Source organism: Dendropsophus ebraccatus, chromosome 1, assembly GCF_027789765.1.
Source record: "Dendropsophus ebraccatus isolate aDenEbr1 chromosome 1, aDenEbr1.pat, whole genome shotgun sequence".
Taxonomy (NCBI): Eukaryota; Metazoa; Chordata; class Amphibia; order Anura; family Hylidae; genus Dendropsophus; species Dendropsophus ebraccatus.
Genome location: NC_091454.1, coordinates 24,214,186 through 24,333,578, shown reverse-complemented (window position 1 = coordinate 24,333,578; position 119,393 = coordinate 24,214,186). Strand labels below are relative to the sequence as shown.

Genomic DNA, 119,393 nt, shown 5'->3' with positions numbered 1-119,393 from the left:
AAATGTGTGTTCACACTGGGACTGGTCAAAAAAAAAAGGGGCCTCTAATACAGTGGATATTCAGTATATGAGGTTTCCATAATACTAGGAGGATGCATCCACTGTCTTCGGTATAGCGTGCAGCTATTCTCCGATTCTAAGATCACACTGACTGTTTGGTCTACGTCGGATCTTATCGTCCATGGATCCATGGAGTGTGTCTGGTCTGTCTGCAGTTATAATTCTGCTGTGAATACAGAGGAGCTTGTGTGACGTGGCCGAAGCTTTGGGCTCACGAACAGTCAAAGAGTTTCCGATTGTGTTGTGAGTCACTTTGAAGGAATGCGCCGCACGATTACATTCTGTTCTGTCCATATTAAATACAATTTAATAAAATAATTAGAACTGGTTTTAGAAAGTTATATAGATTTGTAATTTACTTCTATTTAAAAATCTAAAGTGTTCCAGTACTTATCAGCTGCTGTATGTCCTGCATGAAGTGGTGTATTCTTTCCAATCTGTCACAGTGCTCTCTGCTGCCACCTCTGTCCATGACAGGAACTGTCCAGAGCAGAAGTTTTCTGTGGGGATTTGCTACTTCTCTGGGCAAATCCTGACATAGACAGAGGTGGCAGCAGAGAGCACTGTGTCAGACTTCCTGCATGGCATAAAGCAGCTGATAAGTACTGGAAGACTGGAGATTTTTAAGTATAATTAAATCACAAATCTATATAACTTTCTGACACCAGTTTATTTAAAAGAAAAATATTTATGCCGGAGTACCCCTTTAAGAAAGAATTTTTCCCTTAGTATGGGGCAATGGGCATCTGCCCCATATAAGCTTTGCCTTTCTCTGGATCAACTCTAAGTGCAATTATAGGATGACTTCATAGGACTTGATAGACTCTTGTATTTTTTCAGCCTTATCAAATTTGTATTTATGTAACCACATACTAACATATAAAGTACAAAAAATCCTCAGCCTCATGTTGGATGGTACCCAAATAAGAGGGTGGTATACCGGTAGATACCAGTATCTGGTGCTCAAGTAATAGTTCCTTGTATAAAGTAATTTACCAACAGTAGTGTACAAAGTCTTAAAGGGGCTCTCCAATGTTATGAATCCTATACTTTATGATCGCAGGGGGTCCTACCTGTGATCCCTATAATGAGGGTGCTGCAGCTGTGATTTGGCACTGGGACCCCTTTAGAATAGCCCTTTTCTGTGGCATACGCCAGGTGTATCCCCCACTCACCTCTTAGTAAATCCGGCCAGAGAAAAAGGGACATGGCTTTATTTAAGACTGGCGTACTCGTCCCCCAAAGTGTATAAAATATATACAATAAGATGAGTTTAAAGGGGTTATCCAGCGAAAATCTTTTTTCAACTGGTTTCAGAAAGTTATATAGATTTGTAATTCACTTCTATTTAAAATGTACTTATCAGCTGCTGTATGTCCTGCAGGAAATGTTGTTTTCTTTTCAGTCTAAAAAGGTGCTCTCGGCTGCCACCTCTGTCCATGTCAGGAACTGTCCAGAGCAGGAGAGGTTTTCTATGGGGATTTGCTGCTGCTCTGGACAGTTCCTTTCTCAGTCAGCAGAGAGCGGTGTGTCAGACTGGAAAAATAAAAAATTCCTGCAGGACATACAGCAATGATAAGTACTAGAATACTTGAGATCTTTAAATAGAAGTAAGTTACAAATCTATAAAACTTTCTGACTCCAGTTGATTTGAAACAAGAAGTTTTTCGCCGGATAAGCCCTTTAATGGTTGTCAGAGATGATCAAAAAGGGTCTTTTTTGTCCGAAACAGCGCCATTCTTGTCCATAGGATGTGTCTGGTATTGCAGTTCAGTCTTATTCAGGTAAAAGAGGATGAGATGCACTACCCCTTTAAAAAAAATATCTTATTAAGTCAACCAAGGCCTATAGACATGTGCTTAGGACCCCCTCTATTAGCTATAAGCTTCCTGGGGGTCCCTTATTCGCTTGTTTCATTGTGTGGCCAGATGAGGCTCCTCTTGGCGATCATTGGGGGTTAGAGAAACAAGACCTGAATAATCTCTTTAAGCAGTTTAGATGTAGAGCGACAATTCCGGCATGTTTTATAGGAATATTAGCTCATAGCATTCTGCCAGTCCCACCCAGTGCTGAATAAAGTCTATTTGTGCTTGTAGTCACTGCAGGCTATGAGATGTCTGCCAGCTGTACGATATCATCATTTACAGCATGGCTTCTAGGCGTGCCGCGCCGGTGATGTGACACGTTGCTGAGCAGACACTGTTATCCCAGCCACAAGCTGAAAACATATCCCCTGCAGCAACACAGCAACCAGAGTGATCCGAGCAGCATGGAAGACATTCTCATGTGGCCACTCGACAAGTTTCTACAGTGCTGAAATCTGCCATAGGATTGTAATGGAAAATCTAGAGAGGTTGGAGCGTAGTACAGACAGTGACAACATGGATGGAGCGCATCGATCATATAAAACGAGGGCCAGCACTGATCTTTTTCAGAAAGAAAATCTTTTTCTTTCAAATCAACTGATATAAGAAAGTTATATAGATTTGTAAGTTACTTCTATTAAAAAATCTCAAGTCTTGCCATACTTATCAGCTGCTGTATGTCATGCAGGAAATGTTGTTTTACTTTCAGTCTGAGACAGTGCTCTCTGCTGCCATCTCTGGCCGAGACAGGAACTCTGCTTTGGTTTTCTATGAATCCCCATAGAAAACCTCTCCTGCTCTGGACAGTTCCAGTCTCGGCCAGAGATGTCAGCAGTGAGCACAGTCTCAGACTGAAAATAAAATAACATTTCCTGCAGGACATACAGCAGCTGATAAGTATGGGAAGACTTGAGATTTTTTTTTAATTTGAAAGAAAAAGATTTTCACTGGACAACCCCTTCAAGCCCCATTGATAGGTGACCATATATGTACAAGAACACATCAGCTCTCATCTGTTTCCTATTCAAGATGGTCGTATGAGACTCGAAAAAAAAAGGTCTGACCTTTTCTTTTTAGGAAATTTTTTTTTTTGTATGGCATCTATCTGCTAGTGCAGCTCAGCCAAATTCAATTGAATGTTGCAACACCAGAAAAAGCCCATAGACAGGACAAGTTCCACTATATGGGATGCAGAGGCGGCATTTGGCCTGGACTCTTCCACATAGGGATATCAATATTGGGCTGGTGCGATACTGTATAAAAGCTTTTTAAAAAAATAACATGTTTTTATAGTGTTCTACTAGTTTTTAACTTTTTTTTATTTTGCTTAAAGGGCTTTCCCGGGGAAAATCTTTTTCTTTCAAATCAAATGGTTTCAGAAAGTTATATAGATTTGTAATTTAATTCTATTTATAAATTTCCAGTTTTTCAGTACCTATTAGCTGCTCTATGTCCTGACTGACACAGTGCTCTCTACACTGGTAGCTACCAGGGAGGCAGACCATGCAGCTGCTATGGGGCCCATGCGACAGGCGGGCCCCGGGCCCACCTTCCTGGCAGAGCCTCCATGGTATGATGCCTCGCAGCAGTGCATCAACTCCCCCCTCCGGACAGTCCATGAACTGCCTCCGCACTGCCAGAGGTTGTCCGGGTGTGTCATACAGGATTCATGGGGCCCCTTGCAGTTTTTTTTCTATGGGGGCCCATAAATCCTAGCTACACCCCCTGGTTCTCTGCTGACACCTCTGTCCAAGACAGGAAATGTCCAGAGCAGGAAAGGTTTTCTATGGGGATTTTTCAATGGCTCTGGGCAGTTCCTATTATAAACAGAGGTGGCAGCAAAGAGCATTCTATCAAACTGAAAAGAAAACACCTGCAGGACATACAGCAGGTGATAAATATTGGGAGACTTTAGGGTCCATTTACACAGTAAGAATTTCTGACAAATAATCTGCCAAAGCCAGGAATGAATTTGAAAAGTGGAGAAATCTTAGACTTTTAAATAGAAGTAATTTACAAATCTATATAACTTTCTAAAACCAGTTAATTTGAAAGAAAAAGATTTTCACCAGAGTACCCCTTTAAGGTCCCCATACACCTTCAATAACTAATGGCTGAATGATCGTTCGTCTGTCAGTTATCTCTCCCGTCTGGCCCCCATCCAAACACAGGAACATATAGCACAGCCGAGGCTTCCTGTGTTCTCTACAAGGAGAGGAGAGCTCTGTCTGCGGCTTATCTCTCCCAGAACAAAGGGGTCGAGCTGTAATTTTCCATCACCTTTTACCCCTATCTACACTATGTGTTGGTGGTCGGTCAGGAGAGCCCCACACCTTATACTGATGAATTATGCACATGGTCATAGTCCGTTTATAGCTTTTGCAAATAACGTCTATGAAGCCCTAAGGGTCATTTTAAAGGGGCCAGTCGTTTTCTGATGAATGTGAAATCTTTAATTTGTTGGTTGATCACATTTTTTGGTGTGGGCATTTACCTTTGCTCTCAGTTTGGGCTCAGTTCAATTGAAGCGAATAGAACTGACTTGTAATACCTCACACAACCTGGGGACAGGGGTGGCACTGTTTTTGCAATATTTTCCCCCTCTTTTTGACAAAGTTTTTTCAGATGTGGTAGTACACGTATGGACGAGGCCTACATCATACTCTAGACCCAAGTATCACACCTTGTGCTAAGGAACATTGGTTGCTATGGGTTGCTATGGGCAAATGCTCCATTGTTCCTCTGCACAAGGTGTTATACACCTCCCCCAGTATCTATACTAGCCCATCCTGATGTCTACATGCTTCACGGCACATCCTCCACACATGCAGCTGTCTAAATAACACATTCCTAATTCCATTGAACAGAAAGGAAATACAGTCAGATAGCAGGCAACATGGGGGGAGTGAGCAAACAGAGTGGGATATAAACAAGCAGGGGGAGGACAGGTCTCCTTTAAGGAGAAGACGCACAACAATACTCCTGATCGTACATAAAATTTGACAAAAACTATGGATATTTTTGAAATTTTAAAAGAAAAACTGTCCTTGTTGCCGATAGCAACCAATCAGAGCTCAGTTTTTATATCATAACAAGCTGTTGTAAAATGAAAGTTGTGCTCTGATTGGTTGCTATGGGAAAATTAGCCAGTCTAATTTCCTTTATGGCAACCAATCACAGCTTAGCTTTTATGTTACCAGAGCAATTTGAGAAAGCAAAGTTGAGCTCTGATTGGTTGCTATGGTCAGCGCTCAATTACTGATATAACGTTGGTATTGGCACTTTTCACCAAAGGCCTGTGGTGTGAACTGGTTACAGGGCCAATCTTGGGCATATCTCCGACGGGCACATCTCCGTTACAGGCATTCCACTTCCTTGGGCTGCGCGGAACACGAAACGTGTGAATGCGGCCCAATCACTTAATATTTTGGTCACAAGTGTAATTTATGACCTCTGCAGTAAAGTGCCTGGTCAGTCATTAAAGGGTTCAGATCACTGAGAGCACCTGTAGTCACCATGGCAACCACACACTGTGACAATCATGACAATCGCTTATGTCATAAAGAAGGTTCCATAAAAGAAAGGCCCGCTGTCTGGATCAGCACCATCTTGCAGGACCTTGAGGACCTTGAGCTTGACCACATTACTCTTCCTGACCCTTGATGTAATTTGGAGGGTCTAGCAAGGGAAAGGAGGGTGTCTGCTATAGACTACCCCCTCAATCGAGTCTCCATCTTCTTGAGAGATGGACCTGGATCTGTAACGGAGAAGAGATACTACCGCCTAACCAGTAATAAGGTGACGCACATGGCAGCCAGATCTCTTTCACATCCGGTGTAATATAATTATATTGTATTGGTGTTCTGTTATTGTCTGTAAATCAGATACAATGTACAAATTCTAAATCTATTATATATTGGTATTACCCTTAAAGCTAAGGGGAGGGGCAACTCTGCAGCCATGGCTCCCATAAGGTTTCCTCCACAGGAGGTTTTTCATTGCCTGAGTGCTGGAGGGTGATTCTTTGTGAGTTGGGGGTCTGACAATTTTTATCAGTGTTATGTGATTTTAAATAAAATTGTGAGCATTTGACACCTGATTGCAATGTGTTGTGTCTTTTTTATTTTAGTTTGGTTTAATTAATTTTACTTGGGAGTTGAGGGCCCATCGCATATTACAAAGTAAGAAAGCCGGACATCTGCCTGCATAAGCGCCATTATGCCCCCCTCTCTGGCAAGAAGGATGGAGCAGTGGACAGTACAACTCCTGTATTAAAGGGACACTAAAATCTTGATAAAAAACATAAAGAAGAACAAAATTTGCATCACAAAGTTTATACATAATTCTGAAAGGTTTGTCAAAAGTTTACTTCTAGTAAAAAAAAAATCTTGGCTTCCAGTACTTATCAGCTGCTGTATGTCCTACAGGATGTGGTGTATTCTCTTCAGTCTGACACAGTGCTCTCTGCTGCCACCACTGTGCATGTCAGAAACTTTCAAGAGCAACAGCAAATCCCCGTAGAAAACCTCTCCTGTTCTCCAGACTGAAAAGAATACCACTTACAGCAGGGCATACAGCAGCTGATAAGTACTGGAAGGCTTGAGATTTTTTAATTGAAGTAAATTGCAGATCTTTGGCACTTTCTGGCACAAGCTGATTTGAAAGAAAAACATTTTTGGTAAACAACCCCCTTTAAGTTGGAAATACCTGCTGACTAGTCCACTTTAACTATTATATTACTCTCTCTAAAAACTCATTCGAAGTGCATAAGTGTTTCTCTTTTCAAAAAGTTGGGAGGTAGGTATCTAGTAAACTGCTTAGTCAATACTTAACTCCTTAAGGGTGCGTTCACACCTACAGGATCTGCAGCAGATCTGCAGCAGATCCGCAGCAGATTTGATGGTGCAGATTTGATGCTGTGTTCAGTTATTTAAATGAAATCTGCTGTGGATCTGCTGCGGATCCGCAGCAGAAAATCAGCTGCGGATCCGGTAAGTGTGAACGTACCCTAAGGGGGTTTTCTGGGCAAAACGTATTGATGAGCTATCCACAGGATGGTTCATCAGTTACTTCCATTCCCTGGGAAGTGGCAGGATCTGGTTACTGCAGCTCAGCTGTCGTTCACTAGAAAGAGGTGCTTATTGTGCGTTTACACAGACAGATTTATTTGACAGATTTCTGAAGCCAAAACCAGGAACAGACTATAAAAAGAGAACAGGTCAGGAAGGAAAGACTGATTTCTCCTCTTTTCAGATCCATTCCTGGCTTTGGCTTCAAGAATCTGTCAGATAAATCTGTCTGTGTAAACGCAATATTAGCTGCAGTTACATGTCACTCTGCCGCCACCAGTGTTTGTGTATGGAACTGCAGGGCGGTCTAAGCACAGTTATATACAGAGCAGGGTACAACCTGTGTACTGTATATTCTTATTGGGGGATGGGACCTTTCTTTGTATAGCGCTGTCCTCAGGATGTGTGAAGTATTACAAATCAGCTTCATTCACTTCAATCAAACTAAGCTGCAATACCACAGCTGGCAGAGCTGCATTCACAAAACTGCAAGCTTCAGAGCAGAACTCTCCCAGCATTTCTTGCTGATGATTTGAATAGAGCTTACAATTGACATAGACGTCAGTAATCTGATGTAGGATAATACACGTGACAACAAGCTGACAGAACTGTGAATGCAGCTCTGAATGATATAATACAAGTTGTAACTCAGGATCAATGCAAGATCAGTAATATAATGTATGTACAAAGTTTACATAAGGGTGCGTTCACACCTACAGGATCCGCAGCAGATCTGCAGCAGATTTGATGCTGTGTTCAGTTATTTAAATGAAATCTGCTGCGGATCTGCTGCGGATCTGCTGCGGATCTGCAGCAGAAAATACGCTGCGGATCCGGTAAGTGTGAACGTACCCTGAAGCAGCATTTAAGTGGCCTCGTCTTGTGGACACGTAGGTTCAAGCTTCCCTGCCTGGCACGCTATTGGCCCATATGCCCAGCATGGCTTATTGTTGGCACAGATCAAAGCAGCTGCTGAATTACTGGGTGTATTCATTGTACCCGTATATAAATAGACTTTAGTGGTCGCAGCCAGTAACCCTTTCATGTCTGATGTGTGCCTGTGTAGTCTATCATTGTCCTCAAAAGTAGAGGTTATTCCCTCCTCATGGTGAACCTATGACTATGAAACTTCCCTAGTGTATGTCTATCATAGAGTTCGCATTTCTTTCTCCATATACTGTATAAAGGCATCTAGGGATATTACTATATATTACCGCATAAATAGGCTACTTTAGCATGAACACAATAGGGCCATGTGTGCAGAACCTGTATAGAGGTGTCTGTATGTAAGCTGGTTCCTCTTTAATACTGCATGCATGTAGAATAATATTTTCCAAGCACCAGTATTACACACACATGTCTAGACTATTAGAGTTTGTCGTTGATTGACGTGTTGGCAAACCCAGGCTGCAATGTTTGCTTTGGAGTGAGTGATTTTACAGCTTTACATGGCATATATCTTATATGTGAGCGCCATCTGGTGGTCATTTTTGAAAATGCAGTTAGAGTGGATGTGCACTTTTTAGCATGCCGATGTAGCTAAAGTTCATTAAAAATATCTCACTGTTCGGTATCTAGAGCTTTTTACAAATTTCCAGAATGAAAAAGGCTCTAAACCACCAGGTTTTTATACTTGTCATGTAAAACATAGTATAGCAAGGTCTGACACAAGGGTGGATATACCATATGCACAGCTTGTGCAACCTCACAAAGGCCCAGTAGGTGGGGGCTACTGATACCTACTATTGTCTGTTAGGGCGGGTTCAGACTGAGGAATTCTCGCGGAAAATGTCCGCGGAATTCCGTCAGCTGTCCGCCCGCACGGGCACGCGCTTTTCCGCCGGCTCCATAGACACCATTCTATGGGCCGACGTATTCCGCGATCCGCTAAAAGAAGTTACATGACACTTCTTTTCAGCGTGTAGCAGAATACGCCGGCCCATAGAATGGTGTCTATGGGGTCGGCGGAAAGGCGCCCAGATGGACAGCTGACGGAATTCCGCGGACATTGTCCGCGAGAATTCCGTAGTGTGAACCCGCCCTTATGGTGCGTTTACACAGAGAGATTTATCTGACAGATTTTTTAAGCCAAAGCCAGTAATGGATTTGAAAAGAGGAGAAATCTCAGTCTTTCCTTTATGACCTGTTCCTGGTTTATAGTCTGTTCCTGGCTGTGGATTCAAAGATCTGTCAGATAAATCTCTCTGTTTAAACGCACCAATAGATTGAATGCACAGGGCGGACAATTACTGAGGGATTGTAAGGGTCCATTTACACAGAAAGATTATCTGACAGATTATCTGCCAAAGATTTGAAGCCAAAGCCAGTAATGGATTTGAAAAGAGGAGAAATCTCAGTCTTTCCTTTATGACCTGTTCTCTGTTTATAGCCTGTTTCTGGCTTTGGCTTCAAATCTTTGGCAGATAATCTGTCAGGTAATCTTTCTGTGTAAATGGACCCTTATGCTACATTTACACGGAGCAATAATTCGCCCGATCGTACAATTAACAATTTCAAAGTAACTATTTGTTTTATAACGATCAGCGTTTAGATGGAACGATATATCGTACAGAAAATTTGTTTTGCGATCACTTAAGCCTATCTCACACATAGGTAAAATCAGTGAACGACTGTTTACACGAATGATTGGCGAATTTTTTGCGAACGATGAAAGACGATTTAAGAGCACGTTCAAAGATCAAAATGAACGATTTCTCGCTCGTCGTTCGATCATTCGCTGCGTTTACATGTACGATTATCGCTCGAATTCGATCGTTATAGTGCACATTCGCACGATAATCGCTCCGTGTAAAGGTAGCATTAGGCGGTTGGCTGTGATGAGCAAGAGGCACATTTACTGGTATTGCATTAGGGCTATGCCATACATGCATTGACCCTGACTACATGTATATTAGCAAGATCCAGCTGAATGATAGCAAAAAAAGGTACGAGATCAAAATTAGTGTGACTGTAGGATCCGACTACACAGGGTTTGTTTGTAGTCTGTTACTATGGAGACACATTGATCTACATAAGATTTGTACACTGTAGAAGATTTTGCATCATGACTATTTACAAAGTTGCTAACAGTAATTTTTTTGTTGGCTTAGGAGCAGTAGGACTATAATAAATTCAAATTCTCCTATATACTGTATATATCTAAAACAAGCCGGGAGTATCATGGAGTGTCAGACTCTTATGTAATAGACTGAACTTCTTGGGGGAGATTTATCAAACATGGTGTAAAGTGAAACTGGCTCAGTTGCCCCTAGCAACCAATCAGATTCCACCTTTCATTTTCCAAAGAGTCTGTGAGGAATGAAAAGTGGAATCTGACTGGTTGCATGTTTAATAAATCTCCCCCCTTGTGTCCAGGAAGGTGATCAGGACAGCAGAGACAGCAATGGTTGCCAATGACTTCTTGAGAATCAATCACCACACACGGCCTAAGGGTGCCTTCACACCTACTGGATCCGCAGCGGATCTCACTTCTGCGGATTTGAAGCAAGAACCGCTGCGGATCCGGTACCATTCACTCCTATGATAGCACATACTCACAGCGGGATTGACATCCCGCTGTGAATATGTGCTTTAACCCCCCGCTGCCCGCAGCTGCATCCCCCATCCCTGGCCGCATCCTGCAGCCCGCCGCCGTGAGCATACAGTACCTGCTCAGCGGCGCGGCTGCAGTGAGCCGGGAGCCTCACTGGAGCGGCGCCGCCGAGCAGGTAATGTATGCTCTTGGTGGCGGGCTGCAGGATGCGGCCGGAGATAGGGGGAAGCGGCCGGGGATGGGATATGCGGGCTGCAGGATGCGGCCGGGGATGGGGGATGCGATGGCGGGGCTGCAGACAGTGGGGGGTTAAAACACAAATTCACAGCGGGATGTAAATCCCGCTGTGAGTATGTGCTATCATAGGGGTGAATGGTACCGGATCCGCAGCGGTTCTCGCTTCGAATCCGCAGAAGTGAGATCCGCTGCGGATCCGTTAGGTGTGAAGGCACCCTTAAAGTGGCATTACCATCTGAGATTGATATGGATATGCTATAGATTGTTGAGGGTCCGACTGCCAGGACCCTCACGAATCTTGAAAACAGGGATGCGGTCAATGAATGGAGCGGTCAGTGTGCCTGTGTGGCCACCGAACCATCAGTTTTCTATGGGCTTCCAAATGCTTCCGAGCACTGAACTTGGAAGCATTTGGCTTCCCCATAGAGAAGGAATGGAGCCCCACAGTGGCTGCGCAGGTGTGCTCCATTCATTGCAAGGCAAGCGTCTCCCTGTTCTCGGCTCAGATGGGAATACCCTTTAAAGGTAGCTCCACACATACAGCAGATTTGATGATGCGGATCCGCAGCAGATTTGATCTAAATAACTTAACACAGCATCAAATCTGCTGCGGATCCTGTACGTGTGAACGCACCCTCAGGCTGGGTTCACACTACGTATATTTCAGTCAGTATTGTGGTCCTCATATTGCAACCAAAACCAGGAGTGGATTAAAAACACAGAAAGGATCTGTTCACACAATGATGAAATTGAGTGGATGGCCGTCATTTAATGGCAAATATTTGCTGTTATTTTAAAACAACGGCTGTTGTATTGAAATAATGGCCGTTATTTACTGTTATATGGCGGCCATCCACTCAATTTCAACATTGTGTGAACAGATCCTTTCTGTGTTTTTAATCCACTCCTGGTTTTGGTTGCAATATGAAGACCACAATACTGACTGAAATATACGTAATGTGAACCCAGCCTTAAAGTGTTTTCAAAAAAAGTTGTCAAAACTTTTGTAACGTCACACAGGCAAGTTTTTACCAAGCAGGGTCAGTGCGTAGAACTCCACAATCTCAAGTTATAACTGGAAGAAGTGCACGGCTGTATTCTTCACCTCCTGCTACTCATGTTGTCTCACTGCAGACGACAAGCTCCATTATTATAAGAGCCCATCTGCAATGATCAGATCCACTGTTGAGCCAGGGAGTGAAGCACACAGCAGCACACTTCTCCCGGGTATATCTAAGGATTGGCAAAGAGGTGAGGGGGGGGGGGGGGGTTGTCTCAGCACGGACGCTAACTGGTAAAACATGTCTGTGTTATGTGTCAAAGGTTTATTTTAAATATCACTAATGCTTTAGCTCTTACAAACTGTGCATCTACATGAATGCATAAAGGTAAAGCTGGCCATACACATCAGACAGTTGATGGCCAATTTCGATGGGGCTTGCTGACCATCTAATGTGTTCCAGGGACTTCCCCTAACAGATGATGTTGTGGGGACTCGAAATTTCAACTTCCCTATCCTTTTGTTCTTGGTAAGATAAGCCACTGACAGGAATGTGGCAGTCCTCTCTTTAGTCAGAATTGACTGACCATGTAATATGTATGGGTCCGCCTGACTCTCCTGTGACAGCAAATATGGAGGGGAATGATGGATCTGTCATTTTGGATTTCAAAATTATTTTAATAAATTTAATTCTCAGAGGGGCGAGATGTGTCTGACAGCGGTTATTTCTCTCTCCCCATTGAGAAAGTTTACTGAACGAGTATGAGGGGGTCATTAGGAATAGCTGATGGCCACACAACCCAGGTAGAGACTAAATTGCTCTAAGCCAGGGATGGGGAACCTTCGGCCCTCTAGCTGTTGGAAAACTACAATTCCCATCATGCCTGGACAGCCAAAGCTGCTTTAGCTTTGGCTGTCCAGGCATGATGGGAATTGTAGTTTTGCAACAGCTAGAGGGCCGAAGGTTCCCCATCCCTGCTCTAAGCAATAACAGGGATACCCCCACCTTGTACATGAAACAGGCTGTTATAGCCTTTTACACTAGCATTTCATTGACCATAAAGATGGACACTCCAGTGTTATCTATGGCTCACTGTAATACTACACGCTATATCTTACAGCTCACTAGAGGTCATCCAGTCATTGTATTTTCCTTGTACGTCTATTTACCTTCTATGTAAAACGTGAACTTTCTCTGCAGTTAGATAACACAAGGTGATTTATGATATTCCATATGTTGTTCTATTATATAGTATAATAAAGCTATACAGTAAAATATATGTTTATTTTACCCTGGTCCTTGATGTGATTCTATTTGCTGGGCAAATGTCTCCCAGCTGATCCATTGCTCTGGATCAGCCATCCTGACTGCCTTTATTCTAAATTCTCATTGGTTATTCTTTATTCCCTGGCTTGTGCAGTTCTGTTCCGATTATAGCATCACCTCTGTGCATCTCATCTCATGTTCCCTTGCACTTCTAGTAACATGTTCTAGTCTTCTTAGGGTTCTCACTTTTCCCGTTTGTATGTTATAGTTGCTGTGTGTAATTTTTCCCTTGCCTGCTAGCGCTTATGATTTCTCACTTTTGTCTCTGGGTCCTAGTGCCTGCTTGTTTCTGCTAGGGAAAGCCAGCCCAGGGTTTCCATAGGGATATTTTCAGGGACATAGAAGCTTAGCAGGGTCTAATATTGTGCTACATTTCAAAATAAGCTATGTTCAGTCCTTTGTATTTGTTATTGTTTATTTTCCGCCAGGAACACGCGCCTGCTTATGATCAGTGGGAAAACTATTAGTATTTTCTACTGTGGCTAATGGACTGGGGTCCTGAATGGGTGACCTGCCCCCAGTGAAATCAATATATCCTAATAGGCCGTATCTAAAGAAGACAACCCATCTAAACAATAATGTGTAAAAGCAAAGGATGTCTTATAATTTATTTTCCATGCATATCCTTACATTGAGGCATAGCTCAAGGTTCATGGGCCCTGGTGCAGATTTGGGAGAACTGCAGAATGACAGCAGGTGGTGCAACTCCTATAGCTACACCACTGACCTTATACATACAATGAGTATGAAGCTCTATTAAATATGTAAGTAGAGTTCTCTATTAGATCTGATATTGCATACTCATCCCCAAAGCTAAAATCCCTGTCATCACCACCAGGTTGTCATCCCAGGAACATATCACTCGCACAGAAGTCATGTTATACCGTATTACTTTATTATCACACACAACAATCATCTTCCTATGCATTTTTTTTTTTTACATTTTACCAGCTGGAAAGCTTACCAAAGACAGAAAACAGAGGCACTTAAAATAGCAAATCCATTTGCACTGTGCATGAGCTCAATATGTAGATTATCTATAATCCTGATTTGGGATACAACTAATGGAGATATAGACAGGTCCCCGGCTCCACCGTCTCTTCATTAGGGGTGGGGTGTTAGTGTCATCTCTCATTCATTCTCATATCTGAAAGATAAATAATTATCTGTTTATTAGATGACGGGAAGATGTGGAGAATAAGTAAACAGCCTAAGCATTTATATGCCGTCCCTATAGATCTTTATGGTCTTAAACCTGTTTTGGTGATTGGTGGTCAGACCCCTAGCAATCACCTTGTTATCCCCTACCCTATGAATAGACTATAACAAGGTGAAATTGGAATACCCCTTTAGTTAAAAAAAAAAAAAAAGTTTTAATACATGCTATTTGAAAATAATTCTCTATCTTACCATTCCTCCTATGCCGCACTAGTTGGATGATAAGTGTTTGGCTTCTTTCCCAGTCTTCTTTAAGGTCTCCAGCAGCTGGTCTACGGAATGACTGTCAGACTGGATCACCACCTTCTTGCTTGACAAATCGATTTCATACTTAATATCTGAGGGAGAAACAACGGACATCAATCAACCATGATAACAATAGTACAATGAAAAGTAATAGGTGCGTGTATAAAATATAACATCAGTAATTATTCATCTAATATATTATTCATCTATGCCTTTCTTTAAACATCCTACGCTTTATACTAAGATATAGGGGGAGATTTATCAAACATGGTGTAAAGTGAAACTGTCTCAGTTGCCCCTAGCAACCAATCAGATTCCACCTTTCATTTTCCAAAGAGTCTGAGGAATGAAAGGTGGAATCTGATTGGTTGCTAGGGGCAACTGAGCCAGTTTCACTTTACACCATGTTTGATAAATCACCTTCATATTCTTTAAAATTCTCTATAGATATATACATTTAAAACATTACCCCTCAGGCTGCCCACAGTTGCCCACTAGCAGAATATACTAGATATACATTAAATTCCATTATAGAAGCAGAATGCAGGAATCTTCCCCCGGAGGCCAAAAATTTCCAGGTTATAGACACAAATCGCTTCATTTATCACAAATTACTCCTGACACCAAACTAGGACTCACTTTCCAGTGACCTGCCGTCCACTGCCGGTTGTCAGGGGAATTCTGTCTAGTAGCAGATAGACCAAGACAGAACACAGGAAGTGGGATTGGGGTTAGCTATTGCTACAGAGGAGAAAGAGTTTGTACTAGAGAACATAGGACCTAAAAACAATGTGATAAAAGGTGGCTGGACATATAAGAGCAGAAAGATTACTGGAATTTAAAGGGTTATTGTTGATGTGTCCATTAACTATGACAAGCTAGCTCAGGGGTAGGGAACCTTGGCTCTCCAGCTGTTGCAAAACTACAACACCCATCATGCCTGGACAGCCAAAGCTTTAGCTTTGGCTGCCCAGGCATGATGGGTGTTGTAGTTTTGCAACAGCTGGAGAGCCAAGGTTCCCTACCCCTGAGCTAGGACAAGGGAAGCCCCCTTGGCTGGTCACACATTGCTAAATGATACAGCTCAGTCACCAGATAAGAATATTTTATGCATGTTTACAAAAAGCTGGTTCAATACAACTAGATACCCCATAGGAAAGTAAAGCCTATGTAATATAGCAGCAGCTGACGGCCATCAACAGAGGTGAACACATCTACTGTAAGATTTGCCGACTCTAATCAATTAGCTTTCGATTTTAGTCTTTCTGCTTTCCGACTGCTCCCATTTCCCTGAGAAGTCTGCAATGAGACAGACCTAGGAGACCTCATAGTCTCACGCCAGACTCCTCCAGGGAATAGTACCACTTGGAAAGCGGAATGATTATTTCAAGAGAAATTAGCAGCTTATTCATTAGATTTGGAATTGGGAATTGAAAGGTCCCCATACACCTTTATTAACTGGTGGACGAATATTCCGTCTACAGATATTTCCTATAGCTCATCTCTCCTACAATAAAGGGGTTCGGTGGTAATTCTTTACTCCTATTACCAAAAACATCATCTGTCAGTGGTCGGTCGGGAGTGCCCCATACACTTTATACAAAAATCCGAACTCGCCACCGATTTACTCATCATTAGTTATCAGCAGTCACCTTCCCAAGCTGCAATGTTTACAGGGATTGTCTGTCTGTGATAAAACAAAATAGTTAATAGTCACAGTGCCGACACCTCCGAAAAGCTGATTATCCAGGCAGCCGGGTATTGGTGGATAAGCTATCAATTGTTTTATCTCGAACAACCTCTTTAATCTTATCGGTCACGTGTATAATATACAGTATGCGTTGTGTGGGCAGGCTTTCATACACATTAGATAATCGTTTAGTGAATAGCGGCCGCAGAAAACTGACATGTCAGTTTCTCGCGGCGCCGCTAGGGATCCCGGCCGGAGTGTATTCTATGTGTATACACTCTGGCCAGGATTCCATAGATGGCAACCTAACGTATATTTTCGTATTAATCACGGCCGCTGTTGCAATCGTCAACAACGGCCGTACTTTTACGAAATTATACGTTGTGTGAATATGGCCTATCAGTGTAGAAAAGATCCGGTCAGCCTGGTATATGTTTATTCTTTACTTTAAAGGGGTATTCCAGCCATTAAAAACTGCACTCCTGTTCTCACAATCATGGGGGGTCCCCGAGGTTGAACCTTCAACAATCAGACACTATAGCGCCATGCAAAAGTATTCACTATCCTTGGTATTTTTTCCCGTTTCCTTGCATTAAAACCTAGGATTGAGGCCTCCAGAACTGGACACAGTATTCCAGATGTGATGTCACTACAGCTCTATACAGCGGGATCACAATCTCCCTCTGGTTATACCTATAGCTATACAGCCCAGCGTACAATTTGCTTTCCCCACCGCCTGGTTGCACTGGTGATTAGGGCTGTCAGAACCTACCCCTAAATCCTTCTCTTCTGAAGTCTTTGCTAACACAGAACTGCCAATTCCTCCTCCCCAAGTGCATTATTTTATACACAGATATATAGTGTTATACATTCAGAATCTGCAGGGAATTCTTTTTATATCTGTGTATTTACTTGGATACAATAAATCCTTCATCGGTAAAACATTAATGAGTACTACTGTGTAGTAAATTCAGGATCATACAAATGTATATTGAACAATATTGTGACATGGTATCATTTTTTTCTTTTCCGTGCTCGAGCACCAGAATAATTTCCTATAGTTTTATTGTTTGGCGACATTCAGTAATTTCCTGGCAGGACTTTCATCTTGCTTTTGGCAGCCAGCGCAGAGTTGGATTGTTTTTTAGATAATCATAATGGTGAATTGAAATACATAAGCAAGAAAGCTACCAGTATTTGAAGATAATGTGTTGAAAGAGGAAAAGTCGTCAAGTGTAGATCCGTAGAGTTGAGCAAGCTTTGAAAACGCTCGGATTTTTCCAAACCTGAGCGTGCGGCATTTGATCAACGGTGGCGGAAGAAGTTGGATGCAGCCCTAAGGGTCCTATTGGACTGGTCCGATCAATAATGTCCACCTGCCCTCTGCATGCTTCACAGAGGCTGCAGCTTTAGAGCAGCCTGTCTGAACTGACAACTTCTCAGCCAATCACTGTCTAGGACCGCTACGGACAGTGATTGGCTGAGCGACCTGTCAGCTCAGAGCCCGTTTTGAGGCTGCAGCCGCCGGAAAGCAAGAAAAGGGCGGGAGAAGGCCGGGAGCTTGGAGAGGTGAGGTAATGTACTGTCAGTCATTGGCTGTGCATTGCTATGACACGTAGTAATGTGCGCCCGGCAGCATATGATTTTAGGTCCAGACCTAAAGACACGATCATCGATGATAGTTATCAGCTGATCGTTGTCTCTATTACAGGGAGCGATAATTGTATAAATCAGTCTGATTCAGACAATTAAAGCCTTAGGGCCTTAAAAGGGGTATTCCCCCCAAAATTATTTTTGCACTAGTACGTTGCCCACCAGTAGTTTTCCATCTTTCCAATATCAATTTATTATAAATTCTGCACAGTTTTGCTGTTATCTAGATGCACTCACCCCCACCAAACACATAAAATCATGACATCTCAGCCCAACCCGACACCGCTCCCTGCTCCTGGCCCCGACCCTCTGAGACGGCATCACGTGTCCTCAGTCTCTTTCATGGGCCACGTTAGCTATTATGGCCCTGCCCACTGAAGAGAAGGAGGATAGCTACAGCCTCCCTTAGCTTTCTCTAGTGCTGTTGTGACACCCTCCCGCACAGCACACAGCCAACAGTGCATGCTCCTGGTGCTGTGACCCACACATCCAACCATGCCCGCTCCCTGTCATCCCACGGCCCGCTCCTGTGCTGACACTTTCTTCTCCACACGCACAGCCGATGGTCCTCCCTCTAGCTTCCGTGCCAGCCTGATCCTGCACTGTGCCCCTGCTGCACAATGTCAGCTTGGGCATCACAGCATAGAGCGGGCTGGGCGGCTGACAGTAGCGGTCACTGTCGGCTGTGTGTGTGGAAAGGGAAGTGTCACAGCACGGAAGCGCTCGCTCACCGACACCGATACACCCCCCCCCCCCCGGCGCTAACCCATGGAACACCCCCCCGGCACTCACCACCGCCCCCCCCCCCCCTGCGCTCTATTGGCGCTCACCCAGCGCTGACCCTCCGGCCCCCCGCGCTCGCACTGTGCTCCCCCTCTGGCGCTAACTCCCCGCACTGTGCCACACTCCCTTTTAGAAAAACTTGGAACTATGGAACGGCAGCAGCTAGAAAGACGGGAGATGGCTCAAAATACTCAGGGGGACTTGGTGAGTAAGAATGGCTAGGTTTGGGACCATTTTATTTTTTTAGCTCTTGGGAGGAATATCCCTTTAAGGCTGCCTGGACAACATGGATACTTCTATAGGCCATAGGCTGTATTCATGTTTTTAGGACTCCCTAGGGCTGCATCTAACTTTAGCAGCCACCGGTAATTAAATGCCGCAGGCTCAGGTTTGGAAGAATCCATATATCCGTGACAAAGGGCGTGATGGTCTGGCAATGTTCTACTGGAAACCATGAGCCCTGACATTCATATGAACACTACCACCTACCAAAACATTGTCACAGGCAAGAGCCTCAGATTCCCCAGATCTTAAATCACATTACACGGCTACAGGATTTGCAAGAGAAACAAGTCAGATCCTCAGACGCCACATCTCAACTCACAGGACTTAAATGGGCACTGTCATTTACAAAAATTTTAGGAAGTTTTGATCAGTCGGGGTCTTAGGGGCCTTTTACAAGGGGCAGTTACTGTCAAGAAGCATTTGGCCTGTATAAATGTGTTAGTGATCCGCAGAGGAGCAGGAAGACGCTGTGTCATGCTAAGATATACCACACGGGATCTGCGTCCAATATATTTAAATGCGTGCACGATAACACAATACAGGGATAGTTTTTGTGGCCTTGCAGCACAATTGAGCGTGCCTTCTAAAGACACTGCAGACGAGTGCCGATCTCGCTGATCAGTGCTCTTTGCTTCTGTAGACGGCCTATATCGTGTCATCTAAAAGGACCTTTACTCCTGAGAGCCCCACCAATCAGGAGAACGAGTCAGGAGGAAGATACGGTACGGCATTTCACTTCCCAGCTTGCAACGATCTCTGTCTACCGATTCCATTATAAGTCTATGGAGACATTAAAGCGGCTCTGTACCCACAATCTGCCCCCCCCCCAAACCACTTGTACCTTCTTATAGCTGCTTTTAATCCAAGATCTGTCCTGGGGTCCGTTCGGCAGGTGATGCAGTTATTGTCATAAAAAACAACTTTTAAACTTGCAGCCCTGTGCCCAACGGCCGGGGCTTAGATTGTGTATGCATTAGGGTGGCACAACCTCTCTGTCCCTCCTCATCATTAGGAATGCCCCAGGCAGATTGTCTCCTATTCATCAACTGTGTGAATACTGAACATGGGCTGGATCGTTAAGGCACCTGTGCAATGTTCAGACAGGACAAAATGTTCCAGGCGCATTCCTAATGATGAGGAGGGTGGGGAGGAGGGACGGAGGAATGGTGCAAAGTTAGGGCACAGATATTCTAAGCCCCGGACATTGGGCACGGGACTGCAAGTTTAAAAGTTATTATTTAGGGCAATAACAGCATCACCTGCCGAACGGACCCCAGGACAAATCTTGGATTAAAGGCAGCTATCTGACGGTACAAGCGGTTTGGGGTGGGCAGATTCAAAACAAAGTCACTTTAAAGGGAGATAATTGACAGCTACTGTGCGCTTCTCCCTGCAAAGTCTTCTGATCATAATTCACAGGGATGTCTTCACTCTGTGAAATGCAACCAGGATATGGGCCGGAGATCTCTACTACATTAGAGTTAAGGTCATCTTCCCAGGGGGCAGTTTTGGTGTTTATCTGTCGGCTTATGAGATGTGCCAAGAGGCCTATGGACACATCGGAGGTATATATCAGGGCCAGGGAATAAACCTGACGTGTACTTCTTATATGTATAAAAATTAGATGTGAACTAGCCTAAATGAATGGGCATTATTATTACCTCCAAGACGAGAAAGTACTCGGTTCACGGCATTTGAACAACCCTCACAGGTCATGTCCACGAAAAACTCTTCTTTCTGAAAGAAAAATGAGAGACGATCAGTTACAGGAAACCATTATATATATATATATATATATATATATATATATATATATATATATATATGGGGAGATTTATCAAACATGGTGTAAAGTGAAACTGGCTCTGTTGCCCCTAGCAACCAATCAGATTCCACCTTTCATTCCTCACAGACTCTTTGGAAAATGAAAGGTGGAATCTGATTGGTTGCTAGGGACAACTGAGCCAGTTTCACTTACACCATGTTTGATAAATCTCCCCCATAATGTATGTGTCTCCAGGTAGAATGTACTATCAGTGTATTATATATGAAACTAACATATCCGTGAGAAATCCGCCACCTACACCCAGGAATATAGCTAGTATATGGATTGACTTGTCAAAGCCAAGGATATGCCACCAATGTCCCTTGGCAGAAGTCCAGATACTGAGACGGCTGTGCAAGAAAAGGCACCGGGTACCTTGCCTCCATTTACTTTCGATCTGGTCTGTATCTGTAAATGAAGTAGTCATTTTAGGAGTGGTCGGCCTCTCCCCAGCCTAAAGTGGCTGATAACAGGGAATGATAGATGACATTAAATGCACAGCCGATATATATAAGAATAGATGTCAGGTTTAGTGACCTTTCAGATACGTAATGTGGATTTTACAGTTCTAGATTATCAAAGCCAACATGAACTTTGTAATGTAATTTAAGGAGAGGAACCATAGTACTATGGCTAAAAGGAACCTCTCCCATACGGACATGAAAGTAAAATCCTAAACTGGAGCATTAGTCACCTATTCTAGCCTGGTAGTTTCAGTTCAGTCCTTTTACACTTAAAGGGGTTGTCCAGCGAAAAACTTTTTCTTTCAAATCAACTTATATCAGAAAGCTAAACAGATTTGTAATTTACTTCTATTACAAAAATCTCCAGTCTTCCCATACTTATCAGCTGCTGTATGTCCTGCAGGAAATGTTGTTTTATTTTCAGTCTGACACAGTGCTCTCTGCTGACAAAGTTCCTGTCTCGGCCAGAGATGTCAGCAGAGAGCAGCTAATAAGTATGGGAAGATTAGAGAATTTTTAATAGAAGTAAATTACAAATCTATATAACTTTCTGACAACAGTTGATTTGAAAGAAACCCCTTTAACAATTTGTCATCTGCAGGCGGCCAGAAATGAGCACAAGATTGTCGCTCCTTAAAGTGCTACTTATGGCCCTATTCCACGGAACGATTATCGTTCGTTTTAGGACGATATCGACCGCTACGGACGATAATCGTTCCGTGGAATAGAGTGCAACGATCAGCCGACATCGTTCATGTCGGCTGATCGTTGCAGTCGCTTGTTTTTCAACATGTTGAAAAACAAGCGACTGATATAGCAGCGATCTGCTGCCGTCGCTCTGTTGAATAGGAGCATCGGCAGCAGACGCTGCTATATCCTATGGGCTGCCCGGACGATCAGCGATAGGGCCATTAGTAGTGTCTTTACACGACATGACAAATCGAATGGCCAGGCTGCAAGAATGATCTGTGTATGGTTTGTGGGGCCATAAAAACTAACAGCATGGATATATATATATATATATATATATATATATATATATATATAGTAAAAGAGAAGAAGCAGCACTGCTTTAATGTAGTATTGGTGGTGCCAGCGGATCTTGATCCAGACCAAAGATCGTAGTGAGTATCTATGCAGAGAATTCACAGCACTCCAGCGTAGTGAAAAAGCTCAATAATCTGTGCTGTCAGTTTTCAGATCTCAAAGCAGTACATACTTACCTAGTGCGCTGCTGCTGTGATCTGGCATCCTGTTCTCCGGCTCTCCCGTCCAGCTGCTCTGTCTCCTCCGATTGTCAAAACATTCTGGAGGAGGCAGCGGCTGGACAGGAGAGCCGAAGAAAAGACTGCTGGATCATAGCAGCATTGCACTAGGTAAGTATGAACTGCTGTGTGATCTGGAAACGGACAGCACAGATATATGCATATCCATGCTGTCAGTTTGCTTTTATTGGTATAGGCCTTACATCTCCTGTTCAGACAGGGAGGTGTGCAGCTGATAACGATAAATTTTGAAGCCTGCTCTAAATAACTGATCAGCCGAGAATCTGTCGTTTTCCCCATTCCCAGCTGATCGACATCACTTTTACGCAGCCCAATTACCGGCCACAGGAGCATTTCTAACAACCCACACGAAATCACAGTGTTTATCATGTGTCAGAAAACTGTTGTGTGAACACATCAAAGGATCAATTCTCCTATTCCAGGGGCCGATGGGGGCCCTATCAATAATGTAAACGAGCGCCAATCTGCCAGATCGGTGCTCGTTTACTGGGCCTATTCCACGGCCCGATAATCGTTTAGCGAGGAATGCAGGGACATGTCCTTGCAGCCCTTGTTTAAACACCATACTTTACCTAAGCATGTTGCAGGTCTTCTCCTACGCTCCTTCTTCCTCCCGGTCCCGTGCGCAGCAGCAGCTTTGGTGCGGCCTGTCTGAGCTGACAGACTGCTCAGCCAATCACTGGCCGCGGCAGGCTCAGCTCAGACAGGCCACAACGAAGCTGCTGCTGCGCGCGGGACCGGGAGAAAGAAGGAGCGCAGGAGAAGACCTGCAACATGCTTAGGTAATGTATGGTGCTTATGAAATCGGTCGCCCACCGCACATCACTATTCCACGCAGCGATGCGCGGTCGGTGCCCGATGATTTTAGGTTTGAACCTAAATAAATGATCAGCTGATGACACGATCATCGGCTGATCGTTGTCTCTATTCCATGGAGCGATAATTGGACGAATCGGGCCGATTATCGCTCTGTGGAATAGGACCCAGCTGGATGCATGAACGCAGCTGGATGAATGAACGGATAGGAGTAATGCTGCGTTTACACAAAACGATTATCGCGCGAATTCGATAACAATCGAATTCGAACGATAATCGTACGTGTAGACGCAGCGATTGATCAAACGACGAGCGAGAAATCGTTCATCTGATCTTCCAACAACTTCTCAAATCGCCGTTGATCGTTCGCAAAAAAATCCAAGATCGTTCCGTGTGAACAGTCGTTCGCCGACTTAACCAATGTGTGAGATAGGCTTAAGCGATGGCAAGACGAATTTCCGTCAGATATATCGTACCGTCTAAACGCTGATCGTTATGAACAAAAAAACGTTACTCCGACATTGTAAATCATATGATTGGGCGAATTATCGTTCCGTGTAAACGTAGCGTAACACCTATAGGCACAGCAGCCATTCTGTATTATTGTGCACAGGTTTATGGCTGTTTGTCTTACTTCCCCATAAAAACTATAAAGATGTTCTTTTATGAAGCGACGTATGGTAAAGAACGCTTGGGCATCTGTGGTGTCTGTTTTGAGACGGATCCAAAAACTAATTGTGGTCTCCAATTATAAAGGAAACTACAGTGTAGACATCAATAAAGCAGACAACCACCCGATATGAGTGCCAGCCGACTATATACAAGTCATCTGGTGCTTGTTACATGAACAATCTGCACTGGGAGACGGTCTAGATAGAATGCAGGGTGGCAGGAACAATCCATGGATTTTGCTTTGGCCATACAGTTCCATTATAGTCAGCAGCACGTTCCCTGTTTAAATGGAGGCGAGTGCTGCTGAAATTTTTTATTCCTGCACAAAAGATGCGATCAACTTGTTCACTGGCTAAATGCTACGCCTATTATGCCTATTAATGGGTTTACAGGGAATGATTATCGTTCAAAATTTCACGATAACGATCACATTTGAGCGATAATCGGCTCGTGTAAACACAGCGACCGATTAAGCGACGAGCGAGAAATCTTTCAGATTTTTCAACATATTCTCAAATCGTCGTTGGTGGTTAGCTAAAAAAATCGCAGATCACTTCGTGTGTGAGATGGGCTCAAGCGATCTTAAAACAATCGCAAAAACGATTTTTCGAACGTATTACATCTGCAGACCAACAGGGTCGGTTTTAGCAGACTAAGCAATTCAAAGTTTCTATTCCTCCATGTTGAGACCATTTCTTGTTTTTTTTTTTAGTTGGGGATTTTTCAGAACAATCACATTACGGTTGTGTTATTCTGTGTGTAGCAATGTAATCACAAAGACAATGGGGGAGATTTATCAAACATGGTGTAAAGTGAAACTGGCTCAGTTGCCCCTAGCAACCAATCAGATTCCACCTTTCATTCCTCCAGACTCTTTGGACAATGAAAGGTGGAATCTGATTGGTTGCTAGGGGCAACTGAGACAGTTTCACTTCACGCCATGTTTGATAAATCTCCCCCATTGTAGTCTTCATTTTGTATGAACAAAGGTTCTGTGTGTCCCTAATTTTTAGGTGGTTGTATGGAAGCAGATAAACATGGTGACTTTTTGGCAAAAACAGCGCCACACCTGTCCATGGCTTGTGTCTGGCATTGCAGCTTAGTGCTATTGAAGTGAGTTTAAGGTGCAAAACCACACACCACCTGTAGACAGGCATTGCTTCTGGAAGGTAGAAGCTATGGATTTCTTGTCCTGGACAACCAGTATAAAGGGGTCATCCAGCGCTTCAAAAACATGGCCACTTGCTTCCAGAGACAGCATAAGGGTAAATTCACACGGGCGTCTCGCATAAAAAAACCGCAGCTAATCCGCAGCTAATCCGCAATACACGTATTAATAATAATAAGAATAATAAATGTATTGCGGATTAGCTGCGGATTAGCTGCGGTTTTTTTATGCGAGACGCCCGTGTGAATTTACCCTAAATCTTGTCTCCAGTTCAGGTGTGGTTTGCAATTAAGTTCCATTCACTTCAATGGAACTAAGTGGCAAACCCCACCCAAGCTGGAGACAAGAGCAGTGCTTTTTCTGGAAGAAAGTGGCCATGTTTTTGTAGTGCTGGGTAACCTAAGCTTTCTGAAAACTTCTGACAAATCATAGAGACATGTCAGACATTTGGCTCAAAGCTACACCCTTGACAAAGCTTGCATAGTGAAACGCAGCGTCGGGTAAGTGGTCTTACCAGGCAGAATATCGTCATACCTGGAGGCTCAAGTATACTCCCTTTTGTATTTGTATTTTTTTGTACACTGTTTTATTGAATTCTGTGTATACACTACTTTGCTTTAGTCTGCACATATATATACACATATAACTAAGGATGGTCCAAACCTACCTCATCAGATTCCCGCTGTCTGGCCGCTCCGTGCAGTGGGTGGATACAGCGGGAGAACCGCCTGGAAAACTGGCTATGGCTATGGCTGTATCCCAGTTTTCCAGGTGGTCCTCCCGCTGTATCCACCCTCTCCACGGAGGTGGAAGACAGCGGGAATCATTGCCGAGAGTTCGGGTTCTTACGAATCCAAACCTCGGCAGGTTCGGACCATCCCTACATATAACCCAAGCACCTTGGAGTATCTTGTTTACTAGCCTTTGTGCACTTTCACATCTCCTGGGATTGAGTGACATACCATCAATTTGCTTGAGTATATTAAGCATACATTATTTATTTTCCTATCTGCCATGTAAGCCATCCAATGTATGTACTGTACCATTTTATGCTTCCCCTTTTTTAACATGATTTTAAAATATATTTTTTCTGTGTGTAACAAAGTATTGATTTGATTTAATAATTTGAAAAACATTGTCTAGCATCTTTTTGGTTGTAGGATATATATATTGTTCGGTGCATATGGACATCGGTTACTAGTAGTCCTATTTAGGTTACTCAAAGCTACACTACAAAGAAGCAGCACAATTACTCGGCTGAGCGCCGTGCCCTTGTTCCCGCTTGGCTTTCTTTAGAAGGCTGAGCGTGCCAAGTACAGACTCAATGAAAGTCTATGAACATGAACACCACACCACGCTTTGCCGAGCAGAAACAAAGGGGCACAGCATTTAAAGGGGTTATCAAGGATTGGAAAAACACTCCAGAAACCGTACCATCCTTGTCCTCAGTTTGGGTGTGTTTTTTTTTTTTTTTTAGCTCAGACTTTTAGCTCTGACTTGTAATACCACACACAACCTGGGGACAGGGTGGCACTGTTTTTTTTCTTCTTCTAATCCTGGATAACCGCTTTAACTGTATACTCCCCCCACTTTAACTACATAAAGAAATACTAAAAAATAGGCACTGTGATAAATAGAGCAGCACATTGGGCTTCTCTTATTGATACCATGATGGACACCATGACAATAACCAGTCAGACCTTATTGTAGGCAACAGGCAGGTGTCCGTCATACACAGGTGTCGGTGTTGTAATTATATTCATTGCACTTTTCCTACAATGGGAGACGGGAGAGTAAAACCTAGCGAACAATAGACAATGTTTCCACCTGCAGATTCGCTTTGCAACTGGACTGTGATTCATAATGTAAAGATGCAGCAGAGGTGAGTTTGTCATTAGGAACGGCTATGATGTTCTAACACCAAATGCAAAATAACAAACTCAGCTCTGCTACATTAGTGATAATGATAGCAACCAGCAAGCATTGACGTGCAGGGATGGGGCGAGCATGGAAAAGCTGACTTACCGGCATGGCTAGCTGTAGGGCTGATCACAGGATGTCTGACAGCTCAGCTTTCCTTTTGCTGGAAGGGAAGCTGCAATGAAGCCCGGCCCTGCTTCCTGTCTCACCATGAGAGGAGGAGCAGCTCTCTGTCTCTCTTTCTCCAGGCCTACGCTGGGAAACAACACATAGGACATGATGCTGCTGCCATCTTCTGGCGTGCATGGTCAAAGTGAGGACAACACAGTTCTCATCATGGGAGAACCCAGCACAAAGTATGTACCACCCTGCCGCTGCCTTCTCTGCTTCTTGTAAACTCCTGCTGGGGGAGTCCCAGACAGACAGACTTCTCACATGTCTCCTCTTCCTGTGGACTTGGGGCACACCTAACTTTTGGCATGGCTGTCGTAGAATATGCCGGTGACTTACGGCCTCATAGACAATGATTAGGCTGAGAACTGTGTAACGTGGGGTACTTGGGGTCAGAGGTGTAAGTATAGGGGGTACAGGGGGCCCCGGCACCTAAGGGGCTCAAAGGCTCTTCTTCTTCTATATAAGTAGGCACTAGCATTATGGTGGGTGAAGGGCACTGTGAAAGAGTTTGCATTAAGGCTAAAGAGCCTTAAGTTACACCGCAGTTATTGGATGAGACAAGAGGCAAAGTTATATAGAATTCAAAGGTAGCTGTCACACCCCGGCCCTGAGGGGCCCAGAGGCTGCATACATACTGTGAACTGTATACACACTTTGCATTGAGTTTCAGGTTATGTGTCTTTTGTATAACACTATGCAAATGTATACATAAATTGTGTATAGAACAGTATACTAATCACCTATGCTTTAGGGTGCGTTCACACGTACAGGCAGGGGCGTAGCTAGGATTCACAGGGCCCCATAGCAAACAATTTTAAGGACCCCCCCTCTCCCCTACGCACAACACAAAGCACTGCACATATCTATCTATTTATCTATCTATCTATACTCTTACCTTCTCCCCCAGGCCCCCCTCCTGCACGGGCCCCATAGCAACTGCCTACCCTGCCTCTGTGGTAGCTATGCCACTGCGTACAGGATCTGCAGATTTGATGCGGTGTTCAGTTATTTAGTCAAATCCACTGTGGATCCTGTATATGTGAAGTTACCCATAAAGTGACTGTACCACCAGGCCCAGGCTGAAGCACTGGAGGTGGGCTGACCCACCCTTAGTGGGAGGAAACCCTAGCCCCTCTATGATAGGGTTCCATTGATTCTAATGGAGTCACGTCATGGGGGGGCGGGGGTTTCTTCCCACTGGGGGTGGGTTGGCCTGCCTCCAGTGCTTCAGCCTGGGCCTGGTGGTACAGTCACTTTAAGGGGTATTACTATTTTTGACACAAACTCATAAGTGACTGATGGGTCAAGTTCCCACCTGGGTGCTCTCCACACTGGGAATACATGCCGGCTCTAGGGTTTTGTGGGCCCTTGGGCAACAGAGCCTCAGCGGGCCCCTTTGTTGACCACTCACGTGGCAACAGTAAAACATTTGGTCCCCCTCTGTGTAGCCCCCTTATAGATGCCCCTCTCAGCCACACAAACATCTTAGGCACATCAGCACCTTCCTCTATACAAGCTCCCAACAATAACGGGACCCTCTTTGTGCCTTTAAAGTTATTTCCTTTCTTTATGCCTTATTCTGTGGTTGGGATCTCATCTGTAGTTGAGCCCCCTCTTTTTACCCCCCATCTGTAGCTGTTCCCCCCCCTCTTAGTGCGCATATCTGTAGTTAGGCCTCCTTTCTGACCATCATCAGTAGGTGAGCCCCTTTGGGCTTCAATCTGTAGTAAGGCCTCTCTTTGTGCCCTTATGAACTGTGCCACTGCTCCCCTCTCCCCACAAACTCTCACTGCCCCCTAATAAATTGTGCCACTGCCCCCATAAATCAGTGGCTTTTCAGCTGTTGCCAAACAACAACTCCCATCATGCCCAGCCAGCAATGCATGGTGGGAGTTGTAGTTTTTGAGCAACTGAAAAGTCACATGTTAGACAACACTGCACTAATAAACTGTCCCACAAGTCACTGTTGCCCAACAAGTGACTCTTCAGTTGTTATCAAACTACAACTCCCATCATGTCCTGCTAGCAGTGCATGATTGGAGTTTTGCAGCAATTGGAGAGTCACATGGTCTCTTAAAAACCCCACAAAACACTGCCCAACTCCCCCTTTATACACTCACCACCACCTGGCTCAGGAGCTGAGCTGCTCTTCTGCTCTGGCCTCCTCTAATTAGGTCTGAGCCAGGGCAGAAAGGTGCAGGGAGTGCAGATCAGGCTGATCTACAGCATGAAGGAGACGCTGGCTGGCCGGGCAGGGAGGTGAATGTTCCCTACCTCCACCCAGTCTCAGTGAATAAAAGAAAGCAGCCCTGGCAGGACTGGGCCCCTAGGGATGCTGTGGGCCCCGGCACTTGCCCAGGTAAGCCGGGTGCTTACGCCGGCCCTGCATGCATGCTTAGCCAAGCTGGTCATGCATGTATATGTAAGGATCAGGAAAGATACAACCCCTGAGTAGTCTGGATCCACCATACTCCTCCCCATAGAGAACACAAGAAAATATATGGCCTTCTATAGTTTGTTTTATGAGCCCAACGCAGCAGCAGAACACTCTCAGTACTTACCTATACTGATACATTGTAACAAATCCTCAGCCCTTGTGAATAGGATTGGGTAGGGACAGGTCTAACCAAGAATGTTTCTCTTCACTGTAAAATTTCATAGAACTGTAAGGAAAAGTATACAAGATGGTTACATTACATAACAGTATATGGTAATACATGGAGCCGCCTTATGTCAGCACCACACTGTACAATTCCATTATGGTGGGTGAGGCTCTGCTGCTCTTTTTATTATGAAGATAAAAAAAAAATTGTTAAAGTTTCCAGAAGGTGGAGCATAAGAGAAGCAGGCACAGGTAGTAAATGTCTCTATGGGTATGTTCACATGGTGCATTATTCATAGGAATATATGTGAGTACAGTTTTTTATTGTGGATCTGATATTTCTATTCTTCTGCTGTGTGAATATACCCTAAAGTGGTGACGCTGGGTGGAGGGCGCTGAGGCTGTGATCACATCATGTTATATATAGGATACAGGATAATGTATACAGTACAGCATGGGATCCTATGCGGACAATGTTTGCATATATATATATATATATATATATATATATTACTGCAGGATATCTCATTTACAGAAAAAAACATTTGACAAATGACATAGACATGTAAAAAGTTTAGCTGGGTGAGGGTCTCTGAGCTGGGGCCTATACTTATACAGACAGACAACAGAATAGAAGCCATACACCTATAGCCCATTCTTATACGGCAGGGATGGGGAACATTCGGCCCTCCAGCTGTTGCAAAACTACAACTCCCATCATGCCTGGCAGCCATACGCCCATAGCCCATTTTGCTGTGTATTTATTGTGGATTTTATCCCTGCTACATTGACAGGGTTGAGATATGCAATGAAAATCGGCAACAAATATTGACACGGGAGGGATTTAAAGTTTCAAAAAACTTTTGAGGTGTCATGGAAACATGTCAGTAGGTGGATTGGTTGTGGCGTGAGCGCTCAGACCTCCCAGTGAAGTCGGGAAAAGCGCTAAGGGCTTCTGTCACCATCTCTCTCATTAGTGTGGAGCGGACCTGGCAAAATGTTCGGGCTCGGCAACGCTCTCTGAACCTGAACTTTCTGTGTTTGACCCCGTGTATAACAGGGACCCCCATGTACCGTAGCCTGTGCGTAACAAGAACCCCTGTCTATCATACTCCATGTGTAACAGGGCCCCTGTCCTCCTTACCCCCTGCGTAACAGGGACCCCTGTGTACTGTACCCCGTGCGTAACAGGGACCCCCGTGTACTGTACCCCGTGCGTAACAGGGACCGCCATGTACCGTACCCCATGCGTAACAGAGACCCCAGTGTACCGTACCCCGTGTGTAACAGAGACCCCAGTGTACCGTACCCCGTGTGTAACAGGGACCCCCGTGTACCGTACCCCGTGCGTAACAGGGACTGCCATGTTCTGTACACCGTGCGTAACAGAGACCCCAGTGTACCGTACCCCGTGTGTAACAGGGACCCCAGTGTACCGTACCCCGTGTGTAACAGGGACCCCAGTGTACCGTACCCCGTGTGTAACAGGGACCCCAGTGTACCGTACCCCGTGTGTAACAGGGACCCCAGTGTACCGTACCCCGTGTGTAACAGGGACCCCAGTGTACCGTACCCCGTGTGTAACAGGGACCCCAGTGTACCGTACCCCGTGTGTAACAGGGACCCCAGTGTACCGTACCCCGTGTGTAACAGGGACCCCAGTGTACCGTACCCCGTGTGTAACAGGGACCCCAGTGTACCGTACCCCGTGTGTAACAGGGACCCCAGTGTACCGTACCCCGTGTGTAACAGGGACCCCAGTGTACCGTACCCCGTGTGTAACAGGGACCCCAGTGTACCGTACCCCGTGTGTAACAGGGACCCCAGTGTACCGTACCCCGTGTGTAACAGGGACCCCAGTGTACCGTACAGTGTACCGTACCCCGTGTGTAACAGGGACCCCAGTGTACCGTACCCCGTGTGTAACAGGGACCCCAGTGTACCGTACCCCGTGTGTAACAGGGACCCCAGTGTACCGTACCCCGTGTGTAACAGGGACCCCCATATTTAAAACTAATGTGGTTTACACTTGACGTACACACAATTTATAATCTTTTATCTCTTATTACGTCACACATGTATTTCCCCTCTGTACAGTATACATGGCATACAGGAAGCAGCAGGGTTCAGTTCATGACCCGAGTCCGTTTCTTTATGGTGATAAAATATTGCCCTGTGAGCCCCTTCCTCCCCCTCCTGTAGGAGGTAACACACAGGAGGCCCCCGCTGGTTTATGGCCATGAATGGGACAGTGCATCTTTAAGAATCCTTTTTCCTCTCCTGTCAATCATCCCTCATTCTCCCGCTCATTGGTTCGCCGCTCTATTTCCCCGCCTCTCTTTATGATCGCGCAGGGTTTCCCACCCAATCTCACAGGGGCCTCTACTTCCCCACAACCACACTAGCTTAGCGTAAGGGAAAAAACACACACAACGCCAACCACCGCCGGGCTCTTTCCTTTGTTATAGGCCTCGCTGCAAGTCCCGCCTATCACGATGTATCGTCGATTTCTATTGGTCACCTGCAGGAGACTGTTGCGGCTCACGGAAATCATTTTGGAATCCTATTAGCTAGTTAGGGAGTCAGTCATGTCTTTGACCCGCCCACCAGAAGTGTGAGGTCCAATAGGCGTTTGGAGCTTTAGAATCGTCCTCAGCGATTGGCTAGAGGTGACCAGTGGGTTAGGTTGTATACTCACTATATGTAGCCGGCAGCTGAGCACGCCGTTGCTTGTGCCGACGCTGTGTGAGGTAAACCAAGGCTGCTCCGGAGCGCAGAGCCCGCCCCAAGCCGGACCTTCAGCAGGTGAGAGTTCACACTATCGCTGTTAAATTAACTTAACGTAAACCGCGGCTTCTTCTTGCCGTCGCCTCGACGGGGCCGCATCTTCTTTCTCCTTGAGCGCCGCGCCGGGTGCTCGCGGCCTACGCCATTATCTCCGGCGCCATGAGCCGCGGAGCAATGGCCGCTTCCCTGTATAGCCGGGCATGTGCGGCTGTGGTCAGATCATACCGCCTCACGCTGGGTGTAGCAATGGTATCTTCCTGAGCGAGCCCCCCTATTTTTTGACTCTATTTGGTACGGTCCAACGGTCTATTGTGGAACCAATTCGATACATTGTAGCCATTACTTCATGTTACAGTATAGAACGTTGGATACAATTGTCTCCCATTGAGGATCTCTCCATTGTGTTATTACCATACCTGAGAGTCTCCAGGGCATGCTGGGAGTTGTAGTTTTGCCACCGATTGGGGAACACCGGACCAGACAATGACCTTAGCTTCCTGTTCACACATGGAGTCCGAAGTCTCTGCTACTTTTACATGAGACTATTAATCTTTGTGCACATAATTTGTCAAAATGACCATATAGACGGTCACAAACACGCAATAAGCGTATATTTTGAGGCCAGCTAATCTCCCTACACAATTTGGAGGCTGAAATTTCTTTCTCCCTCATAAAAAAAAAATATGATTGACATTGACACCAAATGAGCGACTTCTCGTTGAATGTGTCTACGCGGCGTGAAACTTAGTAACGTTCACTCAGGATAATGTTTTTATTACATTACTTGGAGTAGTTATGCCTTATCCTGAGTATAGGGCATAACTAAGAGAAAATGGGGGGGGGGGTGTCTGCTGGGACTCCACAATCTCAAATGGTGCCCCAAAGCCCCTGCAGGATAAAGCTGGTTGTTGGCATCCCTGCCTGAGCCCTTATCATTTTCTATGGAGCCACTGAAGAGAGATAAGCTATTTTCGGCTTCATAGAGAATGAATGGAGCAGCTATCCCAGGTGGAAGTACTGCTTTTAGAGTGTGTTTTTAGTTGAATATACAATTTGAAGTAATACTATTTAGGGTATACAGATCCGCAATGGATTTCATGGTGCGGATCCCTTCACTGTCACTTTCAATATTACATACTTGCAGTCAAATTGTTATCCTGCTGCGAGTATGTAAAAAGGGGTAGTGCGGTGCTACACATTTATTCACTAAATAACACATATTACAAAGTTATACGACTTTGTAATGTGTGTTATTTAAATGAATGGCCCCCTTCCCCGTGTTCCCCCACACACACACACACACCCGGAAGTGTGGTGCATTATACTCGCCGAATTACCGTCGACCCCGGCCGCCATCTTGGTTTGAACAAGTCATCTTCAGGAGGCTGGCATTAGGGAGGGCTGGAGCTGTCCGGCGGGCCTCCTGAAGATGACTTGACAGACCCAAGATGGCGGCCGGGGTCAACAGTGGTTGTGAGTATAATGCACCACACTTCCGGGGTTGGGGGGAACACTGGGAAGAGGGGCATTCACTTAAGTAACACATTACAAAGTTGTATAACTTTGTAATGTGTGTTATTTAGTGAATAAATGTGGAGCACCGCACCCCTTTAACCCCATACGTCCAGGTGCAAAGACTACCAGGTTCGCGCTCTGGCTTGCTCAGTCAATCGGTGGGTGCGGGGGGCAGTGCACTGATCGGCTGAGCCAGACGCCGGAGCACGGTACTGGTAATCTTTGCACCTGGCCGTGGGGGGGTTAAGGGGGCTGCCTTTTACATACTGTCTTGCAGCGGGATGACCATAAAGAGAACCCACCCTACCCCATAATAATGTTTATACCTGCCCTCTCTGTCCCTGTGATGCTCCACATGCCAGTCGTGTTGCCGAAAAAACCTTGCTTCTCTTCTTGGCGTTCATTAGGCTAATGAGCAGAGATGAGTATGACAGCCGTAGGAAATTACGCATTTCTTATGGTCGTCATGCACATCTCTGCTCATTAGCATAATGAACGCCAAGAAGAGAAGCAAGGTTTTTTCGGCAACATGACTGGCATGTGGAGCGTCACCAGGACTGACAGTATAAAAATCTTTATTGCGGGATAGGTGGGTTTTTGCCCCGGTCCCCCTTGTGACAGATTCCCCTTAAAGAGGACCTGTCACCCCGCCTGCTGGGGCAGAGCCCGCCCGACCCTCTGGTTAGGCCCCATATACTTACCCCTTCCACGAAGTCCTGCCCGTGGACCCTGTGCCACCACCGAGAAGTCGGAAGCTCTACGCGCGTGTTATGCTAATTGCCAGAGATGAGTGCGACGTCTGAAGAAAATGACCGAAGCAGTCATTTTCTAGGGACGTCAGACTCATCTCTGGTAATTGGCATAATGCACACAGGGCTTCCGATTGTGATTTCTTGGTGGCGGGACTTCGTGGAAGGGGTAAGTATATGGGGCTTGACTAGGGGTTGGGCTCTTCCTCCGGCAACTGAGGTGACTGGTACTCTTTAACAGGAAGTGGGCTGAGAAACAGAACCGTCTTTTGGTGAGGTGGTAAGTATCTGATTGCTGGCACCCCTACCGATCACAAGAATGGGGGTTCTTTGTTCCCTACACATCCTAAGTGAATGGAGCAGCAGCTGAGCATGCGCACCAATGTTTAATTCACAAGTGATTCTTGTTCTTGTGGATCGGTGGGAGTCCGAGCAGCCAGACCGCACCAAGCAGACGCTTCACTTGTGATGAGTGTCTATCGTTGTCTGCCTCTGGGCCGTTGTGCGAGTATAGTGACTGCTGCCTTTGACAGGAGCACCTGCTCCTGTACATATGTTTTGTGGTACCACACACAGAGGGTCTACAGGGACTTCTGTCAATATGATCACATAATGGCCACTAAAAACACTATTCCAGTGCATGTGAGTAGCCAAGCAAATGGCTGGCTGTTCTGCATGTACAGGCACAGGGACTCCTGTTTTTTTGACAGGTGTCCCTGCTCCTGTAAAAGCATTTTAGTATAAAGGAGTTTGTAAATGTTTACGTGGTGGTCTGGGATGATGGTGGGACAGAAGTCCAGTTATAATCTTGGTTTAACCCCATGAACGCCACGTAAAATCAGTCGTGTGCACAATATATATACATATATAATTATATTATATATTTTTTCATATCAACCAATCACAGCTCTGCTTTTGTTTCTCAGAATGGGCTGTGATTGGTTGTTATCCGAGATGTAAATGTGTCTGTTTTTGTCTGTGATTATACAGATTGATAAATCTGGGCCAATGTCTGTATACTTTGTCAGCTATAAATGCTGTAGTCAGACTGGTCTGATGCCTCTATTATAAGGTTTATCCACGGTTAAAAAATTACTTGATTTCTTCTAGAAATAGCGGCACTCTTGTCCTCAGGTCACGTGTGGTATTACAATGTGTCCAGTCACTTTAATGGAGCTGATCTGCAGTTCCATGTGCAAACTGAAGACTAGATTGGCGCTGTTTCTGTAAGAAAGTGGCCTTGTTTTTCTAATCCTGCCTAACCCTTTTAACAGCATGTGTGTACTGTAATGCATCAGGCTATATTAGAGATCGTATATATCTAATGCTCATGGCAGGTGATTTATTATGTGCCAGCCGCAGCCACGTTCCTAAAATATCGAGGGATTTTGCTATACACTTGGCAGGGCACTGATCCTTTTAGAATAATAGTTCTGCCTGTGACCATTCAGTGCTGTACGCTGCGACACCTGACGGGCATAATCAGAAGTTGCCCGATGATTCTACATCTGCAGCTCAGTGAATTTAAAGTGTTTTTCCCAGACTACCATGTTGGATAAACTAATAACCTGTACTTTACTCTGCTGCTGTTCCCGTGGTGCATGGTCAGTTTGCTCAGCATTTCCTGACTTGTGGTCCCGACAGAAGGAAGTGGCCACTCATCCAATGTCTGGTCACATCGATGATCTGCCTTAGCCTGTGATTGGCTCGGTGGCCACTTCCTTGTAGTGCTCAGTAGACTGGACCCCATTGGAACGGCAGCAGATCAAGACAGGTGAGTACTGTGTTTCTTATTTAGAGTCCTATTTGATAGCCCATGCTTGTTTACAGGCTTGATCAGTCATGGAACCCAAGGGAGATGTGTGGCCACGGACAATGACTTGTTGGAGTGTCAGAGCAGCCTCATTGGTTAGCTGATGGCTAGCCCTATTTCCAAGGGTGATGGCGGCTCACTAGGTAATGGGGCCACTGCTCCCTTGACTATCTCTATAAAGTACATAAGGGGTTCCGAGGCCATGCTGAGCCTCACCTGTGCTCATGTTCCTCATCCAGTATAATGGTGCCCATGGCAATTTGCCACAAAAAACCCCTGCTGGTTGCACCCTCCTCACCCAGCTCATGCCCACGTTCAGTGCTATGGCATCCTGTGTATTATCCATGCAGAGCAGTCACACAGACCTGCCGCACACTTACAACGCTTAAGCAGTCAGACTGGATGTAAGGGCCTTCTACTTGTCCCCTATGTTAACTCTTCCTGGTTTTCTCGGCCGTTGTTTGGCGTTGTCTTGGAAACCCCTCATTCAGACGCTATATACGTTATAGATGTTACAGATTAACAGTAAGAAGATTGCGGCTTTGTCTGGAGCACAGATCTGTGTGGACTCGAGTAGGTGCAGAGACGGTCACGTCTTCCTCCAGCTCATCTCATATTATATATTTAGGCTTCTTACTTTTGAGGCTTTCATATTAATAAAGCGTCCGGTCTGTGCACTTTCTATTTCTCCTGCTCGCTCGCCATGAATAGCGGAGAAGCTATTAGTAACGTGAGCACAAGTTATTTCCAGGTGCCGAAAATAGCTGCAACCGAGAATCGGGCTACAGCAGGAGCAGCACATTATTATTCTCTATAGGCCGGGCACTTTCAGAACTTATATAACCTTTTCACTTCATAGTCTCCTCTATGACCGACATTACTGGACGCTCACTCGGCTTTCCCAGATTCCCGATCTGAACTGGTCCGGCCACCAGAGTCACTATTTAGGCTACATGGACTGTTGAGTTTTGGTCCGAAACTAAGCTCTTCGCTGCAAAGATGGGGGAACCTTTGGTCCTCCAGCTGTTACAAAACTACAATTGCCATAGGCATGATGGGAATTGTAGCTTTACAACCATCCCTGAGCCACAAGGTCTCTATAAAGGGGTTTTCCGCTACAAAAAACATGGCCACTTTTCCCCTCTCTTGTCTCCAGTTCTGGTGTGGTTTGCAATGGAACTGAGCCATGTTTTTGTAGCACTGTATAACACCCTTTAAAAACCCACTATGAAAGCTGCATCCAGCCCCAAATGAATGAGCAGCCATGTATCGGATAGGGGGCTTGGGTCCACCAGTTCACTCTTAAAGGGGGTTATCCAGCGCTACAAAAACATGGCCACTTTTCCCCCTCTCTTGTCTCCAGTTCAGGTGCAGTTTGCAATTAAGCTCCATTTACTTCAATGGAACTGAGTTTCAAAACCCCACCCAATCTGGAGACAACAGTAGGGGGAAAGTGGCCATGTTTTTGTAGCGCTGGATAACCCCCTTTAAGGATCGTTGAAGATCAGTAGTAACAAGTTTTTGCGTTTCCAATGAATAGGGCATCGTTGGTGTGGTTAAAGGGGTTATCCAGTGCTACAAAAACATGGCCACTTTCTTTCAGAGACAGCACCACTCTTGTCTCCAGTTCAGGTGCGGTTTGCAATTAAGCTCCATTCACTTCAATAGAACTGAGCAGAAAAACCTAGCCCAAGCTGGAGACAAGAGTGCTGCTGTCTCTGGAAGAAAGTGGCCATGTTTTTGTAGCGCTGGATAACTCCTTTAACTACTTGGACCCTGACCAGTCATTAGAATGGTCGTCCTGTGCCCGCAATAAATGGAGCATTGGTTGAGTTGGCATACTGCTTCTCCATTGAAACTATAGGGCTGATGTATATAGGTGGTACTTGCCTATATACAACAGTTCTATAGTTTCCATGGTGAAGCAGTATCTACTCTAGGCAATAACTTGTTACTTGCATCTGTTTAAAGGGGGATTCTGGTGGATTGTGACTCCCATCATGAGAGCAGAGATCAATTGTTCCCCTTCCATTTATTCTCTATGGGGCTTCTGATCATATAGAGAATAATTGGAATTGTGCTTGGGGCCAATTGACCTCATGATCATTGGCTGTTCCCTTACTGGTCGGCTACTACTAGATCCCTATAGTGATGATAATACGGAGCGGGTTTTACCCTTCCCCCACCAGTGTATTGTAATGTCCCATTGTGGGCGTGATAACATTTGCATTACACTGACCATATGCCTACCTGGCCCATGTAAATGCAAACAGGCCTCTTTGTTCTCTCTTTCTCATGAACGTTCCCAGGGCTTTAGGGATCGGTTTCTGGCCGGATCCAGTTTAGCATGATAAGTCATTCTGGTTTATTATACCCTGTCCCCTGTAGTGTTGGGCTATTTGTCTTCTCTAGCATCGTCTCCCATGTACTTACATTTGAAATGTTGCTTAGCAGCTGCCCTTTGTGGTGGCTAGGTGTGTAAGGTGTGAGCATATCAAAGGGGTTATCCAGCAAAAATCATCTTCTTTCAAATCAACTGGTGTCAGAAAGTTATATAGATTTGTAATTCACTTCTATTAAAAAATCTCAAGTCTTCCCATACTTATCAGCTGCTGTATGTCCTGCAGGAAATGTTTTATTTTCAGTCTAACACACTGCTCTCTGCTGACATCTCTGGCCAAGACAGGAACTGTGCAGAGCAGGAGAGGTTTTCTATGGGGATTCATAGAAAACCGAGGCGGAGTTCCTGTCTCGGCCAGAGATGTCAGCAGAGAGCAGTGTCAGACTGAAAATAAGAAGACACTTCCTGCATGACACAGCAGCTGATAAGTACTGGAAGACTTGAGATTTTTTAATAGAAGTAAATTACAAATCTATATAAATTTCTGACAACAGTTGATTTAAAAAGACTTTCGCTGGACAACCCCTTTAATGGTGCGTTCACACCTACAGGATCTGCAGCAGATTTCATTTAAATAACTGAACACAGCATCAAATCTGCTGCAGATCCTGTAGGTGTGAACGCACCCTAAGTGAAATGGCCACTGCTTACTTAACCTACGTCAGGTTAGGAGCCAGCTCTTCGGAGGCAGAACAGATTGCGACCGCTCTGATAGCAGCAGGTGCAGCCTTAGAGCAGATTGGCGTTCGTGCCCAGTCTTTCCAAAACCCAGACATATAGACTTCAGTGAGAAATGAATCCTCCGCTTGTGTCGCCTAATATATTAATTTTTCCGAGAGCTGACTGCCATGTTGTGGATGTAAGAGCTGCTTTGCATTCAGAGTCTGAGCGGACTACAGTTCTGAATAAATTGAGGGTTGAGCTTTATTGCATGACTTGTGGTCACGGCTGGCCGCTGATGCATTTGGGATTTATTGGCGTCGCGGTGATCAAAGATCGTGTAGATGGAGGTCATCTAGATGTCGTGGAAGAAAGCCTTTATTTACCATCAAGTAGAATGGATAGTGCTGTAACAATAACATTGCTTTATGGCTTGTCTATAGGTGCATAGACTTGGATTTCCATTTGAATTCCTTCATTGCATTCCTCTCTACCTATGGACCATTGTGCATTTAGGACTCAGCTTAAAGGGGTTGTCCAGCAACTGATAACAGAAAGACATATAGATTTGTAATTTACTTTTATTAAAAAAATCTAATCTTCCTATACTTATTAGCTGCTGTATGTCCTGCAGGAAGTGGTGTTTTATTTTCAGTCTGCCACTGCTCTCTGCTGACATCTCTTGCCGAGACAGGAACTGTCCAGAGCAGGAGAGGTTTTTTTTTTATAGGGATTTATAGAAAACCGAGAGTTCCTGTCTCGGCCAGAGATGTCAGCAGAGAGCAGTGGCAGACTGAAAATAAAAAACAACTTCCTGCAGGACATACAGCAGCTGATATATATAATTTACTAAAATATAATATTGAATTCATATAAAAAAAAAAATTATATATATATATATATATATATATATATATATATATATATATATATATATATATATATATATTATATATAAATTTTTATTTTATTTAATGTTTGTAAATTTTTTATTTTTTAGATTTCAGTTGACCAAAGAAATGGTGATGGAGAAGCCAAGTCCCCTGCTTGTCGGGCGGGAGTTTGTGAGGCAGTATTACACCCTGCTTAACCAGGCACCAGACTTTCTGCACAGGTAGGGCTTTTACCCCAGATGTAACTCTGTATAAGTGATCTGGTAGATGTTAAGTTTTAGTATTTGACTAAACCTTCACTTTTTTTTTTTTTTTTATACCCCATCCTTAGGTTCTACGGCAAAAGTTCTTCCTATGTTCATGGTGGTTTGGACAGCAATGGGAAGCCTGCAGATGCTGTATATGGGCAGACGGTAAGTCTTTACTCCGTGTATTATTGCACTTTATTTTTTTATTTTCTGCTGCTCTGTAAGCTACAGTCTACTGCCTTCCTCCCCCTGTAGGACATCCACAAGAAAGTAATGTCCTTAAATTTTAAGGACTGCCGAACAAAAATCCGGCACGTTGATGCCCATGCCACGCTGAACGATGGGGTTGTGGTACAAGTGATGGGTGAGCTTTCCAACAACAGGCAACCCATGCGGCGCTTCATGCAGACCTTTGTGTTGGCACCGGAGGTACGTCTAGTGAGATTACAGGACAGTCTGTGTTTAAGGGGATTTTACGTGCTATGAATGATCTTTGTTCAATACTATAAGGTTGATGTAAATTCTAACGTGTAATATTTAACACTTTAGGGATCTGTGGCAAATAAGTTTTATGTCCACAATGACATATTCCGTTACCAAGATGAAGTTTTTGGTGACTCTGACACAGAACCTCCTGAAGGTATGTATACATCTACCATCTCCTCCCCTATTGTGTGCTCCTATCCTTAAGGGGGTTGTATAGGGTTAGGGTCCTATTACACAAACTATGGCCTGATGATTTAAGTAAACGAGCGCCGATCTGCTAGATCGGTGCTCGTTTACTAGACCTATTAGGGTCTATTTACACAGAAAGATCTGCCAAAGACTTGAAGCCAAAGCCAGGAATGGATTGCAAAAGAGGAGAAATCTCTGTTTATATTGTCTGGCTTTGGATTCAAATCTTTGGCAGATAATCTGTCAGATAATCTTTCTGTGTAAATGGACCCTAATACGGCTCAATAGTCAGGCAGCAAGGACTGCATGGACATTGTTAGCGTTGTCCATGCAGACCTTGCTCAAACACCTGATACCTTATTTGTCCTCGCTCCCGGTCTCTTCTCCTGTGCTCCGTCAGGTGACAGGCCCTTCAGACGATGCAGCTTCCGGGGCCAGGAAGCTGCGGAGCCCTGAAGAGAAGACCAGGAGCGGGGAGAGATAGGTATCAGGTTTTGGCAAGGACTGCATGGACATCACCAACGATGTCCATGCTGCCCAATTTTGCGCAACGATTTTAGTTCTAAAACTAAACCAACAATCAGCCAATTATCGTTATCTCCATTACACAGATCACTAATCGGCCCGGTTCGACCGATTATCACTGTGTAATAGCGCCCTTAGAAAAACATGGCTTTCATTCAGGAGGTCACACCTGTCCGGAGACTAACAAACTGCAATATTGTATATAATTAGGCCTGTAAGGGACTAACAGATATACAAAACCAGACAGATATTATTATAGTAAGGTATATGAATAGAAATATCACATTATTTCACCTATTTATTAAGAATCCGATGAGGAAGTAGATGAACCTGAAGAAAGGCAACAAACTCCAGAAGTAGTTGCCACAGATGACGGCGCATACTACGATCAAACTGGCAAGTGAGTAGCATTTCTTTTCTATATTTTAGCTGGATATATTAAATTTCATGTTTGGCATTGTACGCTGTTTGCTATTTTATGTACTGTGAAATATTTGTAGAGTATGGCGCCAGCTGGTGGTCATTGTGTATAACAATGTGCACGTCCACCTAACAAGCTGAGTGCTAGAGGACACACATGCTCCCCACAAGGGGATGCTAACTCCTGTAAACTTTTTCTTACTTTAGTAATCATGACTTGGATGAACCACTGGAAGAGCAGATAGTAGAGGCAGAACCCGAACCAGAACCTGAACCAGAGCAAGATCCCGAACCTGAGGTGACCGAAGAAAAATGTGAACCTGTGCCTGAAGAGCCTGCTCCAGAAGAGGAAGAGGTGGTGGAGAAGAGCCCGTCTCCTCTCCCTGCTGATCCCGCACCCGCAGTACAAGAAGACTCCCGGGTAAGTAGACTTAAAAGGAATATTAGATGACCTGGTGGTGTGTTATCCAATGGCAAGTCTAATGGAAATTCAATTTTTCTATTAAGACATTCTCATGGGCATCCGTAACCAGCAAAAATCTTCCACCTAGTGGGGCTGTACCAGTGTCAGGAATACCACCACATGTTGTTAAAGTTCAGCCATCACAGGTAAGAACTATTAAGGCCTACAGCTTTAGATGGACTTCATCTGCAGAAGGTCTTAAAGGGGTTATCCAGTGCTACAAAAACATGGCCACTTTTTTCCAGATACTATTGTCTCTAGTTCAGGTGCGGTTTGCAATTAAGCTCCATTCACTTCAATGGAACTGTGTAACATAACCTTACCCAAGCTGGAGACAAGAGTGGGACTGTCTCTGGAAGAAAGTGACCATGTTTTTGTAGCGCTGGATAACCCCTTTAACAGCTCTTCTGCGCACCACCCTCTCATATCCTGATCAGAACCATACAGGAGACTAGTTGTCTGTTTCTGTTCTACGGGGGTCTCACCAGAATTTTAGTTGACTTGGCTACTTACACGTTTTTTTTTTTTTTTTTTTGCTAAGCTGGAAACATTGACTTCATTTTTTTTTTTTTTTTTTTTCCCCCTCCCTTTTAGCCCCGGCCTGAAGTTAAATCTGACAACCAGACCTCACAGAGACCACCACAGAGAGATCAAAGAGTCAGAGAACAGAGGACTACAACAGTTCCTCCTCGAGGAGGGCCAAGGCCTGGTGCGTTTACTTCTTGGCCTATAAACCATTCAACAAGAAAGTTAATGTGGATTCTAGTTCGGATAGGTTGACATGTGAAGGAGGGGAGAGAAGTTTTCTTAAGAAACTTTGCGAGTAGCATGAGTTAAAAGTGTACCTAAACTTTCATACAACTTCTGACCCGTTGCGATCAGTGGCTGTGCAGCTGCTGAGACCATCACTGATCACTATAATGAAGCAATCGCATGAGGCTTTCACTCAGTATACACTCTGTGCGATTAGCTTTAGTCTGTTTCTGGATTTGGCTTCAAATATCTGTCAGATAAATCTGTGTAAACACAGCTTATGGTTTAGACCTAAAATTGTCAGGTGTCGGCCGCACGTCGCTACGTGTATTTCCTAAACACCTGACCTCTCTCCGCTCTTGGTCTTCTTTCCTGTGCTCAAGTCGGGACCGCCGTGGCCTGTCAGCTGACAGGCTGCTCGAACACTGCTGTCACTGGGATCGGGAATCTGCGGAGCACAGGAGAGGAGAGAAGGTGTTTGGGCAAGGGCTACATGGACATTGCTGACGATCTCCACGCAGCCCTTGCCACCCGATTAATAGGTCCAGTAGCAGATTGGCGCTCGTCTACTAAAATGTTTGTGCTGCAGTCGGCCTGTGTAATATGGGACCCTAAGACATACAGCATTTAGGTTAGTGCTTCGGTCCCTTCATAGCTTTTGGCAGCTGTTCCCACATTGATCACAACTTCTGACATTTATAAAAGTTTATGTACACTTTTAGCCTTAGCTGTAGGCTGCTATAGTGTGATCTTAGGATTATAGAGATACATTAGAAAATACAGGGATTTTATGTTTCTTATTTTGCTTTCAGTCTCTGGGAATGTATTAATCGCTATGCTGGGTTCTCAGCCAGTATTCAGACTTCTAGCCTTATGCGTGTGAGTGTGCTGTTTTTACATTTATGTAACATTTGTCTCTATTTACCACCTTAGTGAGAGAAGGTGAACAAGGTGAATTAGAAACCCGACGCATCAACAGGTACCCGGATAGCCATCAGTTGTTTGTGGGCAATCTACCGCACGATGTAGACAAGAACGAGCTCAAGGAGTTCTTCCAGAGTAAGTCTGTGACGTATTACACACAATATTATATAAAGGTGGTGGCGTTGTCTGCTGGCAGGGATGTAACCATCGTACACTTTGTTTTACAGCTTACGGCAATGTTGTTGAGCTCCGTATAAACAGCGGCGGAAAGCTTCCCAACTTCGGCTTTGTGGTGTTTGATGATGCAGAACCAGTGCAGAAGATCCTTGGCAGCAGAGTAAGTGCCTAGTATTCTTTGCTGTATAGTGTTCAGCTCATTCATACTGGATAAATACTGTCTGATCTGGTTAACTTTGGTAGGAACGGTCATAAATCTTGTGTGAGGGCGCCCTGTGTCTGCTGTGGAAGAAGCGTTGGCTGCTTTCTCTTATCTGTATTAAATAAACATAAGGAACCCAACCTAACGTCTTAAGCTGGGTTTACACTGCGTTTTTGCAATCAGTCAGTTTTTTTTTTTTCAGTTTTGTGCATCCATTTTTAGTTTTTCTATTAACTTCCATTATAAAAAAAAAAGGATCTAAATGCATTTTTTTTTTTTTTTTTTTTTTTAAACACACCCAAAAATAAACCCATTTTATATAATGGAAGTCAATGCAAAAACTGATGTACAAAATTGCATCCATTTTTCCATTCTGTTTTGCAAAACGCTGTGTGAACCCGGCCTTAGGATGCGTTCACACGTACAGGACCTGCAGCACATTTGATGGCGCATGTTTGAAGTTGCAAATCAAATCTGCTGCAGATCCTGTACCTGTGAACGCACCCTTAAAGGGGTTATCCAGCACTGCAAAAACATGGCTACTTTTCCCCCTCTCGTCTTAAGTTCAGGTGTGGTTTGTAATTAAGCTCGTTTTACTTGAATGGAACTTAGTTTGAAACCCGACCCAATCTGGAGACGAGAGGGGGGAAAGTGGCCATGTTTTTGTAGCCCGGGATAACCCCTTTTAAGTGTTCAAGATTAGAAAAACATTGCTGCTTTTGTCCAGAATCGGTGCCACACCTGTCCCACAGCGTGTGTGTGTGTGTGTGTGTGTGTGTGTGTGTGTGTGTGTGTGTGTACATTCGCGGTTTATTCACTTCAATGCAGCTGCAATACCACACAAAAACTAAAGACAAGGTTGGATCTGTTTCTGGAAGAAAGCAGCTATGCTTTTCTAGTTTTGGGTAACCCCTTTAAACACCACCTTATAAAATCTGTTCTCCGTTGTGCTCCAGAGATCTAATGTGGTCTTTTTACTCCTCACACAGCCAATCATGTTCCGTGGAGATGTCCGCCTAAACGTGGAAGAGAAGAAAACCCGTGCAGCTAGAGAGGGCGACCGTCGTGGAGAGAGGCCCCGTGGCCCTGGAGGACCACGTGGAGGTCTTGGAGGTGGTCTGAGAGGACCACCACGTGGTGCAATGTCACAGAAGCCTGGTTTTGGGGCTGGAAGGGGTGTTCAAGGTCCACGCCAGTGATTGATTTTTTTTTTTGTTTTTCTTTGAGTGGCTTCTAACATCAGATTGGGTACAGCCCTCTCCTGTCCTGCAGCCTTCTGAAACTTGGGTCTTGGATGTCTTGGCATATTGTCCCAACATGACGGACTGCTACACTTCACCTGTCCCATCCCAAATGTGTTGCAATTTTACAAATTTTTTTTTTTTTTTCTTCCCCTCCCTCTTCTTGATCCACTTCCCAGAATCCAGCATTTGTTGGACAATTTTTTTTTTCTTTTTAGGGGATAAAAGGATTAAAGAGAATATTATGAATAATCCTGTTTTCAGGAGTCAGATACAATGGAACATTACCTGATTTTAGGCAAATCCACTGGTGTAACGGCGAACGCTGGTTATAGCATCTGAGTTTCTGAATGATGCAAAATTTGACACTTTACTCAATGCCCTTTGTAGAAAAGGCTAGCCCTTGGCACAGTATTCAGGTGTTGAGAGTAGTATATATATATATCCTTTGAAGCTGTGAGTAGTGATGAAGACGCGAGTGGCTTAGAGCAGCTGCTTACAATCTCCATCCATGCTGTTTTACTTCATAAAGAATAAAGGGTGTTCATTGGAATTTCTATACTAACATTTTTTTTATATACGGCGCCATCAAGGAAATGGGGAATACAAACAATCAAGCAAAAAAAAAAAAACATGGAAACTACTGTTTTACCACTCAAATTTTGGATTTTGGGATGGGTTTTAAATGTCTAGCTACTTGACTTTAAAACACATTTTGAATTTGTGAATTTTTTTGATAGGGATCTTTTTTTTTTTTTTCCCCCTCCTCATGGTTTTTAGTTTGTATTTGTAAAAAACAAAAATTTCAAAAAGAGCAAAATTGTTGTGCCTTCTATTTATCTCTCATTCCAGTCTCAGCAAGTTATTAAAAATAAAATGCATAAAAAATTGACGTTTTTCGTGTCCAGAATCCCAACATTCTCTCCAGTTTTTGGTGTGTTTTTTTTAATGGATATTACATGGGTTTTAGGGCCAGTTCACACGGAGCAAAAGCGACGGCTCTCCGCTCAAAGAATTGACATGTCGGTTCTCTGAGTGGAGAGCGACGGTAGCTAAGGCGTGCGAACCCTCCCATAGAGAAACGGTGTCACACTAAAGCAGGCGGCATTCTCCGCGACGGAATTCTGACTTTTTTTTTGCTCTGTGTGAACTGAACATGGTCGCTTTCCTTGAGAAACCACTACTGTTCTCAGTTTGTGTGGGTTTTGCAGCTCTACTCCATTAAAGCGAATGTACATTCGCTTTAACATGACCCATGGATAGATTGGCGCCGATGCAGAGAAGCCTGTGTCGCGGTCCATTTATTTATTTATTATTTTTTTTTTGAACCGCGGCCCGATTCCCGTGTAGGGCGCCGTTCTATTCACGGGTGCCAGGGTTGAAGCACTGGAGGCGGGCTGGCCTGTGGGAGTAATCCCCCCCCCGCCCCTCTATGATGCAGCTCCATTGATTCTAACGGAGCCGTGTCATTGAGAGACAGGGGCGGCCAGGCCCGCCTCCAGTGCTTCAGCCCCTGCCCGGTACCCGTGGATAGAACGGCGCCCTACAAGGGAACATGGCTGCGGTTCAAAATATGGACCGTGACACCGGTGCTAATCTATCCATGGGTCATGTTAAAGTGAATGTACCTGATGGTACATTCGCTTTAAATGGAATGGTGCTGAATTGTAATACCACACACAACCTGAGGCCATGGGGTGGCGCTGTTTTTACTAATCCTGGAAAACCCCTTTTAAGGAACATGCTCTTTGGGGAATTTTATCGCTTAGACTTGTGTTAAGAATAAATCTATTTGGGAGGGAACATCCCAGGTCATGAAAGTTTACTTTTGTCCCACACATGACCATTGCAAGCAAGTAGCCACTATATTGGCTATGTGGTGAGCAGACATTTTGTACCATACAGCTGCACAGAATACACATGACTGAGTGTTGGTACAGCTGGCACGCACATGACACATTGCATTGAAGTGTCAAGTGACTGTCAGCAGTATAGCCACCCTGCCATGCACTTAGGAGGAGGGGAGTACTCTCTATCATATATAGACAGTTGCATCATCCCTCTTCCTTCAGAGTAGGGCAATGTATGCCTATACAGCAGGGATGGGGAACCTTTGGCCCTCCAGCTGTTGCAAAACTACAACACAGTCCGGTTATGTCCCAGTCAAGTTCTTTCGATGCGTACTGTTGCAACTGCAAACCGCGGCACAACCGGATCTTGTGTTTTCTGAAAATCCTATTAAGTCATTTAAAGGGGTTGTCCAGCGAAAATCTTTTTCTTTCAAATCAACTGATATCAGAAAGTTATATAGATTTGTTCTATTTACTTCTATTGAAAAAATCTGAAGTCTTCCAGTACTTATGAGCTACTGTATGTCATGCATGAAATGTTTTTTTAGTCGTCTGACACAGTGCTCTCTGCTGACATCTCTGGCCGATATAGGAACTCTGTCTTGGTTTTCTATGAATCACCAGAAAAAAAACTCTCCTAAATTAATATAAAACCGAGACTGAGTTCCTGTCTCTGCCAGAGATGTCAGCAGAAAGCCCTGTGTCAGACTGAACATAAAGTCATACTTCCTGCATGACATACAGCAGCTAATAAGTATGGGAAGACTTGAGATTTTTTTTTTTTTAATAGAAGTAAATTACAAATCTCTAACTTTCTGATATCCTTTGATTTGAAAGAAAAATATTTTCGCTGGACAACACCTTTAAGCAGAAATTAAGCATTTTCTGTGCAAGGACTGTATATACGGACGATATGCTACGGACCGGACTTCAGAACTCCTGGCATCATCGTTCATTAGGGTGCAGACAGCTCCGAAAGGGTTAAATCTTTGTGCTACTGATACAGCAGTATCTGAATAGTAGCACAAAGACGGTGCGTTTACACAGACAGATTTATCTGACAGATCTTTGAAGCCAAAGCCAGGAACAGACTATAATCCGGGATCAGGTCATAAAGGAAAGACTGGGATCTATGCTATTTTCTAATCCATTCCTGGCTTTGACTTCCAAAATCTGTCAGATAAATCACCATTAGTGTCACTGTTTAAAAAAAAAAAAAAACTTTGTCAGTGACACTTGTCAAAAGTTGAATGCTCAGACCTGACCAATCAGAGACTGAAGAAGTCTGCGCTAAGCCCAGTCCTCCTTCGGCTCTGTGTTGCGTGAAGAGTCTGACTCCTAATGTAAGTCTGAGGCAGTCTTGTTTTTACTGACACAGCTGGGAGCGTACTGCTTGTTCTCATGATCGGTCAGGGTCTCAACACCTTAGGGTGGGTTCACACTATGAAATCCGTGCGGATAAGTTCCCGGCGGATTCCGTCGCTTGTACCCACTCACGGCGGCGTGTATATCTGCCCGTACCATAGACACCATCCATTGGCCAGGCGGATTCCTTTGTCTGCCAAAAGAATTGACTTGGTTCTTTCGGTGGAAGGCGGAATCCGCCTGGCCAATGAATGGTATCTATGGCACGGGTGGATATGCACGCCGGGTGCGAGCAACGGAATCTATCAAAACTTAAGCTAGGTTCACACTACGTTTTTGCAATCTTTTTTTTTTTTGCAAGAAACTGATGGGGAAAAACCGGATATAACTGTGTGCATCCGTTTTTCCATAGACTTCCATTAAAAAGAAAAAAACAGATCAAAACAGGGTTGCATCCGTTTTTTTTGCAAAAAAAAAAACAGATGAAAAAAAACGCAGTGTGAACGTAGCCTTACCCGATCAAAAATTTTAATTTCTGAGCTCACTGCATCATAATGAATGATGATGCCAGGAATTTCAAACTCCACCCCATACTATGATGTCTGTGCACAAACCTGGCATGCTTTATACCTTATTTCTTAGGTTGTCCTCGGAGTTTAGAGCCATTCTTGGTTTGGTCTTTAAAGGGGTTATACAGGATTATAAAACATAGCTTAAAAAAAACAAACAAGTGCCACACCTGTTTTCAGCTTGTGTGTAGTATTACAGCTTAGCTCCATTCACCTCAGTAAAAATGAGCTGCAATACTACACCCAACCTGAGGAAAAGAGTGGCACTGGTTTGAGAAGAAAGCTGCTATGCTTTTGTAACCCTGGATAAAAATCAATCTGTGTGTGCTTTATAGATGGACTCTTACTCTGATGATTGAGTCCTATGGTGCGGATAGTGCATGCAATTTTAAACCTTGCTAATAGCACTAAGACATTGCTAGTAATACAGCAGTTTTACTATCCAAAATACAAAGGTGGTGGATAGGATCTCACCTGCCTGCACTGTTCCTGAAACAGCACCTCTTTTGTCTGGGTGTGGTATTGCAGGTTAATTCTATTGAAGTGAATGGGGGTGAGTTGTAATACCACACACATCCTGAGGACAGGGGTGGTGCTGTTTTTGTAGGAAAGTAGTTGAGTTTTTTTTATTTTTTTAATCTGGATAATCTATTTTAACATTACTTTGTGGTGTCTTCTGCAAACCAATGATTCCTCTTTTTATGCTCCATTCTAGGGAAGTTTTGCTATATCGCCGCTATTCATTGTAACAAATCTGAATCTACCTTCTCAAAGCAGATGTTTTGTGCGTTTAAGCCACCAGTATATGTTGTAACTTTGAGGCAAATATAATTTGTGTACAATGTTGCTGTACCTTTATGTATACCTTTTTGCTATGTGCTTTGTTTGTGGTTGTAGCTTTCCTAATTTTAGGAATGGGATCAGACCTGCCATATGCATGAGCCCTTTTTTTTTTTTTTTTTTTTTTTTTTTCGATAAGTGACAATGTAAATGTCCTATTGATTGCCAGATAATCTTATTTTTAGTGTGTGAATATGTGGGACAACTAGACTTAAAGGAGTTCTGCCGAAAGTATTTTTAATGTTATTACTTATGGAAAGTTAGACAAATTCCTAATGTACATTAATTATGGGAAATGTACATATACTGCTATTTCCCTTTAGTATATCATAGAATCTTCAAATTCTCTATAAAAAAAAATTGTGACGTCACGAATCAGTTGTAATTCCTATGGAGTGTCCAGCAGAGTGCGCACTAGATATAGAGGTCAATGAGTACTGGCAGGGAGTTGTCCTTTAAAGGGGTTATCCTGGATTAGAAAAAGCACAGCTACTTGCAAAAACTGCACCACCCCTGTCCTCAGGTTGTATGGGGTATTACAGCTGACGTCTATTCACTTTAATGAAACTGAGCTTCAAAATTACACCCTAAGGGTAGGTTCACACTACAGAATCCGCACTGATAAGGGCTGGGCCAATTCTGCATCGCGCCAAAAGAACTGACGTGTCTCTTCTTTCAGCGAAACACTGAATCGGCCTGGCCATAGAATAGTGTCTACGGCACGGGAGGAATATGTGCGCTGCCATGAACGGGTACGAGCTACGAAATCCACCAGAACTTATCCGTGCGGATTCTGTAGTGTGAACCTACCCAAACTGAGGACAAGAGTGGTGCTGGGCAGGTGGGGGATTATGCTCAGAAGTTTCGCCTGTTTTTTCGCAGTGTGAATGGGCTCTTACTGGGGATGAGCAGAGCCCGATGTCTATGGTATTTGTGCACGCAATGGAAGAGCTTTTTGAGGGGTATTCCCATCACCTAAACTTTTTATGTGATGGGAAATACAAAAAGTTATTTTGTATATGCAAATTGCTTTCTTTTGCTGTTTGCCACCTTTCTCCCTCTATAGTGACAGCTTGTTGCCTAATTTCACGACCACCCCTCTCTGCTATGAGATTTGTTCTGGGAATCTTTGGGAGTGGTAACTATGTATTTTCACTCCCTCATCTCCAGGTCTTGGCTTGGCTCTAGAAGGTGCCAAGCTGATTCAGCATTGCTGTGTCCTGTGCTGAGTTGAGTTATGTGCAGATGAGAACGGCCCTATAAACCCTTTAGGAGAGAGCCAGTTTCTCTGTATCTGATGGAAGACTGAAGATCCGGTGCAAGAGCAGTGTTCTGTCATGTTATGCCATGTTGTGCTACATGTGTAGACGTGGCGAATGAGGAATCGGCACCTACACTTTATCATTCATCAAGTAACAAAATCCAACAATAACAAGGCCAAAAACTATTCAACTGTTCAATGGCTGGAGCTGGATTTAGATAAGTGTTAAAAGAAAGTTTTTATTAGAGACTTTATAAGGAAATTTTCTCTTTCTATCGCAAGTTCACTTAGTTACAAGATGCCAAAGATGAACAAATGCACCTGTGCACAGAACTTCTAAAAACATTGTCACTTCTCTGGAAAATGTTGGTAGTCTTAAAGCGACTCTGTACCCACAATCTGACCCCCCAAACCACTTGTACCTTCGGATAGCTGCTTTTAATCCAAGATCTGTCCTGGGGTCTGTTCGGCAGGTGATGCAGTTATTGTCCTAAAAAACAGCATTTAAACTTGCAGCCCCGTGCCCAACGGGAGTGGCCTAGATTGTGTATGCATTAGGCTGGCACAACCTCTGTCCCTCCTCCCTGCCCTCTTCATCATTAGGAATGCTCCAGGCAGATTTTCCTATTCCTCACCTGTGTCAGCCCGGCACATGGGCCCAATCGTTAAGGCACCTGTGCAATGTTCAGCATGGCGAAAATGTTCCAGTGGCATTCCTAATTATGAAGAGGGTGAGAAGGAGGGACGGAGAGGTGGTGCAAAGTTAGGGCACAGATATTCTAAGCCCCGGTCGTTGGACACAGGGCTGCAAGTTTAAAAGTTGTTTTTTAGGACAATAGCTGCATCACCTGCCAAACTGACCCCAGGACAGATTTTGGATTAAAAGCAGCTATCCGAAGGTACAAGTGGTTTGGGGGGTCAGATTGCAGGTACAGAGTTGCTTTAAAGTGTCAGTCTTTTTTTTTTTTTTTTTTTTTCTTTCAGAAATCAATAGTCTAGGCGATTTTAAGAAACTTTGTAATGGGGTTTATTAGGCAAATATGCTATTATCTGCATTCAAAAAGACTTTCCTCAGGTCCCCCCTCCCCTCTCTCATTCACTGCTCATCAGGAAATCTCGACACTCTTACATCAGTCGAGCCGTGTGTAATCTATGGAGGGGGGAGAAGGGAGATTAGTCGCCAGCAGAGAACAAAGGATTACACAGTGGGAGCTGTGTGAAAGCCGCTATTCAGAGGTCAGAGAGGTCAGTGCTGACTGTCAGAGGAGATAGCCCAGTGATGTAGCTGTAAATTAACTCTTTGTTTTCCTGTTTTGGTGCCTCATCCCCTCCCCTCTCCATAAGAGAACCATGAAGACACAGAGGAGAGCTTCAAACTGCTTTTTTTCATGATAAAAATGCATTTTTTGGCTAATAAACCCAAATACAAAGTTTCTTAAAATTGCCTGTACTATTGATTTCTGCAAAAAAAAAAAAAAATTTAAATGACAGTGACACTTTAAGCCTTTGGCTAGTTTTACACATGGCAGTTTTTGAGCCAAGGCCGAAACTAACATGACTGGAGCCTGCGGCCATGTATTCTTGAACCTACTTTCGATAGCCTCTTCATTAGTACACAAAGATCCATCTGAATCAGACCCTGGTAAAGCTCCTGATAAAGGTTTTCCAACAGCTAGCGTCCTTTCATAACACCAAAAGCTCTCAGCAGGATTCCTGCCAAGAACGGTGAATTCTCCCATTTCTGTCAGGCTTCCAAGCCAAAGGGAAATTAACTTTAAATGTTACCTGTCGTTTCCAATATCTTCCCTGCCCATCCGATTTCTAACGTTTGTAAATCACTTTATATACCAAAGTGACACCTGACCGGCTGTCTCTTAAGGATCCTCTCTGACCACGCAGTTTAGGGCAGCTGTCCCTTATGTTCTTACAACTGGATGCGCACAGTGTAGCCTCCTGAATGTAATTCTGCATATTAACAAAAGTTCAGTGTGTAGTGTAACCCTTTCCTTATTTGCGAACCTAGTGCATCAGTTACTGCCTGTCTCTCCCGTCTATATTACTACACTGTAAACTTTGACTCTTAAAACATATAACATCAGACCCTCCCAATGATGCCAGGGCATACCACAAGAAAAAAAAAAAGGGTTAATCTGCACAAACAAGACCTGAATAAAAGTGTAAAATAAGCTGCACATTCGTATCCAGTTGGAGTAAACTATGCCATTGGTTAATTTTCATCTCTAGAAAGAACTAAAGATCATCTCCTTCCTAGGATGGAAAGAAAATGACATTTTCCTAAGTCGGTCAAAGCACAGTCTGGTGACTGTTCCATTTCCATTTGCAAATCTTATTCTTACCAAAGGAGAAAAAAAATTAAAATCACCGAAAACCCCATCCTGTGGTTATTGAGTTTCATTTTTTCCCCTGTTGACTCTCTGCTAACATATAACTGCTGTGTTTTTAACCCTTAAAAAAGCCATGTGGTAAATGTTTTTAAAGGGGTACTCTGGCACTGATAGAAACAAACATAGTTTTTACACTAACCATCCCTCCTGAGTCTGTCTCCATTTGAATTTCCCGCTGTTTGCAGGTCCCTGAACCTCCAGTTTGTGTCTTCCCTTTTTCTTTACTTCCTGGTTTGGGTTTTCCCATAATGCAATTTCCACCTGTGATGTCCAACTGACTCTGTAAAACTGTTAGATGGCTTACAGCTTGCTCAGCCAATCAGAGCTGATCAACCTGAGTCATCTGACCTAACAGGGCTTAGACCCGCCTCCCTCTTGATGATGTCATTGTCACAAAATGGCTGCCACAGAGCAGCCTGGGGTCAACAGTCATTAGGTAAGAATGAGTTTACTTCACTTCCTGGTGGGAGGTTGAGGAGGGGAAAAGATAGGGAAGGGGGGCAGATAGGTGATTCAAGCATATTACAAACTTATAACTTTGTAATGTGTTTCAATAACTGGGGAAAAGCTTTTTGCTGGAGTACCCCTTTAATGACTTATTTTTCCCCAAAAAATTGGCTACTCCGAGCCCAGCCTGAGTTCGACTTTGGAAATCATGTCCACGTTGGGCCTTATTCCAGCAATCTACAGTCAAATGGGCCAAAGCTCATCCCTGCACCTTACAGTCTTTTCTCAAAAAAAAAAATATATATTTTTTTTTTTGGGGGGGGGGGGGGGGGGGGGAGCGGTTAGGGGTCAGGTGGCAGATTTCTCTAGACTGGAAAGTCCACATACTGTACCTAAAAAAAAAAAAAAAAAAAAAAAAAGTGATATTTGGAGGACACCCCTTGTTAAATGTCTTGGCTCTGATCCCTTTCTTGGATGTTCTCAATCCTAACTGGCTCCACCTCTTAAGCTATGTTCACATTTTAGTAGAAAAACATCTGTTGTTTTCAGTTAAAAGAACGGCCGTTCTATTCACACTGAATGTGTTGCATTGAAGTCAATGCAAACAACGGCCGTTGAAATAATTGACGCCAATTATTTCTGTGCGCTGTGCCTTGATTTCAACGCAATTCTCAATGCACCAATGGCCATTGTCGGTAGCTTGTGTGAACATAGCTAAAATGTGGGAATTTTTTGACGTGTTAGATCATTAAAAACAGCAGGGAAAAGTCTGCAGCTTGGCACTGTTTCTACCTGTTGTCGCACACTCGCCATGTACCTCCGTTTTAAGTTTTAGAGGGTTTTAATTGCCGTGAGGCTGGAACCACACAGCAGTTTTTTGGAAAGGAACCTGAGGTCATGTTCACATGGAACGTGTGTGTGTGTGTATATGTATAAAAATTTGAATTGCTGATTTAGCATTGAAACCCAGCAGCAAAAGTACAGTGCAAGTTGGAATGTGTGAGAGTGGCGATGGACATGTGACAGATTTGTTTGCAGATAGTCATACGTGAAGAATTGGTTGTTATGTAATGGTGCGCGGCTAAATGTTCTGGATTTTTCTGCCAATTTCATCAATTGTAATGGGTGATAGGTTTAATCGGATACTAAGAAAGGGCATATGAGGGAGAGAGATTTGTGTTAGTCAGAAAGTCATCAGACCCTTTCACCTTGTTCACATTCTGTTATGTTGTGGCTTTTTCTTAAAACATCATTCTTCATTCACTGCCCCTTGAAGTGAGAGCATAATCTTTGCTATATTACTGAAAAGGAAAAACTAAAATATTGCACTGCCATCAGTATGGCGAGCCTTTTCTCGATACTTCATTAAAGCCCTTTTGGCAGTGTTTTGTATTTGGCCGTTCTTCTCAGCTAATTCTCTCAAGATCGGTGAGGTTGGGGGGGACCATCGGTGGAGCCATATTCAGGTGGCTCTATGGATGTTTGATTTAGCTCAGCTTAGGGCTCTGACTGGGTCACACAAAGACATTCACAGAGTTTTCCCTAATCCACTCCTGTGTTATCTTGGCAGTGTGGTTAGGGTCATCATCTTATTGAAAGGGGAACTGTCACCCCAGTCTGAAGTTCAGAAGATTTTGGATCAGGTTTTCATTAAGAATATCTCTGTACTTTGCTCCATTCAGCTTTCCCTCAACCTTTGTAAGGGTCTTTTTCCACGGGCCGATGGGGGCCCGATCAATAATGTAAACGAGCGCTGATCTGCTAGATTGGCGCTCGTTTACTGGGCCTATTTCACGGCCCGATAATCGTTTAGCGAGGGCTGCAGGGACATTGTTACCGATGTCCTTGCAGCCCTTGTTTAACCCCTTAAGGTCAAAGCCAATTTTCGTTTTTGCTCTTTTGCTTTTTCCATTTTATGTTTAAAAGTCCATAGCGCTTGCATTTTTTCTCCTAGAGACTTATATGAGCGCTTATTTTTTGCTAAACCAATTGTACTTTGCAATGACCGGCATTATTTTTCCATAAAATATGCTGCGAAACCGTAAAAAAAATTAATTGCGCTGTCAAATTAAAAAAAAAAGACAAATTTGTTTTGATTTCAGGGAGTTTTGCATTTACGCCATTCGCCCTATGGTAAAACTGACTTGTTACGCATGTTCCTAAAGTTGTAACGATTACAACGATATGTAACATGTATAACTTTTATATTATCTGATGGCTTTTAAAAAATTCAAACCATTGTTAACAAATATATGTTCCTTAAAATCGCTCCATTCCGAGGCTTGATTGCGCATATGCGACTTTTTGATCACTTTTTATTACATTTTTTCTGGATTTGATGCTACCAAAAATGCACAATTTTGCACTTTGGAATTTTTTTGCGCTGACGCCGTTTACCGTGCGAGATCAGGAATGTGATAATTTAATAGTTCGGGCGTTTATATGTTTTATATGTTTATATATTTATTTATTAGTTTATTAATTTATATAATGGGAAAAGGGGGTGATTTGGACTTTTATTAGGGGAGAGAATTTTTTATTAATAAAAACACTTTTTTTATTTTACATCAACTAGAAGTCCCCCTGGGGGACTTGTATATACACAGCAAAGATCGATTTGATCGGTGATACATTGCTTTGGCCTGCTGCAGGCCACAGCATTCTATTGCCGAGCTGAGATCAGCATCATTGCGACGCTAAGGCCCGGTTCGGGCAGAAGAACGGATCTCGGGGGGGGGAGATCCGTCCCACTAGACACCAGGGACATGAGGTCTGAAGCCCTTCAATGCAGCAGAAGTGCTTAATTAGCCGGCGCGGCAACGGGACCCGCGCCGGCTAATAGAGGCACTGCCCGGCTGCAGATTGCGGGACCCCGCTCTGAACACCCCCCACGGCACCATGACGTACCAGGTATGCCATGGGTCGCTAAGGGGTTAAACACCATACATTACCTAAGCATGTTGCAGGTCTCCTGCGCTCCTTCTTCCTCCTAGTCCAGCGTGCAGCAGCAGCTTCGGAGCGGCCTATCTGAGCTGACAGAGGCTCAGCCAATCTCTGGCCGTGGCGGGCATGGCCAGTGATTGGCTGAGCGGTCTGTCAGCTAAGACAGACCACACTAAAGCTGCTGCTGCGCGCAGGAACGGGAGGAAAAAGGAAATGTTTAGTCTTGGTTTCATCAAACCTAAGAGTGTTGTTTCTCACAGTCCCAGAGTCCTTTATGTTTTTCTTTCTTTGTGCAAACTTCAGATGGCTTTTATGTGTCTAAAACTGTTGAAGGGCTTCTTTCTGGCCACTCTACCATAAAGCCTTGAAGTGGTGCAGTGATGGTGACCTACTGGAAGTGTCCCCCATCTGCACACAGGATCCTTGGAGCTTAACTAACATGACCATTGGGTTTTTGGTCACATCTCTTACCAGGGCCTTTCTTACTTAGTTTGGTGGGGTGGCTCTAGGTTGTTCAAAACTTTTTCCATTTAAGAACGATGGAGGCCATTGATCTCTTTGGTATTGTCAATGCAGCAGAAATAGTTTTTTTTTCCCCTTTTCCTGATCTGTGCCTCCACACATTCCACACATCTCTGTGCTCTACAGGCAGTTATTTCCTCCTCATGGATTGATCTTTAGCCTTATACAAACATCGCTATGCCTTTCCAAATCCCTTCCAGTGAGCGGACTCCAATCACCCTACAAAAACATCTTACACATGAGAAATGGCAGACCCCCCAAAATTCAAGGTGAAGTGTCATAGCAAAGGGTCTGAAATACTTACGTCCGTGTGAAATCTTTGTTTTTAATTTCTTAAAAAGTTTTCCCATTCTCATTTTAGCACAAGGCTGCAACATGTAAAAAGGTCTAAAGACTTTCCCAATGTAATGTTTATCTGTTAAAGGGGAACTCCAGGTAGAGGTAAAAAAAAACTAGCTGCAAAAGCATATAGCATTGATTACCTGTCTAACCCAGTTTTTAAACTACCAAAAATCCATTTGCTTTGAGGGTCTTTGTTCTGTATTGTGTGGCTGTACTTCCTGGTTGAGCAGTTGTACATAGTACTACACGTTCCAGAATGCATTGCTTTCCCTGCATCATTTTTGTGAAGACGCTTCAGTACTGCAATGAAACCCCAACATGGGTGAACATTGCCCTAATTTCACTGCAGACTTTTACACAATCAGTGAAGTTGCAGCACCTGCTTCTGGCTGGTCAGAGATGGTGAATCACTCAGAGGATTGGGGGATCCAGCCAAGCCTCCTATGACATCAAACCCTGCCCCCTGTCTGCATCATCAGCCTGTGCTCAGCAAACACACACAATGTGAGACAGAGGCATGAAATATTTGTCTCCTAAGGGGGCAGAGCAGTGGGAGCAGGAGGCAATGTGAATTGGCACAGAGGACATTTTTCTTTACTACCTATCAGTTACCAATGTGGCAGAACCACACAGATACGGTAATACATTGTATAGACACATTTATATAACTTTTAATGTACTTTTAATAGAAAAACCGTTTTCCTTACGTGGAGTTCCCCTTTAATATTATGGGTGGTAACCTCTGTATAAGGTCTATCTCAGAGGGGTATCTTCTGGATTAAACTGCTTCTTATACCTTAAGAACAAATCTCACCTCTATTTGCTATTCATTTGAATGCAGCGTTTTTCTACCAATGAGCAGCCATGTCAGGCGGGGGAGAAACTAACTTTAGTGTTTTCCAATGGGATTACTAACGGAATGTTCAGGTTAATAGCTTTACCCTACATAAGAATACTGTGTGACATCATTCGCTCTTGAATATTGAATAGATGAATAGACTGAATCATAGACCCTGTAAGAACGCCGTGAGATGCAGAAGCTATTGTATATGGAAAATGCCATTATGTGTTAATGAATAGAAGCTATTTCTTAAAGTGTACATGCACTTAGAGGTCATTTTTTTTTACTGGTTATCTCTTAAAAGAGAAGGCCTATAAAATAAAAATAAAAAAAAAAGAAAACAGGCGGGGGGGGGGGGGGGGGGTCTGGGGGTGGTCAGGAACATAATAAGGAAAGTATACTTACCCGTCCCTGTGCCTCTGCATTGTGCATGGGCCTTACTGACAGCCGTTGCCTGTCACTTTTGGTCAGCATCCAGGTATGTCACATACCCAGCTTCTCCAGCTGCAATGTCACAGCCCGGCTGATGGATTGCCTGCTCAGCCAATCAGTGACTGCAGCAGTGTCCCGCTCCAGTCACTGATTGGCTAAGCAGGCAATCTATCAGCCAGGTACGTGATAGGTGGAGGAGCTGCAGGAGGCTGATGGCTGTCAGCAAGACCGGGGAGCAGTGCTGCAGGGCATGAAGATAGGTATGTTTACTTGGTTTATTATGTTCCCCCTGCCTTCCTGTCATTTTTTATTGTTTCATGGGACTTCTTTGATTTCTAATTTTTAGTTGTCCTTGCCCGAGTAAAAAAAAAGAAAAAAAAAAGAAAAGCGTCTATGATGGGTAATATACACTGCACACACAGAAGAGGGGATCGTGCTCCATTATATCCCTACAGCACATCCTCCGAAGCAGCAGCAGCATGGAGGACATTGGAGAGCAACAGTGAGCAGTGTAAGCTGAGCATGTGATATAGCAATCTTTGTTACCTGCAGCCAAGTCTTTCTGTCTTTCCATTTTTCCCCCCATGTTTGATTTATGTAAAATTAGTTGACAGTGTTTTTCACTATTATATATACACTGTATGTGTGTGTGTTTATGATACATATTTTTGATCCTGTGCATAGTCAGGTAAAGGGAATCTCCTGGCTTAAAAAAAAAAAAAAGGGGCTTTCTTCCAGAAACAGCACCTCTCCTGTCCTCAGTTTGGATGTGGGTTTTGCAGCTCAGTTCCATTGAAGTGAATGGAGGTAAATTGTAATACCACACACAACCTGAGGACAGGGGTGGCACAAGTAACTGTGTTCTTTCCAAGGGTGGGTTCATACTGAGGAATTCTCGTGGATAAACTCTGCGGAATTCCGCAGTATGTCTGCACGCATGGCCGCGCGCCTTTCTGCCGACTCCATAGACACCATTCTATGGGCCGGCTTATTCCGCTATCCGCCAAAAGAAGTGACATGTCACTTCTTTCGGCGGATAGCGGAATACGCCGGCCCATAGAATGGTGTCTATGCAGCCGGCGGAAAGGCACGCGGACATACTGCGGAATTCCGCGGAGTTTATCTGCGAGAATTCCTCAGTATGAACCCACCCTAACCCTAGATAACCCCTTCAAGGCGGTTTTCCAATCGCATAAAGTATATTGCTAGGATATGACATCACTTTATAATAAGTAGGGGACCAACCACTGGGACATGTCATGTCCTGAAGAAGGGGTGTTGTACCCTGAAACTCATCATATTAGACTCCATAGATGTTGCTTGAAGAATGTAGCTGAATCTGAGGCTATTTGTCAGTAGTTCAATCTTCAGGTGTTCTGTCTTCTATATTTCCATAAGAATAAAGAGCACTTTAACTTCAATGTTTATCCCCTGAATGGCGCCCCCTAGCCACCAGGAACTGCAGCACCGCTCAAATCTAATATGACCAAGAGGAAAATATACACCAGTTCTGCACCCCCCTCCATTCTTATACTCTAAGGATGGGGAATCTATGGTCCTTCAGCTGCTGCAGCTCTACAATTCCCATCATGCCTAGACTTCTGCATCCTAAAATAAATACCAAATCCAAACCCAGAAAAATTTCAGAAAACTTTATTTTCAATATGAATTGCGATGAATGGTACATGGAATAATAAATATATTTTATTTATATGTACAATTACAACAAATGCTACATTCCATGTTCAAACTTAAAGTTATCTGTAAATGTTTTTTTTTTTTACTTTTTTATTTTTATTAATTTTTTATTTTTATTTTTTACAAGCCAAAAAAAAAAAAATATTTGCGTAACTTTTGCTTTTTTTCATCCATGCAAAAGATTATAATTATTTGTTACGGAATCTTTTTTTTTTTATATATTTTTTTTCCTCTATCGTCGCTCCGGCGTTTTATAAAATAATTGCATAAAGAAAGCGGGTTTGCGTTATTTGTCTTCGTCGAGCTGCAGGATATGGAAGCACTTGGCGCCACTGACATAGAGATATTACAGACATCTTGAACCTATTGTTTCTCGGTTACATTTATAGCAAATGTGCTCTTGTGTTCTGATACATCCCTTGGCTTTGGGAAAAAAAAAAAAATCCTACAACACCGGGGGATGATGGGACAGAACCTTCACATCTGATCGAGAGTCATCATCTGAGTTTTATTGTTATTTGTACAAAAGGCCTGGAAGGTGTATACATAACATTAAGTGTATCCTGGTGAATAGATTTGAGGATTATACAGACTTCTTAAAGGGGTTATCCAGGATTAGATAAAGCACAGGTACTTTTTTGAAAAAACAGCGCCACCCCTGTCTTCAGGTTGTGTGTGGTATTACAATTCACCTCCATTGGCTTTCATGGAACCACACCCAAACTGAGGACAGGAGTGGTGTTGAGTCTGGAATAAAGCGGACATGTTTTTCTAAGCCTGGACAACCCCTTTAAAGGGGTTTTACCACCTGGATAGAATTTGCCGTCAGTTCCTGGTTGATATTCACCAATACTTAAAGGGGCCTTAGCACTAGTGAACCCTTTACAAATTGGGGCTGCACAGTAGAACATTCACTTGAATTAGCAGAGGTTCTGATTATTCTTCATAGACGTTGTGGTCCAGGCAACATCGTCTAACCTCATATAGTACAAGTCTATAGAATTCTTTGCATTATGGGACCATAAGAACCCATATGCAGCTGTACTAATCCAGGATTAGAAAAACATGTTTGTTTTTGTTTTTAGCACCCCTCTAGCCTTAAGTTTGTGTATGGCATTGCAGTTCGTGAATGGAATTGTAATACCACACACAACCTGAGGACAGGGGTGGTGCTGTTTTTAGAAGAAAGCTGCTATGTTTTTCTAATCCTTCATAACCCCATTTAAAAGAGTATTTCAGCCATAAACGTTTATCCATTGTTGTAAAAATACTGTAGACATTGGGATTTGCATAAAGCCCATTAAAGTCAATGGGTCTGGCCATGTAAAGAGCCTTGTCCTACTCTCTATTGAGGTAAGTAATCTGACTAATGGGGCCTAAGGATGAGAAACTCCTTTATAACATCCATATGCCTTATAAAAAGATAAGCAAATCTTACCAAAATTTCTTCTTTCCATGAGTCTGTAGGCAGCACAGTAAAAACAATTGTTTATGCCGTGCTGCTGTAGGAAGATATGGAAAGTTTAAATTTTTATACAGAAATTTCTTCTTTCCTTGTGTTTGTAGGCAGCACAGCATAAACAATTGTTTTTACTGTGCTGCTGTAGGGCGATTTGCAAAGTTTAAATTTTCCTACCAAAATTTCTTCTTTCCATGTGTTTGTAGGCAGCACAGTAAAAACAATTGTTGATGCCGTGCTGCTGTAGGACGATATGAAAAGTTTAAAATTTCATACCGAAATGTCTTCATTTCATGAGTTTGTAGGCAGCACAGCATAAACAATTGTTGTTACTGTGCTGCTGTAGGACTATATGGAAAGTTTAACTTTTCATACTGAAATTTCTTCTTTCTATGAGTTTGTAGGCAGCACACTGTGCTGCTATAGGACAATATGGAAAGGGGCTGTCTAAAACATACACAATAAATTTACTTGCATGTACTTGATTTATGCCAGGGACTTACTACATGGACTGCCCACCCCAAGAAAGCCTTAAAGTGTTATTGTCATCAATTTTGGGGGTTCCAACATCTAGGACTTCTACCAACGCTGAGGATGAAGGGCTCTCTACTGTCTTTCCCAGCGCACACGGCCATCCACTAGGCAGGTGAACCATAGTGACTAAGGATGCTGGGTGGCCAGGAGGGGAAAAATGTTGTGGAGCCCCTTCCTCCACAGGATCAGTGGGGTCCTAGAACTCCCAGCAATATGCCATCATGTCATGAGATGGAAATACAATATGGCTGCTTTCTCCTAGTAACAGTGCCCCCCTCCTGTTCACAGGTTGTATGTGGTACTGCAGCCTAGCCCCTTTCACTTCAATGTATGCATAGCATGCATAACCAGGTAGAACCCATGAATGGGTATGGCCATTTTGCTATTTTGCAAAGAAAGAAGCCATGTTTTTCTACCCCTTTAACATCAAGATTCAACACTTACCTATCTGTTTTCAACACACCACCCAAAATAAATGGATATAGAAAATATATAAGTGGATATTACTGATGTTGCACCTTATTATACAGGACTCCATATGATTTCTGACATAAAGGGGTTCCCTACCCTAAAGTGCTTATAGTCTATTAGGCTACAGATATAGCCAAAGGGTATAGAAAAGTGCTTTACATGTCTATCAATAGGGACAAATCCTATAAAGCCGGCTATCTGGATGGTCGCCTCCCATGTGAGCAACAAATTGTGGCAAAACGAGTTGGTTTCTTGTGTGAATGATGCATCAGGTCAGTTTACAGAGGTGAAGTAGCGGCTTATTAAAGGGGTACTCTGGTGAAAACCTACTTTTGCTCTGGACAGTTCCTGTCTTAGACAGGGATGGCAGCAGAGAGCTCTGTATCAGACTGAAAATAATACTCCACTTCCTGCAGGGCATACAGCAGCTTATAAGTATGGGAAGACTTAAGATTTTTAAATAGAATTAAATTACAAATCTATATAACTTTCTTAAAACAGTTGATTTGAAAGAAAGGGATTTTCACTGGAGTTCCCCTTTAAGCTCCCATAAAAGTCAGCAAATGGAAAGTGGCTATGCACCTCTCTAGACTTGGTAGTCAACTAGTCAGTCGCTGCCTTTGAACTCCGTGCTGCATCATCCAGGATTAGAAAAGAAAAAAAACTTCCTGAAAGAGCACCACTCTTGTCCTCAGTTTGTGTGCGATATTGCAGCTCAGCTCACTTAAATTCAGTAGAGTAGACTTTTTTTTTTTTTTTTTTTTTTTTTTAAATCCTGGATAATTCTTTTAAGGGTTCTCAGGGACATTTTGATTGCCCCGGATAGGCCATCAATAGGAGTATCTGATCTAGTTCAATATCCCTGCATGAATCAATTGTTTGCCACTTGTATATTCACAGAACAAAGTTGACAGCATACAGCACCATACGTTTATAGTGTTATTGCAGCTGCTCTATTTAAAGGGATTATACAGGCTCAGAAAAACATGGCCGCTTTCTTTCAGGAAAAGCATTACTCCTGCCTCCAGTCTGGGTGGGGTTTTTGCAGCTCAGTTCCATTGAAGTGAATGGCGCTGAGGTGTAATACCACACACAACCTGAGGACAAGGGTGGCGCTGTTTTTGCAACAAAGTAGCTGTGTGTGTGTTTTTTTTTTTTTTTTTTTTTTTTAATCAATCCTGGACAACCCTATTAAATGTAAATACATATGTATATGGCTTTAAGAATGTTGCATTTTGGGTACATATACTTACTCAGAGTAGGTGAGTTGGGAGAACAGGGTGCTGCTTGACACTAAGGCAGCTGCCACAAATCCCTGAATAAGCTAAATTATTTGCTCCAATATGATAGCTTGAAATAAAATAGATACCCAATAAAAATAATGGAGCTTTGTGTTCTAGTCCTATATTTTCATGAAGTTTTTCTGCAATACACAGCATCACCACTAGGTGGCAGCAGAGTTGCACCTAGCAGCTCCTGTGTTAAGTGCACTGCAGATTTTCCTATGATAAGACTTTATCACTGGTAATTCTAATGTCATCCTAAAGGAAACAACAATTGTGTTCATTAGCGGCAAATGATTCTCCGGGCTCGGAGCGATCCCATCAATGCTCAATTTTTTTTTCTTTCTCATTTAAAAATTGTTCTCATCTAATGTTGAGGCTGAGACCAAGGTGACGCCATTTATTCCAGGTGATATCATTAAACTGGCTTTGTTGCCCAAAGCAACCAATCACAGTGCAGCATTTCAGATTTTGTTTTTGAAAAAAAAAAAAAAAAAAAAAAATTACGTTTGGGTTCCGACTAGTTGCTATAGGCAACAAAGACTTTTTCTTTTAGAATTGGATGGATGTGGGACTGGCTCCGCCCCTTTTAGGATGGTTGGAATTGGATTATTTTAAATGTCATTTTTGTTTCGGTTATGGGCGATAGTCCTGATTCTCCTTTATTAATTTACCCTCCAATACATAGATCTTCATGTGTTTTAAAGGGGTACTTTGGAGAAAAAAAATATTTTTTTTAATTTACTGGTGTCAGAAAATTATATAGATTTGTAAATGTCTGCTTAAAAATCTTAAGCCTTCCAGTACTTATCAACTGCTATATGTCCTGCAGGAATGGTGGATACTTTTCAGTCTGACACAGTGCTCTCTGCTGCCACCTCTGTCCAGAGCAGGTTTTGTATGGTGATTTGCTACTGCTCTGGGCACTTCCTGCCACAGACAGAAGTGTCAGCAGAGAGCACTGTGTCAGATTGGGAAAAATGCACCACTTCCTGCTGGACGTACAGCAGCACATAAGTACTGGAAGATTTAAATTGAATCTGTTAGCTCCCGAGCTCTACCTGAAGTGTGCTGTAGATGGCAGTCCCCTTGTGAGCATGTTACCTTTTGGTAATTTGTCTGCGGCGTGGATTATGCACAATCTCAGGTTTCCTGCTGTAATGAAGAGTCAAAGAGGCACTGTGGCTCAGCGTTTGTGCTGCACTCTGGCATTCTAAACCACGGATTTCTCCTCCCTTTCTTTATGAATAATCTCTGCTGCCCAGCCTGCTGCTCATTCACGCTGTCAGCCAGCCAGAGTGTTTATTTCAGACATAAACTGCCTACAAAGGATTGATCTGCAACTTGGTTGGAGTTGTGGTCTGCGTTAAATCACCTCTCTAGAGACCAATAACAGTTTTTCTGGGTTTGATTCCCTGATGGAAATGAAATGTAGTTGTTTATTTTTTTGTTTTTTCTCATAATTGTATGAAAAAATGGATGTTAAAACCTGATTGAGAATTGTTTGAACTTTTAAAAATTATACAATAATTCCACCAGGGGAACCGAACCCAGGGGTAAAAAAAAACAAAAACAAAAACTATTAATGGACTCTAGAAAAGTGATTTGCCCCTAAACCATAGATATATATGATTGCAGTCTATCTGAAATAGGCACTCAGAGACACTGGGTGACAGTGTGAGCGAACAGAAGGCCGGGCAGCAGAGATTATTCATGAAGGAAAGGGAGGAGTGGTGAGCCACAACTCCTCTTTGACTCTTCATTACAGTAGGAGAGCCGAAATTGCGCATAATCCACTCCACAGACAAATTACCAAAAGGTAACATGCTCTCCAGGGGAATGCCATCTACAGCACACTGTCAGCTCCTCGGGTAGGGCCCGGATGCTGACAGATTCCCTTTAAGATTTTTTGATAGAAATAATTTACAAATCTATATAACTTTCTGATTCCGATTCATGTAAAAACACTTTTTTTCCCCTCTGGAGTACCCCTTTAATGTATGTCTATGCCATAGTCATCACCAGGATACTTTGAGAAATGTAAAATTTTAAGCTGAACTCTAATTCTAAGCCCAGGCCTGGGTAGAAAATAAAACTTTTTGGTCAAGACTTGTCCTAAGATATCATAGGATTCGAAAATAAATCCCATAATTGTTTCCAGACTATTATGCATCCCTAAAAACCACGGCTCACAGAGCCCAGTCCATAAGCGAAGAGCAAACAATATCATTTCTAAACACTACTAGTTATTTCTGTGCATTGAGACTATATATTTCGACAGGTTTATATGTTGCATATTTTACATATATTATCCGGGCACTTTTCTTGTATTTTACAAAGAACTCATTGGATTCATCGCCAAACTCCGTAGACCTGTTCCTCCGCATGTAAATCTTAAGGCCTATATACACTTTAAAAGCCCCAAATCCTTGGATTTGTATGTATATATATATATTTTGCCACATTCTTAAAATCATGCATTTCTGCATTGCTATTGCACAGACTTAATACAGTTTATTTTTTAAATATTTTTATGAAAATTCATTCTTTTTTCCACGTCGTTCTATTCGACCCTTTTTTCCTTTGTATCCCTGTCTTTTTGTTATATCCCTATATACCCACCCCCTTCTCTTCTCGTGCCAACCTCAGCATGTTTGTAAATGACCCTCGTGTCCCCAACATATAGCAGTGAAATGCGTTGGGTACACAAATACAATAAAGGATAATGTTTTCCCCCCAGATATCTCCCTCTTCTTCTCCTTCTCTTGTCATCCTGGACCCACGACTAAAAGTTTTTCTTAGATAGTCCGCCCTCAAACCCTCTGAACAGCTTTTCGTTCACTGTTTGTGGACATCCTCGCTACGTACTATCTTGTAGATGATCCAGTAGAACGTGTTGAATATAAGAAAAACCAAAGGGAATCCGATCCTCGACACCTTGTCGATCTTCTTGGCTCGACTTATGAAGAGCTTGCGCATCTCATCGGGAGATTTTGATGCTGGGGGTGCGGAGCTTGTAGGGTTGTTGTTGTTGTTCCCCTTCACGGAGATTCCATCCTTGGCTTGGAGACATGCAGGGCCCATTCCGTAAGCCGCGAAGCTGAACCGTCCTTCTCCGGTGTCATCCTCCTGCAAAAGATTGAGCATAGGGCTCTACTCAAAATAAGAGAAGAATGTTGCACCCTCTCCAACAGGCTCTCCCATGTCTGCCATGTCATAAGTCTCCTGCCATTTGGGCATCCACAAAACTAAATGTAGACGTACAACCTACATGTAGACCATCACCACTGACTATGTTCTTGTTACCCAGGTCACCTACCAATTATCAATTACCCAGGTCTTTAATTTTTTTTCCGTCTTTTTGACTATATCACTATTTTCTACTTTCCTTATGGTTTCCATTACTGTTCATACTGTTACACTGTGAGTCTTTTTATTAACTTTTATATATTTTATAATACATTCACTGATATACTACAATCCTGGTATTAATTTATTTTATACATAGAATTAGGACACTTGTTTTCAAATGAGCATTGAATATTTTTATATGCTCCAGGGTGTTTAAACTACAGATAAAGTTGGTATCCCCAACAAGTATGGACCCATGTTGGTGTAGCCAAAAGAAAGTCTGAAATGGAAACTTCAACAAATATACATATTTTTTTTTAACTTTTTTTTACTTTACTTTTACTTTACTTTTGTGTGGGAATTTCTTTCCATTTAATCAATATTAAGAGCATGGGACCGCTATGGGGTCTAAGGTAGTCCCAGCTATTGCAAATCTATTTATACAGAGATGTGATCAGTATCATATACATAATCACCTTTAATGGTCATGTAATATTGAGTGGTTCTGGGGTAGTGGGTTGTTGTCTCCCTCAGCCAATCAGCGGCTGCAGTGGTCTCCTGCCTCAGTCCCTGATTGGACAACCCCTTTAAGAACTAAGCTCCCAAATATACCAAATAGTACATTGTCTGGAACTTTCCTGTTTTTACTGCAACAGAATTTGATTTTTCAAAATGACACATCATTTGGGTCTCATGCCACAGGAGTAACTAAGACCCCACCTCAATTATCAATGTAACTATGCGATGTATATAACTGAGTGTCCTTGTAATCTATGATATGTTGGACATACAGTCTATTCTACGCTGTCGAGTTAACAACCACAGAAGCAACGTAAGGAAAGGATTTCTCAAACATGGCCCCTCAAGACATTGCTCAATGAAGCATTCTAATGATTTCTCCAACATTACTGTAAAGCCGATCGATTCGATTCCACCTGGTTGCCCAAATCAATTTAAACTCCTCAAGAAGAAGGACGTTTTATTGATATATGTTAGACAGTTTGGATTCCAATGGTTTCAGTGACATTTTAGAATTTATTATTTATTGAAATTGGTGGCCGATCATACTTATATATTCTATCACCTCATCAATCTTTACAAGGTAAGCCTTGTTAAAGAATTTACAGTTTGAAATGCATTGGCTATGTCTTTATTATAATCTATTTATATAATTTCAGATGTTTTGGGTGCTCTGTCAATCGCTCACTTTTACCGGGGATGCCAACTTTCTATAATTCATTTGGACACTGACTGAATTTTATAATCACTCAGGGGAACTTCAGGCTTTGGTAACGAATTTACAGTTTGAAATGCATTGGTTTGATATGTCTTTTTCATGATCTATTTATATGATTTCAAATGTTTTTTTGGGTGCTCTGTCGCCCACGTTTGTTGGGGATACCAACTGTTTTTATAATTCATTTGGACACTGGCTGAATTTTATTACTGCTGGGGAGGGCTCTGTTAAAGAATTTACAGTTTGAAATGCGTTGGTTTGATATGTCTATTTCATGCTCTATTTATATCATTTCAAATGGTTTTTTTTGGGTGCTCTGTCAATCGCCCTTGTTTGTTGGAGATACCAACTGTTCCTATAATTCATTTGGACACTGGCTGAATTTCATAATCACTCAGGCGAACTTCAGGCTTTGTTAAAGAATTTACAGTTTGAAATGCGTTGGTTTGATATGTCTTTTTCATGCTCTATATTATTTCAAATGTTTTATTTTGGGTGCTCTGTCAATCGCCCATGTTTGTTGTAGATACCAACTGTTCCTATAATTCATTTGGACACTGGCTGAATTTCATAATCACTCAGGGGCTTTGTTAACAAATTTACAGTTTGAAATGCATTGGTTTGATATGTCTTTTTCATGATATATTTATATGATTTCAAATGTTCTTTTGGGTGCTCTGTCAATCGCCCGCGTTTGTTGGGGATACCAACTGTTTTTATAATTCATTTGGACACTGGCTGAATTTCATTACTGCTGGGGAGAACTTCAGGCTTTGTTAAAGAATTTACAGTTTGAAATGCGTTGGTTTCATATGTCTTTTTCATGCTCTATTTATATAGTTTCAAATGTTTTTTTTTTGGGTGCTCTGTCAATCGCCCATGTTTGTTGGAGATACCAACTGTATAATTCATTTGGACACTGGCTGAATTTCATAACCACTCAGGGAAACTTAAGGCTATATTAACGAATTTACAGTTTGAAATGCGTTGGTTTGATATGTCTTTTTCAAGATCTATTTATATGCTTTGAAATGTTCTTTTGGGTGCTCTGTTAATCGCCCACGTTAGTTGGGGATACTAACTGTTTCTATAATTCATTTGGACACTGGCTGTATTTCACAATCGCGCTTTGTTAAAGAACTTATAGTTTGAAATGCGTCGGTTTGATATGTCTTTTTCATGATCTATTTATATATTTTTAAATGTTCTTTTGGGTGTTCTGTTAATTACCCACATTTATTAGGGATACCAACTGTTTCTGTAATCCATTTGGACACTGGCTGAATTTCATAATCTCTGGGAAGAACGTCAGTCAGTGGACCAATTATTTTCAGAGAACAAACATATTCTCAAGGTTTTACTTTAAGCTTAACATGTATTAGAAGTGCTGTTACCACCTCAGTCCCTTATAGTGACTCCCTGTTATTTTTAGGTATATGGCTTACGATCTATGGCTTCATGTTTTCTAAACTTTTTTCCATAAAATATCTGAATATTGGGGACACACGCAACACCTGTTGCCTCAAATACAAAGCTGACTCTTCTCTCAGATGATATTTCTGTTGATATACCTGCTAATACCTTTGATACACAGTTCTCTGTAGTGAGAATTAATAACCGCGCTTGGAGAGCCATCTGGGGTTGCCATAGCAAAAGCCTCAGCTTGAGATATTACAGAGCAAATGTCACAAAAGAGATTACAAATCTAATAGTAAAGATGCCTCCCAAAATTGCATTTTCCTTATAAATCAGAATTTTTTAACCCTTTCCTTTTCTCATAATAATCTATCACTCACATCTCTTCTCGAAAGTAAATCTTTACCAGGGGGACCATATGTACGAACCCCCTTCCTCTCTAATATAATAGTGCTAAAAATGGACACTATCCCTCCTCAATGGTTGGAGCCTGCTGGGCATCTTTTCCAGAGGCGGGAATAAATTATTATGTGTCGCGTTCAGTAACATACAATGGAACCACATTGCTCTTCTGAAGAGTATGGAGATCCAGTGGGGTTACCTCTACTAGTGGGTACTGTTTTTAGGCAGCCATGAAGGCTCTTTGCATTGGGATGTTCCACAAATTTTACGAGCACCCAAGCAACACCCAGCTCTGCACTGATAAAGCACTAGTAGCCCCCAAAACTGTGTACAGATGGGTCCTCTTTCATTAGGACAAGATTCAGGTTTGGCTAATATTTCGGAGTCATGCTTTAAAGGAGAAGTCCGGCGCTGTAAAATATTTTTGAAAAGGCAGGGCCGGGGGGGGGGAACATAATAAACCATAACTACTCACCTCTTCCCATGTCTCCCCATTGCTGGATCACAGCTCCAGGATCCCTAATAGGCTTCAGGATCTTCTCAGCCAACGTTACGACCCGGTTGGCATTTTCCCCTGCATCTTGACATCACCCGGAGCTTGTGGCTTGGCATTTTGTGGGCATATGGAGAGGTAAGTAGTGCTTGGTTATTATGTTGCTGCTGGCGATTTAAAATCGCTGGACTTCTCCTTTAAGACTCCTTTATAGGTCCAATATTTAGTTGCAGATTACCTACCTTCAATAGGTGGCACTAGAGAGCCAACTCTTTCTGGAGACTGGCTAATTTACAGACAAAGCAGCCAACAATCTTTTCCAGAATATAGCTGTTTGCTCAGTGTTTTCAATAGGGAGAGGAAGGGTAAGCCGCTGTCATAAGGTTGAAATCCAACATGACTGACCCTTTTCTACCCAACAGATGATGTTGAGAAGTGGGCAGATCCCCTATATACTTTAGACAGTTGGCTGGGCCCACCAAAGTTAGTGAGTTTGGGTCTGTGGAGTCCTTTGCCTATTATTGGTGTTTCCTTAACCGTTACCTGTCCACAGTACAAACACAGTACTTTGCTAACCACTGATCATAGGACACACTAGTAATGTGGATGCACAAATTACTTCTTTATATGTTTTTTAGGCATCACTTTACTCTTAGAGGAGCCTTGTCAAGGGGTGCAGTGTCTAATGCAGGTGCAAAACAGGGGATCATCTTTCCTGATCCCACAAGCAAAATAGCAAATTCACTTTCGTAAGGACAGGAAGACCATCAATAAAATATTTAGAATTGGAAAAAAAATACTTTTTATTATTATTTTTTGAAAGAAAACATTTCTCATTAATAAAAATTGTAGGATTGTCCTTAAAAATATTGTTCTCAGTATATAATTACTTATATCCCCTGGTTTGCCTCTGCCGCCCACCCTCCCGTTAACCCCATTTCCTAGAGACCCTTTAAAAATACTCCCTGTCTTCATGTGGTCAAAACAATAAGGAAATATGACAGGGTTAAAGGACAAGTGCCATGAAAAACTTTTTTCCCAGTAATTGAAGCACATTACAAAGTTATATAACTCTGTAATATGCTTCAATCACCTATCTGCCTCCCTTCCCTGTCTTTTCCCCTCTCCACCCCCCAGCAGGAAGTGTCCTAACTCACACAGACCTAATGACTGTCGTCACCGTCACCAAGCTCTTCTCTCAGCTCCTTCTCCTGTTACACTAGCCTCCCCCCTCCCCTGCCTTGTCAGGTGACTCAGCTTGCTCAGCTCCCATTGGCTGAACAACTGCAAGCCATCACTTGGACTGGGGAGGGGGGCTGCTGTAACAGGACCTAGAGTAGCCCTCCTGCTGATGACTTATCCTCACAAGAAGGAGCTGCCTGGTGACGGTGACGACAGTCATTAGGTCTGTGTGAGTTAGGACACTTCCTAGTGAGGGGTGGAGGGGGAAAAGACTGGGAAGGGAGGCAGATAGGTGATTGAAGCATATTACAGAGTTATATAACTTTGTAATGTGCTTCAATTACTGGGAAAAAGTTTTTCATGGCACTTGCCCTTTAAGTATAAATATTTTCATTGAAAATACTTTAATCTGGAATTCATGGAACTCGGTAAACCACACAAAGTCACAAAGTCCATAAAAACTATGGGGAATATGGTATTCATTCCGTCTGTGTTAGCAGGCATAGTTTTTTTTTTATCATGGCCACATGGGTACTGTTTGTTATCCTTACTTTCACAGACTACTCAGAAGTTTTTCCTTTAAGGTGTAATTCCACAATCAAAGTTATCCCTTGTCCATAGTGATGAGCCCAGCTATGTTGGTTGCCAAATAGAGAATGAATGAAGGGCTGGCCATGCTTGCTCGGTACACTTTGTTTATTCCAGGGCACACTCCTCGTGATCAGTGGAGTCAAACTCTCACCAATCAACTACATAAAACAGAGGTCTCAAACTCGCGGCCCTCCAGCTGTTGCAAAACTACAATTCCCATCATGCCTGGGACAGCCAAAGCTTGCTTTGGCTGTCCCAGGCATGATGGGAATTGTAGTTTTGCAACAGCTGGAGGGCCGCGAGTTTGAGACCCATGACATAAAACCTATCCTATTTATAGGAAATAACATTTAGTTGTGGGATAACCCCTTTAAAAGAAACATTTTCCTTAAAGGGGATCTAACTGCAAGGTAGACTAATCTAACCTGCTGATATGTCCCCACTGCTCAGGAGACGCCAAGGAGGAAGGTATGTGTCTTACCTTCTTCTTTGGCGCAGTTCTGGTGCAGTTAGTTGTGTGGTCCATGGTCCAGTTAGACCGTTAGGAGCACTGCCCGCCCCCATGGCACCAATCTGCCCCCAGACAGCCCGCCCCTTTGTAATGATAAGGAATGGACTGGATTGTCGCTATGGGGGTGGACAGTCTTCCTAACAGGTGTCCCAGTGCTCCTAACAGTCTCACTGGACTGTGGAGTTAACTACTAACTCCACCGGAACGGCACAGAGGAGGAAGATCAGAGACATCACTTAGAGTGGAAGGGGTCTTTTTTCTTTTTTTTTTTTTTTTTTTTTTACTACCAAATGCATACAATGGTGGTCACTGCTTCTGGATCTCTGGAAATATAACAACTGAAACTGGAGATGCCATCCTATAGTTTTACTAAATTTGAAGCCCATTATGTGAACTTTTTAAAACCAAAAGTTTAAAAAGTTACTTGCTGATTGATTACTTTAGCCAAGTGCACGGATAAAGGGGATGGATACTTCTAGATGTTTCCACTCTTCTGCACCCTGGTCACTCTCAGATGTGACCAGGGTCATGTAAATGCTAGTAACCCCCCCATTGTTCATCAAAGGGGAACCACATTGGCTATTTTTACTATAGTGGTACAAAATTCAAAGTCTTCAATCCCTTTAACCCAATGTAGGAAGAATAGTTCATTGTATGTGCCTATGGGTTACCCGGTCCTTCTTTGCCTTGCCTTTATTTCGTAAAAGCTGCAGGATGGCATGCAAAAAAAATAAAGTTGTGTGGAGGTGGAAATCCAATTTAAATACTGAAGCAAATGCAATTGCTGTGTTATGTTTATCACCAAGACATTAGTTATTTGCTCTCAGCATTGTGGGTAATCAGTACATGCTTTCCTATCCAAGCTGCAGACGTGGCACAATGTAATAAGTTACTTCACTGCTTCAGTTCATTATGGCATTGTTTGAGCATCCATAAAGCCATTGAAATCCTCCTGGACCACAGATTAAATTAATTGAGGTCTTCTAACATTTCCTATTGTATATACGTTGTATGCATGGCTGCTTTCATGGACAAAACCTTAGCAACAAGTTATTTTCCATAGTGTTCTTGTTTCTATTCAACAGGAATCACATTATAATGTATAACAGAGAGGAGGAGGCAAGCTACAAATATTTAAAGGGACTGTCTCGGCTACTGGGGATCTTACTCCTGGCATCCCTCATAATAAACAGTTTTTTGCCAGGGGGTTCTGAAGTTTACAGCAAGTCATACAGTAGAATACATTGCCAGACCGGTTGGGGGTCTTGATCAGGCCATCTTCTTTTATGATGTCTATCAAAGGTGAACCATACACTGCTATGGGGCTTTTGAAGAGTGGAAGCCCAGTCTTGGTTTGTCCTACCTCCTTTGTTACTAGATTTAAATCTTATTTCTTTTGTTATTGTGGCCGGACAGGTATGTAAAAAGTTTGTTATTTTTGTAGGTAAGCGCCAGCCTAGCAGGTCGGTGCTCACATATGTTAGACACTGGGCCTTTAGCCTCATTTTCTGGGAAGCCAGTACTGGTTTGTCCCATCTCTTTTGATAGTGGGAGCCTAATCTTGGTTGATTCCATCACATTAGCTACTGAGAGCCTATCCCTGTTTGGCCTCAGGTTCTTCGCTATTGGAAGCCCAGTACTAGGTAGTCCAATCTCCCTTACTGTTGGGGGCCCATTACTGGTTAGTCCCATCTCCTTTGCTGCTTGGAGCCCATCCCTAGTTGGTTCCATTGCCTTAACTTCATGGAGCCTAGCCCAAGTTGGTTTCATGTCCTTTGCTACTGGGAGCTCAGTACTGGTTGGTCCCATTTCCTTTTCTTCTTTTCAGCCCTGTTTGCCCCCATTTTCTTTTACTACTTTGTGAACCCAGCTGTGGTTGATCCTATTGTCTTTAGGGGGAACCTAGTCCTGATTCATCAACTTTGCTAGTGGGAGCCTAATCCCTGGTTGGTCCCATAACCTTTGCTAATGATATCCCAGCCCTGGTTGGTCCCATAATCTTTGCTACTGAAATACCAGCCCTGGTTGGTCCCATAATCTTTGCTACTGAAATACCAGCCCTGGTTGGTCCCATAATCTTTGCTACTGAAATCCCAGCCGTGATTGGCCCCATAATCTTTGCTACTGAAATCCCAGCCCTGTTTGGTCTCATAATTTTTGCTACTGAAATCCCAGCCCTGTTTGGTCCCATAATCTTTGCTACTGAAATCCCAGCCCTGTTTGGTCTCATAATTTTTGCTACTGAAATCCCAGCCCTGGTTGGTCCCATAATCTTTGTTACTGGGATCCCAGCCCTGGTTGGTCCCATAATCTTTGTTACTGGGATCCCAGCCCTGGTTGGTCCCATTTTTTTCCTACTAGCTCTGTGCAGGACTGGTAGGCAAGGAACTGGCCCAAAAGTGTGGAGGAGATGGAGATATTCTGTCATCTATGTATTCCATGTCCTAAAAGGGCGTATGGTGAAGGTGGTCTTGACGAGATAACCCTAGAGAAATAACATGTGATACACCTACGTGAGCGAGGGGTCATGGTACTGGCACTTTATGGAAATTACAATGATTTCGTTGGACGTTTTTTGTACTACAAGTGGTAAAGAGCGAGCCTCGGTATGGTGCAGCTAATATTTTAATCATTCCATTGCCATAGAGATTGTAATCGTGGCTAACCTATCATCCGAGTTGTGGTAGGACATAGATCATGTTTCCTTTTATACAGAATTACCTCTGCAGAACAATTCCTCTCCTGTATTCAAATAAAGGCTGCAATAGTATTTCCCGTCTGTGATTAGTGGGATCAGCTCTCTGCAGCGCTACAGTAATGAATAACATCAATTATTCTGTTCTCTCCGAGAAATCTATTAAGTATAACATTAGCCTTTTTGTGCCGGAGAAGGCCGCAGGGTTTGCACACAACCCTTGTATACCAGGCGGGTAAAGAGATTGCTCAGACTTATACAGCAATATTAGCATATTACATAAAAGATGCCAGGACGGGTCTCCACTATCGAGCAATACAATTATATGGGAAACAGTGGGACTACCCAAGAGATTTCTATAAGGGCGGCCTTATTGGCAAAGATTAATATTCAATTGTTTGGTAATATATTGGATAATACTTTTTATTTGCATATACTCCTTAGCGTATACATTCTGTGTCGATTTGTAGCTTTGTAATGCCATAGGCATTATATGCAAATGAGGTAGGGAAACTATATGTTACGAAGACAAATCTGTTCTGCTTTTTTCCTGATATATCAGCTAAACCTCCGAAGCATCCCTGCCTTAAGGTAAAATATTGTACTGGCTCTGCGATACAGGTAAAGAGGTCCCAACAGCATAGTAGAGAAAATCTTCCCATTTTTATTAGAAATCCAAATACTTACAGGCTACGTTTCAACCCAGCAGGGTGATGCGGTGCTTGATAAAGACTTTGCCAGGTCAAATCATAACGTATGTATTCAAATTTCTTATAAAGATGGGGAGATTTTTTCGACTTGGATGCTCTTTACCCCAAGGGCATAACGACATGTCAAAAATTTTAATTGGTGACAGTGGGATGGTAGACCTCCGTCCATGTTTTCCATGACTCTCAAGGGCCAAGGGCTGCATTCAACTTCTTCAGCCACCTGTAATCAAATGCTGCGCGCTCGGGTTGGGACGAACCCAAATGTGCTCATCTCTAGTGTCTGCATTTAAAGGGAACCCATCACCATGAAAGTGCAACCTAATCTATTGGCATCATGTTACAGAGCAGAAGGAGCTGAGCGGATTGATATATATCTCTATGGGAAAAGATTCAGTATAACTTGTAATTTATTGATTAAAACCTCTGATGTTTCTCTAGAGTCCAGTCCATTGAGTGACACCGCCCACTGGACTCCTTACCACAGAATGAGCAGGGATTTCAATCAGCATATAACAAGTTATGCAGAACATTTTCCTGCAAAGATATATATCAATCTGCTCAGCTCTTCCTTCTCTATAACCCGATGGGGATAGATTAGATACCATTATCTTGGTGTCAAGTTCCCTTTAACTTTTTGCTTACATGGCATACGACTAGGATAAGCTGATCCCTTTGCTTCTTATAGGCCTCATAACTACTGCATGAGCTAACTCTATAATATTGTCCATGACCGCAGCCATTTTGGTTAGATATGTATGTAACATTTAAGCACCGAGGGGAATACAAAGTAGAAGACCTATTAGTAAGTGTGGTCATTTTGGCTTGCTCTTTTATTACTTGTATCAAATTTATATGGCCACATACTAAATCAGGGGTAGGGAACCTTGGCTCCCCAGCTGTTGCAAAACTACAACTCCCATCATGCCTGGACAGCCAAAGCTTTAGCTTTAGCTGTCCAGGTATGATGGGAGTTGTAGTTTTACAATAGCTGGAGAGCCAAGGTTCCCTACCCATGGACTAGAACATAAAGGGGAACATAAAGAGAAAAGCTAATATAGTGTATTATGTCAATAGTGGGTGGTGCATAAAAAAGGAATTTAAAGAACAGCATAGGAAGAATATCTGTGTCATGCTCCGCCCCCGAGGATCTGTGCTATGTATAATATAGTGTTGAGATAAGATTTTAAGGAAAAATTCACTTAAAGTGACTGTACCAGCAGGCCCAGGCTGAAGCACTGGAGGCAGGCTGACCCACCCTTAGTGGGAGGAAACCCTAGCCCCTCTATAACAGGGTTCCATTGATCCTAATGGAATCACGTCATGGAGGGGCTGGGGTTTCTTCCCCCTAAGGGTACCCACCCCTCCAGTGCTTCTGCCTGGGCCTGGTGGTACAGTCACTTTAAAAGACTACAAAACCTTATATATGATGCTGCTATTAACTTCAAAATTCTAATCATATTTTAAGTAATCTCCCTATGTCTAAATATTACCAAATGAAATCATCTACAAAATACCCCCACCCAGTCTTGTAAACTGTAGCACGGAGGGGGTTACCTTGTGATGTCGTCTCCTCCTCCTGAAACGTAAAAGCTCCTTGTGCTGTCGAGATACAAAGTTGACAGCTGCGTATTCCAATAGGGCGGAGAAGACAAATAGCAAGCAGACTGCCATCCATATATCAATAGCTTTCACATAGGACACCTGCAGTGAGAAAAATTAGGTAACGTCAGTATATTGCAGTAATATTGTATATTTCCAAATAGGTAGCACCAAGAACAAGAGACAATGCACTTTTTGTATTTTTTCACTCACATAGCTCCTTTAAAGATAACGAACTAACACTTTTTGGGAATACTGGTCGCAGGTTTCTGGGACGCTTTTATATGGCTATAGGTGTAATATACTAGGTTTAGGTTAAAAGACTGCAATAGAGGAGCAAAGTTGTCCCAGAATTAGTGGTCCATAGTCCGTCCCTTTGGCCATGGGCCCTATTTCCCAAATGGTTTGTCACTTATTTCTGGGTACTGACATAATGGCTGTATCCATGTTTTCCAGGATTCCCTAGGGCGGCATCCATCCGCAAGTCTGCTCAACACTAACAATAAATTAAGCAGCGTTCAAGTGTGTGCATTGTCACTGCATTCAATGGGAGCTTTGCAAGTCAACTTCTTAAAGGTGCCTTACTTAAAGATGCCTCCCCATACGCATAAACGTTCTTTAGTGCTGAACATGCACTTGTTCTCTATGGGGAAGGAGAGGGGCTAAGTCGCAGCCAGACTGATCTGGAACCAGCTTACCCCTCAGTAGAACAGTAGGTCCAAGAAGTGAAAATCCATCACACTTGACCCACACACCTTATATTGTTGGCCGAACCTGCTGCCTGCAACAGGCTCGGCCAACTTTAGGATGAGGTGTATGGGCATCTTTGTATGAGGTGTTTGAGCACCTTATATTTTGGAGAGGGGGTCCCAGAATCCAGGCCCCCCTGTGATCATACATTTACCCCTGTCCTGTGGACAAGGGATAAGTGGCCATGGTGGCATTTGCAATTCAGCAACCAAGACTATTGGACTTTGGAGGATCTCCAAAATTTTTCTCTATTCCTTAGACACTGTTCACTTTTTTTTATCATTTACTATGTAACTTACCATATGCATGATGATTCCTACGGTAAAACGTATAACACGTTACCAGCCCTCTTTTGATGGAGTACCAAGCAACCTATTACATAGTGTAGGGCTCTGATACTTGGTGGTTTCTGCCCAATGATCTTGCATATACTTGCAGGAGGGTCTCATGAACGTACTGGAAGTCCACGCCCAGACCATAAGTTGAAAAAAAAATCTGACGACCCAATTCATCTTATATCACAATGTGGTGTATGGAAATACAGTGAAAACTCTATGGGACCACAACCCAAAATTTATGGCGAAATGGCCTTCTAAGTGGATGATGGATATGGATTGGATATGATGGGACTGAAAGTCTTGTCTAGTTGAAGGGTTGGCCATGTTAACAATGGGGAAGTCTTATCAAAGTCTTATCAATACCTAAACAACAAGAATGGTGTCTAGTTCTAGACTTGCCTTATTGAGAAGCGGAAAGGAAACAGATCCTCCTGCATTGAGAGAAGGTAATGACCATGATGGTTGCCCACAAGACATGAAAGGAAACAATGAAAGTTGATGACTGAAATAAGAAGAATGACATGATAAATAATTACAATGACCTTGATATGAAATGATATTGACATCTGACCACATAGGGGGAGTAAGTGAATCTTTTTGATTAACAAATAGGGAAAGTTGACTTATAATGACAAATGTATGAATATTGTAAATCCAGTTACATGAAAACATGGAAAATCTGAAAGAAATTATGTATTAGCCCTCGAAGGCCCTTTTTACTTTGGACCTTAAGGACCAAAGAGGGGGGGGTCAGTTTGTTGCATAGTCTTTTGGTAACCATTATATTTTTTTCTCTACATCTTTGGTTCTGTTTTGAGCCTTGGGTCTTACAGGACAAGTTAAATGTTATTCGGACCCTTCTCGCTGCATACATGTACAGTATGTTACTTTGAGGTAGGAGTCACTGTCATTAAAAATAACTTTTGACATGTCATCAGGCATTTGAAAAGTTATTGATCGCAGTGGGTCTCACTGCAGAGACCCATTGCGATCAGGAGATGTAGCCAGGGAGAGAGCGCAGCGGACGTATGTTGCCTGCATCTCCAGATTGGCTAATTCCGACAGAATAACTCTATGAAGCTACGACTGCTGCGCTCTCTCCCTGACTACATCTCCTCATCGCAATGGGTCTCAGCAGTGACACCCGTCACAATTAATAACTTTTGAAAGACCTGATTACATGTCAAAAGTTTATTTTAATGACAGGTACTCCTTAAAGGGGTTATCCTGCTAGCTAGGTAAAATAGATTTTAAGAGGCATCTCTTTTCCCATTGATAAGGTGTCCAAGCTAAATTTACAAGAGAAAGTTGAGTGGAATGGCTGCCCTTTTATACTGGCCTGTTATCAACAATAATAGCTCCTAGGAACCCTCATTCATCCGATAATCAGCCTATGTAAAAGTGCCAGCGATCAGCCGATGAGTGGGTAAATGCCTACTCATTGTCTGACCGTGTCACCATGAAATAAAGATAAAAAAATATCACACTCTAAAATAAAAAAAAAATAAAAAAAAATATCACACTCTAAATGTTTTTGAGAATTTTTTTTTTAAATGTTGTTTATATCAAAATTGGATTTTTTTTTAGGATAAATTTAAATTTTTCTTTCTTTATGTGTAATATTGTGTTCAATAATAAGCAATTTCTATTATGATATATTAATCCTTCCATCTATCCAGTTCTGAGTGCGAGCTATAGATCATCGAAGGAGAAAATATGGCGAATAGTTCTCCATAAATTACTGTATAAATACATGTCCAGCCTGACAAACCTTCTTCAACACTATATACATTATACAGTACAAACCTTTGGCAGAGATGCTCGAGAGCCAGAGCTTTGAGTGGTCATGGTCAGCACTGTAGTGATGCCAAGACCAACTCTGGCAGGGGCTGCATCCATGTTGATCCAGAACGACACCCAAGAGAGGATGACAATAAGCAAACTGGGAATGTACATCTGAATCAGGTAATAACCCATCTGTCTCTCCAAGTGGAAGCGAGCTTCAATACAAGTAAATTTTCCTTGGAGACAAAAATAAAATAAAATAATGAGATAAATTGATTTGGGGAATTTTAGGGTTAAATGCTTATTAAAAGAAAAACAAATCTTTTTATGTTTACATTTAACATGAATGTAGCAATTATAATCTGTAACAAAAGACTCGAAGGGGTTGTCCAGTTTTTAGAATCCCATAGGGGAGAATGCTATGATTATTGGCTAAAAGCATCAGTTGCCTTGTCCGTGAGTCAGACAATGGTCTTCTCTGTTATATACATATGGAAAATTCTAAAGAGTACACCTGTATACTGTAAATTGCAGTCAAATGCAAACATTTCTTCATGATTTAGAGGGTATCCTGGTGATGTCAACATTTTTAGATTGGACCCAAAAAAAAAAAAAAAAAAGCAAGCATACTCACCTGCCCCCATCCCTTACAGCTGCCGTTCTGACAGGTTATCCTCCCTGCCGCTACAAAGTTTCTCTGGTGTTTTGACCCTGCAAGAAGTCCCTGGTTACTGTCACTGTAATAACAGTCTGCAGCAAGGACCAGGAGCTATCACAACGACTGTGGCTACGGGGGATTGGGGCAGGTGAGTATGCTTTCTTTTTTTTTTTTTGTAAAGCAGAATGAATACATTTAAAAAATAATAATGATAATATTTGTTTTGCTGGACTACTCATCAGAATTCCCTTCCAGACAATCCAGGAGATGGATTCAGTAGACACTTACCAGTATTATAGTGTTTGGTACAATACCGTAGATCCTTCTCTTCCTTCAAGATAAACTGTGGCAAGGTAAGACCTTCTGCCACCTGCACGGCACCCACCTCCTCCCACTCAAATATGAGATCGTTCATAGTGTAACCAACTGTGTAGAGAAACATTCATCTCAGTTGTAGTTGTGTCAAACATGTTGCAAACAGCAGATTATTGAATTTTTATGTATTTCCCCATAGATTTATTTTTTTTATTGCTTATTGTTTGTAAACATTCAGGGAAACAGGAATCCGGGATGTTCTGCTAGGAGAACATTATCCCGTACAGACCATTTAATTCTTATATATTCAAATAATAACACAAGTAAAAATATTACTATAATAATAAAAAGTACATCTTAGTAAAGTAAAATTATTAAAAATTAATAATACATTGGGTCCTGTGAGGGCAATGAAATACTAATGTAGTAAATTGCTGGGATACTGTAATGGGGATCGTCTAATGAATAAAAAGTAAGTTGAAAACTACTTAATAGACCCCAGGTCATTCAGTCACTAACAAAGTCATAGTCTTGGGGAAGCAATCCACAGTGCAAAATAAGGTCGGACTTCTGTCGGTAGGTTCGGTCGGCAGTATACAGGTGATGTCGGTGAAGGTTGTGATGGAAAATTACTGTCTGACCCCTTTTTTTTCTGAGAGATAAGCCACTGGCGGAACTGTCTGGTTGCAGCAAAACCACCTCCCCATAGAGAACACAGACAGGAACGTTCAGCCATTTGAATGGAGAAAAAAGGAGAGAAAACTGAGCGGTCATTTGGCTAACAGTCATTAAAGGAGTATGGCCAACCATTAGAGTCTACTCCAACTTACAGCTCTCCAGTTGCATGATACAGGTTTGGACGTCCATTGGAAAATTTTTCAGGTCCATGGGACAAGCCAAAGTCAGTGTTAACCTGTAGAAAAAAAATGTATATATAATTTTAAATGTTTTCCTCTACAAAAGACGAACATGGTAGGGTCAATTCTATAGAAAATAGGACTCTTAGCAACAAGTAAAATACACTATTATGGAGACTGCCTTCTTGTCTGAAGTATTTTAACAGGATGTAGGGATGTCCTTTACAGAAAGCCTTATGGACATATATAACAATAGACATGACCTGTCCCATTGACAAGAATAGGACACATTAATAAGCATGCTGTGTGACCTTTGAAGAGTGTCACATTTGCGACGTTTGACCTGTACCCCGGGCTGCCACCGCATATGCTCCTCTGCCCCTATCTCTTCTAGCGGTATTGACCTGGGGGGTCACCTGTTGCAGAAAGCTCATCCTGCCTTGTGGCAGGCTCTGGTGAAGACTAGTGGCCCCTTAGACTCCGCTCCCAGGCGCGGTTTACACCATCACAAGTGGCAGTCCAGTGGCTCCACAACTACAGTCGTTACAAAGAGGTCATTTCACAGGTAGGGGGAGGCTGAGATGTGAGCTTCATCTCTTAAAATCTCTAGCTACTGGTGTCACCTTTCATTGTAATGTTTTACAGATCATTTTAAGGCAACCTCCTCCTTATTAACACAGACAAAACAGGAAGTCTTAATTTAGTTTTAGGCTTAGTGGTAAGAATGAAAACTGCAAAATTTCAAATTAACATTTAAAAAAAAAAATATATATATATAGATAGTATAGTGTAAATTTAGATGAAAAATCACCAAAAAATTCTGCGCCAAACATTGCTGCTTACCTCCAACCTACTCCTTGTACAGGAGCAAGGAATCCTTCCTCCAATTTGCTCATCTTTACTACAGATATTTGTGTTCGTAAATAAAAAAAACTGTCCTACCTACAAACATAAGCATACTCGCCAACAGTCCCAATTTTGATGGGATGATCCTATGAACTTGACTGAAGAAATGAAGTTTATTCTAACCCTGAGCAAAAATTCCCGCTTTGATTTGAAATTTTAGCAAATATGCATTAAAAAATGTTTTCATACTCAAGTCCTTTGGTGTCGCCTCTATCCATTGCAGTACTGAATCTGTAGTTTCACTCACCGGATACTGTAAAGTACATTGCCATTCTTGAAGATCCTCAGCAGTTTGTTGTCCGTGGTAATTTCATGGAAATTTGCCCCCTTTTCATTGGCAAAGAACAGATCCGGCTTCCAGATAGAATCCAACATAGAGGGGTCTAAATCCAACGAGTCGTCTGGGTATTCACTATAAGCCAGTCGAGGGTCATTCCATTGTTGACGTAGGAAGATATTTAATCTGTAATCCTGGAATAAAATAAAATCAAACAATACATTTTATTTCTGCTGGAATAATGTTGCCCTACAAGAAAGTACAGTGCAATTTATTATTTGAAAATTAAACACTTTATGAATTAGTTTAAAGGGTCACTCCGATGCTGAATAAAAAAAATATAAAAAAACAATCAACCAATCAAACATAGTTTTTACATTTAACATCCCTCCTGAGTCTGTCTCTGTTTGAATTTCCCGCTGTTTGCAGGTCCCTGAAGCTCCAGTTGGTGGCTTCATTTTTTCTTTACTTCCTGGTGTGGGCTTTCCCATGATGCACTTTGTCACCTGTGATGTCTAACTGACTCTGTAAAACTGTTAGATGGCTTACATCTTGTTCAGCCAATAAGAGCTGAGCAACCTGTGTCAACTGACAGATGATGTCCTGATGATGTCATTGTCACAAAATGGCTGCCACAGAGCAGCCTGGGGGTCAACAGTCATTAGGTAAGAATGAGTTTACTTCGCTTCCTGGTAGAGGGTTGAGTATGGAAAAGATAGAGAAGGGGGGCAGATAGGTGATTATAGCATATTACAAACTTATATAACTTTTTAATGTGCTTCAATTACTGGGGAAAAGGTTTTTTCTGGAGTACCCCTTTAAGGGTAGATTCACACGTACACCAGATTTCACGCTGCGAGTTTTGCAGAAAAATCCGCTCTGCACTGTTATGGCCTATGGCTCTGCATTCTCCTGGTGGATTTTCATTCAGCTGCAAGAATCTAGTTGCAATTTCCATTAACTATTTCTATGCTGGGCTGGTAAAAATAACAAAGACACCATGCTTACCCGCTCTAGTTCGCCGAGTGTTGTACCGAATGCTTTTTTTGGTCGCAACTCGCTGACAGTCCATTAGCCTATCACTGTGCTGTTCTGCCACAGTCAGTGATTGGCAAGCGAACTGTCACTGAGCCCCGGGACCCAAAGAAGAAGACGGGAACACGCCGGAAGGAACGGGAGCGGGTAAGCATGGTCTCTTTGTTATTTCTACCGTGAAGGAGGGAGAGTTCCAATGGACCCAAGGCTTACAATTGAATAGAGGAATGCACGCTGGTTAGACCACAATCCCAGTAGTGGTCCACAAGAAGTCGTATGAAGAAGAGGCGTCCAGCAGCATCCACACAGGTTTTCCGCTAAGGATCCCGGCCGGAGCGTATACTATGTGTATACACTCTGTCCGTGATTCCCTTCAGTGATGACTGCAGTACAACAGAAGTTTTGTATTAATTGTGGCTGTTGTTGCAAATCAGCAAAAAAGGCCGTGATTAATACAAAACTTCCATTTTGTGAACATAGCCGTATACTGATCAATTTGTAATTTTTTATTGTGGACTTCAGAGCGTAGAGATTGATACGAGTGATGACTGGAAAAAAAAAAAAAAATTTATATATATATATATATATATATATATATATATATATATACACAGTGGTGCCTTGTATTACGAGCATAATTCGTTCCGGGACTGTGCATTCCAAATCCACTCTTAAACCAAAGCAAATTTTTCCATAAGAAATCATGGAAATGTAGACAATTGGTTCCACACCCCAAAATAATGATTTATTATTCTGAATAACATGTAAAACAGATGAAACAAACATTATGAAACAGCAGAATATGTGATATTATAAGTTACTGTACAGTAATGGAGAAGATGGGAAACACAAGGGCTGACAGAGACTGCAGGGAGCAGGAAGGAATGAGCAGGGCAAATGTGGGCACATACATGCAGCACTCACTGTCCGGGGAGAGAGGGGTTACAGCTATGAAGAGATTACCTCCACAGTCCTGTCCCCTGATGTAAGCCCCAGCCTGAAGTGGATCTGCTATGATTTGGAAGATGAGGGAGACTTCCAGGGTCAGAGTACAGGGCTGTAGACCCCGCTATGCAGACCATGCCCCTCCTCCACTCCCCCTCCCTCACTCAGTACAGGAAGCTCTTAAACCAAAGCAATGCTCTTAAACCAAATCACAATTTTGAAAAACTGTGAGCTCTTAAACCAAAACTCTCTTAAACCAAGTTACTGTTAAACCAAGCTACCACTGTATATATATATATATATATATATATATATATATATATATATATGTGTAGCCATAAATTTGCGCATGAAGGGCAGAAGTGAAGTGGCTCTATGAATTACTGTCATTGATCTGAAGGCCAGATGGACAGGGGATAAAATAATGTGCCGTTATTTACTAAATAATAAAGTAAAGGTGTTATATATTTCACATTTTTATTACAAAAAAAAAAAAAATCCATCCTTGGAGAATAAAGATAATGGAAGTACACACGGGCTGTAATTGAAAACAACCTTTTCATTCTACTGATTTTACTGATACGGACTCCTGGGTTCCTGTGAAATGTATTAAGGACATAATGTATGCAGCTCTCCTTCCATTTATCTCGCTACATGACATTTGACCTTTTTTATAGAATACGTGGTGCTACGGCTTTAAGGGGCCTTCCTTGAAAGCTGTAAAAAAAAAAAAGCTGGCAGGTCTATCTGCTATTGATACTTGGGTGCATTAGGTTAATTTGATTATCCGATTCTCATTTCCCATTAACATTGGATCCAAAGCGCCATAAATACAGGTATGGGGAGAGACGGACGCTTCGAGTTACATTCAGAATGATGAATTTAATCCTTTCATTTGACCGATACTTCACTGCATTTGGCCTAAGGGTGTTAATATATAAGGGCAGGTAGCAGATCATGTTTAGAGGGAACTCAAAGCCTATAAGGGAAAAATTTCAGTGCTTCCTTAAAACGAATGTACCATCAGGTACATTCGCTTTAAGTGTTGCACGTGAATAGAAAGGCGCTTACGGAGGGAGGCTGGTGGCACGATCCTTTTTTTGAACTGGTGCTCGATAATAGACTGGCGCCATGCGTGGGAACCAAGCCACGGTTCAAAAAAAGGACCGCGGCATCAGCTTCCTCGCATCAGCGCTGTTCTGTTCATGTGCAAAACTTAAAGCAAATGTACCTGGTGGTACATTTGCTTTAAAGGGAAACTAAAGGCAGGATTACATGGGCCGATGCTGAGCAACAAGCAAGTGCCAATCTGTCAGATCAGTGCTCCCTTGCTCCTTGTTCTCCGCTAATTTCGGTGCTATTACACGTGGGATCGTCCAGGAAGCCCAGTGGAGCACTGGCCCACCAGAGGAGCGGAGGTTCCTTTGGTGGGCCCCCAGCTTTAGAACTTGCACAAACGCTGACTGACATGTTGTTTCTCACTGGTTCTTTATTGGTGGGCCCCCAGGATAATTTCCTCTGGTGGGCCCCAGGTACCCCAGTGCGATGCTAAGGGAGCCCATAGGAGATATCAACCATCTGCTGCCACCACTCCTAGTGTTCTAGTTTTTTTCAACATGTTGAAAGACAAGGAGACATCGTGCATGTCGGCTGATTGTTGCCTTTTAACATTACCTATTACACCAAGCGATTATCGGCCATAATGGCCGATAATTGGCCAAATAGTGCCGACAATTGCTTGGTCTATCAGGGCCCTAACAGCAGACTCTAAACAACAAAAGACTCTGAGGGCCCTTTAAGACAAAGCGGTTCTTAACGATAAACGATCACAAACAAGATCTTTTATCGTTAACCTGAAATCGTTCACCATATTACACAGAACAATAGTAGTTAGTTATGATTGTTACTGCGATCGTTTACTCCATCTGATCCCAGCAAATGAAAGGACGGTGTGGAATTACATTGAGCGATTAGTGGAAGAATACGGAATTACAGCGAACAATGTGGAATTGAGGATGGAAATCTGGAAATGGTGTTGTTTTTGTATATACTTGTAAGGTTTTAACAATAATCTTGTCATTTATTGTAATGATATGGAATATGTTTATGGAAAATTTTAAATAAAAAAATTCATTACTAAACAAAACAAAACAAAAAACCTCTGACCCTACCATATAAAAATGGAAGGGTCAGAAAGTTTTAAGGGTATGTAGAAAATCTTATTTTAATCTATCTTTATCATTTGTTTTTTGTTACTTTAAAAAGGTAAAAGTTTCAAAAACGAAGTTCAATGCATGAGTGAAATAATAAAATTACTATTGATAAATGAACTTTAATATTCCTTGAACAGATGGCTCTATCGGTGTTTCATTTTCTATGACGGATTTATCTTTGCTCATGCAGGGATATAATGGAAGCCTGGGCCTGGCTCTGTGGTAAGAATCCTGCAGACCTAAACATTAACATATTCATGAAATTGTATCTATAACAGAGTGTTCTTTTTCGGTCTGCATTTAGATTGTACAAATATGGAGAGGTTAGAATCCTTCAGACGGGCATACATAGAAGAGAGTGGAGGCTCCAATTGCTAAAATCTCACTGGGCCCCCATTATGGTGAGACAATTGGTTCTGGCCCCATACAATGTGTACTGCAGGAGCTGGACAACTGATCGGCAGGGGTGACGGCTGTTGGCATCCCACCGACTGATAAGCTACACTGTGGATAACTCACCAGTATGTTTTCCCTGAAAGGGTCATACAAACAACTTTGCTGTTAGTGTGTTTGAGGGCCCTATTATACAGCAAAATTAAGGGCGATAATTGTCCCGTGGAATAGAAGGCAACGATCAGCACACATGAACGATGTCGGCTGATCGCTGCTGTCATTTGTCTTTCAACATGTTGAAAGACAAACGACTCTGATAGCAGCGATACGCTGCCGTCGCTCCGTGGAATAGGAGCGGTGGCAGCAGACCACTGCTATCCTCTATGGGCTGCACGGATGATCTAGCGATCACTCGGGCAGCCCCCCCGCAGCTCCCTGCGGTCTCCCTTGCACTAACCCGCCCGCTGCTGGCACGTGTAATAGCAGCAAGCGGGGAGCGAGAAGTAAACAAGCGCTGACAGCGCTTGTTTGCTCCTCTATGTCGCCCCGTGTAATAGGGGCTTAATTCAGTACTCAAAATCCTCTGATAGTATTGGGTCGCTTTTTTGATTATGTGTATTAATGTACAGTTATAAGCAAAGCTACCCAGATTTGTCTCTAGGGAAATCTGTCTGCAAGATAAGTTACAAATTTGGATCCCGTATTAGGAAGTGTCCGGATTGCATTGAAAATTGCCCATTCAAAGTATATACAGTAGCAGGGACTCCTTTCAAAGTGAGGAGTCACTGCTTCTGTACAGAACATGGAATGGCTAGGCTGAGTGCAAAGTAACCAACCCACCCATCCCAGCGCATGTAGTGAGTGAAAGTTGCAATGCTTGTGGCATCACTGCTTATCTCTAGGCCGTTCAGTGTTCAGGAGTAGTGTTGAGTGAACTTACCAAATGTTCAGGTTCAACCGAATGCTCGCCATTTGGCTCCTGAGAAGTTGGAGAAGTTGTATGCAACCTATGGCTGTATCTATGTTTTCCATGAGTACATCCAACTTCTCCAGCAACTGGAAGTTAAATGCCGAGTGTTTGGATTCATCCAAAACCGAACATTCGGCAAGTTCGCTCAACACTATTCAGGAGCAATGATGAATTTGGCCCGAAACTTTCAAATCACAAAAAGTTTAGATTCTAAGTAATCAATTATTTTGCAACCCAATTTGAACCCAATCAGATTTTTGTCACATGAGTTTCCTCTTCTCTTTAAGGCTACATGGTGACTTTGGTTACTGTTAGTTCTTGCATAGGTCTTGCATAGCGACTGTGACAGTCCCCCCCAAAAAATTCATTCTTAATGGATTTTGGTAGCAAGCCCTAAGAGAGGACGTCTATATAAACCAGACAGTACAGAGATCTTTCTAGTGATCTTTTCATGCCATGATAAGAGGGCCTCCACTACGTTTAAAGGAAAGAAGGCTTCACCTTCAGCACAGATTCTTTACTGTAAGAGCAGTGAGAATATGGATCTCTCTCCAACATGGTGTTGTGATGGTTGATTCAATAAGAATCTTGGATGACTTCCGTAAAAAAAATATGATATGGTTACAAGATTTCTAGAGGTGGGATCTATTAAGGAATATTTGCTCTGATATGGAAAAATTGGTGGATTTTGGCCAGCTCTATAGGGTTAGAGAAGGAACTTGACGGACCTGTGTATTGTTATTAAAGCGAATGTAACCACTAGGTACACTGGGGGAAATTTATCAAACATGGGGTAAAGTGAAACTGGCTGAGTTGCCCCTAGCAACCAATCAGATTCAACCTTTCATTTTCCAAAGAGTCTGTGAGGAATGAAAGGTGGAATCTGATTGGTTGCTAGGGGCAACTGAGCCAGTTTCACTTTACACCATGTTTGATAAATCTCCTCCACTGTGTTTTTTACATTAACAGGCCGGCGCGGGGGTGCCTGTTTTTTTGAACTGCTGTCTGGTTCCCACGCACGGCGTCAGTCTATTCCCAAGCCGGGCATGAGGCACTGGGGACGGGACCACCGGCCCCTGGTGTGCCGATCTCCCCTCTGTGATGTAGCTTAATTGGTTTTAATGGAGCCACGTCACAGGGAAAATTGTCACAATGGGGGACGGTGGGCCCGGCCAGTGCTCGGGAATATACCATCGCCATGCGTGGGAACCATGCGCGGATATGTTCAGTCTGTGTTTCAGAGGGGAATAGACAGGCGCCATGTGCAGGAATCAGGCGGCGGTTGAAAAAAAAAGACCATGGCACCAGCATCCCCGCACCGGCGCCAAGCAATTTACCTAATGGTACATTCGCTTTAACTATATGATAATGACCGCTTCTTTTTTTGCAGCCATTACCGACACAGACAAGTTGAGATATCACTTCTACTGCTCTGTCCAGTCTGTGTTCCAGTCTCATTATTTTGTCTGCTGGCCGTTATATTTGGCTGGTACGGACAAGTAGTGAAGGCATATCAAGCTTTAATCTCTCTTGTTCCCCAATCTCTCCGGCAGCAGATGATTTATGGGACGGCTGGAAACTTTAATATTTAAATGATCTTTTTTTTCTTTTTCTAAAAATACAATTTCTTTCCGTATCTCTCACCAACCCGAGACGACTGGAACTGACCAAATTGCTTTATGCGAGTTGCTGTGATGAGGCTTAATAGGCCTGCATAGTGCTGTCTGCCCGCAAGGTCTCCTTTGATTAAAGGACAAAAGATGAAGCGTGTGAGGGGTTATATGTCATCATACCATGTGTCAGGCTTCATTTTATACAGCACGGGGAGGCTGAGAATAGAAAAGAGAAAGCCGGCCTAGAATCGGGACACACAGCTTGGCTTTGTTATAGGACGTTACACTAAATGCCCTTTGCTGTAGTAAAACTATTAGTATAAGAACACAAGGTCAATACCGGAACGCTCATTAATCCAAGAAGCTATGACATCACTGTTCTTCTTCTAATACTAATCTGGACAAAAGGATAGGTCCCTGGTGTGGCTGCTATGTCCCTTTTTAAGTCCTACTTTGTACTGATAACTAGAGTTTTTACAGTATTTCTTTATCTGGTACAATACAGCAGGGACCCAGTGATCATGTACCAGAGGGGCTATTGGGGCCCCTACAGCTACTAGTACAGGGATAGGGAACCATTGGCCCTTCAGCTTTGCAAAACTACAATTCCCATTATGTCCAGGCATGATGGGACTTGTAGTTTTGCAACAGCTGGAGGGCTGAAGGTTCCCTATCCCTGTACTAGTGCCTCCACACACATTGGGAATAAGTCAGTTGAACCTGACAAGTTTTCACCTCTTGACTCCTCAACATCATTTGACAGAAGGATCAGGCAGGTTGGATTTCAACTGCCCAATCCACTTTGCTGTCACCCCCAGAGGAGTCCTGCAGCAGTTTACCTCTTAGACCATGCTGATCGCACCTTTACAGCAGGCTTTCAAGTTTATCATTATTGGCTGCACATTTCCCTGTGTAAACAGGGGAAATGTTTGCAAAGGGAAACTGACAGCACGGATATGTGTATATACATACTTAGTGTGCTGCTGTGTGATCCGGCAGCCCGCACTCCGGCTCTCCTGTAATGCTCTGTGCTGCTGTATCTTTAGGCCGCCACCTCCTCCAAAATGGTTGGCTCTCCCATCCTGCTTTATCTTCAGGGCGCTACCCCTTCCTCCTCTGGCTGTCAGAGAGCAGAATGCCAGATCACACAGCAGCCCAGAATGTATGTACTGCTTGTGAGATCTGGAAACTTAAAGGGGAACTATCAGCAGGTTAGACTAATGTATTGCACAGAGGACACCAAGGAGGAAAGTATGTCCCTTACCTTCCTCCTCAGCGCTGTTTCCATGTTGTTAGCAGTGTAATCCTTGGTTTGGAGCACCGTTAGGAGCACTGGCCTGCCCTAATAGCGCCGAGCTGGCTGGCCAGCCTGCTCCATAGATTATCATTAGGAGTGGGCTGGCTCTGCGCTATGGGCAGTACTCCTAATGGTCCTCCGAACCGAGGATTACACTGCTAACTGCACAGGAAAGGTACCGAAGAGGAAGGTAAGAGACATACATACCTTCCTCCTTGGCATCATGTGCGCAATAGGAGGCTGTCAGCAGGTCAGCTGGTTAGTATTGTCAAACCTGCTGATAGTTCCCCTTTAACTTTCCATGGCTGCACAAATGATACAAGGATCGTTTGTGCGGCCCAGCTGCTTGATTAATTTTCCTGTGTAAAGACACTGCAGACGAGCGCCGATCTCGCTGATTGGCTCATTTGCGTCCTTGCATGGCCCCATGTCGGGCTGTGTAAAAAGATCATACAAATACAAAGCGACAAAGCGAAGATGGGGGGGCCATTATTCCATTGACAGGATAGGGGCCCCATCTTGTTCTAGAGGACTTGGCCAAAACTAATACATCTTTTTTTAGCTAATCACAATTCACCAAAGTAAAGCTTCTTACAATGCAGAATCACATTTCATCCACACCGCTCAGCATCCCCATGTGCCGGCAACAACTGGCGGGATTTAGCGGACCCCTCGCGGTGCTGAGCCGAAAACATTGCGATCATTTTTCCGCTCTTCCTTCTGCCGCTGTGAAGGTGGAATAATTAGTTCTATCGCTCATTCATAGGGCAGCTTTACTACATGATTAATATTTCATTGCTTGTAGAACAAGCAGACAAGTGTCCTCCAAAGTTTGCCGCTCTTTAATCAAACTTTATTCGTCTGAACTTTTTGCCGCAGGTTTATTATAATAATGAAGAATGTCGCCACCACCGCCGACGCTACCGAGTCTTTGTTTTTTTAAATATTTTTGTAGAGAAGAAAGGAGACGACGGGGAACATCTGAAACCCTTTCATGGTGTGTATAGGTAGCATCCATGCTGTTTTGTGATGTCGTGTGACTCTTTTGTACTTGTAGGAGGGGGGATATAAAGAGTGGATTTATTTGCCTATAATAATATTGCCTTAAATGAAAGGGAATTGATTTGGCTTGTAATACTACTAGTGAGATCTGTCAGAAGCGAGCTGAGGTCTTATCTATATAGAAGGAGTCAGGGATGTAAAGTGGAAATTAAAGGAGTAAAATTGTTTTCAAATCAACTGGTGTAAGAAAGTTATATAGATTTGTAAATTACTTCTATTTAAAAAAAACAAAAAAAAAAAAACTTAAGTCTTCCAGTATGTATCAGCTGCTGTATGTCCTGCAGGAAGTGGTGTATTCTTTCCAGTCTTACACAGTGCTCTCTGCTGCCACCTCTGTCCATGTCAGGAACTGTCCAGAGCAGGAGAGATTTTCTATGGGGATTTGTTACTGCTCTGGACAGTTTCTGATATGGACAGAAGGGGCAGCAGAGAGCTCTGTGTCAGACTGGATGTGCTGCCACTTTCTTCAGGAAATACAGCAGCTGATAAGTACTGGAAGTCTTAAGTTTAAAAAAAAAAAAAAAATATAGAAATAGTTTACAAATCTGTATAACTTTTTAATACTAGTTTATTCTTGTGAGTACCCCTTTAAATCAATCAACAGACGGTGCAATCTTCTCAAGTGATGTCACAGTCCAGGGGTAATAAACAAAGTGACATCACAGTATACAGCACCCCCCATAGTTAACCTTTTTCAAACTTCATAATAAACAAGCATAAGCTATAGTATGTATTAAACAGTGTATATATATATATATATATATATATATATATATATATATATATCCTACTCCTTTAAAAATTCTTTAATTTCAGAAAAAACTATATAGTTTTTTTTTTTTTAGAAAATCAAATTGAAAATATTGGTTTTATAAAAGTGTCTATGTGGATTGGAGTCATTATTCACTGCTAAGCAGCGCTTTGTTCCCTACAGGCTTTAATATCTGGAATCGTTTCATCTTCAGACTCTTCACTTTGGTGTGATCACAGCTCGGGAAGGAAGGGACAGAGATGTTTTACACTTTTTTATTTTATTTTTTATTTTATCTACTACAGTATCCAGCTATATATGACTAGAAGTCATATGTATAATAAATCGGCACAGTGACATAGCCATGACCTTGTTTCTTCATCGTTTAACTCAGCACCCCTCTGGTTTCAACAGCAGTAATAGCTGACACGGAGCGATCTCTGTTGCTGGCTATTATGAGTGCTTAGATGCCACTGGCAGGGGCATTTAAATTGAGGGGGGGGGGGGATTAAAGCAAAAATAAATGAATAATAATTATTATTATTTCAAATCAACTGGTGCCAGAAGATTGTGCAAGAGATTTGTAATGTACTTATATTACAAAATCCTACGTCTTCAAGTACTTATCAGCTGCTGCATGTCCTACAGGAAGTGATGTATTCTTTCCAGTCTGGCAGAGTGCTCTCTGCTGCCACCTCTGTCCGTGTCAAGAACTGTCCAGAGCAATAGTAAATCCCCATAAAAAACAACTCTCCTGCTCTCCAGACTGTAAAAAAATACCACTTCCTGCATGGCATACAGCAGCTGATAAGTACTGAAAGACGAGATTTTTTAATTGAAGTAAATTTCGAATCTCTGTCACTTTCTGACACCTGATGATTTGAAATATTTTTTTTAACTACCCTTTTAATCATTATGGCCAATACCAAGGCCTCCCTGACTGCCGTATTAGATCTACTGATATGCGAATAGAAAAGAAGGATACAACGGCGCTGCATGTGCAGGTCAATAAAACAATGACATATAGATGAAAACTGTGCTCATGCACGCTCACCTGGAGGGGTTGTACACAGTTAGGCATGACTCTAAATGTGCGCATGTAGTTATATATAGCAGGGTTGCTGCCGGCCACCTTCCAATCTCCAGATGGGTAATCGGTGTAGAACTTCAGCAAGTGAAAGGAAAAAAAAAAGTGGTGGATTCCTATTGGCGCCAAACCTTAATTTGAAAACCAGCCAGGTGTCTCCAACGTCCCAGAGAAATGGTGTCTCCAACGTCCCAGAGAATCCCCTCTTCACCAGACATGATGAAGAGGGGATTCTAACCCTCGAAACGCGTAGCATACCAATAAAGTGTGACTTGTAGAAGCCGTGAACCATTTCTCTGGGACGTTGGAGACATCTGGCTGGTTTTCAAATCAGGGTTTGGCGCCAATTGGAATCCACCACTTTTTTTTTCACTTGCTGAAATAATAGATCTACTGTTACGGTATGCCTATGGCAGACTGTACCAGCAGATGACTGATAAATCAGGTAATACTGCTTTACGGTTCATCCCAAAATGTAATACTGCTATATACCACACCTCTGTGATGTACAGCCGAGGTAAAGCAAGGCATTCCGTGACTTGTAGTACTGAACAATTCCTCAACCACAAAATACAGAACTAAGACCCCCAAAACAGATGGATATTTGGTTGTTTCGGAACTGGGCCAGACGGGTAAGCAATGCTATATGCTTCTGCAGCATGCTTTTTTTTTTTTTTTTTTTTTTAACCCCTAGGGAGTAAACAACCACCAACCAACCATGGACTCCACTATACTGACGTCACGTAGCGCACAGTTGAGGAATGATTCCGGAACCAGATTGATTTCTGCTTCTCGGTTTCATAAACTTTCCATTTTTTAATAACTCTTGTCCCAGAGTGTTGGCTTCAGAACAGAATGTTCATTTTGCTCCTTTCACAGAATATCAATAACGCTGATTTCGGATTGACATTGAAGGAATTTTCCCATGTGGGCTAGAATGAGACTCCTCGTATGGCTTTAACCAAGTACATTTTGTATATTGCTTTCCAGTAATAGACACCGGGTCTCCTTCCCCTTAATCATGAGTTATGGCTCTGTCATCCCTTTATATTAAATGTTAAAGGGGTTATTCCAAGAGAAAATGTTATCTCTTAGCCACAGGACGGCAGATAGGGAGCTGACCGTGGGGCTGACCACAGGGACCGCACTGATCAAGTGAATAGCGGTCAATTACGTCCCCAAATAATTGGCGCTCCAAGCCACATACATAAAAGGGGTAGTCCAAAAGGGGGGGGGGGGAGGTTTTCACATCAACTAGTGTCAGAAAGTTATACAGATTTGTAAATTACTTCTATTTAAAAATCTCCAGTCTTTCAGTACTTATCATCTGCTGTATGTCCTGCAGAAAGTGGTGTATTTTGCCCAGTCTGACACAGTGCTCTCTGCCAGGAACTGTCCAGAGCAGTAGCAAATCCACATAGAAAACCTCTCCTGCTCTGGACAGTTCCTGACATGGACAGAGGTGGCAGCAGAGAGCACTGTTTGAGACTGGAAATAATACAGGACATACAGTAGCTGATAAGTACTGGAAGACTTGAGATTTTTAGATAGAATTAATTAAGAAATCTGTATAACTTTCTGACACCAGTTAATTTGAAATTTTTTTTTTATAGAAAATTGCTGGGTTCAGTACATGATGGTGTTCAAAAAACCCATAGAGACTCAAAGGATTGAGGGACAACTGACCATTGGAGGGGGTTCCATCATGTAGCCTCCCTGTAGTCAGCTAGTTACACCCTAACCTATGGATAAGAATAACCTTTCATACTCTGTAATAGTATATTTCCTATTCTCAGGCCCGCTTCTGCCATGAGGCGGAATGAGTATTCCGCCTCAGGCGGCAGATTTTGCGGTCCTGCAGGGGGCGGCATAATCATGCCCAGACTGATAATCTGACGGTCCAGGCAAATACTCGCTGGGCCGCCCAGATTCTCAGTTGAAGGGCCGCTTACCACTCTGCCAACCTGGGCCCCTCCGGAACATACACTCGTGCCCCCACCTCCCTTTAACACCCAGGGGCCACGGGCGCTGGAGCTCTTCAAGGCCGCTCTGCCCCTTTAAAAGCAAGGGGCTGCGCTATCATTAGCTGTTCTAACCAGTCCACTGAGCTTCCGGGGCCAGCGTGCATCAGGTGACCGATCCCGGAAGCTCAGTGCACTGGTTAGAACAGCTAGTGGTAGCGGAGCCCCCTGCTTTTAAAGGGGCAGAGCAGCCTTGAAGAGCTCCGGTGGCCGCGGCCCCTGGGTGTTCCAGGGAGGTGGGGGCGCAAGTGGGACTGGTAATGTATGATGATTGTCGGGCTTGCCGTGCGCGCGCAGGGGGGGGGGGGGGGGGGTGGTTCGGGTGCCAGTGAGGGGGGCGGCGGCCTGAGATTTGCCTCAGGCGGCACGGACCCCAGAATCGGCCCTGCCTATTCTGTGCCCTCACTATATATTAATTGTATATATATATTTTCCAGGTTGAAGCTATGGCAGCAGTCCAGCTCTCCACACCTGCTGCACAGCTGTTCTTGTTGGAGAAAGCCACAGCTTGCCAGAGTTTTTTTTTCCAATGGCGGTCACGGCAGGAGGATGACTACAGCATTACAAGGTGATCATTCAGGTGAACGGCCATTCATGGAGTACATGGATGAGGAATCCATCAGAGTGGGGCCTGATCTGACAGACTGCTTCTCTGTTCTGTTATATACAAGGCAGTAATAGGCTGGAGTCATATCACTTAGATTTCAGGTGTTTGACAAGTGCCTTAACCTCCAAATAGTGGTGTACTTTCAGCCAGGGCCATATTTCCTACTAGGCAATGGAGGGCCAATACCTTTGGCGGCACCTTGCTGGGGATGGCATCTTATAGTGAGGGTATATAGGATGCAGGATACAATCCAGGACAACTATGCAGTCATGTAATGGTAATGCTATCAGTCACCATATAGGAGTGTTATCCAGTCTCCATATGGAAGTATTATCCACTCACCATATGGAGGTGTTATCCATTCACCATATAGTAGTATTATCCAGTCCCCATATGGGAGTGTTACCCAGTCACCATATAATAGTGTAATCCAGTCACTTTATGGAGGTGTTATCCAGTCACCAGGTTTGGGAGGGTGTCATCTAGTCTCTCTATAATGCAGTATTATCAGTTGAGTATATGGCAGTGTTGCTATGTGGTAATGTTCACTGTATAAGGCTGGGTTCACACTACGTATATTTCAGTCAGTATTGTGGTCCTCATAGTGCAACCAAAACCAGGAGTGGATTAAAAACACAGAAAGGCTATGGTCACACAATGGTGAAATTGAGTGGATGGCCGCCATATAACAGTAAATAACGGCCATTATTTCAATACAACAGCCGTTGTTTTAAAAAAAACAGCAAATATTTGCCATTAAATGGCTGCCATCCACTCAATTTCAACATTGTGTGACCATAGCCTTTCTGTGTTTTTAATCCACTCCTGGTTTTGGTTGCAATATGAGGACCACAATACTGACTGAAATATACATAATGTAAACCCAGCATAAAGGTGTTATCTACTGTCACTGAGTACATTTACCATCCATGCCACTAACAATAATGTTTATGGCATCACAATTGATCCGTTCCATCATTAAAGGAGTTTTCTGGGGACATATAAAACTGTGCGTCCCGCTTCCCCTCGCTGTGAAGCAATAAACAAGCCCATACTTATCTCCCTCGCTCCCTAACTGCTCATCCAGGCCCAGCTGCATTTATCTGCTGCAAGACCGCACAGCGGGAGCAGCAGGGGAGCGAGGGAGTAAGTATGGGCTTGTTTATTGCTTTGCTGCCCAGGGAGGGAGTACAGAGAGTTTTATATCTCCTCTGTAACACTGACCAGTTATCATTACATTGCTCAGAAATAAGTGAGTCTAAATAGGGGCCTTATAGCAGCTTCTATATGGTATGTATTGTTTAATTCCGAGGTAAATCCAGATGAGCATTAAAACATAGGAGATTTATCAAACATGGTGTAAAGTAGAATTGGCCCAGTTGCCCCTAGCAACCAATCAGATTCCACCAAGACTCAGTGAGGAATGAAAAGTGGAATCTGATTGGTTGCTAGGGGCAACTGAGCCGGTCCTAAGTTACACCAGTTTGATAATCTCCCCCACACTCTTTAAATTTCTTAGCCATGTCATAAGAGCTTTGCAGTTTAAAACACGTTGGATTTAACTCCATTTTTATCTATTTTTTGTATACTTGCATGAATGACTTATCAAGTGAGGCTGGACTGAAGGCACCAGCCTAGAGGGAGGCCGACATGACAGGGTTTGCAGGGGCCATTTTGACATAAGGTTGTAGCACTTAGGCTGGAGGGTCAGGCATGGGTTAGGGGGTGGAAGTTGGAGAAGGTGAGTGATAGAGGGGTATTGGTGGAGAAGGGGGGAGTTGTAGTGGGGGGTGTATTATAGGTGGGGAAAAAGAGGAGCATATAAAAGGCAGGGTAGAGGTAATGGGGGAAGCCATTTTAGGTTTGCTAAGCCGTTCGGAAGAATCTACCACCCTCCTTCCCCTGTTGGGGTGGTTTCGCTGGGGTAGTGGCGGGGCGCTGTGCAAGAGTGGTTGGTCGTGGTGTTCAGGTTTGTCGCAGTGGCTGGGCGTAGGGGTGTCCTCGAGGTTGGAGTACTTAGTGATAAGCTTGGAGGTGAGGGGGGGGGGGGGGGAACCATAGGTGGTTCTGGACTCTCTAGTTAATCAGGTATGGTTGGACGGCGGTGTGGAAAAAAGGAACTCGGTTTGGTCACGGGGGTGTAAGTCCAGGTCTGGAATGATGAATGGCATTCACAGGTGTTTAATGGGGTGCCTTCAAGCCAAGGTGGTCTCGACTGGAGGTAAATCCTGTGAAGATAGGCCATGGTAGAACCGCCAGGGCTTATGGGCCTCGAGGACCATCTACGTCATGGATGGGAAACCTTCGGCCCTCCAGCTGTTGCAAAACTACAATTCCCATCATGCCTGGACAGCCAAAGCTTTAGCTTTGGCTGTCCCAGCATGATGGGAATTGTAGTTTTGCAACAGCTGGAGGGCCGAAGGTTCCCCATTACTGATAAGATTGAAAGGGGGGGAAATAACCTCACTTTGTGAGGTATTGTTTAATGGAAATGTTTATGTTTATTTTTGTTCATAAAACGGCGACGTGGCCAATACATTCCAGCACGGTCTCTGTCTTTATTTGAGCGGTATGGTTTGGAAGTAAGGGGTGGTGGGTCAATGTGGGGGACCTCAAAAATACCTTTGTATGTAGAATTTATTTCCTATAGCGGAGAAAAGGTGGCACTTTGCGTATTCCTCTTTCCTTTGTTCCTATGTTCTATCTGAATAGATGCTCAATAAACTTCCTGGTCTTATCTTGCATGGGACTGCCGGATGATGGGGAGGAACCTCGATCAATCAGCAATTGCAGAGTGTGGAGTGAGATAGCGCCGTAATGAAGTGTCTCTAGGGCCCATGAGACCAGACATCCGTGTGAGAGAGAAGAGCTTTCACTCCATAGCAATGTGGAGTCATGCCGCTCCGCTCCTCTTTCTCAGATAACAGGGGAGGAGGGGAGATGCATTACTCGAGAGCTTGCTTTGTTAGCACAACTGGCAATACCATGTTCTTGATATAATGTATTTTATAGATCTGAAGGAGACATGCTACAATGACTGGCCTTCTAGAAAAGCCTCGCTTTATAAAAAAGAACAGAGGACTCACGACTGCAGCCGAGTCCTAAGCAGCTAAGGAAATTTGCTTTGTTCAAGGACTGTCAAAAGGCATCCTAAGGATCCTCATCCAGTTCTTTTTTTCCCCTGGGCTATTAGTTGTGTCCTCATCCAGCGTTATGTTTCTAGTACCGTATACATTAATAGAAATGATTCAGCGTTAAATGGAACCAGTCATCACTTTCACCAGACATCAGGATTGTCCTTGATGGATTCTCCCCACCCCGTCGGCCTTGGCTGATAGAACTCTCCAATACCCAAACATCTATGGATCGAGGCTGGTGAGTCGGGAGGATCTGGCACGGGCCACCCAGATGACTCCTGATTTGGTCAGTATTAAAGGGATGACAGGTTCCCTTAAGGGTACGTTCACACGTACCAGAACCGCAGCGGATTTCTCGCTGCAAATTCACAGCGAGACCCGCTGCGGATCCTGTAGTATGAAGCTGGATGGGTCCCATACACGCAGCGGATCCGCTGCATGTATGGGACCTGTGCCCTTTAACTCCCCCGCCGCCAGCAGACGGCCCGCAGCATACATTACCTGCTTGGCACCGCGGCTGTGTGTGGCGCTCCCAGCTTCCCTCGCTCCTCATCAGCCAATCAGCGGATCCGCTGCGTGTATGGGACCCATTCAGCTTCACATTATAGGATCCACAGCGGGTCTCGCTGCAAATTCGCAGCGAGAAATCCACTGCACTTCCGCTACATGTGAACTTACCCTTAAACTGGATCTGAACAAGTTGCATTCTGGTGAAATTTATTATTTATTTATTTATTTATTTATTTCAAATCAACTGGTTTCAGAAAGTTATATAAATTTGTAATTTACTTCTATTTAAAAATCTGAAGTCTATGTCCCGCAGGAAATGGTGTACTCTTTCCAGTCTGACACAGTGCTCTCTGCTGCCACCTCTATGACAGGAACCATAGAAAACCTCTCCTGCTCTGGAATGTTCCTGAAACGGACAGAGGTGGCAGCAGAGAGAACTGTGTCAGACTGGAAAGAATACACCACTTCCTGCAGGATATTCAGCAGCTGATAAGTACAGGAAGACTTGAGATTTTTAAATAGATGTAAATAACAAATCTGTATAACTTTCTGACAACAGTTGATTTGAAAGAAAATAAATTTCGCCGGAGTACTCCTTTAAGATGGGAAAGAAATAATAATATACAGTAGAGTTCGGCTATATGCTGTTATGGGTCATAATTTGGTGAATTAACCATAGGCTTCTAATTTTTGCTCAGGATGTTTTTTTAACAATGTGTCAACAATATATAGACGATAGACAATAAGTCATTTCTTACCATAGTGGTTTCTGCAATGGAGCCAAAGCTGTTGATGAAAATGTTGCAGCTGACATTTACCGGGGGACCTGTTGTAAAAGAAAGAGGCGACTAAGTATAAAAACAGGAAATACTAAACAACTGAAGTATTATGATAGTGATCAACTCCGATTCTATTTTCACCTCTAAAGAAACTTTGTTAATGATTGTAGCTGCTCATAAATACTGGGGGGTTGCTATCGGTCAGAGAAAGTAATTCTGGCGGGCCCCTCAATCAGTTATTGGGATAAGCTCCATATACTTGAATGATCTTCGTTTTTCTGTTTGGCCTTAGAGACATAACTTGGAGCTTCTGCCCCCCCCTTGGTTTAATCTATAACACGGCCTTCACCCCACATATCCAGTGTCTTCTTATATGGAACCTATAAATATGTTACTTTAGCCCACCCTCAGGGGTGTAACTAGAACGGCTGGGCCCCATAGCAAACTTTTGATTGGGCACCCCTCCTCCCTCATCTAACTGTAGGTAATTCTCCATTTGTAAGCCCCCTACCCAGTAGATAGCATATGTTAGGTATCTGCCCTGGTAGCCTCCTCCCCCCATGGTAGTCATCTCCCCTAGTGTCCCCCGTGCTAGTCCTCTCCCCTTGTATCTTCCAGTAGATAGTGTCCCCAAAATGGGCATCTTCCCTAGTATCCAATACATAGTATCCAATGTATTTCAGGGATGGCCTCCCCCCGTAGCAGCCTTTTCCAAAGCCCCTGCCCACTCTATAGCCATGCCCATGGTTGTCCCGGATGACAAAGACATTTTCTAATGGCCAGATTTACCTTTGAAGTTGGGTCGAATTCTGGCATCATATCCTGAGATCTTCCCCATTAACTTATCCAGGAAATCGGAAGGAGACATCAGTTTCGGAGAAGAGCGGGCAGATGCACCAACTTCTTTGGATGCCGCAAGACTGCAGAAGAAAAGAAACAGTAAAAAAAATCACGTATTGGGTTCAACCACCACATAAGTGACGTCATGGACGAGTCTGCTGACAGAAGCGACAAGAAAGACTTTGACATGGTGTAAGGTTAAACTGGCTCAGTTGCCCCGAGCAACCAATCAGATTCCACCTTTCATTTTCCAAAGAGTCTGTGAGGAATGAAAAGTGGAATCTGATTGGTTGCTAGGGGCAACTGAGCCAGTTTCACTTTACACCATGTTTGATAAATCTCCCCCTTTGCCTTTGGTTTGCACTTCAACAATCTGTTAATTTTCTCCAGTCGTGATCTGTCGGTATCTCCCCGTCCTATTCCGCAATGTAGACAAGTCTTGAAGTCCCTAGTGGAGGGCTGACATTGATGTTCCCAGACATTATATTAGCATTGCTGCTTATGAGTGTTGAGTTCTTGCTCCTGTTGTCTATTGTGGAACTTAATAACATTTGATTATATACCATGGTGGATTGTCTCCCATTGATTACCCCTTTCGGATGACAGGCCTGAAATTCATATCCAGGCGTCACGCTTGTCTTCATTTTGGAGAAGCTCATATCTTTTCGAGTGTGCTGCCTTATTGTAAGTTTTTTTTTTTCTTTTTTTAAATAAATAAAAAACATAACTGATAATAGCTACAAGGACTAGTTGTGGAAGAGTATAAATTCTTCTTTCGGAGCAATTGCATGTCTTTTTTTTTTTCTAGAAAACCCATTTTTAAGCTAAGTTCACACAACATATCTTTTCTATTTTCACAGCCGTTGTTCCAAATTGCAACAACGGCCGTGATTCATAGAAAAGATACATTGCAATGAAGTCAGAGGAATTGTGGACGGAATGTATAAACATAGTATAGACTGGGGCCGACATGTCAGTTTTGTGCGGCTGCACAGAACTGACAGTTCACACAATGGAAAGTGCGGCTTCGGCTGCACTTTCCATTGTGTGCTGTGGGGAATTGGGATGCAGGCACACACGGGTGCGCCCGTAAACCCAATTCAACAGAAATGAAGTTTTTCCGGCCGGTATGACACCGGCCATTATTTGACATGGCTGGGTCACAGAACGGCCGTTGTCATACAGAGTGTGATCCCGGTCAAAGAGTTAATAGAAGTGGCTGCCTCATTAATGAGCCTTAGCCGGGGAAGAGAGTAGTTATAAAGAGCTTCTCCGCCTTTGGAGACCCCTATATTTCATGGCTAGCTGACTGCTTTCAAAGTAAAAACTGTAATGCGTAATTTGACCTGAGGAGGCACTGCAGGGAAACTTGGTGTAGCACATATTACGGCCTATTGCAAGCCTTTCTAGAAGCAGCACTCTCTACGATCATCCTTTAGTCAGGCACCCTTCTAACAAAAGGGTTGTTGGGAACCCGAGTCTCCGGGTAGAATGGATCGAGGGGATGCATGTGTGTTGCCGCGCCATTTATTTTTTATAGGGGGAAAATCAAACATTGGCAGCCCTCATGGCTCCTATGGAGAATAAATGGAGCGGTGATATACATGTGTGTCCCACCACTATGTTCAGATGGGGGACTCGGGTCTCCATTTTTAAGATTGTGGAAGGGTCGCAGCAGTCGTACCCTTTCCCCTTCATTAAGATGGTAGATGATAATAGGGGATGACTTTGTGAGTTGAGACAACCTTTTTAAATTACACATTCATTGGCTTTTTCTTGGAAATAGCTTTTAGATATTCTTCTTGGGAGTAGCTTCCATGGTATTCCATCCAGTAATGAAAAAAAAACCATGATGGACCCATTATGATTTGATAGATCTGATCCAAGACATCTCAATGGATCTATCACGGTTTCGGTAAATAAAAGAAGCCATGAATTCCGTGTGAACTTGTCGTTCACTATGGATAGACGTCCTACTCTACTGCCAGAACTGTCATTACATGAGTTCAAGGACGAGCCAATGTCCCAGCGGAAAGCAGCTGGTGTAGTTGAGACATCTGGTCGTATGTCGCTAGCTTTAGATACTCATATGTTGGACTATTTAGATGTTCATAAGCTAATGAGCATTAACTGTTCATTTGCAATGGGCATTTTGGGGTTAGAGTGGAAATTGAGTTATAATAACATCCTGGTTTCATGGGGAAAACTGTTTTCTTTTGTATCTTACACATAATGAGAAGAGAAATTTTCTAAGTTAAAGCATCACTGTTATTTGAAGCTACTGATCACATTGGGTCTCATACTTGGGACCCTGTGCGATTCATAGATACATCCAGGGGAAGTGGGCTCTACTCTCTAGCCAACAGAACATTTGTCTATTTTGATCCATAGACAATTGAGATTTAATTGGTAACAGGGAGATAAAGGGGTCCCTCGCACTCCCCCCGGATCTTGGCATCTCAGTAGTGAGACCCGGTGGGATCAGTAACTTTTGATATGTCGGAAGTTACTGCAAATGGTTTAAAGGGAACTTGTTATCACTTTCATTCTGCTCAAACCACAAAGAGTCATCAAAGAGGTGGCTTCCCCATGCCCCATCAGCCTTGATAGCTCTTGCCTTGTTTTGGTGTAGGAGGAGATTAGAGATAGACTAATCTCAAGCATGATTGGGTACGTTCAAACCCGAGCTGGCAGCATTTGATTACAGATGGGTGAAGAATTTGGATGCAGCCCTAGGGAGTCCAGGAAAACATGAATACAGCCTATGGCTATGTTCACACAACGTATATTTTCGGCCGATTGCAACAATGGCCGTGATTAATACAAAAAGATACGTTATGTTGCCGTCTATGAAATCCCGGCCGGAGCGTATACACATAGAATACGCTCCGGCCGGGATCTCAGGGATGTCAGTTTTCTGTGGCCGCTATTCATTGAATAGTGGCCGCAGAGAACCTGTCAGTGCACACAATGAAGCGCGCGGCTCCAGCCGCATGCTTCAATTCTCTGCAATGGGGAGTTCTGATCAGAACTCAGTGGCACTAAAGATGACCTTATCTGACACCGGCCGTTTTGTCACGGAACGGCCAGTGTCATACAATGTGTGAACATAGCCTATAGCTGTTTCCATGTTTTTAAAGCAGCCTTAACCAAGAGGTCCCCGGTCATTGTCATATCCCCGCTAGGTTCCTTAAGATACAGCAAGGCATAAGGAGCCATAGATTGAGAGAGCAAGAGGCAAGAAAGGCCAAAGTATACAGGGAAATGGTGACTTCAATGAGGAGGAACATCTTGGTAAGGCAATATATAGAAGGGAAAATTCTGCAGAACCTTACAGCATGTAGGAAAACATTTAACGTTGCCCCTTAACAATTATTAGCAATAGGGGGTAATGGTTATCTTTGGGGACCATAATGGTGTATAGAGACCTATATGGAATTTATGCTACGCTGGGAATTCTGGGAAGAGGGATATGGAAAGCAATTCTTTTGCAAAACCTTTTGGAGGTAGCTTCCCTGTTAAGTCAGTGTTTGAGCACCTTGGAGAAGCCTTATGACATGACTGGGGTCTTAAAGGGAAACTATCAGCAGATTCAGCAATCTAACCTGCTCATATGACACTATTGCACATGGGGTAATGAGGATGAAGGTATGTCTTTTACCACCAACATCAGTGCTGTTTGTCTGTTTGTAGTTTAAGTCCGAGGCTAGTAAGGTGGTTTGGTGCACTGGGGGAGAGACTACCACCCGCAAGTGCATCAATCCGGCCCATCCCAATGAAGCCTCCTGATATTTATTAGAAGAAGCGGGCCAGCCGTGGGCGGATCGGTGCGCTGGGCCTCCAGTACACCAAACCATCTTACTAGCTTCAGGATTAAACGACAAATTGCACCGAAATGGCGCTCAGGATGAAGGCAAGAAATAGGAACATGTGCAATAGGGACATATCAGCAGATTAGATGCGTCCCAGGATATCCCAACCAGCCAGCACTCTGCTCTGTACTGTCAACAATCCCAAAACAGCTGTCTACAGATAGGTAATGTTTTCTGGCTTGGCTGATTAAATCCCCATTCATGTTCTAAGGCTTCTTAAAGAAGCAAAAACACTGGCTTAAAGGTTACTTCCAGAAAGTGGAACAAGAGTTGCGTTGCATATCCTTCTTCACAGGATTCTCAGTGGAGTGTGAATTGCCTATAAGTCTTCAAGATGCTCTCCTTAAAAGAGAAGTCCCATGGAATAAAAAAAAAAGGCAGGAACATATTAACAAAACTATACTTACCTATCCTTGTGCCCTGTAGTACTGCTTCCAGGTCTCATTGCCAACCCCCTGCAGCTCTTCCAGGTGCAACATCATGTTTCTAGATGATCAATTGCCTGCTCAGCCAATCAGTGACTGGTGTGGGACACTGCCCCAGTCACTGACTGTCTGAGGGGGCAGTCGGTCAGCTGGGCTGTGATGTTTCAGCTGAAAGAGCCGAGATTCCAGCTGAAAATGACAGTCGGTGGCTGCCAGTGAGACTCAGGAGCAGTCCAACGGTGGCATAGGGACTGCTATGTATACCTTGTATATTACCTGCCTGCCTTTTTTTCACGGCACTTCTCTTTTAAGGCGAAGGATTACCCCTTTGGTCTGACAATGCTTGCTCCATACTGATGAGGGGTAAGAACCCAGAAACAGCTGTCTACAGATGGGTAACTTCTCCTTCTGGGGAAGTTTTTCTGGTGTGGCTAATTAAATCCCTAGTCATGTTTTAAGGCTTCTTAAATAAGCACACTGGCTTGAAGGGAATGTTACTTCCAGAAGGTGGCGCCAGGGAGCTTCTTTAAAACCGTAGAATAGAAAGGTTGAAAGGTATTTGCATGTTTTTTGCTCCTTCCTCTCTGTAGGCACCACAATGGACCCTCACTGGGCCCGCTAATCCGGGGGTCTTATACAGGTATTTGCTATATTCAACTCCAATGGAAGGGACTGAACTTAACTCTTACAGAGGCATTATTTTCTGCTCTTGGAAACAATTACAATTAAAGGAAATCAATAGTAGTTCTACAATGGACCATAACGGTTAATGCTTTCTACCTCTGCAGACTACACGGATAGGCAGAACGAACATTATTCTTTTCCTAACAATATAAAAAAAGAATATCCTCCCACACATTATGCCACCTAGATTCCATAAAGATAGTATTATACCTTATTATTCCTGGAAAATCTAATAGCGGACCTATCCGGAGGCATGCAGGTAATATCATTTTCTATTGTACGACATTATAAATACCACTGTGCACATATAATAAAAAATGTAGATTTGATCACGTCTGCACATTGTCAACCACTGGGACCCCCAATATGAAAGGCAATCTCTTTTTCTGTATCTGTATCATTCTGCAAGCTGTGAGATCAGCTGTAAATGAAGGAATTGACTTTTTTTCTTCTTAAATATTTTATTTTATACAATGGGATTAATAGAAAGTATTATATCCATAAACTATGACAGTGCAGATGAATCTCATAATATATGTATGAGGTAATATTGAAAATAATACCAGGATCCCCATAAGCAATAAATATGGATGCATGAAGGTGCTATTATTACTTGCAAGGTTAAAGGGGTATTCCAGCTCCTAAAACTCATCTCCTGTATACAGGATAAGGAATAAGTGCCTGATGACAAGGTATACAAGCTCTGGGACCCCTGGTTAAAGGGGTATTCCATCTCCTTAAACCTTACCCCCTGTGTACAGGATAGAGAATAAGTGCCTGATGACAAGTTACCCCCTGGATAAAGGGGTATTGCAGCTCCTGCGTCGCGTCTGCCGCGCGACGTTTCGAGGGAGTGTCCCTCCTACTCATACGCATGAGTAAGAGGGACACGCCCGTGAAACGTCGCGCGGCAGACGGGACCCATGCTAGCTCTGTGATTGCACACCTCTAAGCCTCCTCAGCCTTATTATGGACACAAGTATGAAAATAAAGAAAAACGAAGACAGCAAACAGTGAGTTAGTCTCCTGCTTTATAATTCGTCTTTACTGCGATATTGTGTAATCCATATTGGCTCTAAGTCACATTGTGCGTGGAGTATACATGACCAGTGGAGGTCAAGACTGGTTGAGCCAGACATCTTAAACTGTTCCCCTGCACAGATATTTTTGCATCCTGTAGGGAGACCACCAAAACCACAATATTAAGTGGCCCCTTCGGTCAATATCCAACTCAATTATGAATCTGATGGTATGACAATGGAAATCCCAAAGCCAGGTATCCATCCACAGACATCTGTTTCAGGGTGTTGCCCCTCATCAGTGTGGAGCAGGATTGTGGCTAGGTATGAGCAATGCCTAGTAGACCAATACGGCAAACAGATCACTGAACAGGTTCGCAAGTAGATAGAGACAGTTCTGGGTGGCCTAGCTCTAGGGCTTACTGTTTGTCTTCCCTGCCTGATTTCTCTGGGCTTACAGTCCTGACAGTGCAACTTAAAGCAAATGTACCATCAGGTACATTCGCTTTAAGTGTTGCACAAGAATAGAACGACACTGGCGTGGGGAAGCTGGTGCCTCAGTCCTATTTTTGATTCCGCGCGCTGCGCTGGTCTAATACCAAGCACTGGCCCAGGCTGAAGCACTGGAGGCGGGACGACCCACACCCAGTGGGAGGAAACCCCCACCCCTCTATGAAGCGGCTCCATTGATTCTAATGGAGTGGTTAAAAAAAGGACAGCGACACCAGCTCTATTCACTCTGTTCTATTCTTGGACAACACTTAAAGCAAATGTACCTGATGCTTTAAGGCCGGGTTCACACTAAATTTGGATGCGGGCGCAGAAAACTGACATGTCAGTTTTTCGTGCGGACGGATGGAATCCTGGCCGGAGCGTATACTGTGTGTGTATAGGCTCTGGCCGGGATTCCATTCATTCCAAAACAATATATGTTTTGCATAAATCATAAAAGGCCGTGATTTATGCGAAACATAAAGTAAAGTTCCAAATACAGCTATTGGCCGAAGGCGTATTTGTCTGATTTTTTTCCGTCCTCCTTATACACATGCATGTCCCCAGTTTGGCTAAGCATGAGTGTGTTTTCGGAGAACAGAAGGTGACAGTCAGACCCCTTTGACATATCTGTGGAGAGATCAAAAGGATTCGGCATCTCTGATCATCTGTTACCTTCTCTTTCCCATAGGGTATGTCCAGGGCCGCCGATAGGGCAGTACAAGTGGTACTGCCGTATGGGGCCCGGACCCTAAGAGACACGGGGGGGGGGGGGGGCCCGGCGGGCCCGCCGGCCGCCGCCCCCCGACCGCTACGCTAGGGGGGTCCGCACGGCCCCCCTTGCCGCCTGTTTTTGAGCATCCCGAGAAGCTGCGGCCGCGCAGCTTCTCGGGATGCACTGATCGCTTTAATGTTCCGCCCGCACAGCGGGCGGAACATTAAAGCGATCAGAATACAGGAGAAGGACCTGTCAGCGTCCTCCTCCTGTATTCCCTCCCATAGGCTGCCGGCACTTCATACCAGCAGCCTATGGGAGGCCGGGCCGTGATCATGTGCCCCTCCAGCAGGCGTGATGATGTGACGTCATCACGTCTGCCGGAAGTCCCGTCCCTGCGGCTCGCAAGATGGAGCCCGAAGAGGAGGAGGAAGAGCTGCTGCCTGCACAGCGCGGATTAGGTGAGTAGGATGTTTGTTTGTTTTTAGGGGCACCTCTGGGGGCGTTATTAGTGTATGGGGGCACCTCTGGGGGCATTATTAGTGTATGGGGGCACCTCTGGGGGCATTATTAGTGTATGGGGGGCACCTCTGGGGGCATTATCAGTATATGGGGCACCTCTGGGGGCATTATTAGTGTATGGGGGCACCTCTGGGGGCATTATTAGTGTATGGGGGCACCTCTGGGGGCATTATTAGTATATGGGGCACCTCTGGGGGCATTATTAGTATATGGGGCACCTCTGGGGGCATTATTAGTATATGGGGGCACCTCTGGGGGCATTATTAGTGTATGGGGGCACCTCTGGGGGCATTATTAGTGTATGGGGGCACCTCTGGGGGCATTATCAGTATATGGGGCACCTCTGGGGGCATTATTAGTGTATGGGGGCACCTCTGGGGGCATTATTAGTGTATGGGGGCACCTCTGGGGGCATTATTAGTGTATGGGGGCACCTCTGGGGCATTATTAGTGTATGGGGGCACCTCTGGGGGCATTATTAGCTCATGGGGGCACCTCTGGGGGCATTATTAGTATATGGGGGCACCTCTGGGGGCATTATTAGTATATGGGGCACCTCTGAGGGCATTATTAGTGTATGGGGGCACCTCTGGGGGCATTATTAGTATATGGGGGAACCTCTGGGGGCATTATTAGTTCATGGGGGCACCTCTGGGGGCATTATTAGTGTATGGGGGCACCTCTGGGGGCATTATTAGTATATGGGGGCACCTCTGGGGGCATTATTAGTATATGGGGGCACCTCTGGGGGCATTATTAGTATATGGGGGCACCTCTGGGGGCATTATTAGTGTATGGGTGCACCTCTGGGGGCATTATTAGTGTATGGGGGCACCTCTGGGGGCATTATTAGTGTATGGGGGCACCTCTGGGGGCATTATTAGTATATGGGGCACCTCTGGGGGCATTATTAGTATATGGGGCACCTTTGGGGGCATTATTAGTATATGGGGGCACCTCTGGGGGCATTATTAGTGTATGGGGGCACCTCTGGGGGCATTATTAGTGTATGGGGGCACCTCTGGGGGCATTATTAGTATATGGGGGAACCTCTGGGGGCAATATTAGCTCATGGGGGCACCTCTGGGGGCATTATTAGCTCATGGGGGCACCTCTGGGGGCATTATTAGTATATGGGGCACCTCTGGGGGCATTATTAGTATATGGGGCACCTCTGGGGGCATTATTAGTATATGGGGCACCTCTGGGGGCATTATTAGTATATGGGGGAACCTCTGGGGGCATTATTAGCTCATGGGGGAACCTCTGGGGGCATTATTAGCTCATGGGGGCACCTCTGGGGGCATTATTAGCTCATGGGGGCACCTCTGAGGGCATTATTAGTTTATGGGGGCACCTCTGGGGGCATTATTAGTTCATGGGGGCACCTCTGGGGGCAATATTAACTCATGGGGACATCTCTGGGGGCAATATTAGTGCATGGGGGTACCTCTGGGGGCATTATTAGTTCATGGGGGCCACCCCTAGGGGCATTATTAGCTCATGGGGGCACAGCAGGGGATCCTACATACAGGGGGCATCCCACACAGCGCAGTTACTAGAAATGTGCGGAGCCTAAATTGTTTGTCTCGCAGGTTCTAAGGGGATGAAACATATCTGGAAGGAATCATCATGGAGGTCTGGGCCGGATGGAGAGGAAAAGGGAAAGTGACGCCTCAGATCAAAGAAGACGTCACCTGTGAGTCCCTGTATGACACTTTTCTTATTTTGTAGAACATCATTTAGTAGGGGCGCCCCGAGGTGACAGCTACTACATTATCTGTACTCAGAGATATCACTGTGTTATCTGTGCTGTTACATAGGACTGCAGGGGACATCTACTACATGATCTGTACTCAAAGATATCACTGTGTTATCTGTTGTGTTACATAGGACTGCAGGTGACATCTACATTATCTGTACTCAGAGGGATATCACTGTGTTATCTGTGCTGTTACATAGGACTGCAGGTGACATCTACTACATGATCTATACGCAGAGATATCACTGTGTTATCTGTGCTGTTACATAGGACTGCAGGTGAAATCTACTACATTATCTGTACTCAGAGATACCACTGTGTTATGTGGTGTTACATAGGACTGCAGGTGATATCAGGTGATTTCTCCAGGTTGCAGAAGTTCAAACTTCATTGTGCCCTGGTGTGCTGGTGTCTGTATACATGTGTGCTGGTGTCTGTATGTCTGTATACATGTGTGCTGGTGTCTGTGTGTGAGATCAATTCTAGAGAACTGGCTCATATACCCCATTTTCCCCAGTGGCTTAAAATGTAACCTCTGTTATACAGTTATAAAATTGTAGAACCTAAATGTGAACAAGGTGCAATTCAAATAGACACTTACTTGTATAGCTGCCTCTTGTGCTCTGTATGCAGTGCATTATATTCACCCTTGCAACGTACAATTTATAGCGTGTCTACAAGCCCAGCGGGGCTCATTATGATGGAGACTAAAACTTATACAAGAGTGGGGTAGGGGTTCCCCTGTATTCAGAATGCTGTTGAGTGCTAGGCAATGCCCCGTCTGGGATTATTGAATTTCGAGGGTCTATGCAGAGCAGGATAAAGACACCTCTGCTGCACAAACAGGATCTCCTAGAAAGCGTTCTCACCGCCATGTATTCGCTATCACTGGCTTGGGTGAGCTAAACTAGTCTGCCTGGGGGTGTGTGTGATTTGTATATGCTCACTAACATGGAACAGCCTCATTATATTAGCCTTATAAACATATTCTATGTTAGTGAGCATACCGGGGGGGGGGGATATTGGTGAACATATACAAATCAAACAGCCCCCCAGACCCTCAAAATTCAATAACCCCAAACGGGGCATTGCCTAGTACTCAACAGCATTCTGAATACAGGGGAACCCCTACCCCACTCTTGTATAAGTTTTAGTCTCCATCATAATGAGCCCCGCTGGGCTTGTAGACACGCTATAAATTGTACGTTGCAGGGGTGAATATAATGCACTGCATACAGAGCACAAGAGGCAGCTATACAAGTAAGTGTCTGTATGGTGACATTTAAATTGCACCTTGTTCACATTTAATTTCTACAATTTTATAACTGTATAACAGAGGTTACATTTTAAGCCACTGGGGAAAATGGGGTATATGAGCCAGTTCTCTAGAATTGATCTGAACCAAATTATACCTCCCAGCAAGGCGTGGGGCGAACACACAATTTTTTTTTTTTTTTTATTAATGTGGGGGGCCCAGACACTTTGGTTGTATGGGGCCCCGAAATTCCTGATGGCGGCCCTGGGTATGTCTGTGCTGTCATACATCACATGATCTGACAAAACTTCCGGTTCTATATTCATAATCTACCATGTGTTAACCTGGATGTGTTCTATAGACTCCAGTCCTAGCATGATATATCACTCATGTCTACTGTAACATCTGCTGTCTCCATAGCCATGACACACATATCTAGAAGATCTGGGTTAGTAATACACTGCCATTGGTCAATTACCTTACTTATACTGTTGTTCACATAAAGGATGCCGTCATCCCGCACTATGAAGAAGATACCACATGGAAAGGACAAGCAGATGGTTCTGCCACCCCAAGGCCTAGGCTGACTATATCCTGACCTACATCTTGAAATGTCTATATCCATAATGCACCTCTGGCCTAATATATCACCTCTTATTATGTATACGCTTTCTTTTATAGTTTTTGTATGTCCATTTTAGCATTATATCAAAGACAGTCTGTTCCCTTATACGTATATATACCATCATTATTCTTTGGATGTATACATCTTAAAGGAATTGTTTGGTTTAAAGGCGTAAGAAAATGTGTTCAAATAAACTTTTGTAAGAAAATTTACAGATTAAGGCTATGTTCACACTGCGTAAACTTACGGCCGTATTTACGACCGCAAAAATACGAACGTAAGTTTGAGGTTCACTGATATGAATGTAATGCAATGAAACTACGGGAAGTGCACACTACGTACGAACTTACGATCGGATTATATACGGTCCCGTGAAAAATGAACAAGACCATTATTTGCGGCCGGAAATGCTGCACTTACGGCCGTGAGTTTCAATGCGGACGCAAACGTACATCTGATATCTGCCAAAGTAAACTTGATTTTGATATAAAATATATTCTGAGTGGTTTCTTGGGCTGGGCGCTATATTTAAAGTAAACGAACTTTGTCAGCCCGCTTGAAATCATGCTAGGAAGCCACATTAAACAATGTCTCGCATTGATGCAGTATATTCTATATTATCTTGTTTGTACTTATTAAAAAAAAAAAACACAAACTACCGCAGAAGCATATAGCATTGCTTACCTGTCTATCCAAGATCTGAAAGTACCAAAAATGTATTTGTTAGTGTGTTTTTAGACCAAAAAAATACATAGATTTTTGGTGATTTCAGATCTTGGATAGACATAAACATTGCACTTACTGGCTAAGCATTTCTCATACTATAATACCCAGAATGCATTGCTTTTCCATTGCTGTCTGCTTCAGGTAGACTCTAGCAGCAGAGCAACAATCTCACTTATCATTGCTATGCATTGACCAGTATAAGCAATCTAATGACTGCTAATAAGTCTACTAGGGGGGACCTAAAAAATGTAAAAAAAAATAATTTAAAAATTGTAAAAAAATAAAATATTAATATGAAGTCTTTCCCCCTTTTCCCATTTTACAGATTTTTTTTTTAATTACATATTTGGTATGATAGTGTGCAGAATTGTCCAATCTATTCAAATATAATGATATTGTTCCCGCACAATGAAAAGCGTAAAAAAATTCCACGATTGCTTTTTTTTTTTATATTACATAATACTTTATAAAAATAATGAGAAGAAGCAAACACATATTTCCATCTACCCCAACAGGGTACCAATAAATACTATAGATCATGGCGCAGAAAATAAGCCACATTGGTTGAAAAATTAAAGAAGATGAGGAGGAATAAATGTAGAGAGCTGACTGCTTTAGTGTGGCCTGGACATATGGGCATCAATGACTTTTGGTAATGAAGGGGTTAAGCTGAAACATGCTGAAGCTAGTACTATGCGGGATACCACTGTATTAGTAAGTTATATATCTTGGAGTGATAGTTTTATCAATCCGCCCAGCTCTTCCTGCTCTATAACACTAGGCCGATAGATTAGATAGCATTTCATGGTGACAGGTTCCCTTTAAATATCCCATATACTATCCCTGCATAAGAGTGCTCCGCTGTTGGTGCCCACCCCTATGCTACCAGCTCATCACTCATGTGAGACAAGGCCTTTGGAATAAGTAACTAGATTTCCAATCTTTGAAGGATTATTTTATGATCTCTTCTTTGCTGATCTTAACATTTTCAGGAGCTATGATTTCCATATACACACTGATACGGGGATACCTTATGGAAACAAAACCGATAATACAGGAGGATATTCATAGCTCTTGTAGCAATGATGCAAAATACTCTTCCTTTCCCCTGGATACCTATACTGGTGTTATAACCAGTACAATCCCAATGCCGGCAACAGTGCAGGTTAAAAGATTCATGCTGGAGATGGTAAAATCAATTTGACAAGTTTAAGATTTGCAGCAAACCTGAGTGATTCACACACTAGAGGATCAATGGAGAATTTTTTTTATAGATCTGCTCGTCTATATAGTTGGTGGAATCGATTTGACAGTTTTGAGATTTGCAGCAAATAAGAGGGCCGATTGATTCCCATTCTGATGAATTAGTGAAGAAGGTTCGATCACCTCTGATCCTGACCTGTAAAAATGGGTTAGAGTTCAAAGACAAGTCCAAATAAAGTGATAGAATTTTTCACCATATTAGTTAAAGGGATTTTCCTAAGAATAAACCCTATCACCTAATTGGGGATCCAAGTTGTAAGATTGTTGCCTGAACATATAGAGGCATCAAGCATGTTTGCCGACTGCTCATATTCTCTTATTATGGATCTGACCAAGAAGTCGATTATACTGCTTGGCTATCTTTAGGAAGTAAGGAAGTAAGAGAAAAGACCCCTATTCTGATGGAAATTTCGGGGTTCCAGTGTTAGTGTGGTGTCCCATCATGGGTGTTCCTTTCTCTTATACACCTGTCACAAAAGCGTTTCATTCCAGATTGAGTGGTGCACTTTAGAGTTTCACCACAAGATGTCAGTGTTTTATATGTATGCTCTTAAGTACTGCACAGCTGAAGCTAGGAAAGGGTTACTGTTTTATGTGTACCATGTGTTTTGCTGACCTATAATAGATGCTCTCTACTTCTAACCTATCATTCTTTTTCTTTCTTTTGCACACATACCTTTCCACCACTCACAGGGTACCTTACTTAGCCCCTGTAGGAAGTTACTTGGTGGGAAGAGGTGTAGCGTCAGTTCTGATCTAGATTCTCGTGGGAGAAGGACACACAGAGCAGACGCCCCTGCTGTAGCCAAGCCAGGGCCTGGCTCTGTCAGGACCCTTGTCTGGGACAAGTCTGAGTTGAGTCTAAGACACAAGTGTGGTCAGATGCAACTAGAGACACTTAGGGGGAGATTTATCAAAGGGTGTAAAATTTAGACTGGTGCAAACTTGCCACAGCAACCAATCACAGCTCCTCTTTTCTTTCACCAGAGCTGGAAGCTGAGCTGGGATTGGTTGCAGTGGGCAGTTTGCACCAGTCTAAATTTTACACCCTTTGATAAATCTCCCTCTTAGTTCTTTCA

The 119,393-nt window shown here is 43.2% G+C and overlaps 3 protein-coding genes across 4 annotated transcripts; 1 reads left to right on the top strand and 2 right to left on the bottom strand.

The window, feature by feature from the left end:
- Positions 1–13,984: 13,984 nt before the first annotated feature.
- On the bottom strand, positions 13,985–27,349 carry ATOX1 (antioxidant 1 copper chaperone). Its single transcript, XM_069969103.1, has 4 exons — positions 27,243–27,349; positions 20,648–20,723; positions 14,522–14,667; positions 13,985–14,258 (listed from the first exon to the last, which is right to left on the bottom strand). The coding sequence occupies exons 1-3, from the start codon at positions 27,246–27,248 to the stop codon at positions 14,540–14,542; spliced, it is 210 nt and encodes a 69-aa protein (XP_069825204.1). The 5' UTR covers positions 27,249–27,349; the 3' UTR covers positions 13,985–14,258; positions 14,522–14,539.
- Positions 27,350–27,359: 10 nt separating this feature from the next.
- Positions 27,360–47,249, top strand: G3BP1 (G3BP stress granule assembly factor 1). 2 transcript variants are annotated; one of them, XM_069969101.1, is made up of 12 exons: positions 27,360–27,493; positions 40,839–40,952; positions 41,063–41,144; positions 41,235–41,408; positions 41,529–41,619; positions 42,486–42,579; positions 42,807–43,020; positions 43,107–43,208; positions 43,657–43,771; positions 44,749–44,874; positions 44,967–45,076; positions 46,108–47,249. In XM_069969101.1, the coding sequence occupies exons 1-12, from the start codon at positions 27,414–27,416 to the stop codon at positions 46,315–46,317; spliced, it is 1,512 nt and encodes a 503-aa protein (XP_069825202.1). In that variant the 5' UTR covers positions 27,360–27,413; the 3' UTR covers positions 46,318–47,249. The 2 variants fall into 2 exon arrangements, with proteins under 2 accessions (XP_069825202.1, XP_069825203.1); XM_069969102.1 differs by lacking the exon at positions 27,360–27,493 and adding an exon at positions 32,612–32,718.
- A 20,970-nt stretch (positions 47,250–68,219) lies between these two features.
- On the bottom strand, positions 68,220–105,048 carry GLRA1 (glycine receptor alpha 1; the record flags this gene model as incomplete). The annotated part of the gene is made up of 8 exons (XM_069955810.1): positions 68,220–68,750; positions 79,764–79,910; positions 82,703–82,917; positions 83,628–83,765; positions 84,485–84,567; positions 85,665–85,888; positions 104,094–104,161; positions 104,904–105,048. Coding segments are annotated over 8 exons (1,311 nt in total), but the record flags the coding sequence as incomplete, so codon positions are not given.
- Positions 105,049–119,393: the final 14,345 nt, after the last annotated feature.

Excerpts from the sequence above, each read along its gene's own strand:
- ATOX1 (XM_069969103.1), bottom strand. Across the intron at positions 14,668-20,647 it reads AGTACTTTCTCGTCTTGGAG|ATATTAAGTATGAAATCGAT; the intron begins GTAATAATAATG and ends TTTCTCCCTCAG.
- G3BP1 (XM_069969101.1), top strand. The coding sequence starts at position 27,414 with ATGATGCTGCTGCCATCTTCTGGCGTGCATGGTCAAAGTGAGGACAAC. Across the intron at positions 40,953-41,062 it reads GCACCAGACTTTCTGCACAG|GTTCTACGGCAAAAGTTCTT; the intron begins GTAGGGCTTTTA and ends CCCCATCCTTAG. Across the intron at positions 44,875-44,966 it reads GCTCAAGGAGTTCTTCCAGA|CTTACGGCAATGTTGTTGAG; the intron begins GTAAGTCTGTGA and ends TTTGTTTTACAG.